This window comes from Amblyomma maculatum, chromosome 10 (assembly GCF_055883805.1).
Source record: "Amblyomma maculatum isolate TAMU_Amacu chromosome 10, ASM5588380v1, whole genome shotgun sequence".
Lineage (NCBI taxonomy): Eukaryota > Metazoa > Arthropoda > Arachnida > Ixodida > Ixodidae > Amblyomma > Amblyomma maculatum.
The window spans coordinates 146,821,223-146,965,401 of record NC_139353.1 but is presented as its reverse complement, the minus strand read 5'-3'; the positions used below and the strand labels follow the sequence as shown (position 1 = coordinate 146,965,401).

The following is a 144,179-nucleotide window of genomic DNA, read 5'->3' as shown; positions in this document are numbered from 1 at the left end:
TATGCCGACACCTTGTTCCAAGAGGAACTGGACATTTCCTTCGACGCTGCCTTCCGCGGTTTAGATGTCTGCGCTACCTCGCTGATAGCGACTCTGGATCGGGGCGGCACGGTCCATTCTCCGTAGCGGACGTATACGGAAACGTGTTGCGTCGAAGTCGTCGTAGCAGGTATGGCTTTGTCGGTCGAGAGCTTGATGAGTTTGGATTGGAGATCGATGTTCGCTCAATGTTCGTTCAGAAGATTCATGCCCAGAATCACATCGCGGGAGCAGTCCTATAGGACGACGAAGCTCGTAGGGTATGTGCATCCAATTACTGTAAGCCTTGCTGTGCATTGCCCCGACGGCGCAACAAGGTTACCACCAGCGGTGCGGATTAGCGGGCCGTCCCAAGTGGTCGTCACTTCCTTGAGCTGGGCTGCGAAAGCACCACTGATGACAGAATCGTCGGCACCGGTGTCCACTAGGGCGGTAACCATGCGTCCGTCTACAGCAACCTCAAGGTCGCTTGTTCGCGTCCTAGTATTGCACGTTGGCTTCGGTGTTCGATCTCTGCGTCGTCTTGTGCTGAGGTCGCGCCGGGGCACACCGTCGTAACATTGCTGGGCGGCGATGTCTATTTGAAGTCTGGTCGTGATCTCGTCGACGTTGTCGTGGATCGGCGATTTAATGGCTGCGTCGTCGTCACTCATCGTCGGCGATGGATGATCGTGTTTTTGCCGTGAAGCAACCTCCCCTCCAAAGGTTGCTCTGTTTAGTTTCCCCTGCGCGGGCTTGCGGACCTTCCGCGCAGAATAACATCATAGTTACGGCCTGGCGACCACAAGCGGGCCCTGTACGGCGATGGAGACCCGAACCGACGGCTTGGTGGCGCAGTCTCACCGCTACGCAAATAGTTGTCCATTTTTTGCGGTCGTTCATCTGGGCGTGGTCGTGGAGCGTCGACTACAAATCCCCGGAGACCGATTTGTCGATGCGGGCAGTGCCGCAGAATGTGGCCGACCTCACTGCAGTGGAAGCATAATGGCCGGTTGTTCGCTGTCCTCCAGACGTCGCACTTCCTGAGGCTTGGGTGTCATTGGTAGGCTTGGCGGGCGGGGGCCAATGGGCGGCTTTCAGGAACAGGACGGTTGCGGCGAGGATTTGGAATGTCATCACGTCGGGGCGCAGGCAGCAGCGTACTTCATCGCTGTTGCTTCTTGTGCTGGAACTGTCGCAGCCATCGTTTTAGGAACGCCCAGCGCCTGCTGGACTTCTTCATGGACGACGTCCGCAAGCGTCGCCACTTGGGGTTGTTGCGATGATGGCAGCAATCGGCGGAGCTCCTCTTGCACGATCTCCGGGATGAGGTCCCAAAGGTTCTCTCCGCTTGTAGATGCGCTGGGGTAGTGGTTTGAGTAGTCCGGTTGAAGTGGTCGCTCGTAATGGCGCCTCCGGTTGCCCAACGCCACAGTTCTTGGCGAATTTCGCACAAGGCCTGCAAAAAGCGACTCTTTAAAGCCTCGGATTAAAAATTTGACTCTCTCACCTTCGTTCATGCTAGGGTCGGCGCGGCGAAACAGGCGCTTCATCTCCTCAACGTCAACCAGGACAGGCTCATTTGTGAGCTGAAGTCTTGATTGGAGGAGGACCTGAGCTCATTCTTATGGGATAGAACTTGCAAAGACTATAAAAAGCTCTGCTTTCAATGTCTCCCAGTCCTTTAAATAAGTCTCGTAATTTTCGAATCAAACTCAGGCCTGTCCTTGAAGAACAAAGTAGACTTGCCTGAGTTTTGCAGCGTCGTTCCAGCCGTTGAATTCTGCCACACGGTCGAAAAGATCCATCAAGCCTTCCGCATCTTCACTGGGTAGTCCTTGGAAGATGGGAGGTTCCCGGGGCTGCACGAAAACGACTGGTGCTGTTGACTGGGCCATTTCCACAGTTGGTGCCTTCCGGAGTCGAACGGGGTCAAGCAGCAGACCATGCTCGAGTTGTTACCTTGGAGTCGGTGGCTGGCTGGATGACCTGTAGGCTTGTCCTCCAGGGCGACAGGAACAAGGCTGAGGTATTCGCTTGAAGGATCAAGGGCAGCACTTCCACCACATGTCAGGTAGTGGTGACAAGGCCAAAAGAAGACACAGGCGTGATGGTACTGAAATTAGGTTTTTATTGGGCTGACTTGGGCCCGAAAAATACCTAAGTAACTCGGCAGCGGCTATAGCAACAAACGTGCTCGTCGATTGTCAAACTAAGAATGCCCGTCTCACTCGTCAACGCTCAATTTAAAGGCTAATCAGAGCAATTTAGATAACGTCGCAAACAACTACCTACACAGGCTGGAACATTGTAGAAAGACACACGAGTGGCCGGAATCTTCGGGCAGATCTCGGTGCATCTTGCGCTACAACGAAACTGATAAAGGTGTGACTCGCGACATCGAGCATTAACAAACAAAGAATACGGAACTGATACGCGATCCAGAATCAGAGAGATAAGGTCGTATGCCGGCGGCTGTTAAAAAAACAACAAATACAGTTTTGAAGGTTTCGCGGCAATATCAGATATTGCGCTTATAAGGTGCCAGTTTTCCCTCCCCAATATCTTACCGTACTTCCCGTCTAACTGTTACCATTAAAATATAGCGGCATATTTAGCTTGATTAGGCGAACTCTGTAGGTCGGCTAGTTTTCGTCATCACTTTGCTCTCGGCATCAATTCACACACTGATTAATATGCATTCGTAACTTATCACATTATCTGAAGTCCACCCAAAAATACACATGAAGCACAGCTTTAAGCAATCCGTACGAGTGCGCCTGTGTGGCCGAGCAGTTGACCTGACTTAGAATAGAAGGGTTCTGGTGCATCTCATTCATATCTCAAAATTACTACCCAAGGTAGGAGCTCCTGATAATTCGGACCAAATGCATCATTCATTGACGTTCTATAAGCTGCAGACCAACCAGTGACTGACGATGTGAGCCGCGGAATACCACTTGCGAGAGCCATATACTCATAAGAAGAAATTGGCAGAAAAGATCAAAGATAAGCGGGAATGGGTTTGACAATACCCAGATTCGAGCCCACCCATAACGCTCACTAGCTAAATATTCCTCCTAACGGATTATACAATCTAAATGGCTTTAATCCTTCCAACAAACATTTTCACATAGCAGTGTTTGCTTTGGCTTCAAAGCGACTCAGGCTATGAGAGACGCCGTATTATAGGACTCCGGAAATTTCGACCGTCTTGGTTTCTTTAACGTTCACTGACATCACATAGCAAACGAAAGCCACTTAGTTTCGCCTTCATTAAAACGCAGCCGCCACCGCCCGAGATTGGACCCGGAAATTTCGGCACAGTAATTGGGCATGTTGCCCAGATTACCACGGTGGCAAGGATTAACATAACAGGGATCTCGAAATACTATCAATAAAGTAGATATTGCTGCCATGCATAGCAGACACGAATAATGCACGAAAGTTTTTTTGCAAAGGGGAAACATATTCTACAAAATCCTTTTTTTGTCACACTAGGCGGCATTAAAGAACCGCACACGACAACACAGCACAGGAAAACGTGCATAGCAGAAAAACACTCAAGAATAAAAAACAACGCTGCGTAAAGAGACGCGTCAAAATAGCACGCCGGATAAAATCATCATCATCATCATCAGCCTGATTATACCCACTGCAGGGTGAAGGCCTCTCCCATATTTCTCCACTTAACCCGGTCCTGTGCTAGCTGCATCCACTTGACCCCTGCGAACTTCTTAATCTCATCCGCCCGCCTAACTTTCTGCCGCCCCCTGCTACGCTTTCCTTCCCTTGGAATCCAATTTGTTACCCTTAGTGACCATCGGTTATCCTCTATTCGCACTACATATCCTGCCCATGTCCATTTCTTCTTCTTAATTTCCACTAGAATGTCGGTAACTTGAGTTATTTCTCTGACGCACTCTGCACGCTTCCTATCTCTTAATGTTAACCCTACCATTTTTCGTTCCATGGCCCTCTGGGTTGTCCTCAACGTAAGTAGAACTCTCTTGGTTAGCCTCCACGTTTCAGCCCCATTGCCGGATAAAATACTTGATTGAAAAGCAATGCTTGAAAAAAAAGAAACATTATGGAGGCATCGCAGTTAGGGATGTAAAATGTTCATAAATTATTAATGCTGGAAAAGAAAACAGGGAGAAAAGCATTTCTTTCCCAGAAATATATTGGAAAATTCGAAATATAACAGGTATTTAGATTACTCAAGATATATATCTTCTGTCAACTGTATCATGTTCTTTGAATGAACTTTTGATTTGACCTGATTTTACGTTTTTCCTAGACTTTTGCTGCTCGTACATACGTAGTGCCACATTTAGCAGCTTGGGAAAAATAGAGTTGAGTTTAATGGCACATGGGCTACTAAAGCCACCATGCGCTAAGCGCAAGATTTAGTGTGTTTTTTATGTGAGAGACATCGAAAGAGTTATTTAAAAAAAACTATAACTGATTTGATTTATTTGCTTCTTTCAGGAACCAAATACGCATGAAGTGCTGACGAGTGAATCTCATCGCAGGGGCAGGCAGGGATGGAAAGAAATGATGCAATGCAAGAATTGTGTAAAGCGTTCACCGCAGGAACTGTGGAAAGTGTTTTCTTTTCTTAATTTGTCCAGTCGCATGTGCATATTATGTGGAAAATTGTCATTTCTTCTCCACACAGTAAACATGCCGGTCTCTCCTGGTTCGCAACAACAAAGCAGTGTGTAAGGTGTGTGTGTCCGATGCGCAGGGGACATGAAATTACTTCAATGTAACGTTCTTGCCTGTAACTGTAATGTAACTGCCTATATAAAATTCAGTTTTAGAACTATCACCATAGAATTCTCTGTGTGTTATGTATTTTTCGCCAAGAACCAAAACCTCCTGCATAACTGCTCACGTGGTGTTGGGTATTTGTTAAATTTTGCAAGTGTGAAGTGGCATGTAGTCGGGAAAGTGTACATAAGCGGGAGAGGGATGGAACAATGCACTACGTCAGGTATAGCGTATCTAATATGTTTAAAATTGGCACGTCTCTTCAGAACCATGGAGAGGCCTGACTGCTCGGTCATGAAATGACATTAATGATTCTTTTTATGGTTCTTGAAGGTTTCTGTAATATGTGCTGCGACCTCCACTGCTGCGTCTGAGGGGAACTGTCACATTTTGGCAATGCGCACATCAAGAGTAGGAATAGGCTCAAGTGGAATAGGGTGCAGGAGCGGGTGTTCATTCGTATTCAGAACTTGAGTCTTTAGTTTAATGAACAATGCATGAAATGACAGCAACAGCGATTCGGAGTAGTACGAGTGAAGAAAGTTCTGTTTTTAGAGGACAGGCCTTAGTCACGTGTACATAACACATTTTGCCTGTCCTGCCTATGTTTATTTACTCGCAAGGAAACCAAATAAATTTCACTTCATTTTCATTTCCTTTCCCTTTCCGTCCGGTGATGTTTCATCTTTCGGATTATATATTTTCAGCTGTGATTTTTGGGTAGTGAAACGCTACGTGCACTTCAATCTATATCTATCTTTTATTGTCGGTCTGTAAAGAAGAAGTTCCAATTAAGCAGACAGATCACCGAGAAAGAGGAAGTGCCTTTGGCGGACTAGCTGTCTACAAGCCTTTGGACAAGAACAACAACAACTGAGCCACCACCGCTCGGGTCTTGCTCGCTACCAGTGTCCACTACCAGTTCCTGAATCCCCGCCTAACACTTGGGGGAGGTGGCGGGATTTCTCTTACATTTCCTCGCTCTGGAGCTCCGCAGCCGCCGAATTCCGACCTCAATCCGGCACCAACACCACCGGCCCCGCTACCTCGGCCTCTTCTATTCCATGCTCCGGGGTGCTTCGACAGCGGGACCCGCGGTTCTTCAGCGGTACCGACGATCAGGACGTGCAGGCCTGGCTTTCATCGTATGAGAGTTTAAGCACTCACAATAAGTGGGATGACGTCTTGAAACTTAACGTTATCTTCTACCTTACACAAGTAGCAAAGTTGTGGTTCGCCAATCACGAGGCTGACATTACAACTTGGGCCTCGTTCAAATCTCACTTCGTGGATGTTTTCGGTCGCCCTGCGGTCCGCAAGCTTCGCGCCGAATAGCGTCTGCGCGAGCGGGCGCAGCAAACAGGAGAAACCTTCACTAGCTACATCGAAGACGTTTTAGATTTGTGCCATCATATAAACGCATCGATGACTGAAGCCGAGAAGATTCGCCACATCATGATGGGCACCCACGAAGGCGTAATCGACATTCTGATGGCAAAAGAACCCCGTACTGTGAATGAGGTTGTCACCATGTGTCAAAGCTACGACGACTTTCGTCGGCAACGCATCGTCTCTCGACAACCTGAAGCCACGATAGCGGCTATGTCCGACGCCCCTGTAAGCACCACACTAATTCAAGAGATCAAAGACTTCGTACGGGAAGAAGTTGCACGGCAATTATCGCTGGTTCCAAACGTTCCGCATTCCAGTCCACACCTGGCTCCGACCATACGCCAGGTTATTCAGGAACAAGTTGCCGACGCACTTCCGCCCCCTCGACAACAAAGTCTTCATGCCGCGCCACTGACAGCTCCGCTCCTTAATGCCGACGCTATCCCGACGCCCGCACGCACTCCACTGTCGTATGCTGAGGTTGCCGCAAGACCACCACCTCCTACACCTTTTCCATTGTGCGGTTCGCCTCAGTGGGCATTTTTCACCCAGCGCCGTGCACCCCCTATTCTACGCCCTTGGCGCACATCTGATAACCGGCCCATTTCCTTTGCACGTGGTCTCCCTGGCCATGTTGCACGCCTGTGCCGCCGTCACCCGGCCCCGTACACATTCGATCAGAGCCCGGTCAACTACGCGCAGCCGACGTCCCCACCCCGTACGCCACCTCAACCCTCGTCCCACTTTGACCACTTCTCGCACGACCACCGCTCAACCTCTCCACGTCGTCGCTCGCCGTCACCGATGCGTCGTCGCTCTACCTCGCCAATGCCGAAAAACCACTAGACGCAGTTCCGCAGGCAAGAACTGCGCTTCCGTCGACCAGGGAAAGTCCTGCTTCGCCACCGAACAATTTAATCGAACTTACCATTGAAAATGTTTGTACTCTTGCGCTTTTAGATACTGGTGCTGCTGTGTCTGTTATTGATGTTAGACTGTGCCGCATGTTACTAAAAGTTGTTCTTCCGTATCCTGGGGTTGCTTTGCGCACCACCACTGCTCAGCACATCGAACTGCTTGGTATCTGCACAGCTCGAGTCACCATTCAGGACGTTCTCTACGTCATCAGTTTTATCGTTCTACGTGACAGCTCTCATGACATTATTTTAGGATGAGACTTCGTGTGTCGCAATCGCGCCCTAATTCATTGCGCTCGTGCCGAAGTAGAGTTTTCTCCGCTGTGCACCGCACCGACCACCGCTAACGTTCTTGGTCATGCCAAATGCCACGTTGCGGATGCTACTGATATCCCGCCTTCATCTGCTGCGATTGTGCTTATAAACTGTGCCTCTTTTCAAGACTGCACAGTGCTCTTCACCCCATCTTCCCTTTTCGTCTCGCGACGCTGTCTTCCCCTGCCCTGCGCCGTCCTTAGTGTACGAAGCGGACGCACCGAACTAGCCATTACTAACGATTCGTTCTATCCACTCACGTTGCAACGCGGCGAGTGCGTTCAGCATGCCAAGTCTGTTCGATCAGAAAATTTTTTTACCGTCCCACCGGTTTTCTCCACCTGTGCCGACACAGTCTCCAACGTCAGTGCCCTTAGCCCACCTCGTTCCTCGTCTCGTTCATCGCCTCTGGCTGCCTTCGACAAAGCCATCGACAGTGCTCTCGCTCCAGATCAACGCGCCAAGCTCCTCGACTTGCTGAACCGATTCCGAGCTTCCTTTGACATCCAGCAGCAATCCTTGAGTCGTACATCAACTGTTTCCCACCACATCTATACTGGTACGCACGCCTCATTACGCCAACGCACTTATCGTGTATCAGCTTCAGAGCGCCGCATTAATGATGAGCAAGTCGACAAGATTCTCTGTAGGGGTGTAACTCAGCCTTCCAGTAGCCCGTAGGCGTCCCCGGTCGTTTTAGTCAAGACGAAAGACAGGTCTATACGATTCTGTGTGGACTACCGCCGCCTTAATGTGATCACAAGAAAGGACGTCTATCCGCTGCCACGCATAGACGACGCGCTGGACACTTTGCATGGAGCGGAATTTTTATCTTCAATTGATTTACGTTCTGGCTGCTGGCAAGTTAGAATGGCTGAAGACGATCACCCCAAGACAGCTTTTGTCATCCCTGACGGGCTCTATGAGTTCAACGTCATGCCGTTTAGCCTGTGTAATGCGCCCGCCACCTTTGAACGCATGATGGACAATATTCTCCGCGTTTTGAAGTGGCACACATGCATCTGCTACCTGGATGATATCGTTGTATTTTCATCCGACTTCGCGACCCATCTGACTCGCTTTGAAACTGTCTTGCAATGCCTTAGCGACGCAGGTCTGCAGCTCAATCTAAAAAAGTGCTATTTCGCCGCTAGCCAACTCACTATTATAGGGCATTCAGTGTCCAAGGATGGCATCCTTCCTGATCCATCTAAACTTCGCGCTGTCGCAGACTTCCCGAAGCCAACATCTACCAAGCAATTACGCAGCTTTATAGGCTTATGCTCCTATTTTAGGCTTTTCGTTCGGAACTTTGCGACCATCATAGCCCCTCTGACGCGACTTCTCAGCGCGTCTCCTCTATCGACGCAATTATATGTCAGATGGCCGTTAGTGGCTGCTCGTCGTAACTCGCCACCTCCGTAGTGATGTATGCGCATCTTACCATAACGATCCGCAGTGTGGTCATTTGGGTGTATTTAAGACTTATGAACGGTTGCGACAGCGGTTCTACTGGCGCGATATGTACACCTTCGTCAGTAAGTATGTTAGTTCATGCATCGATTTCCAGCGTCGCAAGCCTTCTCCTATCCATCAGCCGGTTCCACTACAGCATCTTCCGTGCACATGCCGACCATTCGATCGCGTTGGCATTAATTTGTATAGACCTCTGCTATAGACACCTGCAGGGAATCGTTGGACCATCGTGGCCGTCGATCACCTTACTCGCTATGCGGAGCCAGCAGCACTTCAGGATGCCACCGGACCCTATATCGCGTCCTTTCTTCTTCATCATTTCATTCTACGGGACGGGGCCCCTCGCGAACTTCTAAGTGATCGAGGCAAGTCTTTTCTATTCGAGGTTGTCGAAGCGCTCCTACGCGAATGTCAGATCATCCAACGGACAGCCAGCGCGTACCACCCTCAAACCAACGGCCACACAGAGCGCTTCAACCGCACACTGGGTGACATGATGTCGAAGTATATCGCTTCCGACCACTCTGATTGGGACAAGATTCTCCCATTTATACACTATGCCTATAACACCACCGTTCAAGCAACTACCGGATTCTCACCATTTTTTCTGCTGTACGGACGGGAACCTTCGTCTCCACTAGACACCATCCTCCGCTACTGTCCTGATACCTCAGAGTATACATCACATTCAACAGCTGCCAGACACGCTGAAGAATGTCGCAAGCTGGCTCGCTCGCTCACATCGCACGAGCAAGACCAGAAGAACGCGGACAGCAGCCACCCTGTGCACCAATTCTCTCCCGGTGCTCACGTATGGCTCTGGGTCCCATCGACACCACCAGGTCTGACCAGCAAGTTTACTGCCAAGCACCACGGACCCTATCTGGTGCTCCAACAGACTTCTCCCGTCAATTACCTAGTTGGACCGCTAGCCGCTTCCACCGACTTTCGCCGCCGTGGGCGTGATATTGTTCACGTGGATCGTTTGAAATCCTATTACGATCCCGCTATCCTTTAGTCTCCTTGAGTCGCCAGGATGGCTCCTGTTTTCTGCGGGGGCCAGATTGTAAAGAAGAAGTTCGAATTAAGCGCACAGATGACCTAGAAAGAGGAAGTGCCTTTGGCGGACTAGCTGTCTACAAGCTGAGGCGCTACCGCTCCGGTCTTGCTCGCTACCAGTGCCCACAATTAGTGCCTGGATCCCCGCTTAACAGGTCATGTAAGGACAGGTTCTCCCACAATCTTGTATTTTGTTCTTTGGGGGTTTTCTCAGTTGCTAATATTCACTTCAAATGTGCTTTTTTATAATTCAGTGTTGTTTCTTGAAGTGTGCGAGATTTATTTCATTGTTCCTTACATAAAACACGTGACGAAATGCGCATGCCACGTTACTGTATGTTCCTCCGGATTTTTTTTTCAATGCTAATATTTACTTGTGCCTTTTTTATTGCGAATTGTGATGGGGGTGCAAAGTTAATCAAAATGGTGTATAAATAAATCGTGCTAAAAGGTATTGGACATATATCTGAATTTTCAGCTATATTCCATTTCCCTCATGTCAACACCACCTTTTTTGCGATATCATGGCTGTTCAAAATTTGCCATATTTTTCTTTTAGTGGCCCTTTTCACGCGTGTTCTACATCTTACGTTAGTCTAGTCAATATATATGAACTATCTAATTTATGTATTGTCCTCCAAAGCATAGGTAAAAGTTCTCGGTGCTTTTCATTGAACCATTGACATGGCAAGAAGTATTTGCGACGTTTTTGTGTTCGCTTCTTCGAAGACTTTTGTATTCGGTTCGCGTTGAGTTTAAGTTTTTTTTTGTTGCAGTTTATTTCGATGCATTTATATTTTATTGAGAAAGCAATATTAACAATAATGGCATTTGCATATATCAAACTTTAGAGCATGCTTTTGATATTTACTTAACGCATACCTATTTCAGAAGTGGTTTTCGTAGAGGAAGTTCATTATCAGTCAGCGAAATAAATGCTCGTTGAAATTCGCGTGTTTTTAATTGGTGCTGCCAACCAGAGTTTTTTTTTTAAACAACTGTTGCTTTCCATGTACAAATTTCATTGTCCTAGTCGAGATGATCAGTGCTATTGTGGATGACTTAAATGTTACTTTGAAAATGTCTTATGTGCAGCAGCATTTTCATACAAAAATGTGGAGTGATGAAACAAAATGATAAAATAAAAACTCAGCATACCTGCGCTCTCAAGTACCTCGCTCCTCGCAGCGACGTAATAGGGTGTAATTAATGGCGCCTTGATGCGACGTGAAGCTCCGAGTTTCACATCGCAGTGGGGCATGATTAGACGTGCGACAACAAATCCCGTAAGACATATGTGTGGAGCGCCTGCGGTTTGGGCGTATTACGTCTGATTAGACCTATGAGACTTTCCACATTCCTACTGACGAATGAGTAAGCCCAGTATTTTCAATGTTTAACCTTGTGAAGTGGTTCTCCTGATGGTTGGAGATGAATTGGCATTGCCGTGAGGTTTTGGCGACCACAGAGGCAGCGATTGATGTGAATGTAGTATTGCTTACGGAAAGCTGCATGAGCTGACATATGTACCATAACCAGCCGCAAATAATAAGCTGACTGTCGGGCTCCCGTTGCAGTCAATAGGTCCTGTGCGGAGTCCACTACGGCATATCAACAGTTATCCAAGTCTATGCACCAAACACTACTGCTGAAGAAGCTGATGTTGAGAAATTTTATGTTGACCTGCAATGCCTTTTAGACCGCACTCCATCATCAGACGTCCTTTTGTCTCATAGGAGACTGGAATGCTAATTTGGAGAGTGAAGAAATATCCGGAATTACAGGCACGTTCGGTCTTGGTGAGCCAAATGAAGCTGGGCAGAGGCTAGTATAGTTTTGTCAAGAAAACAACCTGACCATAGCCAATACTCATTTTCAACAGCACAGGAGGCGCCTGTACACATGGACTTCACTGGACGGTCAGTACAGGAATCAGATTGATTATATTCTTTGACAGCAGAGATGGAGAAGCGCTATACAAGCAGTAAAAAAAACAAAGCCTGGGGCCGATTGTGGCACCGATCATCAGCTTCTTGTTGCCAAATTTAAGCTTCGATTGAGGAAAACGTAGAAAACTAGAAGGCCTTTCAGGTATGATAGGGATCAAATTCCATCAGAATATGCTGTGGAAGTGAAGAATCGATTTCAAGAATTAGATATAAAAGACCGAGGGCCTGAAGAGATGCAGACTCAAGTTCGTGATATAATACAAGAAGTTGCTACTAAGGTAGTTCCAAAGCAAAATAAATGCAAGAAAGCAAACTGGTTATCTGAAGAGGCTTTGCAAATAGCTGAGGAAAGGAGGATGGCAAACGTTATAGGGGAAAGAGAAAGATACAAGGTTCTCAAATGCGGAGTTTCAGAAAATAGCAAGAAGAGATAACAATGCCTTCCTGAACATACAGTGCCAAGCAGTTGAGGAGAACGCCAATTGAGGAACACAAGAGCTCTGTATAAGACAATCAAAGATATCAAAGGAAGCTTCTGTGCTAAGCTGGGCGTGATAAAGGACAAACGAAGCAGGGGCCTCACTGAAGCCTCAGAGATAAAGCAGAGGTGGCAGGAATACGCAGAACTGTACAAGAAGGACGTGGATGTGCAAACGCAACATAAGATAGTTGCGATTACTGATCTCGAGCGGGGAATCCTGAAGAGTGAAGTTGAATGGGCCTTAGCCTGCCCTGCTGAGAACAAAGCTAGCGGAATTGATGGCATTCCAGCTGAGTTGCTTCAAAACCTCAACCATGACGCTGTTAACGTTCTGTATACATTATGTCAGCAAATTTGGACAACCCTGCAGTGGCCACAGGATTGGAGGAGGTCAGTTTACATCTCCATTCCAGAGAAAGGCGGTGTTAAAGATTGTTCTAACTACCAGACGATCGCGCTTATTTCGCATGCTAGCAAGGTGATGTTGAAAATCCTCCAAGGTAGGCGGCAGCAGTATGTGGATCGGGAGCTTCCGGACGTGCAAGCTGGGTTTCGCAAGGGCACAGGAACTAGAAACCAAATTGCTAACCTTCACAGGATCATGGAAAAAGCAAGAGAGTTCTAGAAACCCACCTAATTCTCTTTTATTGATTATGCGAAAGCGTTTGACTGCGTAAATCACAGCAGATCGTGGCAAGCTCTCCAAAAGATGGGAGTTCCAATTCACCTCATCTGTCTCCTTAGGAACCTGTATGAAGGGCAAGAGGCCACAATCAGAACTGGGCATGGTCTTACTGATTGGTTTCCGATTGAGAAAGGAGTGAGGCAAGGCTGCATACTGTCGCCCTGCCTATTTAACCTATATGCAGAGTGCATCATGAGGAAGGCCGGTCTGGACGAGTCTTCAGCTGGAGTGAAGATTGCTGGAAAACGTATCAACAACCTTAGATATGCGGATGATACCGCTTTAATGGCAGAAAGTGAAGTGGAACTCAAGAGACTTCTGATGCACGTACAAGAGAGTGAGAAGTTTGGGCTTAAACTGAACGTTAAAAAGAGAAAGATCATAGCGTCTTACCCTCTCAAGTCCAGGATCATTAGGCGACAAGAAATGGAAGCTGCGACAGATTTTCTTTTCTTGGGCTCCAAGATTGCCCGGGAAGGAGACTGCAGTCATGAAATTAGGAGACGCCTGCTTCTGGGAAAGAGAGCCATGGCTAGCCTTGACCGCCTAGTAAAGATCAGATACATTAAACTTCCAACCAAGATCCGTGTACTTCGTGCTGTGGTCTTTCCAGTTATTGTATAGATGTGAGAGTTGGACTGTGAAGAAGGCTGACCGCCGAAGAATTGACGCGTTTGAATTGTGATGCTGGCGGAGACTCTTGAGAGTTCCTTGGACTGCCAGAAGATCAAAACAGTCGATATTATCGACCATAAACTCTGACTGCTCATTGCAGGGTCAAATTCTAAAGTTAAAGCTCAGCTACTTTGGTCATCTGATGAGAAGAGAGGAGTTGCTGGAAAAGATTTGATGTTGGGAAAGGTTGAGGGTCATGAAGTTATGTGATGTTAGGAAGATAGTGAGAGACCGGAAAGCGTGGCCTGATATGGTCCATAGGGTCACAAAGAGTCGGATACGACTGAACGACTGAACTGCAATCATTTTGCTATTAGTCCCACATCATGTGGTATATCTCAGCAAACTGCCCGCAGAATTTGCACCTACCTGTGAATGTCGGGTCCATGTGTTTTAGTATGGCGGGATTTAGAAAACACCCGGTTTGGAGCCGTCTACGGATGTACTCCTCAGATCTGTGTAGACCTTTGGTGGGTCCCAGGAGCGCCCTCCTGCAGAAGCGTAAATAATTTGTAATGTTCGCATAAGGTATGAGCGGGATTGGTGTGGTTGCCTCAGTAGAACCGGCGGATTGAGAGCAACCCCGAGGGAGAAACGCTCGGGCAGCCGCGTGAGCGGTATCGTTTCCTCCACGCCCTGGTGACCGGGCAATCATATTGCTACATGACGACGAAGCGGGCAGCGGCGCGGGGCGGAGCACTCGCGCCAGGCCCGCTGGCCATTACAGCATATTTCATCGTCATGTCATCACGTCGTTCTGTTTCTTTTGTGTCGCCGTGTTCCATCGCTTCTCATGCCACCCCGTAACTTTTGGTTGGAGGTGCGGTTCATCCCCATCCTCGCCTTGCCCCGTCGAAGCCAACCGTACGCCGGGTCCATCGGCCGAGAGCCCGTGGAGATCGCCGCACAGCTTTAACCCAGCCCTTTGTGCTCAGACCAGACCAGCCGCTCACCCCAGCCCCGTCCCCAGCCTTGCCCACAACACATGATGACCAGGAGGAGCCCGAAGCCGACCCGACCGACCCAACGTCGAAGCGACCTCACGACCACTCGAACAAAGACAGCACCCCCGCCCAAGCCGTTCGGCGTGTCCATGAGCCTTGGCCTTCGGCAAACGGTGATGATTGGTGCTCCGGGGCAAGCATTCATCCCATCTTCGCATTCATTGTGGTGTCCAGCGTTTCATGTCCTAATCCTGTGTCTGTGTTCATCGTCACTTCATGCAATGGATTTCTAGCAGTCGATCGGGACGATCGCTCGGTGGCCTCGGGTAGTGCTACGAAGATGGCGAAGCGGGCTGTGGCGCGGGGCGGAGCGCTCGCGCCAGGCCCACTGGCCATTAAAGCATATTTCATCGTCATGTCGTCACGTCGTTCTGTTTCTTCTGTGTCGCCGTGTTCCATCGCTTGTCATGCCACCACGTAACAATATAACCTGTTTTTTACTAATAGCCGAGTCTGAATTTTTCGTATGTGCCAATGTTATTCGGCGATCGAGTGGCGTTATCCTACCCCGCACGTAATTTCGGCAGGCCTGTTGCGAGTCAGATATTATGTAGGATGCGTCGCAGTGGATGGTGGCCAGTGCAATCGCCTCCTTCTCCAACATTAAAGCATCGTTAATTTTTACTGAGAGCCCATTAACCTGCCTTCCTTCGTGCACAACAGTAATGGTAAAGACGCCATCCTCAGTGGGACCCGCTGCATCCACATAATATGTGCCTGTCTTACTAACATAGTTATTGTGTATAAATTTTGCCCTGGCTTCACGCCTGCCCTGATTATACTCCGAATTCACTTTTTTGGGGAGCGGCTTAACCGTTAAAGTATTTTTGCACACTTCCGGGATGTCCACTCTGTTTTCTGGGTTTGGAAGAAGCCCGAGATTGAGGTCCCGGAGGACTTGCCTGTCGGTGCTATTCACCGACAGCCTAGCAATGTGGCTTGTTCTGTGGGCCTCAATCAGCTCTCCTATTGTATTATGAACCCCAAGCTGGAGCAGGCGCTCCCGGAAAAAAGATAAACACAAACAAATTAAGACCAATCTCTCTCACGTCCTGCGCCAGTAAGCTCATGGAAACGGTAATGAGACAAAGGCTGTCTGACAATTTGGAACAGCACGAGCTGCTGCCGTCCTTTATGTTCGGCTTCCAACCACTATATCAGCGTAGGATGTACTGCTCCAAATCGGTAGGGAAATCATTGATCTCCGTTTCAGGAGTTCAGAGACGGGGCTATTTTGGCCCTGGATCTGAAAACTTTAAACGCCACCAATTGCGGCGAGAAGACAATTAGCGACATGAAAAACTTCTTAGAAAATCGGAAATCTTATGTCAGCTTGGGCAATGCAAAATTCGTACCCATCGATATGGGAACCCGAGGAACGCCTCAAGGAGCTGTTCTCTCTCCGCTACTCTTTAACGTTGCCGCGTACGCCACGCCATTTATGCGGACGATATTACCATCTGGTCGTCCCGGGGCAGCCTATAGCAGATGGAGGAGGCTCTTCAAAAGGCCGCATCGGTAGTAGAAAACTGCGCTCAGGAGTGTGGTCTAGAGTGGGCTCCGAATAAATCAGAACTTTTGCATATTGCAAAGCATAAAGGCCCACGACAATACACATTTACGTAAACAGCAATCTGATACCACATGTGAACACACTTCGGGTATTGGGATTACAAATTAATAACCGGAGCAACAATGCCACATCCCTGAAAAAATTAAAGTCCACCTGCGAACAACAATGCCACAGCCCTTAAAAATTAAAATCCACCTTCGAACAAATTAGTAGGATGATTGGCAGCATATCCGGCAAGCACGGTGGACTTCTAGAAAAGAAATCTGTTCGCCTGGTTCAGGCGTTCGTCGTTAGTCGTGTGGTGTACGTGGCGCCTTACCTCAAGCTGACGACGAGCGACCGTGGGACGCTCGACGCGATGATTCGGGTAGCGGTTAAAAAGGCTCTAGGACTCACTGCACAGAAACCGTAATATTTCAGTTGCGTTTCGCGATTTATGGAATAGGTTGTGCGCTATCAATACTTGTTTTAGTACCAGACCTTTCGTGCTTTAAATCTCGCCAAACACTGCAAACAATCCTCTTTGTTGTAGTGTCACTTGTTGGAGCGATAATCACGAACGGATACGAACGCTTGACTGTTCTGAGTAAGTCTTCATGTTAAAGCAATATTACGTATTTTGTGAGCGCTTGAACAAATTTATTTTCTAACTTTAGCCACGTTGGCTCGTGATGAAACAACAACCCTAGAATGCAATAAATGTGCGGATACTGATATCTCGTTTGCGTGAGCGCTCAATAATATCCTCGTCGTCTATAGCGCCAGTTAAAAGCAGTACACGCAGTAAGACTTGGAAAAGATCCGCCACAGAGCAGACGCTACTAGCAAATAGAACACAGGCATCGATTTTGATGCACGTAGATGGCATTTGAGGCATTCATTAGCTCCTCTATGCGGGGTCTTTCTTTCAACAAAGCGCGCGGATACGTGTTTGAAAAATACCTAACAGTGAAAGGAATCAAAGCCGTTTAAGCTTTGTCGTGTTTGAAAAATATCTAACAGTGAAACAAATCAAAGCCGTTTAAGCTGTGTCGTGATCTAAACCTTCGCCAATATTTCACTGAAATTACCATACTTTTGCTCAAGCCCAAAGACAGCGCTGAGTCTGCGACGATCAAATGCCGCTTTATTGCAAGTTATACGCCACGGTCCCAGTAAAGCATCTGTGTTCTGCTCACAGCGACGGATGGATACTGGAAGACCAGATTTCTGCGACATCACTTTTAATTTTGTGACATCCGTGGAACATCGTAGTGTATTGTCGTGAACGCTTCCTGGGTTGCCATCATATCAAACACTTGTTTTTAAAGTACGCCCAGCGCTCGAACTAATCGTTCTGTCATAGTAAAACAATGATGAGCGCATTTTCTATCGAACCGCCATAAGACAGGAACGTCTGAGAGATGATCTCCGCACTAATAGATTGTCGCAATAGAATCTTATGCTGTTCGAAGACATTCATCATCATCATCAGCCTGACTATACCAACTGCAGGGCAACCCATGCTCGACAAATTGGGTTCCGAACAAACCTTGGGACAGAAAATGGACTGGCTGTGCTCGCTGAAGAGGTCATACACGTGTCGCCTTATAGCCACCTAGTGCGCACTGTAGTGGCTACCGACATGGCGAAGGCATACGACAACGTTTTACATGCCAAGATTCTTAGCAACATGGAATGTATGGGCATTCCCTTGCAGGTCATAAAAGCAGTACATAATCTGCTTAAGGACAGGACGTTTTCTATCCGGATAAACGGAAAACAAATTGGCAATTACACCTCGAACAGAGGCGTGCCACAAGGGTCAGTGTTAGCACCTTTATTATTTAATATCGCACTGATCCCATTGGCGTGGAAATTAGCTAAAATACCAGAGGTGGGGTTCATGATATACGCAGATGATGTCACGATTTGGTCTGTTCATAAACAAATTGACAGACAGAATCGGCATCTGCAAGAGGCTTTAAATACCATAGATGAGTACGTGCAAAGTGCAGGCCTGGAATTATCACCTCAAAAGTCCAGTTACATTCATGTTGCCAACAATGATGGAAGAAAACAATTGGCAACGCAAAGAGTCTCCCTAAAGATTGGAAATCAGGCACTGGAAGAGGTGGACGAGTTGAGAGTTCTTGGCCTAGAAATTCACAAATCCGGCAAAGGAACACAATGGCTTCATAAGATGAAAAAAGTAGCTGCGACTTCCTTAAACTTGATAAAACGCATTTCGTCTAGGGGAGGAGGAGCTCGAGCGGACATGGCAAGACGTCTTGTACAATCAGTGTTACAGCCGAGGATACTATACCAGGCCCAATTTCAAAGACTCACGAGGCGGCAATGGGCAAAATTGGAAACAATAAATAGAAACGCAATGCGCACCATCACGGCCTTACCAAAACTTACCCCTATCCCTATTCTCCAAGAGTTTGCACAGATAAATACGTTGACAGAATTAATTGAACAACGAGAGGCAACAAGGGATATGAAGCGAAAGTACGTTACGCCCATAGCATCCTTGTACAACGAAGTGGCAGTTCGAACACCACCAATGGGTGACCCCCCTCCTTGGGAATTCACTACTATCACGACAAACAAGACCACTCGGCTTCGTCGCAAAGAAAAGCTGGCATCTCGACCTGTGGTTGATGCACTTCCAGGTACCTTAATTGCATATACGGACGCATCAATTATAGAAAATGGCGCTAGAACAGCAGCTACTAGTCCAACACACAGCGAACTAAAGGTACATAAAGAATATCTTTTAGAATACCCGGACCCGCTTGTGATGGAACTCTATGCAATCCGCGATGCTATGGAGGCCATAAATAAAATAGATTCGATAACAGAAGCCCACATCTATACAGACTCCTTAGCCGCCATAAAACAACTAAAGAAAGTGACGAAGACGCTATTTGTTACCCAGGAAATCCACGCACTCAATAAAAAAACAAAGATAAGCATCCAGATACATTGGACACAAGACAATGCTGAGGACGCTGAGCAGAGAAACGTTGACCACCTCACACACGAAGTTCCACATACTAATGCGCCCCCCACCAGGCTCCCTTTCGATGCCCGCTCCGCTGTTTCCATTTTAGCATCCTCTTTAAGGAAAAGTACACGTGCCCTCATTCTTCCGTGTACATTCCCACTCCCTCGTAACTTAACGAGATTGGAGGAGGTTTCCCTTAGAAGGATAAGAGCTGGGGCGGCCCTTACCCCGTCGGTAAAATGCCGATGGGAATCGCAAGCTGAAATCGGACCAACCACATGCCCAAAATGTTCCACACCAGCTGCAGAAGTGGATGTTCGCCACCTGCTATGGACTTGTGCAGGGACAAGGGAATCAAGGACAAAGATTCTGCGCGAAGTGGGTCTAACCACAACAAGGGAAGATGACTTTTCTAAATGGCTCACCGACAACGCTAAGAGCGGGAGCCTGCTCCGGTTCCTCACGGAAAACCATTTACATGAGTTTATATAATATGCTTTATGGCAAGTTTGCGTACAAAAAAAAAAAAAAAAAAAAACTGCAGGGAGAAGGCCTCTCCCATATTTCTCCACTAAACCCGGTTCTGTGCTAGCTGCATCCACTTGACCCCCGCGAACTTCTTAATCTCATCCACCCACCTAACTTTCTGCCGCCCCCTGCAACGCTTTCCTTCTCTTGGAATCTACTTTGTTACCCTAAGCGACCATCGGTTATCCTCTCTTCGCACTACATGTCCTGTCCATGCCATTTCTTCTTCTTAATTTCCACTAGAATGTCGGTAACTTGAGTTATTTCTCTGACCCACTCTGCACGCTTCCAATCTCTTAATGTTACCCCTTCCATTTTTCGTTCCATAGCCCTCTGGGTTGTCCTCAACTTAAGTAAAACTCTCTTGGTTAGCCTCCACGTTTCAGCCCCGTAGGTGAGTACAGGTAAGATGCAACTGTTGTATACTTTCCTCTTGAGCGATACCGGTAAGCTGCTAGTCATAATCTGCCAGTGCTTGTCAAATGCGCTCCATCCCAATGTTATTCTTCTTGTTATTTCCTTTTCATGGTCCGGATCTGCGGTTACTACCTCTCCTAAGTAGACATAATCGCCTACTACTTCCAGTACTTCGCTACCTAATGTAAACCACTGCTCCTTCCCGAGGCTGTTGAACATTACCTTAGTCTTCTGCATATTGATTTTCAAGCCTACCTTTCTACTTTTCCTGTCTAAGTCATCAATCATTATTTGCAGTTCATCCCCCGAGTTGCTTAGCAAGGCAATGGCATCAGCAAATCGCAGATTACTGAGGTATTCTCCATCTACCCTTATCCCTAACTGCTCCCATTCAAAGTCTCTGAATACCTCCTCTAAGCAAGCTGTGAATAGTACTGGGGAGATTGTGTCTCCTTGCCTAACACCTTTCTTTATGGGAATTTGTTACGTTCTTTATGCAGAACTATGGTTGCTGTGAAGCCACTATAAATATCTTCCAGCACTTTCACGTATGGCTCGTCTACCCCCTGATTTCGCAATGCCTGCATCACCGCCGATGTTTCAACTGAGTCAAACGCTTTTTCGTAATCAATGAATGCTACGTATAAAGGCTGATTATATTCCGAGCATTTTTCTATCACCTGATTGAAGGTATGGATATGATTGATAGTATACCGTTTCCGAAAACCTGCTTGATCCTTTGCTTGACTGCAGTCTAAGGTTGTCCTGTTTCTCTTAGCGATTACCTTAGTAAATACGTTGTACGTAACAGACAGTAAGCTGATTGGTCCGTAATTTTTAAGGTCTTTAGAGTCCCCTTTCTTATGAATGACGATAATGTTTGCATTCTTCCATGGTTCCGGTACCGTCGATGACACCAGGCACTGCGTATACAGGGTGGCCAGTTTCACTTGCACGATATGCCCACCGTCCTTTAGCAAATCTGTAGTTATCTGATCCTCTCCAGCTGATTTCCCACTTTTCATAGTTTCTAATGCTTTCTGGACTTCGTCCTTCGTCACTGGTGGAACGTCTGACCCTTATTCCCTGCCGCCAATCTCGTTACGATCCTGACTACTTTGGCTGCTGTAGAGATCTGTATAGAACTCCTCGGCTATTTTGACTATCTTGTCCATATTCGTGATGACTGCGAAGACATTGCCTTTATCAAAAGCTTACTGGCAAAACAATTATTTTTATGGATGAAGAAGAAGCTGGCAATGGCGTGGGTTGGAGCCCTCGCGCTACGCCTGCCGCGATTCATCAAAATCATTCCACAGTCATCGGACATCATCCCTCTTTTCTCTGTGTTCATTGGCTTGCCGCCTCGTAGCATTTGGTCGGAGGTGCTGTGTACGTCTAATCACTCCTTATCATGGCCCAGATCTTCGGTTCCTTTAGTCTTCTTGCGCCTTCGGCAGAAGATCTAGGAGGCATCGCATGGCTGGTTCCCAGAATGCCGGATCCTGCGTGACCTCTCCGCTGCATCTTCCCGTCACCCCCCCCCCCCCCCCCGTTCCGTATAATACACACTTCGGACAACTGACTCAAGACGCCACCCACACGACCACAAGACACAACGAGAAAACCAATAGACCATGTGACCACACTGACTCGATTGCTGGCGAAAGGCCCCACCGACTCAAGACGCCGTGACACATAAACAGATTACCCCTTCCCATGCCATGCGGTGCGTGCTTGGCCTCCGTCATCTGATCTTAGCGACCTGTGGCCACAAAGTGGCCTGGGCCAGACTTCCTCAGAAAATCATCGTGGCGGCAAGCCGTTGTCTTCTTCCGCTCCTGTCTTCATCTATGCAGTCACGCCCATCGGCATGCCACGAATGTCATCGACATCGACAGAATTTTTTGTCCTGGATCGGGAAGATCGCTCGGTGGCCCCGGATAATGTTACGGACGAGGAATAAGCTCGCAGTGGAGCGGGCAGGAGCGCTCACGCTAGGCCCGCCGAGATTCATTAAAATCATCTCAGATTCATCGTACATCATCTCTATGTTGTCTGTGTTCATTGGTTTGCCGCTCTATAACAATATCTTAATATAGAATTTGTTCTGCCTTTGTTGCAAGAGTGCTCACATTATGTTCCTTAATATGGTCGTTACAAGGAGACGAATATTAATCTAGACGCAGGAGATGCATGCAATGAAAGTCGCAAAGGAGTTTCTCAGCAGTCATCACGCAGCGGCTTTGTCATACTTACACTCCGCCGCTATGCACAGAATAACGGTAAACCTAGAATGCGTAATATTTTTTTTTCCTTGCAATATATGGCACCGGGTATAACAGGAGTGATATTTCTCATATCCTCGGCAATGGTAAAATCTACGAAGACAAAGGAAAAATTTGGTGATGACTAGACAGAAAGATCGCATTAACAAATAATACATGTAATTGTAAGGAGACCGCAGACTTTGGGTACGAAACCGTGGACACAATGCTTTCTCGCACAGCAATAGGCGTACCGCCTTTTGTTTTGGAATCACAAGAAAGAAAATAAACATTCTAGTTCTTGACAAGGGCTTGGTGATCGACTTTCTCGTGCCCTCATTACAAAACTCGAGTGGCCCGAGGAGCTTGACGGCTAGGTTCGAGAAGCGTTTCAGCAATTTGATGATGGGAAGTCGAGTTGAGCTTTGCACTGCTCGTAAGATGTGGAGGCCGTTTTTAAAACAGGCGGCTCCTTCGCATAGCCTCACTATTTAATCAAATGTATGCGACTGGTCTCATACCAGAGAAATGTGGCACGGTTCTCTGCAGCGGGCAGGCATTGAATTTAATGTACTTTTAACGCGACAGTGAGTACGTCAATGTAGGTAACAAACTGTCGGCCAGTGGCATCGGCTTCAGCGTCGTAGAACGTTTGAAGGCTCGTTGCCTCAAAACATTCATTGGAGGCACCGAGATATCTAAGTGCGGTAAGACGAAATCAATTTTTTCGACTCTTTGCACTCATTTGCCCCCTTTTCAGTCTTTTGCTTCTTTGTTGGTTCTTTTTTGGTTTTTTTATCTTTTTTTGGTTTCTATTTTCGTTTTTTCGTCTTCTGGTTCCACTCCTTTATTTTACTGTTTTTATTGTTTTTGAATTTGCCACGGCTTGAATAAGACATTTCGTTGATTACCACGTTTTTGCACAATTTCAACGTTTGTGGCTGTTTTGACGTCTCCACACTATATCGTCGTCCTTGACTATATTGGCACCCAATTGACATTTTTGCTTTCAATAAATAATTACTGAACAGCAAGAAAAATTTGCGCACTGACATATTATACAACCATATTATACATCATATTGATACGTGGCAGAAAGCTAGTTCAGGAAAACCACAGCAGCTGATGACAGACGTAAGGGTTTTGGCAAGCACCAACCCTGGCTTCGGCTTCGTCGTCTCTCACTGTTTTCTATTGTCGTTCTCTTCGGTGGCATACACGTAATACCCCGCCACGAAAAAGCACCGTCCCGGTGCGTACTACGTCGGGGAACTACAGCTGGTGTGATAGGGCTTGATGTGAGCGACATGAACGATTTCGGAACGTGGCGTATCGAGCTGTCGGCGTGGGTGCACAGGGGTGACCGCGTATGTCACAGAAGTGACTGGCCGTAAAACACGGTAGGGGCCTGTGTACCGCGGCAAGAGCTTTTGAGCTTCTCACAGAGCCCAACTCTACGAGCGGGATTGCAGAGCAAGACAAGAGCGTCCGGAGAGTAGTGGACATCGCGATGTCGAGAATCATGGCGCAGGTTTTGGGAGTTCTGGGAAGAAGCCAGTCTGTGGCGAGGAACAACACAGGCGGCGTCAGCTCGGGATATGGCGTCACGAACATAGGAGCTTGCATCAGCGGTGTGAGGCAGTACGCTGTCAAACGCAAGAGAGGGGTCACGGCCGAACATAAGATAGAAGGACAAGTAGCCCATTGTATCATGACGGGAGGAATTATACGCAAACGTAGCAAACGGTAAAGTAATATCCCAGTCACGGTGATCAGCCGATACATACATTGACAACATGTCCGTGACTGTGCGATTGAGGCGTTCGGTGAGGCCGTTCGTTTGTGGATGGTAAGCGGTGGTGAAGCAGTGCTTAATGGAGCAGTATCGAAGAGTTTCTTCGAGTACTCGAGCAAGAAAGCAACGGCCACGGTCAGTGAGCAGCTGGCGTGGAGCACAGTGGAGCAGGATAACGTCGTGGAGGCGAAACGCAGTGACGTCAGTTGCGCAGCTGATGGGTATCGCTCGTGTCACGACGTAGCGCGTAGTATAATTCGTAGCCACCGCAATCAATTTATTCCCCGAAGCAGACAAACGGAAAGGCCCGAGGAGATCAAGGCCTACTCGGTAAAATGGGTCTATTGGAATGTCGACCGGCTGTAGGGATCCAGCAGGCACAAGCGAGGGCTTCTTCCGCCGCTGACACCTGTCGCAAGAAGCCACGTAACGACGTACAGAGCAGTAGAGGCCGGGCCAAAACAAGCGCCGGCGGGCGCTGTCGTACGTAGGAAATACGCCACGATGACCCGCAGTGGGCGCGTCATGCAGCTGCTCAAGAACGGTGGCACTCAGGTGGTCGAGGACGAGCAGAATCTCAGCGCCATCTGGGCGCATATTCCGCCGATATAAACTGCCGTTGCGGATCACAAACAAAGCAAGGGTAGCGTCAAGGTGATCAGTGCTGAGGCGGTTGATAATGCCGCAAAGCTTGGGATCTAAGCGCTGCTCATGACGAATGTTTAAAAGGTCAGAGATGGACAGCACACAGGTGTCATCGTCAGACTCGCTGTCAGGCGGCGGATCTACGGGGTTGCGGGACAGGCAATCGGCATCAGTGTGTAGCCGGCCGGACCTGTGAACGACAGAAACAGTGTATGCATGAAGACGCAGCGCCCAACGTCCAAGACGACCAGTAGGGTCCTTCAGCGTAGAAAGCCAACATAAGGCGTGGTGGTCGGTGATGACGGAGAACAGGCGGCCAAACTTGTAATGGCCCACAGGAGGGCTAAACACTCACGTTCTGTGATCGAATAATTCCGCTCAGCCGTTGAAAGGAGGCGACTGGCATAAGTAATCACGCGAGTGCGTTGGGCGAGAATGGTACCAATACCGTGGCCACTGGCGTCCGTCGGTGCGTACCTCCATTCGTGCTGATGGGTTGAAGTGTGCTGCTATGAGCGCAGGGCCGCAATGAGCGCAGAAAAGGCTTGTGATTGTTCTTAGCCCCAGCAAAATGGAACGTCGTTCTTCAGAAGAAGTATGAGTGGACGAGCCGTGTCCGCAAAGTTAACGACAATCCGCCATAAAAACAAGCACAGGCCCAGAAAACTACGAACGTCACTGGTACAGTGGGGTGTAGGAAATGCACTTACAGCACGAGTTTTGTCGTTGTCGGGTTGAACGCCGCGAGCGTCGATCCGGTGTCCGAGCACCTTGAGTTCAACTCGACCGAAGCTACACTTCTTCGAATTCAGCTGAAGGCCAGCTCTTCGGAAGACTCCAAGAGTGGCATCAAGGCGGTGAAGATGGCTCTCGAAGGTCGAAGAAAAGACAATGACGTCATCGAGATAACATAGGCACGTCGTCCATTTGAAACCACGTAAAAGAGAGTCCATTATACGCTCAAATGTAGCGGGCGCTATACATAGGCCAAAAGGCATCACCTTGAATTGGTACAGGCCATCGGGTGTGATGAAGGCGGTCTTCTCTCGGTCCCGTTTGTCGACCGCGATCTACCAATAACCGGAACGAAGATCAATCAAAGAGAAATAACTGGCACCATGCAAGCAGTCGAGGGCATCATCTATCCTGGGAAGTGGGTAAACGTCCTTTGTAACTTTGTTGAGGTGTCGGTAATCAACACAGAACCTCCAGGTATTGTCCTTTTTTTAACAAGCCTGACAGGGGGCGCCCAGGGTCTGCTCGAAGGCTCTATAATGTTTCTTGCCGACATCTTGTCCACTTATCTTGTATGACGCGACGTTCAGAAAGGGCGACTCGGCAAGGTCTTCTGTGAATTGGTCTGGCGTCTCCAGTATCGATGCGATGAGTAAAGAGGGACGGTTGTCCCAAGGGTCGGTTAGCAAAATCAAAAATGTCACTGTACAAAGTCAGAAGGCGTGTAAGTGCTTGAGAACGATCAGGACACAAGTCAGGAGCTACCAATTCTGGTATGCGGGCCTCCGTAGGCGGGGACTGTGCAGGTCGTGCGATACTCCAGCAGTAGTATCAGGTAAAAGTGCAGACCCATTAAAGTCAGACAGTGGGGTCAGTTCGGCGAGAGAAATGCCCTCAGGAAGAACTTACACAGAAAAGCAGAAGTTGAGGACGGGAATATGAGCGTGGTTATTCGCTACGTGCACGATATTGTCAGGGAGAGCTATGCTACGCTGCAGAGTCACGTCGGTTAAGGGGGAAACAACGTAGTCGCCATCAGGAATGGGAGCTATTAGGTTTGGGTCGCACGAATGTGGTATCGCACTGCTAACAGCTGTTATTACATGCGGCTCGCGGCCCCTCGGTAGCGTTGGCCAGGCGGCTCCGCGGCTCGGCGGACGGCATCAATGGTCCCAGCAAAGACGAGGCGTCTTCTAACGAAACAACCTTTGCTACAACATCATGAAGAAACCTTGTTTCCTTGTCAATAAGTATATAGCGGGCAATATAGATGAATTCTATAGTATTAATGAGAGGGTTGCAGGCATCGTAATTAGGCTTAATAAGCGGTATAAACTGAAGGTAGTACAGGCCTATGCACCTACATGTAGTTGTGATGACCAGGCAGTTGAAAGCTTCTATGAAGATGTAGAATCGGCAATGCGAAAAGTAAAGACGCAGTATACCGTACTAATGGGCGACTTAAATGCCAAGATAGGGAAAAAACAGGCAGGAGACCAGGCAGTAGGTGACTATGGCATTGGTTCTAGGAATAGCAGGGGGAGTTACTAGCTGAGTTTGCAGAGCGCAATAACTTAAGAATCATGAATACCTTCTTCGGCAAACGGAAGAACCGGAAATGGACATGGAAAAGTCTTAACGGAGAGGCTAAAAACGAAATCGACTTCATAATGTGTTCAACCCCCGCCATTATTCAAGATGTAGAGGTATTCGGGAAAGTGCGATGCAGTGACCACAGGATGGTGAGGTCCCGAATTAGCCTAAATCTGAAGAAGGAGCGCAACAGATTAGTAAGAAAGAAACCCATCAACGAATTAGCGGTGAGAGGGAGGGCAGAAGAGTTCAGGATCTCGCTACAGAATAGGTTTTCAGCTCTAACTGAGGATGGCGACATTACCCTAGAGGCAAGGAACAATAATTTCAGAGATATCATTGCTGAGTGCGCGGTAGAAGTAGGCGGTAGGATAGTTAGAGAGGATAGCGGTAAGCTGTCCAAGGAGACGAAAGATTTGATTAAGAAACGCCGGAGTATGAAAGCTTCCAATCCAACAGACCAGATCGAATTGGCCGAGATATCAAAGCTAATCAATAAGCGCAAGGTGGCCGATATAAGGAAGTATAACATGGAGAAAATTGAGCATGCTGTAAAGAACGGGGAAAGCCTTAAAGCGGTAAAGAAGAAATTGGGCATAGGCAAAAACCAGAGGTATGCGATAAGGGACAAGGCGGGCAACGTCATCACTAATATGGAAAAGATAGTCAAAGTAGCCGAGGAGTTCTATACTGATCTCTACAGTAGCCAAAGTAGTCAGGACCGTAATGAGATTAGCGGTAGGGAAAAACAGTCAGACGTTCCACCAGTGATGAAGGACGAGGTCAAGAAAGCTTCTGGAAACTATGAAAAGGGGGAAATAAGCTGGAGAGGATCAGATAACTACAGATTTGCTGAAGGACGGGGGGGATATCGTGCTAGAAAAACTGGCCACCCTGTATACGCAGTGCCTAGTGTCATCGACGGTACCGGAACCATGGAAGAATGCAAACATTATCCTCATTCACAAGAAAGGGGACTCTAAGGACCCTAAAAATTACACACCAATCAGCTTACTGTCTGTTACGTATAAGGTATTTACTAAGGTAATCGCTAATAGAATCAGGACAACCTTAGACTGCAATCAAGCAAAGGATCAAGCAGGGTTTCGGAAACGGTACTCTACTATCGATCATATCCATACCATCAATCAGGTGATAGAAAAATGCTCGGAATATAACCAGCCCTTATACATAGCATTCATTGATTACGAAAAAGCATTTGACTCAGTTGAAACCTCGGCGGTGATGCAGGCATTGCGAAATCAGGGGGTAGACGAGCTGTACGTGAAAGTGCTGGAAGATATATACAGTGGCTGCACAGCAACCATAGTTCTGCATAAAGAAAGTAACAAAATTCCCATAAAGAAAGGTGTTAGGCAAGGAGACACAATCTCCCCAGTACTATTCACAGCTTGCTTAGAGGAGGTATTCAGAGACATTGAATGGGAGCAGTTAGGGATAAGGGTAGATAGAGAATACCTCAGTAATCTGCGATTTGCTGATGCCATTGCCTTGCTAAGCAACTCGGGGGATGAACTGCAAATAATGATTGATGACCTAGACAGGAAAAGTAGAAAGGTAGGCTTGAAAATCAATATGCAGAAGACTAACGTAATGTTCAACAGCCTCGGGAAAGAACAGCAGTTTACATTAGGTAGAGAAATACTAGAAGTAGTAGGCGAATATGTCTACTTAAGGACAGGTAGTAACCGCAGATCCGGACCACGAAAAGGAAATAACAAGAAGAATAAGATTGGGATGGAGCGCATTTGGCAAGCACTCGCAGATTATGAAGAACAGCTTACCGGTATCGCTCAAGAGGAAAGTATACTACAGCTGCATCTTGCCTGTACTCACCTATGGGGCTGAATCGTGGAGGCTAACCAAGAGAGTTCTACTTAAGTTGAGGACAACCAAGAGGGCTATGGAAAGAAAAATGGTAGGGGTAACATTAAGAGATAGAAAGCGTGCAGAGTGGGTCAGAGAAATAACTGAAGTTACCGACATTCTAGTAGAAATTAAGAAGAAGAAATGGACATGGGCAGGACATGTAGTGCGAAGAGAGGATAACCGATGGTCGCTGAGGGTAACAAATTGGATTCCAAGGGAAGGAAAGCGTAGCAAAGGGCGGCAGAAAGTTAGGTGGGCGGATGAGATTAAGAAGTTCGCAGGGGTCAAGTGGATGCAGCTAGCACAGAACCGGGTTAAGTGGAGAAATATGGGAGAGGCCTTCGCCCTGCAGTGGGTATAATCAGGCTGATGATGATGATGATTAAACAGGCAGAGAAGCTGACCCGGACAGAATACAAACACTCTCACATAGTCAAAGTAGTCTCTGTCTCAGCGGAGTCGGCCGCTGCTTTTTATAGGCTTGCCAGTTCACAGGGAAAGGAAGAGAGCCCTTCAAGTTCAGACAAGGCGATGACTCAATCGCAGGTGGCGCGGCCACATCTCCTCCACCTCCTGCAGACGGGCGAGGGCGACGCACTCTCCCTCGAGCTCCAGGCTTGGCCAGCGTTTGCACACACACGCACGCACACACATGTGGCGCGTGGCAAGATCACGTCGAGACTTGCCCGCGGGAGGAAGCTATGGGCGGCCGATGGGCGGGGCCGAAATAGCCGATCCGCTCGCTGTTCTGCCTTTTGCTATGCGGTGGCCGCGTCAGCTGACACACGTGTCGGTGGTGAAACGTAACAGGGGAAACGGCAACGTGAGCACATACACAGCGGCTTCAGGTGGTAGACGAGTAAATGCAGCGGAGCGAAGAATTGAAGAGTTGAAGTTTCATAGGCTTGTTCGTCAGGATAGAGCGGCAGGTCTAGATGAAGCAGTCCAGAAGAACAGTCAATAAGAGCAGAGTGGGCCGTTAAAAAGTCGAGGCCTAATATAACATCTTGAGGGACACGACTGCAAATAACACCGGGATGTTGCGGCTGGCAATGCTAATTCGTGCAGTACACATACCAATACCAGTAGCTGTGTTGCCATCCGCAACACGGGTGGTAGATGAGGTAGCGGGTGTGAGGACTTTCTTAAGGCGTCGGCGGAGCGAAGAGCTGAGGACAGAAATGTGGGCGCCAGTATCAATAAGTGCTGAAATTGGGACTCCATCGACAAGAATATCAGGGAGGTTACGTTTAGGTGCGGGGGTCAGTATGGAGTTGTCAGTCCGGGTCGGTAATGCAGCATCACTCCCGGACTCTGCATTCGCTAGTTTCCCGAGTAGGTGCCGGCGTATGACGGGGAGGAGCTGCGACGAGGTAGCGGTGAACGGGATCGGGGAGCGCGGGGAGATGGAGATCGTCTGGAGCGACGAGCAGTTGGGACGGTTTCGGTGGAAGACTCAACCCGTTGAGGAGGAAAGTGTCTAGGTCCATCATAGGCGTAGGCGGGGCTCGGCTGGTTGGGCAACAAAGCGTCGAGGTCCATAATAATACCGACGGTCAGCGTTGTAATAGTAGCGAAGGGTGGCGAAATGTGGCCGGCGCGACAGCAAATAAAACAGATTGGCCTGTCGTCTGAGGTGCGCCACTCTGCAGGATTGTGACCAACGTAGCGACGTGGCGAGGCTGAGCTGGTTGTTGCAGCAGCCACAAAAGGAACAGGGTGCGATGGTGGCGGAGGCGGCACGGGGCTGGAGGAGAGGCCGACGTTTGCAAGTTCCTGGCGGACAACGGCTTGTATTATGGCCACGGTGTCGGGCAGCGGAGGCGGGAGTGGTGCAGGAATTAGGGCTTCCAGTTCTCTACGGACGATCCGAGTGATGGTCGTGAGATGCGAAGGCTGGTGCAAAGGGGCCAGGTCATCGCAGGATGAAGTAGCCGCCGTGTTTGGCTCAAAGCGATGCACGAGCCGTCTTTGTTTGGCCTGCATCAAATTTTCTGCAGATTTGAAGCACTGAGTCGACAGTAGAGCAGTTCGTGCAGATCAGGATATGGAACGCATCATCCTCGATACCCTTGAGGATATTCCCTACCTTGTCAATTTCCGGCATGGAGCTGTTGACCTTGCGACACAACGCGAGGACGTCCTGAATATAGGCAGCGTAGGACTCCGTGGGGGATATGACACGAGAAGAAAGTTCCATTTTTGCGGCCAGAGCCTGCCCAATAGGCTTCTCGAATAGATCCTGAAGCTTTTGCTTGCAGATGTCCCAAGTAACAAGCTCTTGTTCGTGATTTTGGGACCATGTTCGAGCTACTCCGGCCAAATAGAATGTAATGTTAGCGAGCATGATTGTTGCTTCCCAGTGGTTGTTCCTGCTGCAGCGCTCATTATCACTGAGCCAATCGTCCACGTCTTGGTGGTCGTCGCCAGCAAAGATGGAAGGGTGGCGAAGTTTCGTGAGTACTACTGGCTGAGGCGATGTTCCTGCGGTTGCAGGGGCTGCATCGGAGGTCATCGTGGATGTTTTTGACGTCGTTGTGATGCCAGGTGGGTGACGGCTGCGGCGCAAATCCAGGTTTTGGGAGCGAAAATGGGCAGCGCAAAGCACAGGGATCTTGATTCATCTCCACCAAGATTATACGTGACAGAAGGCTAGTTCAGGAAAACCACAGCAGCTGATGACAGACGTAAGTGTTCTGGCAAGTACCAACCCTGGCTTCGGCTTCGTTGTCTCTCACTGTTTTCCATCGTCGTTCTCTTCGGTGGCATATAAGTAACAATATTATACATCATACAACCATTCTTTAATTATCAATAAATTCATTACTCCACCATGATTGTGTAATTTCCTCTTTGAATGCACCAATCCTATCTGCACACATGATCCTTTCGGTTTTCGCCTTAACAATCTCGAGCATGCGCTTGATAGTTGGTAGTTGGCCGGTGACTGGGCGCTTGTATCACCGCTTGAAGCATTGCAGGTTTGGTTTAGGTTTGTAGGATTTAACGTACCAGAGCAACTCTGGCCTTTAAAAATTTAAGAACATTCTTATTGTAGGCAGCAGTTGCCAGGATACATGGCCAGGGTCTCCTAGGTTAGAGCGGCAGTATGCAAGGGATAGCTGGTGTTACTTTTTTATCTCGATTATGCATGTCACCGAAACAGTGATTGGTCGAATGGTTGCGTGACGTCACGAGACAAGATGACATGGGCGGTTTGTGGGAAGCTCGCGCGGCTCCTTTAATATGAAAGGGTGAGGTGGGGAACAAAAACACCAAAAAATTCCCCTTTACCTAAAGAAGCTGAATGTGTTAAAAGATCACGAGCATGCCCCTTGGAGGCGTCACAGGAGTGTCCACTTCTCTGACCACAAGCATATGATGAGCGCCAGAGCTAAAGGCCATTCTCTGAAAGTAATTCCCATGGCTATAGGACATGTCATGTGGTCTGGAATATAAAAGGAAGTTTCCGCCGCACAATAAACCAATCAGAAGCCAGAATTTATCTCTCCGCCATGTTTATACATAAATATAACCCAATCAGATAGCATGCTATCGAAAAACAATCCTGTCGCGTATTTGCCGCATGAATCTCAATATTTGTTTTTATTAATTTTGTACCCCTTGTCTGCTGCTCATCTTGAAAACGAGTTTGTATAGACATTTCACATACTTTATTGAAGATGACTGTCGGGGGCGTATTGCATAGTTAAAAGTGTAAGTTTGAGTTTGCCAGTAATCAAAGCTGCCGCAATACAAATAGCGTACTCATGTAGGTAAGCCATGACTAAGCGCCTTCCTCATTAAAGGAACGCGCTGCGCAGAGACACGCAACGACAGCAAGGAAGGATCAGACGTGCTTTATTCAACGAGATGCCATGTGCACGTACGGTGAAAATTTTGAGAGCACTGTGAAATATACAGCAATGAAATGCGAAAGCGGGAGCGTTGCGGCAGCATACGGTGCATCACGTTTGCTCCCATTAGCATTTTCAACTAAATTCACCGTCATTACCATTGTTACTGTAATCAATTTCACTAATTGCAGCGTCATTGTTATACTACTATTGTCCTCACTCAAAGTAGACAAGCAGAAGTATGATGTGCCTTTCACGATCCCGCGAATGGCGCAGTTGGTTATAGCGCTCTGGAAATTCGAGGGATGGTGGTTCGGTTCCCGGTGGACAGGATACTTATTTTAAATATTGACAGGTGCCGAGGACGCTCGCTATCGACGCACGCACGGACGGACACGCTGGCGAGTTATAAGATATTTGAAGCCTTTCGGGAGCTGTAACACTGTCCAGTCGTACTCTGAAGCCTGCCTTCAGACATATCATGCCTGCCTTCTAGATTATCCTACCCTCTTGCATTTCAGCATCAATGAAATGCTATCAGTTTGAGCTTTGGATATACTGTACGCGCGAAACACGAATAATTTCACGTTTAACTGCCAGCTCCCCTCTTTACTGTGCCGTTAATAAGTGCAACCTAGACAGATATACGTTATTTCATTGAAAATGCCACCACTGCGGTCAAGGAGGAGCAAAGAGCAGACGCGAGTATTTGGAAGTTCCTGAACAGTTTCTTTTTATTTCCATACGAAATTGTTATATACCCACAAATGCAGGAGTTGCAACAAAGCGAAGCACACGACACGTTCTGCTCATTTTATAATACCGCCCGGGAAAGAGTGCCAGTACATTTTTTATTCAAACGATGTGGATATTGGAAGGTTCTGTCCCACTCGTTCACACACGCCCTAATTCAAAAGTGCCGTACGATGTGCACTACTCCTTGTAAATCCACCTACTTCCGCAAAAGATACACCGAGGGTAGAACACCCACGTGGCATCATAGCTAAGACCCATAGAAGCCATAGAAGTTGTTTGTTTCTCCTCCGAAGGGCCACTAATATTGCAGAGAAACCTTCCAAACTGTATTTGTTGTTTTTCAGCAGCCGCCGGCATACGGCCTTATCACTGTTATTCTGGCACGCGTATCACTTCTGTATTCTTTGTTAATGCTCGATGTCACGAGTCGCACCTTTATCAGTTTCTTTGTCGCGCAAGATGAGCCGAGATCTGTCTCGAAGATTCCGACCACTCGCGCATGTTTCTACAGTGTTCCAGGTTGTGCTAATAAGTTGGCCACGTTATCTAGATGGTTCTGAGCATCCTTTAAATTGAGCGTTGACGAGTGCGACGGGCATCCTTAGTTCGACGATCGACGAGCACGTTTGTTGCTATCGCCGCCGCCAGTTGCCCAATAAAGAGTTAATTTCAGTACCATCACGCCTGTGTCTTCTTTTGGTGTGTACGGCCTTGTCCCTACTACATGACATCTGATGGAGGTGCTGCCTTTGATCCTTCAAGCGAAGAAACCAGCCTTGTTTCTGTCGCCCTGGGGGACCAGCCTACAGGTCACCGAGCCAGCCGCCGACTTCAAGGGCTCCAATCCGAACACGGTGTCCTGCCTGACCCCGTTCGACACCGGCAGGCATCAACTTTGGAAAGGGTCCAGTCAGTAGCACCGGATGTCTTCGTGCAGCCCTGGGAGCCGCCCATCTTCCAAAGACTGCCCACGGATGATGCGGAAGACTGGATGGACCCTTTCAAATGTGCGGCAGAATTCAACCGCTGGAACGACAAAGCAAAGGTAATGAAAGTATTTTTTTTCAGAATCTGCCCGTATATGTTTAAAAAATCACGAGCCAGCTTTGAAAGGCTTAGAGATTTTCAAGAAAGAGCTTTTAACTGTCTTTACAAGCGTCATTCGAAAAGAGAGAGCAATCAAGACTTCAACGACTCCTGATTCAACGCGCCGACCCTAACACGACTGAAGGTGAGAAAGTGAGATTTTTAATGCGAGGCGTTAAAGAGTCGCTTTTTGCAGGACTTGTCCGGAATCCGCCGAAAACTGTGGACGAATTCGAAAGTGAAGCGTCGACCATCGAGAAGACGATGGACACCCGGATGCGCCACTATGATCGACCACTGCAACCGGTCAGCGCAAGCCCCTGCAGCAGCGCATCTACGAGCGGAGAAAGCCTTCGATACCTCATCCATGAGATCATCCGAGAGGAACTTCGTCGGTTACTGCCTTCACCAACAACCTTAAGGCGCGTTCACACTACACCAAATTTCCGGCGAGCGAAGCGGATTCGGCCGCTTTTGACGCCGACGAGGGCGGAAAGCGGCGCGGCGAGGGCGATCGGTCCGAGACCGATTTTTGCGCGTTCGCCGCGGAAGCGACGATGGGTTGTTGACGTCACGTCCGCACAAAATCCAGTATGGCGGCAAGCACTGCAGCGGAGCGGGCCGGCGCTGTTTCTGCGGAGGTGCTGCCTGATGCTATAAAGGAGGCCCCAATCCAAGCGACATTTAAATTTCAAGGTCCTGATTTACAACTAGGACCTGTGGGAACATATTGGCCAAGGACTGGGAGTGAGAGGTAAGCACAATTGTTTTTATATCTTGCATCACGCCGATGCTTGCGATAACTTTTCGGATGCCGGTACAAGTAGTACCTTTCGCTCTGTTCTCGCGCTACTGCTAGCTTTATCCTATGCATGCGTACCTCGCGCGATCGTGTAAAGACGCATACGTACTTCGAAACCAGCGCATTGATGACCATTTGGCTCATGCCGCTGTTCGAGAACTGTTTTTTTTTTTTCGAGTGCTAGTGCGGTATGCTTCGCGTATCCAGCCTTGGTTGTGTTCACGCTGCTGCTAACTTTCTTTTGTCCCATGCAAGCGGACCTCGCGCGATCGTGTACGACACATGTGTGCTGCGAAGCGATAACACTGATCATTTCGCTCATTCCCGCTATTTGCACCTATCGCACGCATGCGCAGCTAGAGTGAGCATGCACTACGTACCTATTTTACTTTACTTGTGCCGTTGCGGGTTCCTGTGCCGTGAATATTCAGCTCGTACGAATATGTTGGAGCGTATAGCATCACGGTAGCGGCGCTGTGTACTCCGTGACAAGCTTTAGGGCGGACGGCGAGCGTGATGAGTTTTTAGAGACCTATTTCCTTTGCCAAAAAGCTAATCCCGAGTTTTTCACCTCTTACAATAGTGGCCTTCAGATTTAGTGCATTTAAAAACTAATATTGTAGTGGTCGTGCTGTGCTGGAGTGCTGTGCAGTTCAGATTAAATAATTTACAGTGGCAACGCTGAAGAGACCGATAGAACATGTGAACAGAAAATAAGCAAACGTCAATCTTGTTTACTGTGCTTGATAACCAGTCTTTTTTTTTCTTGTAGGGGCCATCAGTCAGAAAAATATTTTAAGAACCTAAAATACACATTTCTTTATTCAAAATTGAAAACCAAATTAGGTCCAGTATGAGGGGTGAAGCTGGAGCTGTCAACATTCCTACTGTGAAGTGGAAACACTTGAAGCAAATGCAGCCCATAATAGAGCATGTGTCAAGAGAACCAATATAAGCTGCATATTTTCTCAGTATGCATTAATGTGCACTCTCAGGGTGCTTATTTCATGATCGTAGTATCAAGCAAAATATAAAAATTTAGGTGTACTATAATAAATGTGATATAGTGTTGTGTTTATATGTGGCTGAATATTTTGCAGACTGTTTAAGCGTTCATTTCACCCAGTCTCAAGAGTAAGTTTTAAAACAGTGTGCAGCTTTTCATTCTTCACAGATTGTAACTTCATTGCCCATGATTCATGCCTAGAAATCCTATTCAAAGGATTCATGTGTGGATTGTGTTAAAATGATAAAAAATCCTGTTGAATTCATGTTATTGGTTATTTATTGATTGGAAATAGATCTGAAGAGCAGCCAGATGCCACCACTCAAGTCGCCGTTCCAGAGCCTACAGTGCCAGGAATATCTGGCTTGGCCTTTTGAGTCAGATGGGCCATCCATTCCACACACAGCTACAACTGAAAGGTAACCATCTGAGAATGTAAGGTGTGCACTTGAAGTCACTGAAATTTAGTGCACGTCATCTGCCCTAATATTTGCAGCCAACTGCAAAGCAGAGTAGAGGACTGCGATTCAATGTTGAAAGATAGATGTGCAATATTACATCCCGTCGTTCATCTCTCTTGTAATGCATGCTTACTTAAACCTAACTAGTGACTGCGGTGCTTGCTTCTGAGTGAATTTAATTTTCTCTTCACAAGCATTCCATTTTATAGAAGGCCAATGCCAAAGAAGAGCTCCTACAAACTGACAACCTTGTCATGTACAGTCGTGCCCCGTTAATATGGACGACCCGAATTATGGACAGTTTTTCTGGGGACGAAACCTTTTCAATGTATTTATGCCTCGTTAATATGGAAACTCGCTGTCCGGACAATGGACAGGGGAAGAATGCAGGCTCCCCACTTGGGCCCATGTATTTTTGTCTGGGTAATATGGACAGTGGATGAAAAAAAAGCAGAGGAATCCGAACGCAAGTTAAGAAGGGCGCACCGCCCGCGAACCTACGCGACAGCCGATACGGCGGGATGCCTGAAAGAGTCCTGTGGGGTTGCAAAGAACAAAAGCAGGCGTGTCGCCGTTCTAAGGGAGGGGGAACGCAAGAGCGGAAAAGAACGTACACAGCAAACCGAGGGTCGGCGTAAGAAAGACCCCGAAAGGGGGAACCAGGAGGCTCCTGGGTGCAGCGGAAGTGCCGCCGCAGTAGGGAAAACAGCAACATGTGGTTGCAATAAATTCTGCTGAACGTGAACAGAGAGGCCGGTAAAAGCGTAAAAAAGAATGACAGGAAGAAAGACAAGTGCCTACAGTGGCGGTGGGAACTGAAGGTTTCTTTCCCAAAGCGCAATGTGTGTTCCATGAAGCCGTTAACGCTTTTCGGTGAGAGTTAAGACACGCTCACAAAGTACAGCGACAAAAGAGGCGACGTACGAACACGTAACTGGGACCGGGCGTCCCGTCCTGGATGCGCTTCCCTCTCATGCTCCTGGTTTTCGTCCCTGTTGCGCTGCCGAACTGTCAAACTATGCACACTAGGCGGTCCGTATGTCGGCTTCGCTTTGAGTCAACGATGCGGCCTTGACAAGGTCTGAGCTCTTCGTAGTCGGCTAGCCGTCCTTCTAAACTATACTTCAGCTTGCAGTGTTTGTTTTATGCGAACACATAAAAACGGTGCCAAGAAGATGGGATGTTCGATAGCCCTCTGCATAGCAGCTTGCCAGCTTGACTCCTTCGCTTTCTTACAGAAACAGTACAAGGCAAGGAAAGAAAGAATCAGAAGAACGGAAAGGCAGAAAGGTTAACTAGGCAAAAAAGTGCACAGCATCAGGAGCCTGTAGCCCTGAACTTAAGTCTGGCTTTTGGCATGGCGGGAGTTAAACGCAAAAGAACAGAGCTGAACGTAGGCGCGAAGAAATCTGTGAATACAAGCGGCAAACGCCATCTCAGTCAGTCCAAGCTGCGAGGGACTTGTATCGACAGCTCAGCTGTTTCCTCGCCTCAGGAGAGCCTCAAGCAGCTACTTAGCGGCTACTTAGCTCAGTGAAGAGCACATTTTGGAAGTGGCGGTGAGTAGAGAATCAGACGCCAATTCATCGCCCAGTGGGGAGTTCGTGCTCGAAAGCTCGACCAACACAAAGCCCAGCATCACGGGTGCCATGGTAAGCTTGTCGCTTCAGGCTGCACTACAGTTTTTTGAAGACAACAATGACAAGGATAATGCACTCAAATGTGCCGGTGTTCTGTGAAATTTTGAGTCCAGTGCACACCATTATGTACAAAAGCAGTCGTTAATTACAATTCTCTTTTTTCAATAAAATCTTTTTTGTTTTTATTCAAGACTCTTTATTATGGATGACTCGCTTTATGGACAGCTTTGGTCGGGAACCAAAGTGTCCATATTAACGAGGCACGACTGTATTTTCAAATTACTGACAGGAAATACCTAAGGCATATACTAATGACATATATCATGCCTATTTCTTTTTGTTTCTTCTGTGCATACAGGACAGCAAGCACGTTTTCAGGACAAATAACTGTGAACTACAAAGTACGCTGTAAGTACAAAGCAAAAATAAATGTTACCGTTGTCTTCATTTGGCTGCCTCGATCATTTTCTCCTGCCACGAAACTTTGCCTGGCTGCTTCTGATGAAGTATTCGCACAATTTTTCCCTGATAGCATGTGCAAGCCTGAAAGGAGAGAACATGGAATATTAGAGAGAAAGGGCTCTCTTTCCAAATCATAAAACTGACTGCTTTGACTCCTAGTTATAAGCTCATTTCGATGAGTTAAAAGTAACCAGTAATTCAGTTTCTCTAAGCTTATTTGCCAACAGAATGATTACATGGCTGGGTGACAACCTAAGGCTTGAAGAGGAGTTAGCCTTCTGTTTCCCTCTGTCTCCTACCTCCAGGTTCCCTCGATCAGTTGCCCTTGCCAACAGTATGTGGTGCGGGGGGGGGGGGGGGGGGGGGTAGTAGACTGCACGGAAAGCTGGTTTCTCCTCAGACACCATGAAGTTGTGCAGTGACATGCAGGAAGTGATAATGCGACTAATGTTCTCTTTCTTTGTCTTGAATGGCTGACGTAAGATGAGCCATTGTTGGGCGAGAATCCAATGACGTTTTCTACGGCACGCCTCACTAAACTCATCGGTAACTAAATACTCGTTTTGCATGTATTTGAGAGAATTGGCTGGGTGTTCCTGCAGCTGACTGGTCATCTAGTTCCTCAGGACTAGAAAACTAGGGAGGGAGACTTGCAGAACAACAAATTAAGTTTAATTTCAAAATAAAAATTTAATGCAGTTTATTCGTACATTAGTTTTGGCATACTCAGTGTTCAGTGTATATGGTTTTGTTCTGTGACAATTCCAGGCTGAATGTTTAGTTCCAATCAGAAGAGTGAGGCAGATACTGCCTTTCATTTGTAACCAATACCCGTATAGTGGTTGGGTTGGCTGAAGTAAAAGATCTTTAAGCCTTTAACATGATGCCTCATTTTACGTTCATAACTTTGGCTGGTGAACATTGAACAGCTTGTCATATCAAATGGCACTGAAGGTTGTATGACACCAGTTAATCTTAGTTCTAACAAATTGACTTATTGAAGAATACAACAAATTGAATTGCTTACTTTTCTTGTGTACGGTCACATGAAGATTTCCAGAAGGAAGGCCTCATCTCCCACAAAGAAAGAAGGCATTCTGCTATTATCATTCAAAGGTGCATCTTCTGAGATGTCGTCCTGGCCTAGCTACATTTTTGAAAAATGTGCTTCGGCCATAATTTCCACCATCAGACTCGCTCCAATTGTGGTCCATCTCCACCAACAAGAACCTAAATGAGCAAATTAAAAGTCACTTGTATCTCACTTGTATCACTTGTAATATTAGCCTGAAGGGCACACGTTTACATAAAAATTTCACCTGCATGCAAAAACATTTCGCCTCATTTATTCTTAGGCACGTGTAGCTTTGTCGTAATTTAGTTTACATAAGGATATCAAATGGCATTACCATTACATTAGACAACCGAGGGCTAACCATAAAAAAAAAGCTTGCGCTTGATAGGAAATCAAATTTAAAGGTGTTCAGAGGATAGAAAGGTTATAAGAACCAGTTAACAAAGCAAATATACTTAAATACCTGTAGCAAGCATCAATGACTGCCAGCATAGACTGGTTAAACGCATTCTTGTCATTTCGGTCAACACTTCCTGAGTTGGCTGGACACTCAATGTGGAGATGTTTGCCAGACTCTATGCAGTGAGGTATCTGCCAGATTTATTGAAATTCTTTGACAACCTTGGTTTGGAGCTGAATAAGACAAATACTATTTGTTGTTCTTTACATTATATTTATTGTGCTTAAAACAAGCTTGTCATATAACCACATTCAAAACATTCCATTTAAAATGAACAAACTTAGCCTATTTGTTGTTGATATGGTAATGACTGGTATGGTAACAAAAACATTTTTGACAGTTTTGTATTCTGTATATGTTGCCCTTCATATTTACTGCACTGGTGTAGGACATTCTTTCCTGAATAATTTTTTTTATTAACACTGTCACTAAGCATGCTGTGTAAAATATGTGCAAGAAGTCAAGGACTTCGCATGAGGGCTTTACATTACGCTACCGCAGGACTGCGGCAGCACAACTGTAGACAGCTCAGCTCCCAAAATAACACAGCACACAAGTGGGCGGACAGACCAAAAAAAAAAAACGACGTAAAATGTGCAAAATTGGTTTATAATATTAGCACTCCACAATTTATATACACGTTACTATAACTGCTCAGGCATGACAATCGAATGCTCGACAGTCTCAATAAAAATGGCAATCCAAACCAAAGTATCACGTACCAGAGTCGCTTTGGGACGTTAAACCCCATAAATCAAATAAAAATAAAAATGAAACCAAAAATACAGAAACTTAACCTTTCCTGATAACCTGCGCCTGGCGTTGATCTGAAAGTACCGCCTTACGAAATCGCATGTCTTTTTTCTGGATTCCAGGACGAAGGAGCTCTACATGAGCGCCGAAGCTGCTGGGTGATATATGCAGGCAGCTGCCGAGAAGAGAACAAGCCAGTGAGGTGATAGCGCTTGGCATAATAAAGTCACTACGAAGTTCACATTAACTTACTCTCTGTAATACTCCACGTCTAGTCATGGAGCAGCGGCAAGAGGTTGTAGCCTTGGCCCAACCGGGCGCGTTCCTGCGAAGATCGGTGCACCCACCACCGCCTCCGCCGCGAACCTGATTTTTCATCTGCCTTTCGCAACTCTTCCAGCATGACCATTGCATATTTGCAGAGGAGAATCGAAACCATCTCTTCGTTGTCTGTAATGGTCGTCATTACTTATCCGTTGCAAGCGCGCAACTGGAAAATAAAAAAAATAAACGAGAACTGCAATATAACAACGCAAGACAGTATGCAGCCACGCAACAGACGACAGAAAAGCGCGCGAACTGTCTCCGGGGCTCACGCGCGCTCTCGCTTCATTCGCGAACTCCCGATACTGGAAAAGAAACTGCCGTGAGATCTCGCTGCTTTCGTGGAAAAGCGTGAAGCAGCCGAAGTTCCGCGTCGGTTCCGCCGACGCGGGAGGGGTAGATGAGAACAGGCCACTTTTTTCCGGCGAAGCGAATCCGCTTCACTCGCCGAAAATTTGGTGTAGTGTGAATGCGGCTTTAGGCGGTGACGCTCGCGGACGTCGTCCGTGAAGAAGTCCAGCAGGCGCTGGTTGTTCCTCAAGCGACAGTTTTGACATCTCCAGCCCAAGAAACGAGAGTGATGAATTACGCTGCAGCATTAAGTCGACCTGCGCCTCGACGTGACTTTCCAAGCCCTCGCATCTACTGTACGGTTCATGAAAGCCGCCCCTTAGCCACCGTCCGCCAAGTCTACCAACGACCCCAAGCCCCAGGAGGTGCGACGCCTGGAGGACTGCGAACAACCGGCCATTATGCTTCCACTACGGTGAGGCCGGTCACATTCTACGTCACTGCTTGTGCCGACTAATCGGCCTCCGCGGATTTGCAGTCGACGCCCCACGACCCCGCCCCGGTGAACGACCTCAGGAAATCGAGAACTACCTGCGTAATAGTGAGTATGCGCTACCAAGCCGTCGGTTTAGTGCCCCCTCGTCATACAGGGCCCGCTTTTTGTCGCCAGGCCACACCTACAATGACATTGTGCGAGGAAGGTCCCCGAGCTCCTTTAGGAGAAACTGAAGGTAGCAACCTTTGGAGGTGAGGTTTCTATACGGAGAACTAACGAAGATTCTCCACCGCCGACAACGAGTAACGACGATGAAGCTATGACGCCGACATTACTTGTGAAGCCGCCCTCGACACGCGACCAGACGACGCGACCAGACGCCAAGTTAACACCGCCGCTCAGCGAAGTAACGACAGTGTGCCCTGGCCACGACCTGAGGAAACGAAGGAGTAGAGATCGAACACTGAAGCCAAAATGCAATACGAGGGCACGAACAAATCACTTAGCTGTTGCTGTCGACGGACGTATGCTTACCGCCCTAGTAGACACCGGAGCCGACTACTCTGTCATCAGTGGAGCTGTCGCCGCCCAGCTCAAGAAAGGGGATGGCCCGCTAATCTGCTACGCTGGTGGTAACCTTATTACACAGCACAGCAAGAGTTACGGTAAATGAACGTACAGCTAGAAGCAAAATTAAAGGGAAAAAAGGGGCACGTGACTTCCGCGCTTTACTAACCGCCGCCACCACACAAGACGAGAATGGGTGGCACGAAGGGTATGCTCGGAAAGAGCAGGCGGCCAAGTTTACTTCGGATGCGTTTTTACAACTGTTTCTTATCATCGGTCGGTGACATCAAATTTGAAAGCGTGGAGGCCACGCGCTCCCGTCTTCCCTTTCACTTTGATTCTAGCTGTACCGGCCCAACCAGCTTCGTCGTCCTACAGGAGTGTTCCCGCGACGTGATTCTGGGCACGGCTTTTCTTAACGAACACCGGGTGATCATCGACCTCCGATCCAAGCTAATCAAGCTCTCGACAGAAAAAGCTATACCTGCTACGAGAACTTCGACGCATCACGTCGCTATCATCGTCCTCGACGGAGAATAGACCGTACCGCCCCAACCAAGCGTCATCGTCCCTGTGGGTACAAAAGAAGTCGAAATCACGAAAGGGTTTGTCGAAGGTAGCTGTTACTGAATAAAGGACTTGGAGTGGCAAGAGACGTCACGCGTTTCAGTCATGGGCAAGCTCAAGTGCTCGCCACGAATTTTACCGAAGAGTACTGGCATCTGAACAAGGACATGACGATAGCTTTCCTTGACGAGCAAGGACACCCGAAAAGTCTTCGCCCTCATCTTCAGCCAGCCTGAAGACCACGCATCCAACCGAGCCAAGCCACCAAATTTCGAGATCAACCCAGCGCTCCCCCGAGGAACACAAGACCAGATTCGCACTCTTCTTGAAAGCTACAATAAATGCTTTTCTTCAGCGTCGAATATGTGGCAAACGCCGTTGGCAAAACATCGCATCATCACGGACGAACACGCTCGACCGCTACTTCAAAGCCCCTACGTGTATCGCCCTTAGAACGTCAGGCCATACGCGATCAAGTTGACGAAATACTTTGTGATCACATGATTCAGCCATCGAAGAGTCCCTGGGTGGCACCAGTCGTTTTGGTGAAGAAGTAAGATGGGACACTTCGTTTCTGCGTCGAGTACCGCCGCCTAAACACAATAACAAAGAAGTATGTGTACACTTTCCCTCGCATTGATGACACAATGAACCGGCTTTGCAATGTAAGGCACTTCTCCTCGATGTACCTGAAGAGTGGTTATTGGCAAATTGAGGTCGACGAGAGGGATCGTGAGAAGACCGCATCCATCACACCTGACGGTCTATTTCATTTCATTTCATTTATTTTACCCTCAAGGCCGGAGGGCATTTAAGAGGGGAGTGGTAGAATACAATGGATATATATACCGTGCAGTAGATATGCAGTTATCTACAGGGTGTTACAATTCTAATCATACAATATTAGCTAACGTGGAACAAAAACGCTGATGATCAATGATGTAAGCAGTTCAAGGTGATGCCATTTCGCCTCTACTCCGTACCAGCCACGTTTGAAGTAGTAATGGACACAGTTCTGGCTGGCTTGAAGTGGCAAATGTGTTTGGTATACTTGGATGACGCCGTTGTTTTCTCGACAAACTTTGAAGACCACCTAAAACGGCTGAAGGCGGTCCTGGGGCCATCACGTCATCGGGACTAACGTTAAAACCAGAAAAGTGCCACTTCGCCTACGAGGAACTACGATTCCTAGGTCACATCGTTAGCGAGGATGGTGTTCGCCCCGACCCGGAGAACACAGCTGCAATTGCTGAATTTCCATCGCCTGCCGATAAGAAAGCTGTGCGAAGATTCCTTGAATGTGTGCTTATTATCGACGATTTGTCAGAAACTTTTCGCGCATCGCCGAACCTTTGACGCAGCTTACGAAGACGGATGTGCCTTTTAAATGGAAAGCTCCGCAAGGAGAAGCCTTCGATGAACTTAAGCGCCGACTGCAGTGCCCTCCTGCACTTGGCCACTTTGATGAAAACGCCCAGACCGAAATTCTTACCGACGCGAGTAGTGTGGGCCAAGGAGCCGTTCTCATCCATAAGAGTGCCTTACAAGAGAAAGTAATCGCCTACGCTAGCAGGTCCCTCATAAAAGCAGAAGTCAATTACTCGACGACCGAGAAGTAGTGCCTCGCGATCATCTGGGCAGCTTCTAAGTTCCGCCCGTACCTATACGGCCGACCATTCAAGGTGATAAACGACCACCACGCGCTCTGCTGGCTGGCCAATTTTAAAGACCCCTCCTACCGACTTGCCCAATGGAGCCTACGACTTGAAGAATTCGGCGTGACTGTAGTCTATAAGTCTGGCCGCAAGCATTCCGACGCAGACTGCTTATCCCGCGCTCCCATCGACGCTCCTCCGAAGGACGATGATGACGACGCCTTTCTGGGACCAGTAAGCGCCAGCAGTTTTGCACAAAAGCAGCAATCAGATCCTCATATGAAAGACTTAGCCGATTACTTGGAAGGAAACACCGCTCCCGTCCTGTTGTGCTTACACGTCAGTTTTCGTCGTTCAACGTAAGGAATGACGTCCTCGTAAAGAAGAACTTCGCTCCCAACAAGACCGCGTGGCTTCTTGTCGTGCCTAAAAGCAATCAGGCAGGAAATTCTTCATGCGTTACACGACGAGCCAACAGCAGCGCATCTCGGGTTCTACTGGCCACGACTGCCGGCCGATGTTGCCCATTGCGTGAAAACGTGCCGTGAGGGCCAGCGGCGCAAGACGCCATCGATCAGACCAGCTGGGCTACTGAACCCGATACCGCGCCCAACCATGCCATTTCAACAAATTGGGATGGATCGCCACGGCCCATTTTAATCTTCATCTGCGGGTAACAAGTACATCATCGTGGCCACCGACTACATTACCATCTACGCCGAAGCAAAAGCACTGCCCAATGGTACTGCGACAGAAGTCGCCAAGTTTTTTGTCGCACAAATTCTCTTGCGACACGGCACCCGAGAAGTGCTCATCACGGACCGGGGAACGGCATTTACGGCAGAGCTGACGCAAGCCATCATGGAATACAGTCATACAAGCCATCGACGAACTACTGCGTACCATCCTCTTACGGAGCGCCATAATAAAACGATTGCGGACATAATTGCAATGTACAGTCTTTGTCAAAAGTGTAGAGCCCAGGGGGTCTGCTTCTGAGTCACGGCGTGCGGCTTGTAATGTATTTACAATGTTCCAAATCTCTTGAGAGTAAGAAGATTTTTTGCCCTACCCTGTGCTATGGGAAGGACCTCCACTAATGCTAAATCAGCTCAACTACACGGCTCAGAAGTAGACCCCCCGGGCTCTAGACTTTTGATAAAGGTTGTATGTCGAGCGCCGAACACAAGACATGGGACGCCATTCTACCCTACGTCATCTTTGCTTATAATACAGCCGTTCAGGAGACAACCAAATCGACTCCGTTCAGCCTTGTGTATGGCAAGGAGCCCACGACGACGCTCGACGCAATGCTGCCGCACGTAACTTACAAGGAGAATTTGGACATTGCTGCCTACCCTCAACGTGCAGAGGCAGCCCGAGCACACTCCCGAATGCGCATTAAAGATCAGCAAAGAACCAACGCCCGACGTTAGAACTTACGACGACTGGATGCCGACTACACGCCGAGAGATCAAGTCTGGGTTTGGACGCCGTCGCGGACGAAAAGCTTTTACGCCGATACTTCGGCCCGTACAAGGTGCTTCGTCGACTAGGACAATTGAACTACGAGATCGTTCCCGACGCACGACTGCATCACAACGGCGACGCATATGCCCAGAAATAGTGCATGTTGCTCGTCTGAAGCCTTATTACGCGCGTTAAAGAATCTGTGGTGTTTAAACTTGTAAGGTTTATGTTTAGGTTGCTTTGTTTTCGAACATCAAGGCAATTTTATTAAGGGTGAAGTAATGCCGCGAAAACTTCAACACTGTATTTGGTATCTTTAGCAGCCGCCGGCATGCTGCCTTATCACTGTGATTCTGGCACGCGTATCAATTCTGTATTCTTTGTTAATGCTCGATGTCGCGAGTCACACTTTTATCAGTTTTGTTGTAGCGCACGATGCGCCGAGAACTGTCTCGAAGATTCCGACTACTCGCGTATGTTTTTACAATGTTCCAGTTTGAGCTAGCAACAGTTTGCGGCGTTATCCAGATGGTTCTGAGCAGCCTTTAAAGTGAGCTTTGAAGAGTGCGACGGGCATTCTTAGTTCGACGATCGAAGAGCACGTTTGTTGCTATCACCGCAGCCGAGTCGCTTAGTTCTTTTGGGGGCGCAAGTCAGCCTAATAAAGGGTTAATTTAGGTTGCATCACGCCTCTGTCTTTGTTTGGTGTGTACGGCCTTGTCATTATTACGTGAAAATATATTCCGCCTTACATATGCTCAAAACCTGCTAGTCTTGTACTTTCAAAACAAACTTATGATAATGCGGATACGTTCGAACCAAGTTGCAGCCTCCAACCGTAACTTGAGGAGCGATGCATGGCTTTCTTCCGAGTGCAATGCTGCCCACTTCGCTTTGATGCTGAAGAGTTTTGGAACGACATGTTTAAGGCTATAAGAAGGGGCGTAGCCAGGGGGAGGGCTTATGGGGCCTCAGCCCCCCACGAAATATTTCCTACTGTCATACACTGCAGACCAAACAACAAATTTAGCCGGAACAGGGCCAAACAAGCTTAGCAGACGGGGCATTTTTGCCAACGCAGGTCCCTTCTATCTTTCGGTGGCGTATTCACGGCAAATCATGCGGGACTGAAAACACAATTGGGAAGAAAAAAAAACATTATCTGTGAATTTTTATTTAAACGCAAGATTGGAGTGACATGAGCAAGATAAAAGCCAGCCATTAGGTATAATGTGTATACAGTCGTGCCTCGTTAATATGGACACTTTGGTTTCCGACCAAAACTGTCCATAAAGCGAGTCATCCATAATAACGAGTCATGAATAAAAACAAAAAGGTTTTTATTGAGAAAAGAAAATTGTAATTAACGACTGTTTTTGTACATAACGGTGTGCACTGGACTCAAAATTCCACAGAACACCGGCAATTTTGAGTGCATTATCCTTGTCATTGTTGTCTTAAAAAATTTTAGTGCAGTCTGAAGCGACTCGCTTACCATGACACCCGTGATGTTGGGCTTTGTGTTGGTCGAACTTTCGAGCACGAACTCCTCACTGGCCGATGAATCAGCGTCTGATTCTCTACTCACCGCCACTTCCAGAATGGCCTCTTCACTGAGCAAAGTAGCCGCTAAGTAGCTGCTTGAGATTCTCCTGAGACGAGGAAACAGCTGAGCTGTCGATACTAGACCCTCGCAGCTTGGATTGACTGGGATGGCTTTTGCCGCTTGTATTCACATATTTCTTCGCGTCTACGTTCAGCTCTGTTCTTTTGCGTTTAACTCCCGCCTTGCCAAAAGCCAGACTCAAGTTGAGGGCTACAGGCTCCTGATGCTGTGCACTTTTTTGCCTAGTTAACCTTTCTGCCTTTCCGTTCTGATTCTTTCCTTTTTTGCCTTGTACTGTTTCTGTAAGGAAGCAAGGGAGTCAAGTTGGCAAGCTGCTATGCAGAGGGCTATCGAACATCCCATCTTCTTGGCGTCGTTTTTATGTGTTCCCATAAAACAAACACTGCAAGCTGAAGTACAGTTTAGAACGACGGCTAGCCGACTACGACGGGCTCATACCTTGTCAAGGCCGCATCGTTGACTCAAAGCGAAGCCGACATACGGACCGCCTAGTGTGCAAAGTTCGTCAGTTCAGCAGCGCAACAGGGACGAAAACCAGGAGCATGAGAGGGAAGCGCGTCCAGGACGGGATGCCCGGTCCCGGTTGCGTGTTCGTATGTCGCCTTTCATTTGTCGCTCTACTTTGTGAGTGTATCTTAACTCTCATCGAAAAGCGTTAACGGCTTCATGGAACACACATTGCGCTTTGGGAAAGAAAACTTCAGTTCCCACCGCCACTGTAGGAACTTGTCTTTCTTCCTGTCATTTCTTTCTTACGCTTTTACCGGCCTCTCTGTTCACGTTCAGCAGAATTTATTGCAACCACATGTTGCTGTTTTCCCGACTGCGGCGGCACTTCCGCTGCACTCAGAAATTTCCTGGTTCTCCCCTTTCGGGGTCTTACTTACGCTGACCCTCGGTTTTCTGTGTACGTTCCGCTCCGCTCTTGCGCTCCCCTCCCTTAGTACGGCGACACGCAGGCTTTGGTTCTTTCCAACCCCACAGGACTCTTTCAGGCATCCCGCCGTATCGGCTGTCACGTAGGTTCGCGGGCGGCGCGTCCTTCTCTAAGTTGCGTTCGGACTCCTCTGCTTTTTTTTCAAGCATTGTCCATATTAAAGAGACAAAAATACATGGGCCCAAGTGGGGCGTGCGCATTCTTCCTCTGTCCATTGTCCGGACAGCGAGTTTCCATATTAACGAGGCATAACTACATTGAAAAGGTTTCGTCCTCAGAAAAACTGTCCATAATTCGGATCGTCCATATTAACGGGGGTCATATTAACGGGGCACGAGTGTACATTTACTGTAGAATTTTCTCTGCAAAAACAAAAGCCTAAAACCAATTCGAGGTTCAAAATTAGAGAACAATTTTTTAGAGGGCTTGCAGTTCATGGTCGCATTGATAATTCGTTCTTCTGGAACTATACTTTCTAGGTAGCGTTAGCTCATTTTGCTGTTTGTTCGCTTCTCCGTTCATTCGGCATTCTTTTAGCGACGTATCTCGGCAAGTGATAAGCGGAAATGCCTCACAAAAGAGAGTCCATCCTTTCGAGTTGTTCGTATTTGAACGGTTATGGCAGCCATGTTTTCTCTAAGCGTTCCGGAATTACTGGTTACAGATGGGCTCGTTTTCCTCGTGCTAGAAGAAAATATGGGCATGATTCCAAATTGTCCGTTTCCGCTGGCATCATGTAAAAATAATGCGGAATAAGCGATGGATCGGTGTCACCGGAAGGATGTAAGCATTTTGTTTTATTCGATATAATGCGAATGATGAAACATGTGGAAATGCACCGTCCATCGACGCATATTCTACCGCTGAAAACACACGTCTGCCTGTGATCAGAAGGCACAGTATATTGAGTTGAAGATGAGCTTGCTCAGAAGACAAATATGGCTGCTCTTCGCCGTGGCGGTCAACTGCCACTTCGGGCCAAAACCAAAGACGCAACCAGCTCCTGTAGATGCATTCAAGGTGAGGAAATGTGTGCCTAATCATCATCATCATCATCATCATCAGCCTTATTATACCCACTGCAGGGCGAAGGCCTCTCCCATATTTCTCCACTTAACCCGGTTCTGTGCTAGCTGCATCCACTTGACCCCTGCGAACTTCTTAATCTCATCCGCCCACCTAACTTTCTGCCGCCTCCTGCTACGCTTTCCTTCCTTGAAATCCAGTTTGTTACCCTCAACGACCATCGGTTATCCTCTCTTCGCACTACATGTCCTGCCGATGTCCATTTCTTCTTAATTTCCACTAGAATGTCGGTGACGTGAGTTATTTCTCTGACCCACTCTGCACGCTTTCTATCTCTTAATGTTACCCCTATTATTTTTCGTTCCATAGCCCTCTGGGTTGTCCTCAACTTAAGTAGAACTCTCTTGGTTAGCCTCCACGTTTCAGCCCCATAGGTGAGTACAGGTAAGATGCAACTGTTGTATACTTTCCTCTTGAGCGATACCGGTAAGCTGCTAGTCATAATCTGCGAGTGCTTGCCAAATGCGCTCCATCCCAATCTTATTCTTCTTGTTATTTCCTTTTCATGGTCCGGATCTGCGGTTACTACCTGTCCTAAGTAGACATATTCGCCTACTATACTTCCATTATTTCGCTACCTAATGTAAACTGCTGTTCCTTCCCGAGGCTGTTGAACATTACCTTAGTCTTCTGCATATTGATTTTCAAGCCTACCTTTCTACTTTTTCTGTCTAGGTCATCAATCATTATTTGCAGTTCATCCCCCGAGTTGCTTAGCAAGGCAATGTCATCAGCAAATCGCAGATTACTGAGGTATTCTCCATCTACACTTATCCCTAACTGCTCCCATTCCAAGTCTCTGAATTCTTCCTCTAAACAAGCTGCGAATAGTACTGGGGAGATTGTGTCTCCTTGCCTAACACCTTTCTTTATGGGAATTTTGTTACTTTCTTTATGCATAAACTATGGTTGCTGTGCAGCCACTATATATATCTTCCAGCACTTTCACGTATGGCTCGTCTACCCCCTGATTTCGCAATGCCAGCATCACCGCCGAGGTTTCAACTGAGTCAAATGCTTTTTCGTAATCAATGAATGCTATGTATAAGGACTGGTTATATTCCGAGCATTTTTCTATCACCTGATTGACGGTATGGATATGATCGATAGTAGAGTACCGTTTCCGAAACCCTGCTTGATCATTTGCTTGATTGCAGTCTAAAGTTGTCCTGATTCTATTAGTGATTACCTTAGTAAATACCTTATACGTAACAGACAGTAAGATGATTGGTCTGTAATTTTTAAGGTCCTTAGAGTCCCCTTTCTTGTGAATGAGGATAATGTTTGCGTTCTTCCATGGTTCCGGTGCCGTCAATGACACCAGGCACTGCGTATACAGGGTGGCCAGTTTTTCTAGCACGATATCCCCCCCGTCCTTCAGCAAATCTGTAGTTATCTGATCCTCTCCAGCTGATTTCCCCCTTTTCATAGTTTCTAGTGCTTTCTTGACCTCGTCCTTCGTCACTGGTGGAACGTCTGACCGTTTTTCCCTACCGCTAATCTCATTACGGTCCTGACTACTTTGGCTACTGTAGAGATCTGTATAGAACTCCTCGGCTACTTTGACTATCTTGTCCATATTAGTGATGACGTTGCCCGCCTTGTCCCTTATCGCATTCATCTGGTTTTTGCCTATGCCCAATTTCTTCTTTACCGCTTTAAGGCTTCCCCCGTTTTTTACAGCATGCTCAATTTTGTCCATGTTATACTTCCTTATATCGGCCACCTTGCGCTTATTGATTAGCTTTGATATCTCGGCCAATTCGATCTGGTCTGTTGGATTGGAAGCTTTCATACTCTGGGGTTTCTTAATCAAATCTTTCGTCTCCTTAGACAGCTTGCCGGTATCCCACAGTGGTTACGGCGCTCGACTACTGTTCCCAAGGACGCGGGATCGAATCCCGGCCTCGGCGGCCGCTTTTCGATGGCGGCGAAAAGCAAGGTGCCCGTGTGCTGTGCGATGTCAGTGCACGTTAAAGAACCCCAGGTGGTCGAGTCCTCCACTACGGCGTCTCTCATAGCCTGAGTCGCTTTGAGACGTTATACCCCCCCAAAACCAAACCAAACCTCTCTAACTATCCTACCGCCTACCTCTGCCACACATTCAGTAACGATATTTCTGAAATTATTGTTCCTTGCCTCTAGGGTAATGTCGCCATCCTCAGTTAGAGCTGAATACCTATTCTGTAGAGAGATCCTGAATTCTTCTGCCCTCCCCTCACCGCTAATTCGTTGATGGGTTTCTTTCTTACTAATCTATTGCGTTCCTTCTTCAGATTTAGGCTAGTTCGGGACCTCACCATCCTGTGGTCACTGCATCGCACTTTCCCGATTACCTCTACATCCTGCACAATGGCGGGGGTTGAACACATTATGAAGTCGATTTCATTTTTAGTCTCTCCGTTAGGACTTTTCCATGTCCATTTCCGGTTCTTCCGTTTGCTGAAGAAGGTATTCATGATTCGTAAGTTATTGCGCTCTGCAAACTCAACTATTAACTCCCCCCTGCTATTCCTAGAACCAATGCCATAGTCACCTACTGCCTTGTCTCCTGCCTGTTTTTTCCCTACCTTGGCATTGAAATCGCCCATTAGTACAGTATACTGCGTTTTAGAGCGCAGCTCTTTGGCATCCGTTCCTGGGTTTCGCGTCGGCGTCGGCGTCGTCGTAGGCCTCGTAACCAGCTCTGCCCCCCTTTCATCCCCCCAGCGCTAGAAGCAACCGAGTGATACCGCTGGATGCCGCTGACGCCGCTAGAGAGTCAAGATAACGTGACTGCATAGAACACCGTCGCCGCAATGCAGAAAGAGGAGGGGAGGGTCCCCCCCCCCCCCCCCCCCTGTTCCTGTGTGGCGGATAGGGTGCTCTTCAGTTGCCGACGCGCCGGTTATTTCACGTAGGCCCCGGCACGTCGACGAATCCATGACCACCTTCCCACGGCTAGACCTGGTTCTTGGCGCTGCGGAAGCGAGGGTATCATATTGTTTGCGTCGGCATCGGCGGCGTTGTCCCTGAAACCAACTCCGCAGCTGGGGTTGGCTCACTATCGGCGTCAGCAGCATCAGTCAGTCGCTGCTATCTCTTCCCTCCTCTCTTTATCGCGTTGTCCGCTTGCTGCGCGCGCTTCTGCCCCCATCGTTTGCCGCTGGGTGTACACGCCGCCCCCCTCCCCCCTCTTCCTGCGAGTCTCCGGTTGTCAAAGCGCCGGCTCGAACTTAATTCCTTTCTTCGCTCCTCCTCCAATGCAACCCCTGTGCGGTGGCAATCAGAGAGCCAGATCGGTGGCGGCGGATTTGCCTCAATCTATCGAAAAGGTGAAACAGCTTATTTGCTGCGCTCAAATTTCGCATTAGGAAGTAAAGTAATCGTCGGTAATTTTTTTTTTACTTTTCGCATTGCCGATTCTACATCTTCATAGAAGCTTTCAACTGCCTGGTCATCATGACTACATGTAGGTGCATAGGCCTGTACAACCTTCAGTTTATACCGCTTATTAAGCCTAACTACGATGCCTGCAACCCTCTCATTAATACTATAGAATTCATCTATATTACCCGCTATATACTTATTGACAAGGAAACCTTCTCCTAGTTGTCGCCTCTCCGGTAAACCTCGATAACACAGTACATGCCCATCCTTCAGTACAGTATATGCCTCATTCGGTCTCCTAACCTCACTAAGCCCTACGACATCCCATTTCATGCCCTCTAGTTCCTCTAACATCACTGCTAAACTAGCAGTGTAGCTAGGGTTCTAGCATTAAACGTTGCCAGGGTCAGTTTCCAATGGCGGCCTGTCCAGCGGAGCCAGGCTTTCTTAGCACCCCCTGCTGCGTCACAGGTCTGACCGCCGCCGTGGTCAGTTGTTCCGCAGCCGCTGGTGACTGAGGGCCGGGGTTTTATGGAGCTTATCATAGGAGGTTGTGGCCAACTACTGCACCAGGGTGGCCAACTCCTGTTCTGATGAGGGAGTGCGTTGCCAGAGGCGTTCACCGGCATCAGTTCGCACCCCAAACCTGTGTATGCAATTCCATCGACAAGCGGATTTTTTTTTCCGGTGGAGAATTGCCCGTCACCGGGATTTGAACCCCGGTCCTCTTGCATGCGAGGGGGATGTTCTACCGCTACGCCACCGCTGTGCCTAATAACGCGTGTTTTATAATGTAAAACTACACAATGAATTCTGCTTTGTACCGCAAAATATTGTAACGAGTACAAGGCAGCGATCACTGATCGGAACAGTTCCACGCGCTACACTCAGTTTCGTCCTCTTTGTCCTCTGTTCTTCTTTGTCCTATTTTCAGAGACAAGCAGATCAATTAAGGGGAAATGAGGGTGCTCGTTATAATACATGAAGGAAAGTAGCCAACAGTCGGCGAGGCCAAGGAAAGCGTTGGGGATGATACTTTATGTCTTTTTTTATAATGTTTGCTTAGATAATCACAGAAAATAGTAATGTAATTTGTTTAGGGGAAATATAAGTAAACACAAAGTAGAAGAATAAACAATGTGCCGATGGTGGGAACCGAACCCACGACCTCCGAATATCGGTTCGGTTCCCACCATCGGCAGGTTGTTTTTTCTTCTACTTTGTGTTTAATTATCTTTCCCCTAAACAGTTTACATTACTCATTTCTGTGATTATGTAAGCAAACATTAAAAAAAAGTCATAAAGTACCAACCCTAACGCTTTCCTTGGCCTCGCCGACTGTTGGCTTCTTTCCTTCATGTATTATAACGTGCACCCTCATTTCCCTTAATTGATCTGCTTGTAGCTTACGGGGGTCTCGGTTCTGGCAGTCTTGAAGCCATAGGTAGCGTAAGAGGGTCCTAGCACAGCTTTCGCCCTCGCTCTTGATCACGTTCGACGTGACGCTGGCGGTAACAAAAGGACGTTCTACGTCCGCCGCTATGGCTGAGGGTGGCGCTGGTGAACACTCTCAAGGTTCGTATACAGACAACATAAATACCCAAGCAAGTTGCAGGGGGGACAGCGGCCGATGTAGCTCAGTTGGAAGAGCACCGGACGCGATATTCGGAGGTCGTGGGTTCGGTTCCCACCATCGGCACGTTGTTTTTTCTCCTACTTTGTGTTTAATTATCTTTCCCCTAAACAGATTACATTACTAATTTCTGTGATTATCTAAGCAAACATTAAGAAAAAGACATAAAGTACCATCCCCAACGCTTTCCTTGGCCTCGCCGACTGTTGGCTTCTTTCCTTCCTCTTTTCAGAGAGGCACGCGGCATTACCCCCCTCTCTTCGAAAGCGGCGACTCGTCGCTGGGAGTGTCCTCAGATTATGCACACAGGAGAAGCAGGGAACACAAAGCTGCACACGCGCAAAAGATCGCTGCACCTCATAATACGGTTTCATCCGCACTACATGAACAGTTTCAGCCCTTGAGCGCCGCCGTGTTGAAGGTCGTTAGCTCCGAGCAACAACTTCGTAAGTCACGTTACTAAGACGCCGAATGACCTCGTATGGCCCAACGTAACGGCGAAGTAGTTTCTCGGAGAGTCCTCGACGGCGCACTGGTGTCCACACCCATACAAGATCGCCAGGTTGGTAGTGAACGTCTCGGTGTCGGAGGTTGTACCGACTGGCATCGCGATGTTGTTGTTGAATACGGCATCGTGCGAGCTGGCGCGCTTCTTCGGCCCGCTGTAGAAATATGTCGACGTCTGCATAGGCGTTGGTGACATCGTCGCCATGACTTATGGGTAGCATAGCGTCCAACATTGTGGAGACGGGACGACCGTACACTAGCTGGAATGGCGCAAGATGCGTCGTCTCCTGTTCAGCCGTATTGTATGCAAAAGTTGCATACGGAATGACTTCCACAACGTGCGATGCTCAACGTCGACGTACATGGAAATCATGTCTGCAAGCGTTCTATTGAGGCGTTCAGTCAGTCCGTTTCTTTGTGGATGGTAAGCAGTAGTCCTACGATGACGTGTGCGGGTAAGACTGAAGAGAGCCTGCATTAGTTCAGCCGTAAAGCTGTACCGCGGTGAGTGATTAATAACCGATGGGGCACCGTGGCGCAGTACGATGGTCTTAAGAAAAAATTGGGCTACTTCTGCAGCAGTTGCACGGGAAAGTGCCTGTGTCTCGGCGTATCGCGTTAAGTAGTCCGTCGCCACTACTATCCATCTGTGCCCTGATGCGGGCGTTGGGAAAGGGCCCAGAAGATCCATACCCACTTGATGGAAAGGGGCTGTTGGCGGAGGTATCGGCTGAAGGAGCCCTGCAGGCTTCAGCGGAGGTGTCTTTCGCCGCTGGCAATTTCGGTATGTTCTCACGTAGTGCTGGACTGAAGGCAGCAACTTAGGCCAATAGTACTTTTGTCGAATGCGTGCTAATGTTCGCGTGACTCCTAAATGTCCAGCCGAAGGCTCATCTTGGCATGCGTGCAAGGTTTCTGGCCTGAGGTCGGACGGCACAACGTGAAAAAAGGTTTCCTTCTTGTGCTGAAAGTTTCTCTTATATAGGACGCGATTGCGAATGCTGTAGGAGGATAAATTCTGTGCGAAAGCACGTGGGACAGCTACATTAAGGCCTTGGAGATGCTCAATAAGCGGGCGTAAAACGGGGTCAGCCCGTTGACGTTGGACCATGTCGGTGGTCGTGACGACAGCAAGAAACGGGAAGTCATCGTCTTCTCGGTCGGGAGGGGCAGCATCAACTGGTGCATGAGACAAGCATTCGGCGTCGCTGTGCTTACGGCCGCTCTTGTATACAACCGTAATGTATTCTTGGAGACGGAGGCTCCACCTTGCAAGCCGTCCAGAGGGGTCTTTGAGGATGGCTAGCCAGCATAACGAATGGTGGTTGCTCACAGCTCTAAAAGGTCGGCCGTAAATTGAGGGTCGGAACTTAGTTATGGCCCAAACTACCGCGAGACATTCCTTTGCCGTGGTTGAGTAGTTTGTCTCTGCTTTTGAAAGAGAGCGACTTGCGTAAGCGATAACTTTCTCGGTGCCATTTCGCCACTGAATCAGAACGGCACCGAGTCCAAAATTACTGGCATCGGTATGGATATCCGTAGCGGCGTTTTCGTCAAAATGGGCAAGTATCGGGGCGGCCTGCAGTCGCCGGCGCAACTCGCTGAAAGCATCCTCTTGATCATTTTGCCACGCAAAAGGAACATTGTCTCGGGTAAGACGCGTAAGAGGCTCGGCAATCACTGCAAAATTCTCTACGAAAGGCCTGTAATAGGCACAAAGCCGCCAAAAGCCTTCTAACGGACTTTTTGTCGGTGGGGCGCGGAAAATTTTTCACAGCAGCAGTCTTGTCGGGATCTGGTCTCACGCCTTCAGAACTAATAATATGGAAAAGAAAGCGGAGCTCCTGGAATCCGAAATGGCATTTTTGTGGTTTTATCGTCAGTTGGGCTGAACGCAGTGCCTGTAGTACCATTCGCCGTCGGTCAAGGTGCTCCTCAAAACTAGCCGCGAAAATGACGACATCGTCGAGATACTAAGTACGTTTGCCACTTCAGTCCAGAGAGAACGGTGTCCATCATTCGCTGGAAGGTTGCTGGTGCAGAACAGAGACCGAAAGGAAGCACTTTAACTTCATAAAGGCCGTCGGGGGTGACGAACGCTGTTTTCTCTCTGTCCCTTTCGTCCACTTCTATCTGCCAGTAGCCATTCTTGAAGTCAAGCGACGAGAAATATTTGGCATTGCGTAACCGGTCCAATGCGTCGATACGTGGGAGCGGGTGTACGTCCCGTTTCGTTACCTGATTTAACTTACGATAATCGACGCAGAAACGCAAGGTGTCTTTTTTTCTTCACCAACACTACAGGCGAAGCCCAGGGGCTGGTAGACGGCTGTACCACGTCATCGGTAAGCATTTCCTGTACCTGTCTTCGAATAGCCTCTCGTTCCGTTGACGACACTCGGTATGGGTGTTGGGAAATCGGCTTGGGCTCCGCGTCAACCATAATGCGGTGTTTGGCTACTGGGGTACGCCCAACTTTCGAAGACGTTGCAAAGCATCCAGCAAATTCCTGAAGGAGGTCTAGGAGTCGCCGCCGCTCATCCACCGACAGATTGGCATTAATGTCCACAGCTGAGAATGTCGGGTGCATTACATTTGGCTGGCGGCGGCGGCGCCAGAGTACAGATGTTCCCTGGCTCAATAAAGTCGGCAACATACGCAATGGCCGTTCCTTTCGCAATGTGCTGAAACTCGGTCCCGAAATTCGTAATCTAGAGCTTCGCACAACCGTCCCGTAAGGGAACAAGTCCTCTTGCAGCGCAGATCCCTTTCTCAAGAAGCAAGCCCAAGTTCATCTCTGCCAGTAGGTCTCGATCGCATGGTGAGTCGCTTTCTACCAAGACCATAATGCTGCACCGTGGCGGGACCGTAACGTCAGCTGTAATACGTAAGGCGGACGTTGATAAACCGTCGACGCTAGATCTCGCAATGGCTTGGCTCGGCGAAAATGTCACTCGTGATTCTTGCAAATTAATTATCGCACTATTAGCCTGTAAAAAGTCCAAGCCGAGTATGACGTCTAGCGAATAGTGGGTAAGTGCAACGAAGTCGCAAACATAAACAAATCCGTCAATTGCAACTCTCGCAACGCATCTTCCAGCCGGGGTAATAAAGTGTCCCCCTGCATTGAGGATCTGAGGCCCAGTCCACTCGGTTAAAACTTTCTTCAAGTTCCTGGCTAACCCACTGCTCATAACTGAATAGTCCGCCCCCGTATCAACTAAAGCTGTAATGAGACAATCGTCGATAGAAACCGGTATGTCCGAAACTGCGCACTCAGGATCATCGTTACATGTCGCCGTATGATAGCCGTTATCTTGTACTAAACTTGATGGAGGATGTTATGCACTTGGCTCGTCAGCGGCCTCACCTCCGCAGGTCGCTGTTACTAGTTTTTCCGAAGCCTCGGGGAGCGGGGGCTCGTCGAGAGGCTAGTGCGGTATGTAGTGGGCCGTGCACATGGAGAACGATAACGGGAAGAGGTAATGACGCGGGACCCGTATTGTGGGACGTCGGGAGGATTCGTATGCGTCGACAGGTACTCCTCGATTTCGGGTGGTCGTTCACCACTCCGAGGACATCGTGCACGCTGATGGAAGCCACGATGTCCGGCGCGGCGGTACGGACAGAACCTTAACATGTGACCAGCCTCACCATAGTGGTAACAAAGGGGATGATTGTCAGGGGCACGCCAGACGTCAGTCCTTCGAAATCGTGCCTCGGCTAGAAGAGGAGGATGGCGTGGGCTTGGATCAAGAGTAGGGGGGTTCACTCTGGCTCTGGGAGAGCCGTACCCACTATGGTGCTGGTTTGGATGCGGCACAGTAGGGTTCCCTCTTGGAGGATCACAGAGGTTATGCTGGTGAAGCACGGCCGCGTACGTTGGCACACTCGGTGGCGGTGGCTGCACACCAGGCACAGACGGTTCCGGGACGGCTTGCCTCACTTCTTCGCGAACGACCTCCGCGAGTGATGGAAGCCTCGACGAGATGTTAGACCCTGTAGCTGAATATGTCTCAGCTCTTCTCTGACCACACATCGAATAAGCTCCCCTAAGACATCCTTGGAACCGTTGAAGCCGAAACCGTAGACGACCGGTGACATGGCGGACACGTTACGGTTATAGAGCTAAGCCCTATGTCGAAGTGTTTGTTCCATCGTGGTGACCTCCGCTAGAAACTCTGATGCCGTGCCAAGTGGATTGCGCACAAGCCCAGCAAATAGTTCTTGCTTCACCCCGCGCATTAGGTGGCGCACTTTCTTCTCCTCTGACATATTTGGATCAGAACGCCTAAAAAGGTGGATCATGTCCTCGTAGAACATTCCAATACTGTCGTTTTGGGCTTGGAGACGAGATTTCAGCGCCGACTTCGCACGCTCTCTTCGGTCGTTGGTGGTGTAGGTCGCTAACAGCTGGCGACGAAAGAGGTCCCATTTTGATAGTGTCGATTCGTGCTTCACGAACCACGTCCGCGCTGAATCTTCGAGAGCAAAGTAGACATTATAGAGCTTCCTTTGCTCATCCCAGCCGTTGTAATCGGCGACCCGTTCGAATTGGTCCAGCCAGTCTTCAGCGTCCTCATAAAGCTAGCCATGGAAGGATGGTGGCATTCGAGACTGGAGGACGACGAACTGGGGTGAAGACACTCCGTTAGCAGCAATGTTCGTGTTGGATCTATGCATGTTGGCCACAGGCATGCAGGAAAAAGGCCCGACCTCTGGCGACCGACCTCGAAGGCGGCGGCTGCAACTGCGATGGACCGGTGTCAAATCCGTGGTGGCTCTCGGTTGCCCTTGAGGGGTTGCACTCAGCAAAAAGGGAAATCGTACCCGGCTGCTTCACCAGAAAATGTAACGAGTACAAGGCAGCGATCACTGATCGGAACAGTTCCACGCGCTACACTCAGTTTCGTCCTCTTTGTCCTCTGTTCTTCTTTGTCCTCTTTTCAGAGAGGCACATGGCAATATTCTAGAGGATTACTTGGAATGCCACGCTCTTAAATGCGACAAGAAAGTGAATATTATTTGAAGCAAAAAATATCATGAAAAACCATTTTTTCCGATTGTAGAAAACTTTAGCTGCTTACGGCCCAAGAAGTTGTTTTTAAGACTACTCACAATTATGAAATGAACTCTACGTAGGCAGGATACCTTCGTAGTAAGTAGGCTTCATTAAATAACAAATGTTTTCCAGACCAGTGTGACAGCATTGCAAAAGATGGTGGTCGATCGAGTACACCTTCAGTGCTGCTGACCTTCACTTTCCGCATCTAGCTTTCGTGCAGTGATCAATGCAATGCACTAAAACTCATGTACAGTCTTTGTCAAAAGTATACAGCCCACAGGTTTTGATTCTAAGCACCGTATCTGGGCTCGTTGCACATATCCAGCGTTCGAAACCTCGTAGATGACAAATCTCGTCCGCTGCGTTTCGATGGAGGCGAAACGAAGTGGTGTCCGTGTGCGATGTCAGCGCCTGTTAAAGATCCCCAGGTGGTCGAAATTACTCCGTACCCTCCACTACGGCTCCTCTTTCTCTCTTTAAGCTTTCATTCCCACCTTCCTCCCTTCCCTTACGGCGCGGTTCAGGTATCCACGGAGCAAATGAGACAGATACTGCGCCTTTCCCTTCCTGTGAACCAATTATCATTATCATTATCGTCCGACTTCTTCTCTAGCTTGTCTATTATATTCCAGTATTGTTTACAGGAGCCTTGTTACAGGGTTTGCCCCGCCGGGGTGGTGCAGTGGTAAGACGCCCGACTACTGTGCCGGAGTACCCGGGTTCGAACTCGACCTTGGCGGCTGCGTTTCGATTGAGGCGAAACGAAGAGGCGTCTGTGTGCTGTGCGATGTCAGCGCACGTTAAAGATCCCCAGGCGGTCGAAATTACTCCGTAGCCCTCCACTACGGCTCCTCTTTCTCTCTTTCCACTTCCATTCCCACCTTCCTCCCTTCCCTTATGGTGCGGTCCACAGAAAACAAGTGGCCGTTACCACGGGTTTCCTTTCCTCTAAATCAATCAGTTTTCTTTGTTACAGGTTTTAGAAGTGAACATGTTTGGCCGTATATTATTGACAAAGACTGTATATATTCGGTCTCATTACTAGAAAATCTTGTGTGCCCCGAGATTACGGAATAAACTTATTCCACGGACTACCTAAGAAACACATATCAAAACGAAGATGAGTAATGTAGGTGTTGAAAAATGACCACTTATAAATCCATTATGCCCTCTCGACACTCGTCATTTCTTAACGAATTGCAGCCTGCGTAGAGAAAGTTCTTTGTTTCTAGGTGAGATTGCGTCACCGTTATACAGTATCAAATATCATGTTCGTTTAAACGTAAGATGGTTTGGTTTGTGGCGTTTATTTCTAGTGCAATTTGTACTAACGTTAACGAGCAGTCTAGTGCACGTAAATGTCTCCGGGAGGTCGCAAAAATATGTTTGAGCCCACCACTACAGCGCCCTTTTCGCTGTCGTGTTTCACTCCCATATTCCTCTCTTTCCTTATGGCGGGGTGCACGTTTACACCGAGGCGTGTTAAAGATACTGCGCTTTGCCTTTCTTATAAACCAATTACTATTTAGTGCTCTACATAATCTTATTTCTTATAGTAGATGAAGCTTTAAGGAAATAGTTTCTCTAATATATATATATATATATATATATATATATATATATATATATATATATATATTTCTATCGGCGTTGATAGGCCCCCGTCATGGCTAAAGATAGGCTCACAAATTCGCTCTAGTGGATTTCTGCTCTCCCGGTTTGTTGTAAAGCCTTGCCAGGTGCTGGTTTTGAAAGCCCGCCTTCCTATTATATCCGTACCACAGAACCCGTAGGAATCTACGTCTGTCCTGCATATTTGTGGTGCACATTGTAGCGAAAGCTACACTAGGCTAGTCAGCGATGCATTTCGAATAAGCTTTGCTTATCATTACTGCGCATGCGCCGCAACTATGGCACTTACTTGCTCCGAGGAACAGAAGGCGAAGAAGGAAAAAGAGAAAAGGGAAGAAAAGAAGCCGCTCAAATGAAGCAAGAAGGTTCAGAAGCTGCTTGAGGGACGGAATAAAAGCTTTGCATTCCAATCCAATTAGAAGACGGCAAGGAGAAGAAGCCGGTCAAGTGGAGCAAGAAAATTCTGAAGACACCAAAAAGACGCGCCGAATCACCGATCACACTATAACATTTGTAGCCAGCGCATCGGTGACGAGAACATTCGAGTCAGACTTTGAGAACAATCAGTTTGGTAGATTTCGCTACATATACCCATGCTTAACCGAGTTGAGCCGCCATCAATTTTGAGGCTTTGTTTTGATCCCTAAAAGCCTATAGGAGGCTGAGCTGTTGGGTAGACGTTTTCAAGTTATGCTGCTCCAGCGTAACACCACGTCTCGCTCGCAGCCAGCATCTCACCACGGCAGCGGGCCATATTTTGTGGTCCAATCTCAGCGCCGTTACGAGTTCCAGTATACAGAGATCACCCGTGTTCGAGCGAACCAGAAAGAAAACAACCTTTGGACGTTTACTACCGAGGTAATGGGACTTTCAGGTCAGCTGTAGGGCGGTGTGCATTGATGATACCAATCGGAGCAATGCTCTACCGTGGGCTTGTGGAGAATAAATACAGTCGATCCCGGATATATCAAGCGCAAAGGGCATTGCGAAATATTTAGATATATCCATATTTCGACATACAAACCATTGCAATAGATGAGCGCCTCTGTAACCCGGAAGCGTAAATCCAGTATAAACACACGCATGCGGGGCGTTTCTAGCAAAGGTAGACGTAATGACCGCTCACTGCTCACCGTAAGTAGGGCGACACGAGAAACGCACGCGAGCCCACCCCAACACCTACCGTCACCTCACACTAGGGGTCCAACGATGGCGCATTGGGCCCTCACCACGGAGACCTTGATGGTGACCTGCGTACACCATCCTGTTCCGCTTCGCACACGTGAACGCATGGTCCTAGTAATTGGTAAGGACAGATCACAGCGTCGCAGCTCGTGCTCCTCGCCCCTTGCGTCTCACGTCGCGTCGAAAGTGTGGACTTTGTGCTGGGGTTGACATCAGAGCTGCTGAGAACGATGGTTCAGGAAACGCCACTGGTGAACTAAGAGGTCCGATTTCACCCTAAAGGCAATAATAACAGAGATAAAATAGGCTACAATTTATTTCACTGTCTCCTCCTGCAGCGAAGCAGACCACGCGAAAGCCAACTCAAGCCTTCGGTCGGCAAGGCTGGGACCCCGCATAACAAGTGGTGCAGTGAAAGTCGGCGTTTTTGCATGGCAGCAGTACTGCGATCAAAACGAGCCCGCCGACCGAAGGTCACTTTCAGTCGGGCTCGACGGTTACCTTGTTATGCGATTTTACAGCGTTAGCGTTTGTAGCGTCTCCGCGAGCGAAATATGAGCATGGGCTCCATTTCGATACGCGTACATTGAAAGGGCACGGCGAGTCGTTCGATATATCGAAAGTTGAAAGGGGATATTTAGAGATTTCGATATAATTCACATCTATATATATCCGGGATCGACTGTAGTAGGAGTGCTAGGGGTGCCTTACGTAATGCTAGCGTAGGCGTTCGTTTACCTGAAGGCATTCACGGTATTTCATCTATTGACCAAAAGCGGGGGACCGATACGGCCGGCCAAATGGAGGAAATTTGTGAGGAGCCGAGGTAATCCCTACAAAACTGAAACCGTTTGCGCGGAAAGGCGAGCACCTGCCGAGAAAAGCAAGGGCCTGCGCTAAGAAAGAACAGAGCGATTTACTACAATTATGCTTAGCACAGCACAACGTTGAACTAGTTGTTTGGGATGCATACTGAAGCAAGTTGCAACTACACAGGAGGAGAAGCCGAAAAAAAGAAGAATGGCGCTCGTCCTTGTTTGTCCGGCTTGTCCGCGTGTCTCCACGCAAATTTATTTCTGCTATCTACCTCAACTTTCTGTTCTTCTAGTCTCTGCAACGTGATGCATATGTATTTATCTTCCTATGACGCCACCTGCAGCTCGACTGTTGCGCGCCGTGTGCATCGCAGGCCATATCTGCTGTCTCTCCACCTTGCCCTTTCCACCACACAATATTTGGTGCTAGCCCTTAAAATGGAAATTCGAGTAACTCAAAAAGCGGCCTCGAAACCCGGCTCTGCGATGATTAAAAATAATACTACACCCACCACGTAAAACACAAGTCCCTAAACCAAGCGGTGCATAATTGCCCTCAGTGTTTTAGATAGGCAATATCACCACAAATATAGTTTACTCAGATAATATTATTTAGCTCCTGTCCTTCTTTTCTTTCAATTCAGCTATAAATATATATGAAGTTCGCTAATTGCTACTTTGCACATTGAGCCGCCTATTTGATTGCAAGACACATCCTGACGCAAGTCTTTAACCTTCTGACATTCTTAAATTCATTATGCAGCTATGCAGCGAATTCACATTGTAGCTTATTACGAATAAACGCGGTACATTGCATTGTGGCAATAAGTTATGAGATGCATATTTTTCCTTAAAGATGATGGCCTCCTTCCCAAACCTAGTTGCGGCGTACACATCAAGCCCAGATCCAGCTTACTTGTGCCTGGATGCCACTATGACGTACTATAACGGCCTTGAAAAGGAAGACACCTACGTCTGGCATTTGAAAAGTCCTGTCGACCATCACACGTACGTATTCACCCTTCTCTCCCTCCCACTGCCTCTCTGATCTCACCCTAAATAGTTTATTTTAGCCACGCAATGCATAAGTTATCTTTGGAAAAAGTAGTATTTAAAAAAAATGAAAAACGGGCAGAAAGGCACTGCATGTACCCCTTTTCCTGTTCACGGTATGCGGGCTTCTTGTGCAAGCGAAGCTTGGAACGTAGTTAGGGTGAGTGATAATTAAAAAGGCAGCGCACTGTTTTGTATTCGCCTTATGTTCGGTGCTCCTGATGGTTATATGCTATTCACCATAAAGCGAAATGTCAAGGTCAAAGGACAAAGTATTTAAGAGTGGACGAAGCGGGGCGTCACCAGTTAATAATTATATTTTATTAATGATGTGCTACTATTGGTACGCACATTATTGACACCGTTAGAAGTGTAGTGGTGAATGTACCGGTTCCAAAGGAGATGTCGTCGACTTGTGGGCCCAGCTCACGCGGAAATCAGCTATCGGTAGTGACAGAACCCGCCGGGGTGGCGCAATGGTTACGGCGCTCGACTACTCGTCCCAAGGATGCGGGATCGAATGCCGGCCCCGGCGGCCGCTTTTCTATGGAGGCAAAAAGCAAGGCGCCTGTGTGCTGTCCGATGTCAGAGCACGTTAAATAACCCCAGGTGGTCGAAATTTCCGGAGTCCTCCACTACGGCGTCTCTCATAACCTGAGTCGCTTTGGGACTTTGAACCCCACAAACCAAACCTACCTGTAGTGACAGAAAGGGGTTGGCCATTTGGTGCCCAGCTTTCGCCGGTTCAAGACAGATAATGGGTCGGAGTAAGAGTATACAAGCGCAACAAACTTTACACACTTAAAGAGACGATACAAAGGAAATTGCATTAACATGGATACCCAAACAAGAGGTTGACAGAGGAACAACGCAAAACATGCATATAAAGAGGCTCTGATATAACACAGAGGCTTCACATCATATAAAAATTTACTAGATAATCAGAACAAACTCGAATTGTCCACCGGGCACTCTGGCAGACCGACGTCTGGAGAGTAAAGCTGTGGCTGTCCCGCGGACGAGCGCCGATCGTGACTTCAATTTATAAGGCGCGCCACGTCTGTCTGTTACGCCGCGCTAGAGCAGACGCGCATATATGCGTAACATCTATTGTAGGGTATTTCCACGGATGATTGAACAAAGGATGATCGGTCGACATTTTATACTTTCAAAATTTTGTACATTGCTGCCTGATGACTGCAAAGAAGTAACTGCAATTGGTTTTGCTGCCAAAACGTTTTTCGGGGCACATGAATTTATTAACCACCAAGAGGTGGAGGACCCCACCTATCTTCTCTGCTGTTTTGGCAAACTTTGTATATTAATTACACAAAATATATTCACGTTAGGTAGATGAAAATTGTTTGACTTCATATATGCATGTTTTTATTTTTATTTAGTTAAATTGGTGCTTTAGTTCAATTGGTATGTAGTTAAAATGGGTGCAGCGGTGGCGTAGCGGTAGAACATCCGCCTCACATGCAAGAGGACCGGGGTTCAAATCCCGGTGCGCACCGGATTAACAAAAAAATATCCGCGTGTCGATGGAATTTCATAAACAGGTTTGGGGTGCGACCTGATCCCGGTGAACACCTCCGGCAACGCACTCCCTCACCAGAACAGGAGTTGGCCACCCTGGTGCAGTAATTGGCCGCCACCTCTCATGATAAGCTCCACAAAACCCCGGCCCTCCGTCACCAGCGGCTGCAGAGCAACTGACCACGGCGGCGGTCAGACCTGTGACGCAACAGGGGGTGCTAAGAATGCCTGGCTCCGCTGGACAGTCCGCCATTGGAAACTGACCCTGGCAACGTTTAATGCTAGAACCCTAGCTAGTGAAGCTAATTTAGCAGTGCTGTTAGAGGAACTAGAGGCTATGAAATGGGATGTCATAGGGCATAGTGAGCTTAGGAGGCCGAATGAGGCATATACTGTACTGAAGGATGGGCATGTACTGTGTTATCGAGGTTTACCAGAGGGGCGACAACTAGGAGCAGGTTTCCTTGTCAATAAGTATATAGCGGGTAATATAGATGAATTCTATAGTATTAATAAGAGGGTGGCAGGCATCGTAATTAGGCTGAATAAGCGGTATAAACTGAAGGTTGTACAGGCCTATGCACCTACATGTAGTTATGATGGTCAGGCAGTTGAAAGCTTCCACGAAGATGTAGAATCGGCAATGCGAAAAGTAAAGACGCAGTATACTGTACTAATGGGCACCTTCAATGCATGCCAAGGTAGGGAAAAAACAGGCAGGAGACAAGGCAGTAGGTATGGCATTGATTCTAGGAATAGCAGGGGGGAGTTACTAGTTGAGTTTGCAGAGCGCAATAACTTACGAATCATGAATACCTTCTTCAGCAAACGGAAGAACCGGAAATGGACATGGAAAAGTCCTAACGGGGAGACTAAAAATGAAATCGACTTCATAATGTGTTCAACCCCCGCCATTATGCAAGATGTAGAGGTAATCGGGAAAGTGCGATGCAGTGACCACAGAATGGTGAGGTCCCGAATTAGCCTAAATCTGAAGAAGGAACGCTACGGATTAGTAAGAAAGAAACCAATCAACGAATTAGCGGTGAGGGGGTGGGCAAAAGAATTCAGGATCTCGCTACAGAATAGGTATTCAGCTCTAACCGAGGATGGCGACATTACCCTAGTAGCAAGGAACAATAACTTCAGAGATATCATTACTGAGTGCGCGGTAGAAGTAGGCGGTAGGATAGTTAGAGAGGATACCGGTAAGCTGTCTAAGGAGGCGAAAGAGTTGATTAAGAAACGCCAGAGTATGACAGCTTCCAATCCAACAGACCAGATCGAATTGGCAGAGATATCAAAGCTAATCAATAAGCGCAAGGTGGCCGATATAAGGAAGTATAACATGGAGAAAATTGAGCATGCTGTGAAGATCGGTGGAAGCCTTAAAGCGGTAAAGGATAAATTGGGCATAGGCAAAAACCAGATGTATGCGATAAGGGACAATGCGGGCAACGTCATCACGAATATGGACAAGATAGTCAAAGCAGCCGAGGAGTTCTATACAGATCTCTACAGTAGCCAAAGTAGTCAGGAACGTAATGAGATTGGCGGTAGAGAAAAACAGTCAGACGTTCCACCAGTGACGAAGGACGAGGTCAAGAAAGCTCTAGAAACTATGAAAAGGGGGAAATCAGCTGGAGAGGATCAGATAACTACAGATTTGCTGAAGGACGGAGGGGATATCGTGCTAGAAAAACTGGCCACCCTGTATACGTAGTGCCTGGTGTCATAGACGGCACCGGAACCATGGAAGAATACAAACAATATCCTCATTCATACGAAAGGGGACTCTAAGGACCTTAAAAATTACAGACCAATCAGCTTACTGTCTGTTACGTGTAAGGTATTTACTAAGGTAATCGCTAATAGAATCAGGACACCCTTAGACTGCAATCAAGCAAAGGATCAAGCAGGGTTTCGGAAACGGTACTCTACTATCGATCATATCCATACCATCAATCAGGTGACAGAAAAATGCTCGGAATATAACCACCCCTTATATATAGCATTCATTGACTACGAAAAAGCATTTGACTCAGTTGAAACCTCGGCGGTGATGCAGGCATTGCGAAATCAGGGGGTAGACGAGCCGTACGTGAAAGTGCTGGAAGATATATATAGTGATTGCACAGCAGCCATAGTTCTGCATAAAGAAAGTAACAAAATTTCCATAAAGAAAGGTGTTAGGCTAGGAGAGGCAATCTCCCCAGTGCTATTCACAGCTTGCTTAGAGGAAGTATTCAGAGACTTGGAATGGGAGCAGTTAGGGACAAGGGTAAATGGAGAATACCTCAGTAATCTGCGATTTGCTGATGACATTGCCTTGCTAAGCAACTCGGGGGATGAACTGCAAATAATGATTGATGACCTAGACAGTAAAAGTAGAAAGGTAGGCTTGAAAATCAACATGCAGAAGACTAAGGTAGTGTTCAACAGCCTCGGGAAGGAACAGCAGTTTACATTAGGTAGCGAAGTACTGGAAGTAGTAGGCGAATATGTCTACTTAGGACAGGTAGTGACCGCAGATCCGGACCATGAAAAGGAAATAACAAGAAGAATAAGATTGGGATGGAGCGGATTTGGCAAGCACTCGCAGATTATGACTAGCAGCTTACCGGTATCGCTCAAGAGGAAATTATACAACAGTTGCATCTTACCTGTACTCACCTATGGGGCTGAAACGTGGAGGCTAACCAAGAGAGTTCTACTTAAGTTGAGGACAACCCAGAGGGCTATGGAACGAAAAATGGTAGGGGTAACATTAAGAGATAGAAAGCGTGCAGAGTGGCTTAGAGAAATAACTAAAGTTACCGACATTCTAGCAGAAATTAAGAATAAGAAATGGACGTGGGCAGGACATGTAGTCCGAAGAGAGGATAACCGATGGTCGCTTAGGGTAACAAACTGGATTCCAATGGAAGGAGGAAAGCGTAGCAGGGGGCGGCAGAAAGTTAGGTGGGCGGATGAGTTTAAGAAGTTCGCAGGGGTGAAGTGGATGCAGCTAGCACAGAACCGGGTTAACTGCAGAAATTTGGGAGAGGCCTTTTCTCTGTAGTGGGTATAGTCAGGCTGATGATGATGATGATGATAATGCTGATGAAATTTAAGTTTTCTAGGTAGCCTTGATGTATCAACACAATTTCTCAAAATCGACCCTGGAAACGAAATTTTACCTAATTTGCAGGCCTGTTTTCAAAAAATATTTATGGCAGAGCAGCATAAATTTGAAATTATATTCTCAGCACTGTTATCTATCAAAAGCTAAAGCTTATATATATATAACATTTCAACACAGAGATACAATCGCTCTAATTTACAGAAAACAGCGAACAATGAAAACTTTTAATGGCAATTAAAAAATACATTTTGATATCTTTTAAATTTTGTCCATCTATTCTCCTCTGCCTCAGCTTTAGAAACCTTTAAAAACATGTATAATTTTGTTGCACTAGTAATTACGGGCACTTAAATAGGGCCCTTGTGCAAGGCGTAGCGCACCACGAAGATCTGAAGATTCTACGGCATTTGTATATCACCCACGATTTTTAAATTTTCGCATATTATTGTAACAGGGAAAAATATATTGCAAAGAAGATTAACGATATATACATTTAGAGACAGGCATTGAAGGCCCAGCGTTCGACGCACTTCTCTTCACCTTCCACAAACGAGCGCGCTACTTCGTCCTCATTGTTCTACCCCCTTAACAATATTGCATGTAGTCGTTTTTTGTCTCGAGGTTGCAAATTAACTGTGACAGATAAAGCAGTGAACGATTCGGAATCAATCTTGTACGCGTACAGTTTCTGATGCGCTGTATTATTGAGCATCACACAGACGTTTTTAGCAATCGTCTCCACCATAACAATGAAATTTTCTGAGGAAAATTAATAAAGTCCCCTTTTTGATATAATAAAGTTTGTCTAGGTATTCTCCTCCATTTCAGCCTTCAATATTATTAAAAAATGTGCAAAATATTGATGCACTAGAAGTTAGGGTCAGTCCAATAAGACCCTTACACAAGAATTTGCAATTGTTGTAGTTCCGACTTCTTGCACACCAAGTGTAGAAAATGCAAACAGGGTTGGACTTCAGGCTCTTAAAAAATGCCCAACAGAAAACGTATCGACGGAACTGATGACGTTAATATTGAGATGATATGTTCACTGGAGCGACCATGATTGACGTTCGTTTTACGAGGCGGCGCAGTTAGCACTCGTTTTCGCGTCTTCAGACTTCGAAAAAAATAGTAGCTCTCGGTTTAGCTGTCCAGCCCATGTGCACTGGAGCTTAACTATTCTATCAGCCCTTTGTTCGCCCCGCAACCAGAAGCCGATAACACGGAGGTGAAGGAAGCGAGATGAGAGTACTGTCGGGGAGCTTTGAGCGCCCGCTTCACCGGCGCGGGCGACAGTTGCTGCCGCATAAGGCCCTGCTGCTCCAGATGCGATCGGTGAAAAGCAAGAACGTGGCGCTGCAGTGGCAAAGCGAGGTATGGAATGCCAAAACAATAACAAAACAAAACTAGTGGCAACCGAATGCTCGCACCTATCTCATAAAACGGCATCCAGCCGGCCTGAACTGGGTCTTTTGCCGCGCGTTCAAACTGCTCTTCACACTTAATTCCGGCACGCTAGCTGGGACTGCATGGAAGAAACTGTAGTAGAGGAATGAAAATAATGCGCTGTCGAATCACTTGAATAAATGAATCAGCCCAGAAACACTGTTTTAATGAGGCAGCCCTCCATGATCTTGAAAAGTTTACCTTCTCTAAACATTATTTGGTATGCTTGCTTTCTCATTGAACATTATCGTATTTTTGTGTAACCGGAGTTAAGAGGTTGGGGATTGCGAAAATCGCCTTTGTGCGGCCCGAAGCCGTAGCGTATCAGGAACTCTAAGCGTACAAAACTGATTCTGAATAATTCCCTGCTGTGTCTATCACAGCTAATTTGCAACGTCAAGACAAAACATGTGTGGTAGTAACGATGGGGACGAAGTGGCGCGCTCGTTTGTGGAAGGTGAAGAGAAGTGCGTCTAACCCTGGCTCCTAATTGCCTGGCTACTTGGCGGTCTCTCAATGTATATATCTTTCATTCTCTTTTGTAAATACATTTCTTCCTGTTAAAATATTATGCCAAAATTGAAACATTGTGGGCGAATCACAAATGCCGTAGAATCTTCAGACCTTCGTGTTGCCTTGAACAAGGGCCTTATTGAAGTCGACGTAACTACAAGTGCAACAAAATTATGCAACATTTTTTTATTGATTTTGAAAGTTAAAGTAGAGTAAAAAAGATGGACAAAGGTTAAAAAAAATGAAAAATGGGGTTATTTATTTATTTATTTATTTATTTATTTATTTATTTATTTATTTATTTATTTATTTATTTATTTATTTATTTATTTATTTATTGTACCCTCAGGGCCAAAGGCATTACAGAGGGGAGTGGGTTAATTATGATAAAGAACAATGAATATAATGCAGTGAAAACAAGTAGTACAAAATAAAATTCCTCAGGAATAAAACAAACAACATTCACAAAGCGTAAATAACATAAAATCAATTTACACAACACAGTGGAAACAGATATAACATATGATCAAATTCCTTCAGAATAAACATTGTTAGCTATTGCGTCATGAAAGGTTTTGTTATCTGAAATGGCTGCAGTATCGGGGGGAAGGCGGTTCCATTCCACAGATGTGCGGGGAAGATATGAGTGAAAAGAAGATTTGGTGTGGCATGTTCGGATGCCAACCTTGTGGCGGTGATCGATGCGATGTGAAATGTATTCTGGGGGTGATATGAAACAGTCGTGAAGCGCAACGTGATGATATAGCTTGTGAAATAGCGTTAGGCGACCAATTTTACGGCGAGATTGTAACGGTGGGAGTGAAACGTTAGATTTCATGGTTGTGATGCTTGCCGTACGATTGTAATTTGAAGCAATGAAGCGGACGGAATTATTTTGGACTAGTTCCAAGGAATATATGAGGTTTTCATGTGTAGGGTCCCATATTGATGATGCGTATTCAGGTTTAGGACGTATAAGTGTTTTATACAGTAAAAGCTTAAGAGATAAGGGAGCGGCAGAGAAATTCCGACGTAGGTATCCTAACATGCGGTTAGCGTTATTAATAACGTAGTCAATATGAATAGACCATGTTAAATTTTGAGTGATATGAATACCTAGGTACTTGTATGTTTTTACCCAGTCAAGAGGAGTGCCATTAAGATAATATGAAGAAAGAGCATTAGATGCACGGGAAACACGCAAAGCTTTACATTTATTAATGTTTAATTCCACATTCCATGCATTGCACCAGTCCGATACCAAATTGAGGTCTGACTGGAGAGTGTCAGTATCGTTAACTTTATTTATTTCCCGAAATATAACACAATCGTCAGCAAAGAGGTGAATGTTAGAGGATATGGCAGAAGGAAGGTCATTAATATAGATTAAGAATAGAAGGGGTCCGAGGACCGATCCCTGTGGAACACCAGATAGCACGTTAGTAATCGGTGAATCAGTGTCATTAGCATGTACAAATTGCCAACGGTTAAGAAGGAAAGATTTAATCCAGTCGAAGACGTTAGGATTGAGATTAAGATGGCTCAATTTATGTAGCAGCAATTTATGACATACCTTATCAAAAGCTTTGGAAAAATCCAAAAAAATGCAATCAGCAAACGATGAGTTGTCAAGTATGAGGTATAGCTTATCAGTAAAGGCAAGTAATTGAGTTTTACATGAGTATGTTTGACGAAAACCATATTGCGCAGGTGTGAAAAATGAATTCTCATCGAGAAAGGTAACGGCATGCTTGAAAATGATATGTTCTACTAATTTGCAGCATGTGCTTGTGAGCGAAATGGGACGAAAGTTTTGAGGGGAGTGCTTACCACCGGACTTGCGAATTGGAACCACCTTCCCAATTTTCCAGTCGTTAGGAAGGCTTGCTGTGTCGAGTGACTGTTGAAAAAGTTTGGTTAGTATAACTGAACTATAAGCACAAGTATTTTTTAGGAATTTAGCGCTAATCGCATCGAAACCAGGTGAAGAATCATTTTTTAAAGAGTCAATTTTTTGGCTACGCCAGGTGGCTCGATTGTTATAGGTGGCATTGTCGGGAACCTGTGGTGCTGTATGTAAGGCAGATTAACGCTTGAAGGGGATGAAAAGCTTTCAACGAATGTGTCATTCAGCACGGAAGCACAAAGATTACTGGGGATACGTTTACCGGAGGCATCTTGTAGTCTAATTAATGGATCATTCGCCGAGTGTATAACGCGCCAGAATTTCCTAACACTCGTTTTCAAAATAGTTGGTAATGTGGTAGACAAAAAGTTATTTTTTGTTAGTTTGATCGCGTTGACGTAAGCGTCGGAAGCAGACTTGTACTTCGCCCATCGCGAGTTAGATGGTGAAAGCTTCGCGCGGCGGTATAACCGTTTCTTTTTGTTAGATAGTGGTCTGATGTAAGAGCTGTGCCAAGGTGCTTGTGGATTAGAGGTGACGATGCGCTTAAGGATATATACTTATCAGTTAGTTCGTGAACCTTCGTTTTGAATGATATCCAGTTTTCCTCGACAGAGCAGTAGCCAAAGTTTGCAATAAAGTAATCAACAAATATGCCCAGTTCATGGTTAATAGCGGCAAAGTTGGCGCGATTGTAATCTAGGATGAATGTTTTTTATTTTTTCCGCTTTTGGACGTGGTATATTAATGAAAAAATATGCGGTAAAATTGCGGTAAAATATTGTGTAATTGTCCTCAGAAGGTTTTCTTACCCGCTGTTTTCTTGAAATTAGCGCGACCGTATTTCTCTATTACAACATTAAATAAATATACACTTTGGCTGTTTGCAGATAACTATGCTGAAAATATTGTGTCGTATCATGCCTGCTCTGACATAGGGCTTTTTGAAATAAAGGTCTGCAAAGTAGGTAAAATGTCGTTTCCTGGATCAATTTTGAGACATTTTATAAAAACATCTACACTACCCATGTAAGCAAAAGAGAATACAAATAAAAACATGCATATATCTAGTAAGACACTTTTCAGCTACCTAACATAAACATATTTTGTGTAATTCAAAACCAAATTTGGTCAAACTAGCAAAGAAGATAAGCGCAGCACTCCACCTCTTCTCATTGCTTCTAAAAAAATTTCGACAGCAGAAACGATTGTTGATCTCTTACTTCTAGTATTCTCGCAACAATATATAAAATTTTGAAAGAAGTATAAAAGGTCGACCGGCCATCCTTTGTTCGATCTTACGTGGAACACCCTGTAGAAGCGTCCTGTTCTCCTGCCGCCTAGATGCGCGTCGTCATTGGTCAGCTTGGGCAGAACTTCCTGAAGACGACGAGCTCCTTCTCTGCCGCCGGGTTAGCCATGATCGCCGCCGAGTGATGAAGAGGGGGTGGCGCCGATGTGCTCAAGGCTACGCGCTGTTCTCGCCCCGAAAAGTAGACATTTCTATGTTGTGGAACGCTCTACGCAGGCACCGCGCGCGCTTCCTTTGCGCTGCGTTGACTTCACGAAAATTTGCTCCAATGTCGTCGACACAGGGAAAGTAGTCCATCCTTCACTTTACTATCAAATCAAATCAAACGAAATAAAGGTTTATTCGTCTGTATGCATACACATTCATAATTTCTGATTCTCCTAAACACATTTTGCTTGTTGGCTGATCAGGCAGCAGGTGGAGAGTAACATTATATGCATACATTTCTTGTCAAAACAGTCATGCTAACAAAAAAAAGTCTGTCAAAACAAAACAGCACGTACGAAAGAACTCAGGCTATACACAAGGCAATACAACTGCTCACCAATTTCTTATGTCAACCATTATCTTACACTTGTTATTTGCAATACATATGTCATCAGGTATTTCATTAAAGACAGCTGGTACGTAATAATTGCGCATCTTTTTCCCGTAGTTTGTAAAAACACGTGGCTCAAGAAATAGTTCCGTTTTTCTCAAACTGACATCTTTTTTTACAGGAGTCTTATATCCATTTGAATAATATTACCGAGTTAACACAACAAAATCAAACAGCTCACAAATCTGAAGGATGCTTAACTCATCATATTTCCTTTTCATATCAATCGAGTGTAGTTTGGTGCCGTATGATATAGTGTTCACTATTCTTTTTAGGATAACATTTAATGATTTTTTCTTGTATTCGGAGCAGTTACCATATACACTAATGCTATACCTTAAAATAAGTTCTACTAAAGAAAGTGAAGCGGAGATCTACGAAGGTGATACATCATGACGCAATAGCCCTTATCTTTCTAGACAGGTAGACGATGTGGTGGGTCCACGTGAGGTATACTGGTCAAAGTGGATGCCAAGGTAGTGAACTGTTCGCTCTATTTTCATAGCTTCTCACTTGCGCTGGAAACAAGAGGATGAGTGTAGATAGAGTAGTTGGTTTAAAGTAAATATTTTGTGGGGGTTTTTAAAGCATGTCAATCTTCTTTTCTTAACGTTTAAAAAGATGAAATTTTGCGAGAACCAGTCAACTACTTCACTTATATCTATCTGAAACGATTCAACGCCTGTACGATTATCAGTACTTTGAAGTGCCAATGCTGTATTGTAGCGTAATGAAAAAAATTTGACTTAAGATGTAATAAACCCAAATCTGATACATAAACATTAAAAAGCAGTGGGGCAAGTGTACTTCCTTGAGGTACACCGAATTGAAATTGTTTTGAATCTCCATGCGTAATATCAAGCATCACACACTGAATCAGAATCAGAACTTTATTTCAGCATCGTTACACAATGCTGCGGGTGTAGGCAAAAAGCCTTCTGGGGGCTTGACGAGACCTACACCCAACTGATCTGAAAAATAATTGACAAAAGACTTGTTAAAATGACCGCAGAATCCAAGTGAGCTTAATGTTTCAAATAGCAGCGTATCGTCTATCGTGTCAAATGCCTTAATCAAGTCCAGAAATAAGGCTAACACAATATGATTATTTTCTTGTGCATTGTAAATAAAGTCAGAAAATTCTTCCAGAAGTCTAGTTGTATTTCTATTCTTTGTGAAGCCAAAATGCGCAGCGTTGTTCAAAGAGTTTTTTTTTTTTTTCGCAAAATGATTGTATAACAAATGCAACATGCTTTTCCATAAATGTGCTATTGCTGACAATATTGAAATGGGCCTGTAGTTTGTAAAATTGCCTTTCTTTCCTTGTTTGTAGATTGGCCGGACGATAGATATTTTAAGTTCTTCAGGTTCATCACCAGTTTCGAATATGCCATTCAGTATGTTCAAAGCCCTTCTTTTAAAACGTCAAAGTTTCCGTGAATGTCTCTTAGACGAATGCCATAATATCCATGTGGCTTGCACTGCTTCATTCTGCATATAATTCTTCAGAGTTCGTCCACTGATGTGAGTGGCAGATATGCTGTATGCGCACATGCTCGTATCTGTCGATGTGGTACAGATCTACTGACTGCTGTGTTTCGCAAGTTTTCTGTTATGTTTACGAACACATCATTAAATTTATCACAGAGCACTTTCACGTTTTCCTTTGGAAAATTGTTCTTTACTGCTTCACTTTACTGCTTCACAATGCATCCCTTTAGTACGTTATACCATCGGCCGCAGTCGTGAGGATTATTTGCGTGAGGATGCTTTCAAGATATTTAAAGTCAGAAAGCGAGAGTGTTTAATAATGGGCACCAAGTCCACACCCATTTTCATTTTATCCTACTGCGTTATGCGACCTGGGGCGCTGTCAGGCGAAGGACCATCATGTATGCTGCCCCAGTTGACATGGGTGACCTAGGTGCAAAGCACTTATTTAAAACATTTCAAGTTGCATAAACCTGCCTGCGTGTCCTATGGCCACCGTGTCTACAACGAGGGATTCAAGGCCAAGTGGCCTAAATGGCTAGATTCCAATCACACCCTTACGTCTCAATCCTAAAGCCCGAGTAGTCTGCGGCCGCCAGACACTTCATTATCACAACGATCAAATTTGTCTCAATACCTAGCTATCGTTTCTGCTCTAAAATGTAGGCAAATGCTCAGCGAACAGGAGGCCTAAGATAGCAAATATCGTCTTCTGGCATCGCTTCTGGTCACCACTGAAATCCGTTTACGCCCTTTAGACATTATGGCAACCGCTTGATCGTTTGCAGGGCACCTGCTGATTGGACATGCTGTCTGGAGTAGATATGAAATTTCTGCACACTGCATATTTGGGCTTAGCAATCTTCGCCTATTAAAAAACGCGACGGGGCGATGACGTGCGCTCTTCGAGATACATACCCCTGGATTACCTCTATCAATTAAGGACTACACATACACATTGATGTTTGGAGCTGGAAGACTTCCTCTTTAGAGTTTGGCCTGATTCTTTCCAGCGTCGTGAAGGAAGCGGAGTTTGATATCGTGGAGGGACCCACGTCGGACCGAGTGTACTTCGTGCTTGACGAAAGTGAGTATATTGAAATGTTAACTGTAGGTATGTCAAATGTGCGAAGCTTTCAAAAAGCGAACCTAACGTTCGTCTATTTAAGCCGCTGATAAGAAGAAAATACATAAAAAATAAATAAAGGGAGTGCGAAATTTTTTGAAGCACTGAATAAAATACACTAGAGTGACGCGAATTCCTGAGTGTTGCTGGCGCTGTTGGGACACTAGGCGCGCCATCGTTTTAATTGTTTACATATTTTTGTACTAATGAGGGTTTAATCTTGTGTTTACTTTATTTATTTTATATTTTTATTTCCGAGGACAGTTGTGATTAGCTCACTCGATTGGGACACGGAAGGATGGTAGTTCGAGTCCTGGCGTGCCACGTTTTTTTTTTCTTCTTACTAATGACACGACGTTATGCTGTACAAGGAGAAACGTGAGCCCGTTTGCCGGAGGTCGTTGTAGAGGAGCGCGGAACGCGCTCGGCTGGACAATGATGGAAGGCGGAGGGAGTATTGACGTGGACACGATTTTGTTTCCTACTAATGAGTTAATGAGGAGACGGTGTGGTGACACACTCTACTCGCAGTTTACGGTGACAGGCGTTCAAATACCACTGAGGAAAGAAAAACTTTCGCTTTAAATGTCTTCTTTTTTTTCGATGGTCTTCGTAATGCCTGGAAGCACCAACATATCTCGACGTAGCATACGATGGTCCACTCCTTCGGCGGACAACATTCTGTCAAGAACGTTTCATGCGAATAGGGGCGTGCTAGAGCAGAATGCAAGGCATTTGCTTGGCGGTGCTTATAATGTCCACACATGATTTAGCAAGTTACGCGATATGGCAACTTTATAGCAATTCGGGAAACTTTAGCGCATCTGCCACTATACGTGATCTCGCTATCATTTGGAGTCCACAAATCTTGACAGTCAATTTTAATCGTTAGGCGGCGCCGAATATTGCGAGATACCGTTATGCATACATTAAAGACGTCCCCTAATGTAACCATGGGCATAAAATCGTATCTTTGAAGTTATTCGCTCGCTCGCATGCAGTAGTTAAAGCAGCCTTATGAAACAAATAGGAACGTTTTGTACTTATCATCAATATCAACGAGCCTCTCGACGAGACTTCATCGAATATATTGATTGTTATAGCTGAACTTTCCAATATGTCAAAACGTTGCGCCCATGCACAAATGCCTGTCGAAATAAGCGGCTGTAATTAATTTCTGGATACGTGCACTAACGTACATTTCGCCCCTCTCTTCGAACGGCGTGTCGTGTTAGTTTGCTCCCTCTTATTACCAGCATCCAAAATAAACTTTATTTAGAGATGGCATGATGGGGACATTCAACTTTTGTCCAAAGTACTTTTTTGGTCAAGATCACTGCTGCGTCTTTTGGACTCTTTAACCAAACAACCAGATTTTAAGCCGCCCTACAAGAGTGACACTGCTCATTCAGATCTATTACAATGTTATTGGTTTTGTCAGAATATCAATATGTGCATGGAATATTCAACAAAATATTCGATTCAAATTTAAACCGACCGTATATACTTGAGTTTCATCCTGTTGTTTTATACCTGCAGAATTCGTATTTGATGTTTTACTGTAGCCTAGCTGTACTATTTGTGCTGTATTTATTTAAAAAAAATTACAAACATCGTTCCATCCCCCACGTACAGGCAAACGTTACAAATATTTCAAGGACAGAGGCCGGGGTTGAGTTTTGGAATAAGTGATATGTTTTATCAGCATGATCAGTATTGATAGTTCCAAGTTATATGTTACCTGAAAACGCTGTATTTTGCTATCGGTGGTTAACAAGTGGTAAGCCTAATATAGCAGAATAAATAGTTTTGTTCACAGACATTCCTCTGTCACGCAGGCCTGTAAAAAAAGCAGCCAAATTTTTCTCGCGCATGTTATTTGCGACCAAACAGTCGGTGAATATATGCCAATAACCATGCTGTGTTTTTACAGCAAATTTCAACAAAACAAAAGTTAGAATACTGCAGAATATGCTCAGGAGAAATGTGAAACCTAACCCTTACAGCTGTTCTAGCTACACTTGACGCATCATTAATTTTTTACACTTTTATTTTTATTTGTTTCATATAAAATATTTATTTTTGGCATACTATTTATTCATTTACTACTTTTTGTTCAATTTACTCCCGCGCTGTTACGTTAGACTAGAAGAATTACGGAACCGCTCGTAGGAGGTCAGCGCTTATATCGCATGTTTAGGTGCAGGAGACGCATCGTGTTCTCACTGTATTTTTTTTTTTCCACGGGGTTCAAACTGGGAAAAGGTGTATTGGTACAAACCTTCTCTGGTCGGTCAGAAGCGGCATCTCGGTCGGTCTCAATTGTCACATCGGCAGATTGTCTCCCGTTCCGTATTTTTGCACGACCAGAAAGAATTGCCTTTCCGCATACTCATACATATGCGTCTAAGGAATGCTTTATAGAGCTGTTTCCTGTAGAAATTTCACTCCTTTAGCCTTTAAGCGGTATTTATCGGAAGTTATAACTTCGCTCCACATGATTAAGGTACCTTATAGTCATGGCTCAGGACAAGATACCCTTAAAGGGCAACGCCGGCAATTTTCCAACTATACTGAGTTAATAATTTATATTGCTGAAGGCTTGGTTGTTATAGTGCGTGATTGCATTTCTTACAACATGCAAGTATTCATTTTAAATACGCAAAAAGCTTGAAATAACATTGAAACTCCCGCGCGGAGCCCCGAAAGCAGTGCTTTACGTAACATGGGGAGTGCACTGCCGTGCAGCCAAGCCGCGCGCACCCGCTGCCGTTCTGTCGAATTGTGCGAATGTCATTGGTTGTCATGTAGGGCACCATATAAAACGTACTATTTGATGTCGGCTAGTCCGTCCTCGATTCCATCTGACTATGATAGACTCTTCATTCAGTTTCAAGTGAAAAACAAAATTGCAACCTAAGCAGTCCTGCCCGCATGCATGAATAATGAGGGAAGAACGAGCTAACGATATTGAATGCGGCTAAATTACGGCCGCACCGGATGCTGCGAGCTTAGCGCAACGATGCTGCCCGTGACAGCACCGGACAACGTCGGTCTGGCCTTGAGCGACGCCCTAGTCGTTCGTCACAATATAGGCATATGCTGTTTCACATCAAAGCCGCAGCGGACGGCGCTTTAGAATTTATCAGCGCTATAGTAAACGGTCTATTGGTGGAACAGCCTTGCTCTCAACCCAATTCTCTCACAGAAAAGAAAGATGAAATTTCTGCGACGCCTTAGCAGCGGAACTAGAGAAAGAGATCGGATGAACGGAGCCAGACCGGCAGCTGCGGCAGGAATGCGCTTTTATCGCTGTTGTCACCAGAATCTAGTCGCAGATCAGCGACCTTCAGCAAGGGTTACTTTTATATTAATTTTTCCAAGTGTGTATTATTTAGGAGATCAACAGATTTTATTTTGCTTTTTTATTCTTATAGTGGCTCGAAACTGCGTCCACCGTACTGGCACCAACGGGACGGCAGGCAGGTTAGTGTAATGTGTGGACTACAACCATCGCCAGGTACTCGAGAGGCCAAACTTCATCAGAAGCATCCTGTTTTGGTAGCAGTCCCGCGTACGGTCTTACATAAGAGAGGGCACCGGAACGCAGGATTCAATATGCCGCGAAGCTTCTTGTACATGGGCAATCGGCTGTAAATCACTGCGTTTTATTTCGTTGATTATTTTCTGCACCCAATAACACAATGCTACCAACCACCTATTGCTGTAAACAGTAAGTTTGAGCCGATACAACTAGACGCTGATTCCAGGGTCTGTGCTGTTTTCAAGCAAGTTGTCTGCCGTTTCTGCGGTGTGTCAGGCTGCTTCCGAATAGCGCTGTCATACCCCTGCGCCGTGCCAAGACCACCGCTTAAAATAGTGCACATCAGGATAAGCGGCGCCACACCGAACCCGCCGCGCCCAGTAGGGTCGCTGCATTGTCGCCGTCATCTGCTCGATGCTCCTTCAGAACTGTGACGTCATCAAGCAAACTGTTGGCCGTAAAAGTTTCTCTTTGGCACCGCTAGTCGCGAGTACCTGAGCGCTGTTTTTAAAATTACTTTGCGGGAAAACTAAAGTGTCCTCAAATATGTTTTTTGTAAGCGTAACCTTGACGTTGAGTAGAACGTGTGAGGCAAATTTTGTTGAGATCTTTAGCATCGAAAAATTAGCGGAGTTGCCCTTAAAGGGTGAAGAAAATGCTGGTAAAACCCTCTGCAATGGCATTTTGTTCAACCTCCACCCAAATACCCTCTAAGTAAAAACATGGCTTCATCTGAAAGGTACCTTCGTCTTATTGTTATTTATTGCATTCTTTTCTACTAGAACAATTCTAGTTGTAATAATGTTTCTAATAGAAAACGGTTATAGAATGTTGGAGCGCTATTTTACAATGGGATGCCCTTCAGAGAGCCTTAAAATCTTCAGGTCAGGGCTCATGGCATTCACTATCTACCGAAAAAAAGAAAATCATTGAGTACATATGCGATATGAGCATTCGTCTGAGCCTCCACAGCCGTTGAAGCACAAGAATGCAGGTCACTCTCGCCGATGTAAATGTTTGCTTATACGAGAACATTTAATTGTAAGTGCGACATATGTGCAGGAAGCTTTCAGAACTCAGCCCGGGCGGCCCGAATGGCTCAGCCTGTTTGATATATTGGCCGCAGTGAATAGGTTTAAGAGCAATGCGAAAATAATGTTTGGTGCTTACCCTGTGTTGTTAAAGAAAACTTTGTACTGCATTTACATTAACGCTGGTAACAAAGAAAATCGTAGAAATAATGTAGTGGTAGCGTCCTCGGCTTAGTCACGGAAGTATAGTGGTTCTGTTAGGGGCATAGACACAATTTTCTTCTTAATAATATACATTCATGAGGGAACACTGCGGTGGCGCGCTCTGGTGACATGTTCTGATGGCGATAGTCATGGGTAAATATGCTGTAACACTAAAAAGATTTCACTGCAACTCATACTCCAGCGTATGTCCATGTATAATATTGCATATGTGTATGCATGCACAAAGATGTAGTCCTTAATTATATATTGCTTAAACAAGGTTCCTCCTAAGCTCTTTAATGAATATTGTGGAATAATTGTGGAATGCGCAAGGTTGAGAATGATAATGACAGGGTTTCACCTAACACTGTTATCAGGAACACATGATGTGCACATCGAGCCTAACTAATACGCATAAAAGCAAACCGCTTGGTCTGCATAGACTCTCCAAAGGCTCCATACATATATGGTGCAAGTATATGTGCATGCATCTATAAATTGCAAATATTCGCATATCCCAAGGGAAGGAAAGCGTAGCAGGGGGCGGCAGAATGTTAGGTGAGCGGATGAGGTTAAGAAGTTCGCGGGGGTCAAGTGGATGCAGCTAGCACAGAACAGGATTAACTGGAGAAATATGGCAGAGGCCTTCGCCCTGTAGTGGGTATAATCAGGCTGATGATGATGATGATTCACATATACGCAGCACACTTTGTACTTGCTGAAGGTGCAGCGAATTTCAACCCAGGTCATATGCAGGCTGCAGCACACGCTGATTGTTTGACGGCCTTATATTCTGCCTCCTTACTAGGGCTCCCCTACCATTCCCTTACGGCCTGCGCTGCCCGTAAGGCCCTTCCTGCCTGTTTTCGTCGCTTAGCATAGTGGTTCCACTGCCTGGTTCACGATTGCTAGACAAGTACAGTGACCTCCATTTTTATGCTCTTTTATAGCTTCGTGTTCCGCTGCGTTCAACTGCTTTTCTCGGGCTTTGTAGACGCAGTCAGCAGCCTCGCTTGCTTATAGCTTTTTTTGTGATTTCGTGAATCAGTTTCTCTGTGGGCACAACCGAGGAATAATATTCTTTGTTGTACGGGCCGTCTAGCTATGTATTTCTACAGGGCAGTTCGTTGCCCTTGAACATTTTTCGTTTCATTCCGAAAATGCAGGCTACTACCTATAAATTTGTGCTAGATACATGAATGGTTACCGAGGGTAAGAATTCTTATGAGTAAAGGCATTTCCGCTTTATTCTATGCGTACAAGAAGAACTGAAGGCATCAAACGATCAAAACTAACAACACTATAAGGACCGGTGCTTTATCCTATGAGATCCGCCGTCCGGCGACTTACTCGGAAATGGTTTGCTTTGAGAGGACTATTGAAAAGGAATTTCGCCCTTGTCTAAAACAAAAGTACAAAGCTGATGGTGATCAAAGCTATAATTCACGGCACTGAAAAAAAAACAAAGAGTTAAATTTTTTCGCGGCTCTGCCATAATTGCACTACCTGTCTTTAATTATGCTGTAGCGCTAATTAGCGATTGCGGAAACGCAACATGTACCGAAGTAGCTCAATGTTGATCTGCGCGAATGCCACATTTTCCCTCGGATATGTAGCTGATTTCATCTGCACACTGAATTCTGCCTAGAAAAAAAGGTCGTTCGAATAGAATGAAGCTCAATTTTATAGTTATAGCATTCGAACAATATTCAACCCTTCTTGTAATTCCCCTTTCAGATGTTTGTCGCGTCTACAGCGCATACTACAATTATACCGACTACGAGAAATGCGTCGTGTCTGAAATCCCTTACAACAACGAAGACCGTAAGTAACCCTCTAGCAACATTAAAGAGCTTTACTGCCGTGTTTTTTTTTTCTGCAAACGAAACATGGGCAAAATGATTACGCGATCGTGCAAAATAAAAAACTAAATAGAAAATTGCCGGGACCGCTCTAAGCGCGAAAAGTTTGATTGCGATTTGATTTGATTTTTGATGCGGATTTGATATGATGCGGTACATATTAAGCATGTCAATTAATTTCTACAGAAGGAGGCCCCACGGTAAGAACCGTCAGGGGAGCCTCCTGTGAATAAGTGCAACAGTTAAAGCACAAATATAAGACAACAAAACAGGATAAGTGCACAGAAAGGACCTAAATGGTAAAACAAATTTTTTAAAAATGCAAGGAATGTATGAACAAAAGTCAGTGTAAACACAAATACAATTATACAAAGCGATCACAAAGTAACCAATACCGGAATAAGGAATAAGGAATGACAAAGAAGGGAATGAAATGTTATCAGTAAATAAAGAAACAAAATCAATATAAAATACTATGAAGACAACTTTGTCATAAAAAGGGCATAAAAATCTCGGGCACTAATCACCAGCAGTAAAAATAAAAGAAAAGAGAAGAATAAAGAACGGAAAGAAAGAAAAAAAGAGAAGGAACGATTTAGCACGCCTAAACCTAAGTAGGCAAAGCGAAAGCGCGTGATTCCTCCATAGATGTCTACGAAACACAATGACACCCCAGACGGGTCTAGACGACACGAATGTGTCGAAGGCACTTTGAAGGGGGAAGTCCCGCAGGTGATGCAGATGGCCAACGGCGGCGGTGTGGAGAGAGGGTAGGGAGAAGACTGGGAGACTGTGTGGCATTGTTTCAGGCAGGTTATATATTTGTGTAGATATGTACCGCTATGAATGAAGTTTGCCAGCTGTGTGAAGAAGAAGCAGGTGTGTGATGTAGAAGTAACAAAGCAGCAGAAGATTCGAGCACCGCCCACTCCGTGCACCGCACGTGGGAAGAAAAATCGGGCAGCGGGCAGGCCACACACCGTTATTCACGCGGCTGAAGGTCCGCTGAAGGTCAAACTGCGGCGTACGCGAAGCGCGGCGCAGCTAGCCTCGCTTGAAAAAAAAAAAAAACGCGTTAGATGTTCAGAGGTCATTTTTGAGCGCCTAATTAACTCCGGCAAGTAATTAAGAATGGAAGTTTCCTAATTTTTAATTGTGTTCACTTTTTCAGAAATTATCTGCTAAAAGGGTCCCACGCTTAGAGCAATAATATAGCGTCTCGCGATGCTTGCGTTACAACGCAAACGGTTCTTTTTGTGTTAAGTGCGAAACAAAACATCTAAAGACAATACATGTATTGGACGCCTTCGCACTTCTCTTAAGTTCGTCATTTCAGCTGCAATTAATTATATACTTATGCTGTCCATCTTTCAGAAAAAGGCAACTGCACAGGGTGAAATCATTGACCTATCTAAGCAGTCTTTGCAAGCAAATGCTTTAACACAACAATAAGTTTGGTCTTTCCAGGCGAAGCAAAACTTGGATGTTTACTTATGTTGTTTTTTTTAAAAGGAGCACAATGGACATTTTCAGTATAACATATACCTCACAGTGCCCCTTTCACAGACTCTTTCGGAGGGTGTTTCATCTACCACAGCGCATGTTATGTGCACGCTTTTGAGTCACGAGAGTGTTTACTTAGACACAGAATTAACAATCATCGTCTGTAACAACATCAATGATGAACTGTTAAAAAGCAATAATATCACTTGGGTACGCAGTAATATTGTCACGCAGCGAAGATGACGTGACTGATGGACAAAACGCTGGGAGAGAGAAGCAGGGCAAGTTCAAATGGTGCACGGTATCGCAAGGTAACAGTGCACGTTTTGCGCGAACCGGTCTTCAGTAATGTTCTGCGCTCCTCACAATATATTACTAATACTTGATGCATTCATGCTATGCCTTTATTTATTCGGAACATTTTATGCCACGCCAAGCGATATTCCATTCGAGTATCATAATTTTATAAACCCACAACCACTGCATCATGAGCAATTCTGAGGCCGCATTGGGGAAAAGGCGAAAATGAGCGACCGGAGACAACGGAAGCCACGACTAAGATGGGCCGTCACCCGGTAGTTGACCTAACCGTAATCTATGTTACCAGCGAACAAGTGAGAACCGCCGAGCTGGAGAGATCTTCAGGGAAGGTTTATAGCTATTGTCTATAAGAGCCCCGCTCTGGAACCCGCGCTTTTAGACGACTGATTTCGCCAACTACAACCCTAATACTATTCGCGCGGCAAGAGCAAAAAGCACAGCACCTTTTGAAATATTACAGGAATATATTAGATGCAGCGACCTACACACCTTTGTGCAATATAGAGAGCCTAAAAGCACGAGCCACAATGGTAAGTATTTAATATTAGCTAACAGCCATATTATGTGCACCACCTTTGAGCTACATATTCTTATGCATGGAGCCGATGTCACTTTGGCGTCAAAAAGGGCACTCATATAAATAAGAAATATTTTCATTTTATTATAATGTTGATTTTAGTTTAAATAGTCTGTATACAACATTTCTATCTGAAATATTAACCTGCTTTTCGCAAAGAATTACTTTTCTGCTAGTGAACTCTAATTTAACCATCCTTCTTCGTCCCTTTCTGATTCTGTTTGCATTGTTTTACGTCATGTGGCAAAATGTAGCGTTTGTCTTTTGTTTCTCCACTGTACCCCTATAAAAAAGGAAATTTCCTCAAGTAACACGGATATATCATCCAACACACGTGCTTTTAAGGGAGAATTTTAAACTAAGCAGCTAGGAACGCGTATAATTAAACGCCTATAACTCTCGTAATTTGCATTCTTATGCATCAAATGCAGACAGCGGTTCTGTATTTGACAATGTAAAGTTATTTGACACATTTTCCGGAATATACTGACCGCAGCACGGTCACTGTATAAACGTGTAATGGATGAAAGCCACTTCAATGCGCTTTGAGATGCGTACTATTTACGTACGATATCTTGAGCCATATTTCAGAATAAAAATTTATAAAGCAGACACGCCTTCGCTGATTACAGCTTTCAATTTTGCAATATAATTTTGTGTCATCAAATGTCAAAAAAACTTGTTTACTTAATTTTAACTCAAACTGTTCTAATCAGTTATCTCAAATATCAAGCAAAGTTAAAAGACCAACTAAAGTTTACGCGCTTGAACAACCAAGCGAATAGTGTGCGCTTAACAATTACGCAGGAACCAAAATGTGACAGATATCGCGAGAACCCAGCCCCAACGGTCCTTCAGACAGGAGGGTCATTGTCCCTGCCTTAGGGTGAAATAAATTCCGGGCATTGAATACTAAAGGATTACCTTAGAGGGCGTAGGGAGCGGTGCGCTCAACCATGCGATGATTTCCGTTCGATCTCAAACAATCGGCATCACTACCGCAAGCCATCTGACGACGGTTTGTTTGCAACGTGTCTTTGAATGTGCTTTGAATGAATACTTGATTCTCACGCGCCTTATATAACCACCTTGCATTTTCCTGGTTTTAGTTTGTATCCTGTGGGTTACGAAAGATGTTGTGGACACAATACCTGAAGATTGCCTCTCCGCCTACCACGCCATGTGTCCAGAGGCGTACCGCGCCTATGACAGCGATATCTGCGATGCGTGACCATGCTGACTGTTGCTGATGAATAAATACGTGCACGTTAGCTCATTGATGTCTTTCTCTGAGAGGAGAAATATCTATACTTCGCTTAATAAATTTTTGATTATTTGCACCCCCCCCCCCCAAAAAAAAAAAAAGAAAAAACGAGTGCGTGCGCCCTACGGTGGTCGTCGTACCAGATGATTCTCTGCACTGTATAGGTGCCATCAGAAATATGACACAGCATTTCAATCGCGTAGTGCTTGCCACTCATGCCAAAAACAGTGGCATGGCACGGCATGGTATATGTGTGGTTTACCTTGTGTAAGAGGCATCGGCTACGAGGGACGTCGCATTAAACTTTACAGCAAGTTTAACCATCTGAGCTTCATATACTGCAACTAAAATCATGCAGTTTAGTAACACCTAACGTATCGCCTCTCTCGAAACCCAGCTCCTACGGCCAGGATCGGCACCCAGTCGCACGTCTACAGGCAAGCAGGCACTGAAGAAGACAATTTAGCTCGTACAGGTATGTCGACAATCTAAAAACAGATATCTGGACGTGCAAAATCTTTGCGGCGTGTTCGTTGCAATAAAACATGGAGAATTTCAGACTTGATTCTTACTTTCATTCACTATTATCCGTTATCTTTCGCAACTTCCATAGTGACTTGCAATTCAAATAAAATAAATATAATAAAAATAGCATATATGTCTGCCCTCAAAATATAACGAATAATACGATGGCAAAAGTTTAACAAAAATTGCTAATCTTGTGCCCCTCAATATATGACGAATAACTGGGCATCTAACGGCGATCACACATACAAGTCAATCACATTTCGGAAATGCTCAGCTTGATATGTTTTAATCCTTCATGGTGCCCAAAAAGGAGTCTACATGCAGCTTTTGCCCCTGTAATGTGTCGAAAGTTTATTGCTTTTATTTGCTATAGGTCGGTGGCCACATGGTACACGCTCACGCTGGAGTATATAAGCCTACATGTGCTTCGCCCTTCATTATTTTTGTATTGTTCGGCAGTACGCACTTAGGGGTGCATGCTTTCTGCTCTTGCGTTTTCGTTTTAGACGCAATACGCATGCATAACGATGGCGAACGGCTCCGTTAGATAAAAGACTTAACTCAAAATATTTTTGAAATGGTGATTTCTTTGTTGTGTCAACTGCCTTATTGGGCCTGGTGGGCTGAACCAGCGTAACATGATACACACCAAAAAGAAACCCAATTGTATGTAATAAATTTCGCAGCGAAAGATGTGAAATAGGGAGCACACTAAACGCTGCACAACGTATTCGATCTCGCATACCACTGCGCCACCACGACGGGGCACCAGCTGTTTGCAGAACTACAAAAAGTAATGGCGACATGAGAAAGAATCAGGATCGTACATACTACATGATAGAGCTCGCGCTTTACTGTTTCTTGCTTGGCGATAGGAGCGTAGCAGCATAATCATGTAATGCATCCATCCTGAGAATAACATAAGTCCCCCTTACCTTTGAAGTGCTGCAAACATCTTGTGAAACAGACAGAGTACAGCTTTCTTAGCCCATTACCGAAAAATGTTCGCGATAGAGGTGTTCGAGAAAAGGTTCACGTAAGGATACCATTCTGTTAAATTCACAAACAACATGTTCCTTGCATAAACAATTCCTGGAAATTTGAAGAAAAGAACATATATAGCACGAACAAAAATGTCATAAGTAAAGAATAATCCGTTGTCTTTATTTCAAGAATATTTCTTTACCCAAAACAGAAAATCTCTAATGTTGTTGTTATTTAAAAGATATTTTTTACAATGTTGCTTTTGTCTCGCGGACTGCTAGGAGTATTTTTGTAAGTATAACAACATCCCAGAAAACGTCCTTCGCTCAATTTTGCCACTCAGCCCTGTCGCCGGTAGATTATATTTATTACCCAAAATTTATGAAAAAAAAAAAAAACATTCGGTGTCGACCAATTGTTTAGAGTCGGCACGGCTGAGATAATTTGTCTCATTATGTCGACGTGCTCATTAATAACCTTCCGCTCACATTTTCGCCTTACATAACCGTCACCACTAGCTTCTATTCAGACATTATTGTTCTTAAAATTCCTCAGGGTTCTTTGCTTGTCACACTTAGCGTCACTTTACACAAACATCCTGCATACAGACGGTATACGCGGCGTTGTGATGGACTACAACGAAGCTAGGATTGAAACGATAATAGGCAGTATACGTTGGCTGCTCTACTCAAACTCATATAATTTTTGTTCAAGGGAAAGCATTATGTCAAGATCAGTGGTGCATCGAAGGCAAAAGATTAGGCACAAATTATGCAAACATCAATATGTTTGGGCGCCCGTCTCGGCTGCGGGAGGTGGTCAGTTCGAAACCCGCCGCCGGACACCCACCGGTAAAATTGGGTACAAGCGTCCCCCGGCCCGGCGCCCGGCTCTTTTAGGGGTGTGCGTTTGGAAGAGGCTCTGCTAACCCTGCTGTGCCCCCTCGGGGGCTTAGTTTCGAACAACCATGGCCTGCAAAGGCCGTGCTGAAAAAAAAAAAAAAAAAAAAAAAGGCCACATAATGGGCTGTTGCCGCGCAAGGCGGACTTATTGTTGTCCGATGGCGGAACGAATCACTGCCACATCGGCGCAACTATTTGGGCCGTGACCCCTTTTCCCAAGCATTTCACCCCAGAAGAGCCGAGCACCAGGCCGGGGGAAAGCTTGTACCCATTGAAAAACCGGTGGGTAACCGGCGGCACCAGGGATCGAACCCGGTACCTCCCGAATGCGAGGCGGATGCTCTACCACAAGGCCACCGCTTCGGTAAATCTTCCACGTTACGTGGAAGATTTACAGTCCCAAAGCTGTCCGCACAACTAACGTTGATGAGGGCACCGATTTCACAACACTCAGCGTCGTCGTCTTCTCGGAGTCTGTTGCACTTCTTCATCCTCATCACGAAGCGAATACAGCTAAGTAACACTACCCCCCCGCGGGAAAAGCACAGTCCCGGTGCGATCTATGTTAGTGAAATAGAACGTTGATGATAGGGCTTTAGACGGGACACATGCACTATTTCGGAGGTTGGAGCTGTGGACGTGGACTTCGGAACCACAGATTCAACTTCGTAGGTGACGTCGGTCACAGGGCGCAAAACACGATAAGGGCCAGTGTAACGGGGCAAAAGTTTTCACACAAGCCCACTCGACTACACGGGAGCCACAGCAAAACGAGAGATCCAGGAGTGTAGTGGACATCACGGTGGCGGCTGTCGTACCGGATCTTTTGAGAGTCTTGGGATGCAGAGAGCCTGGCATGAGCTATCCGGCGGGCATCATGAGCGCGGGTGATGGCATCACTGGTGTAAGTACTGGTGGCGGCTGCCGCGGGTAGAGAGGTGTCGAAGGGTAGTAACGGGTGTCGGCCAAATAATAAATAAAATGCGGCGGTAGAATGGACAGATGAATTGTAGGCGAATGTGACAAAGGGGAGATGAACGTCCCAATCTCGATGGTCGTCAGACACATACATGGCCAGCATGTCTGTGAGGGTACGGTTTAGACGTTCCGTGAGGCCGTTGGTCTGGGGGTGATATGCGGTGGTGAATTTGTGGCGGACGGAACACGAACGGAGAATTTCGTCAACCACTCGCGACAGGAAACAGCGGCCACGGTCAGTTAGTAGGTCGCGAGGAGCACCATGATGAAGAATTACGTTTTCTAGAAGGAAGTCAGCGACGTCTGTGGCGCAGCTGGTCGGGATGGCTCGGGTAATAGCGTACCGAGTAGCGTAATCGGTGGCGACGGCGATCCATTTGTTCCCCGAGGTGGAAACTGGAAAGGGGCCAAGGAACGCCTATACGGGAAAATGGGTCAGTTGGTATGGGTATCACCGCCATATGACCTGAAGGCAAAATTGTGGGCTTCTTGCGACGCTGACACAGTTCACACGCGGCAATGTACTGCTGGACAGAGCGGTAGAGCCCCGGCCAGTAGAAACGTCGGCGCAGGCTGTCGTATGTGCGAGAGACACCCAAGTGGCGAGCCGTGGGAGCATCATGGAACTGTTCAAGGATGGTGGAACGCAGGTGTTGTGGAACGCCGAGCAAAAGGTCTGTGCCATCTGGTCGCATACTACGTCGGTATAGGGTGTTCTCGTGGAGCACAAATAAGGCGAGAGATGGGTCAGGGCGGTCGGAGGTAAGACGGAGGATAATGAAATGCAGAGAAGGATCTAGGTGCTGTTCCTTGGCAATGTTGGCAAAGGCGGAGACAGATAAGACATATGCATCATCGTCAGAGTCTGTAGGACTTGGGGAGTCGACGGGATAACGTGACAAACAGTCTGCATCTTGGTGAAGCCGGCCGGACTTGTAGACGACGGAAAAGGTGTATTCTTGTAATCGTAGCGCCCAGCGCCCCAAACGGCCAGTATGATCTGTGAGAGAGGAAAGCCAGCACAAGGCATGGTGGTCTGTTATCACAGTAAAATGGCGGCCAAACAAATAAGGGCGGAATTTCGTAATAGCCCAGACAAGCGCCAGGCACTCTCGCTCTGTAATAGAATAATTTTGTTCGGGTGTTGAGAGGAGGCGGCTGGCATACGCAATCACCCTTGTACGGCCGTGTTGTTGCTGAGCGAGAATAGCTCCTATTCCATGGCCACTTGCGTCGGTACGGAGTTCAGTATTGGCGGAAGGGTTGAAGTGGGCCAAGACTGGTGGAGTAGTTAGAGCAGTAATAAGCTCTAAAAAAGCTACAACTTGTTCAGGCCCCAATAGAATGAAACGTCTTTCTTGAGGAGTTGGGTGAGCGGACGAGCAAGGACTGCGAAGTTCGGGACGAATCGTCGGAAATAAGAACATAGGCCAATAAAACTTCGGACATCGCTGGATGCCCGAAGCTTTCTCGGAGTCTGTTGCACTTCTTCATCCTCATCACGAACAGCGAATACAGCTAAGTAACAATATTTATGGCCGAGGTGGAAAATAAATTTTCGCAATGCCGATCCTTACAACCTATTTACTATAAGCGTTACATTGATGATATATTTCTTATTGGGTCCCATGGCACAGCCGAGATCCTATAATTTATAGCCTTTTAAAGAACCTTCACAGTTCTACAACATTTTCGCACACGTCTTGTAGATATACAATAAATTTCCTTGACGTCACAATTTCGCTTCAGGAGGGCAGCCTAATTACAAAGGTGCAGCGGAAGCCGACTGACCGCCAAAAACATCTGCACTTTGATAGTAACCATGCCAAACACGCGTTAAACCCAGCATACCCAACACTCAGGCAGTTCTTTTCAAAAGAATTTGCTCAAAGTAATCTGATATCGAACATCACTCTGCCACACTTCGCAGCTCACTCCCTAAGCAAAAGTGCCCCCCCGCAGCTCATAGTTCCCGCTACAAAACCCGTTGATACACACGAGCATAGAATTCTGCTTGCCAAAGGCACACCGGAATCATCCCACTTTCGTACTAACCTTGTCCTGACTCTTTGCGCTTCCGCGCGGAAAGTTTCGACAGTTCTTAAGAAACATCCCAACATTTTTAAGCAAAGTGGTCCTCTCAGGAACATATTCGTAGAGCCACCCAGGGCTGTTTAAACAAAATCGATAAACGTACGTGCTATACTAACATCATCGAGAACACATTCTTTGAAGCCTGTAGGCTGCCACCCGTGTAACTAGAATCGCTGTAAAGGGTATTCATAAATGCCCACATGACAGAGCGTCAATAGTACATGTTCAAAGTTTCGTTTAAGCATTCATGGCGAATTCGCCTGCGATATTTTAAACGTAATTACTTTCAATGCACAGTATGAAACAAAGAATACGAAGGCCAATGTGAACCCCGTTCATATTACGTTTTAATTACCACCAATCCCATAATCACTATCTTTCAAACCTGCTCTTTCAAAGCATGTTCAGCTGCGCAGTTATTTATTTATTTATTTATTTTTCATTATTTGCTTTCAAGGCCAAAGCAGTACACATAGAAGTGGATTAATAACCATGTAGCGCCTTTTTGGTGGCGCCGGGAACCGGATATCACGCGCCGCCCGGCGAAGAAAATAAAAACGGTGCCTAGTCGTGGCTCATCAAGCCTCTGCAGGCAGTCTTATTCTGATGTCAGTCAACAGCAGTCTTGTTCCTAGGACCTAGGACGAGAAATGACCGATCCCGCAGAATCCACGGAACAGGGCTCACGCCCGCAGGACGTCTAGTCACTGCAGGTTCGTCGCCAACCTTTCTGGTCCCAGAATCCGTAAGTTTGGTTCCACCAGATTGGAATGAAATTTCGCCTTCCCCGCACCAGCTCGGAGATGACGCGATAGTACTATGTCACCTCGAGCCTTCCCCCCCCCCCCGACGTTGCTGGCGAACTCTCCAACGTTATCTCCGCCCCCATGAGTGATACACTATATCAGCACCTCAAAACCAAGGTGCTGGAGAGACGCTGTCGGAGCGCTTCCGCATCCAGCAGCTCCTTACCGAGGAAGAAGTTGGCGATCGCCGCCCTTACCAGCTTCTGCGCCGGATGTGCCAGCTTCTCGGTGAGAGCGATAACTCCAGTCACTCAGCCTTCCCTTACGGAAATGCCATATCTGAACCTATAAAAAAAATTCCAGATCAGGTATATCAGGAATTGGGCAGATATGGTATATTAGGACAGATCTAGGCCAGATAAGGCATATCTGCCCAATTCCTGATTTCGAGTACCAGATAAGGCATATCTGGTTGTATATGCCTGATCTGCCCAATTCCTGATTTAGAGTACCAGATAAGGCATATCTGGTAAGATATGCCTTATCTGGTAAGATATGCCTTATCTACCCAATTCCTTATTTAAAGATCTAGCCCGCATGGCATGTAGGTTTTGAACTATAGATCTATATATCTGCATATCAAAACACTTTATTACAACACACACAAGACAATTTCAGTATTCCAGCTAAACGCACGCTAAATCAAGTTTGCCAAGGGAAACCTGAATTTCCCATTTTATTTCAAACCTTACAGGAAAATAGCTTTGAAACCACAGGTTTTCTTTTTTCCTTGCCTATATGGAATCGCTCAAAGACGGGCCTGAATTACGTGTGCATACCGAGGGTCAAAGACATGCTCATCCGTTAGTAAATATTGAGATTCTACTGATTTAGGCGCGATACTATGACAACCTAATGGGATATCTGAACAGAATAATGTCTACACGAGAAGCTAAAGTGAAAGACATTAACCTATTAAATTAGATATTACATTTTTATTCTACTCTTTTACGCACAGAGCTTTAACCAGTAAATGCTTTTAGTTTGAGCTGGTTTACTTGCGAAGCTAAATAAAATAAACGGCTAATAATCGAATTAGACTATTGAAAGGGAATTTAAAGGTTTGTCGATATCCGGAAAAGGTACCGCTAAACCGCAGGGCGATAAAACACACACTGCTGGGACTGCTGATAGTACCTAAACCTTAGCAAAGTATATATAGGCTGTCAGTAAGTACCGGTGTTACCTTAAGCAGAGACTGCAGTGCAAAATGAGCGAACGCGCCTAACTCGTGGTTGCTTTTGAAATTAAGAGAGAAAAAAAAGAAAAAAGCATGCCCGATGGCATTTGTCATGACAGCGACAGCTCTGCCGCTAAACCAAATCAAGCATGAAGCTACTTAGGTAGTGCAAATAATAATATTAATAAACAACGAAGGACCCTATCCACCCACTGAAATTTGTTAAAATTGCTGGAGCGAAAGACAAATTAGCAACGAAATGTACGGAAAAATATCACTTACTGGCAATTACCATCCAATTTACTGATTGGAAAATTTTTCCATCAAAATAATAAAGCGAACAATATCCTGAGGCTGGCAAGTGCTAGTTCCCGACAAGAAGTCTCACGCTCACGGTTTTGGTGATCGGGCGTGAAGATGAGGCGGCACGATGAGGGTGCGATCCGACGCAATGGTGAAGATTTCGCCGGGCCACCCAGAGCAGAAGCCTCGAAAAGCTCAATCGACCATCAGGTTCGCTGCCAAGGCTGGGGAGGCAGCTTCCACCCGCCGTGGGACACAGTTTTTCCTCTGTGCCGATAGTCAGACTGAAGCTCTTGTAGGTTTGCTGCCGCATTTTTGTTACATGCACACCGCTAATAGCGAACAGGCGCTGGCACACACACACCAGCATACACAACATGCAGCACACCCGCCAGCCGCACTGAACTCCGATGCCTGCCACCGAGAAAGGAACGAGACAAGTGCTTAGGCGCACGGAGTTGAAAGGGGGAGGGGAAAGAAGCAAGCACGCACAAAAAGGGGAGCTCGCGGCCTACGAGCTGGCAGCGAGGAGGAGAGATGAAATGCGAGCCAGCGACGCAGCCGCCGCTGTTTAAGAGGGAAGAGGGGAGCGCGGGAGAGGAGGAGTCACTGTCTAGCCAGTGCGGCCCTCCACGCAGCCACCGCCAGCTGCCTCTGAGGGTGAGTCACCGTCTAGACAGCTCGGAGGGACCGTATACTGAACTGCCATCATTTTCTTGATATTTTGAATCGCTCAACTTAACCGACCATGCGTTTGTGCGCCGGACTGCCGCCGCATTTTAAATGAAAATGCGAGTTAGTAGATGGAAAGAGGAGCATGTAGCCGTAACCCAGCGCCCTCCTGCATTAAGTACCACATGGTGTAATAATTACAGTGCAGCGAAATCTCCATATTTGAAATATTAGGAGTCGTATAGCTATTTTCTAAATTGGATACAATTACCGCTAAGCATGCAGGCCATGTTGAGTGTAGAAAAATTGAAGGTCGACCACATGATGCCAATATTTAATATTTGCAGAAGGTAGACGAAACCCATATATTGCTAATATACAATCACTATGGCGCCTACAAATTAAGGCCCCGATGAAGTTATGTAAAGTCCTGTTGATGCCAGGCATATGGCCCTGATCTGTCTATATAAGGTCATGACGATGCCATATATGCCCTTTATCAGGCCACATATGGTCGCGAGGATACCATATATGCCCCTGATCAAGCAATATAAGGTCCCGTTACCCGTTCAGATATGGATTATATGTTGCATGATATGGCCAAATCTGAGCCATATAAGGGCAACATATTGCGCATATATGACCTTATCTGACCCAGATAAGGTCTTATTTGCTGCCTTATATATTTGTATCTGGCAGCATATGTTCCATATCTGAAGCAGATATGGGATTTCCGTAATGGTTGCTTCGAAAGCTTTTCCTCCAACACCTTCCCTAACCCAGCCGCCCTCGCCCTTGCGGTGGCCCATGACGTCACCCTGGACCGCCTAGATGAGCTCGCCGATAACATTCATGAGGCAATCTCCAGATCCATCACTGCTGTTTTGCCGCCTACAGACCTGCAATTTCGCTCCTGGAGTCTCGATGAGCCTACCGCCTCTGTCGCAGCACTCCGCAGCTTACCTCAGGAGACCCGGCCGTCTCGCCTCATCATCGCGCTCTTTCGCGCACACGTCAAGCTCGGAGTCCCAGGCCTTCGGTTCTCTGCGGGTTTCACCGGCGTTTTTGACACCGGGCCACGAAGTGTACACCGCCCTTTTCGTGATCGAGAAACGCCCGCCGGGATCACTAACGGTGGCGTATGGTCCCGCCAGTCGTCTGAGCCGCCTATTTATGATAACTGACGCATTCTCCGTTCTCAGCGTCGTCTTATGTTCAATGAATCTGGATGCGTATCTTTGTTGACAACCTCACACAAGAAGTTCCAAACGCTAATGCACCCCCCCCCAGGGTCCTGTTTGATGCCCGCTCCGCTGTTTGCATCTTAGCATCTTCTTTAAGAAAAAGTACACAGGCCCTCCCCCGTGTACTTTTCCCCTCCCTCATAACTTAAGGAGATTGCAGGAGGTTTCCCTTAGAAGGATAATAGCTGGGGCGGCTCTTACTCCGTCGGTAAAATGCCGATGGGAATCTCCAGAAGACATCGGACCCATCACATGCCCGAAGTGTTCCACACCAGCTGCAGAAGTGGATGTTCGCCACCTGCTGTCGACTTGTGCAGGGACAAGGGCATCAAGGACACAGATTCTCCGGGAAGTGGGACTAACCGCAACAAGGGAAGAGGACTTCTACAAATGGCTCACCGACAACGATAAGAGCAGGAGCCTTCTCCGGTTCCTTACGAAAAATATTTCACCTGGGTTTTTATAGTGCGCTTTATGAAAAGCTTACGTAATAAAAAAGACATTCCCCAGCACCTGGTTCTTTATAGACACGGGCGCGGAAATCAGCGTGATTCCACCGACTAAGGCTGAACGTTCCAAATCATCAGGGAAGTCGCTCCGTGCTGCCAACGCCTCGTCTATAGCCACATACGGACTAAGATCTCTCACCCTCGACTCCGCGGTTCACTACCTTTTCGATGGGTATTCGTCATCGCAGACGTGGTTCACCCGATCATCGGTTCAAACTTCCTCTCATGCTCCGACTTCGACGTCAGCGTGCAGCGTAGTCGCCTTACTGACGGTCTGACTTATCTCTCTATCTCGGGAATCTTGACCGACCTTATTCGCATGGGCGTCCACACGCTGATACATTCCTGCAAGTTCGAATAAGTTCTGGCGACTTTCCCGGAGCTGACCAAGTCATGCTACGTCACTCAGGCATCGAAACAAACGGTGACACATCACATCGTCACCCGGTGTCCACCCGCAGCTGCTTGACTACGCCGTTTGCTTGGATACTGTCTCGTAATCGCAAAACGTGAGCTCCACATGTTGAGCTAGGCATTTTACGCCCGTCATCCAGCGCGTGGACGTCTTCGCTGCATGTATTGCGCAAGCGCGATCGCGGTAACTGGCGTCCCGTGGCAACTATCGTGCGTTGAATGCCAAGGCTGTAAACGGCAGCTATCCGCTCTCCCACATCCAGGACTTTACGTCGCGCCTAGCCGGCCGTACCATTTTTTACTGCTTTAACATGTCGTACTGCTCCTCGCGAGCTGACCATTTTAGTCCCCATCGTCGCTAAGGACGATATACGCCTTGACCCAGCCAAAACGTCGGACTGCAACTCGCTTCCCTAACTACTAGGAGATCTGAGCAGCTCCTCGGCACTAATGCAGATTTTTTTATTAATCCTGCGTCAGTTTGACCCCAGGCATCCACTGAAGTGCACACTGACGCAAGTAGTATCGGCGTTGGCGCAGTGCTTGCTCAGCGCCCATCTGGCTTCGGTGAATAGGTAGTCGCTTAATCAAGCCATACTCACGTAAGCCGAATAGAACAATTCCGTAACAGGAAAGGAGTACTTGACCATTCTCTGAGCCCACGCAAAGTTTCGCCCTTACATTTAAGGCTATCCTTTAGATGTTGTCACGAACCACTATTCCCTCTGCTGTCGTTCATCGCTCAAGGCCCCCTCCAGCCGCTTAGAACAGTGGTCTCTTCGCCTACGAGAATATAATATGCGTGTTATATATTTAACTGGTCGCACGCATCAAGACGCCGATGCTTGGTCTGGCTTCCAACTTCCAGCTGACTCTACCAGCCTCCCCTAACCGAACTCAGTGGCGTCTTCGCTCCACGTGTGTGGCATGCCATCGAACAATGGAAGGATCCAGGAATCGTCTCTCTTCTTGATTACCTCTCGAAACCTTCAGATATTACCCCTTTAGGCGCTCTTCGCAGGCAAGCTCCCCACTATGCGATTCGCTTTAACCTCCTTTAGTGGCGCAACTACAACTCAAGGGAGCGGAAGTGACTTCTCGTTAATGCGCGGGCTATGGACTCAAATATGCACAGCTTTCAACGCCGATCCGCACTGCAGTCTTACCGGAATATCCGAGACGTACACTCGAATTCGCCTTCGCAATTATTTGCGCTGTTAATACGATTCGGCTCTCAAGTACGTTCGATTGTGCCAGGCTTGCGAACTCCGCTAACACCCTCTTACCGCTCGTCAGGTGAGTTGCAGCCTGTGCTGCGCCCGCTTAGGCCCTTCAACCACATTGGCATCGACCTCTTGGCCCTCTTCCGTACACAGCTAGTGGCAATTGTGGCATTATTGTCGCCGTCATCACCTGACGCGTTAAGCCAACCGCCACGCTCCTGGCTGCTATAGCCTGAGATGTAGCCGGTTTCCTATTGAAGAATTTCATTATCCGCAACGCTGCTGCTAGTGAATCACTCAGCGTCAGAGCTAGGCCATGCCTTCTTATCTGACGTCTTTCAAGCCCGGCTCCCTGAGTGGTATATCATTCACCTGACTTGCACCACCTATTACTTGCAAACAAACGGTCTTACTGAACAATTTATTCGCACTATCGGTGACATGCTCATGAAATATGCCGGGTTGACCCATATGAGCGGAGATATTGTTCTTCCCTATATCCACTGCGCGTACAACACTGCAAGGCAATTCACCGCAGATTTCTCCCCGTTCCTTTTGCTTTACTGACAGCACCTATTCGTTCTCCTTGATACGGTCGCCCACTACAACCCTGATTCAAATAAATTTTCACAGTTACCGAAGCTACGCAGCACGCCCTAAGAGTGTCACCAGATAGCCCGGTTGCTCACGACAGATTCCCAGTGGCGCTAAAAACATCGCCATGGCATCGATCAGCTTCCACTGCTCTCCGAGCCCGACTCAATCGTGTGGCTATGGGTTCACTACATCCCCCATTTCTCATCAAAACTTCTGTCAAAGTACCATGGGCCCTACCGCGTCCTCGACCGCTATTTACCAGTGAATTACATTGCTGAGCTGCTTACGCTATCTTATGATTTCCGGCGCCGCGGCCGTGAGTCAATGCATGAGCAGCGCCTTAAGCCGTTCTATGACACCGTTGTACTTTCTTCCCTCAGAGTCACAGGATAGCTCCTTTTTTTGCGGGTCATTGAGAATACGACGACAGACCTCCCTCGAGATGCTGACAAAGATTCTACGCATTCACTCACGATCGCTCAGGGTGGTAGGCTCAGTGTTTTGGACTGCATCGCACCGCTGCTTCAGCTCAACTCGACGTTGACAAAAGAACCCCTCTTCTAAGATATATATATATATATATATATATATATATATATATATATATATATATATATATATATATATATATATATATATATATATATATATATATATATTGTAGAAACTGGATGGGGGTACCTGATCGCCTAAACAATACAAAGTATGAAGCGAAGTTAGCACTGCAGTAAAGGAAATGTTATAGTTGTCTCGGCGTTTCGACAACAGGATCGATATATCAATCTCTCTCTCTCTCTCTCTCTCTATATATATATATATATATATATATATATATATATATATATATATATATATATATATTGTATGAAGCAATTTAGATGGTTCGCACAGCAATATATTTACCTTACGTAGCAGCTACGACGGCCAGCGTTCACAGCGACAGCTCGAGCTCAAGACGCCATCCTGGCAGATTAAGCGGAGGTCACGATGGCAGGGTCATGGTATGGTTTCAGGCTGTCAAGATGGACAATTTCACGTCTTCTTCGGCGATGATCTGTTGATGTCGTGAGGGGCTCTATAAGGTAATTAACCGGAGAGGTTTGCTTAAGCACATGAAAGGGTGCCTGGTATTGACTCAGAAACTTGGGCGACTGGCCTGAAGTAGAAGTGCACCTATAGCCATACCAACGAGTCTGGACGATAAACAGGCGGCAGACATGAGGATCCGGCGAGGTTGTTTTTCTGGTGGTACTGATTTCGAGCTGTGACGTGAAGTGCGATCTTACGGCACTCTTCGGCATAGGCAGTGGCTTGAGAAATGGGTGTCAATTCGGAGGCGTCGGTACGGTAGGGTAGGATGGTGTCCATTGTGCAAGAAGGTTCCCGGCCGTACAGAAAGAAATAAGGCAAGGAACCGGTAGTCGATTGCGTAGCAGAATTGTAGGCGTAGGTTATGAATTGTAACACACGGTCCCAATTTGAGTGGCTGGATGCGATAATCGCTCGACCACTCCATTTCCCTGGGGATGGTAGGCTGACGTCGTACGATGAACAACACTGCACGCCTGAAGAAGGACTTCTACGACATCAGAAAAAACACGCGACCACGGTCACTAAGTAATTCCTGTGGCGCACCGTAACAGAGGATAAGGTTCTCAAGGATTAAACCAGCTACGTAACGAGCAGTTGCAGCTGGTAAAGCAGCAGGTTTAGCATATTTGATCAGGTGGTCGGTGGCAACAATGATCCACCTGTTGCTGGCGGAAGAGCAGGGAAGAGGCCCGTAAAGGTCGATTCAAAAACGTGCAAATGGCCGAAGTGGACACGGTAGAGGTTGCAGGGGAGCTGGAGGGCGTGGTGGGTTCTTGCGACGCTGACAGTTGATACAACAGCGGACGTACTGGCGAACAAAACGATACATGCCCTGCCAGCAAAAACGATGACGTAAGCGGATATACGTTTTCAGGAATCCAGGATGGGCGCACTGTGGGTCATCGTGAAAATTTGCCTATATGACTGATCGCAGATGTCGGGGAATAACAAGCAGCCATTTTCGACCATCAGGGAGGTAGTTTCTGTGGTAAAAGAGGTTGTCACGGATAGTAAAATGATGGCCTTGACGTCGGAGAGGTCGAGAAGGGTGGCACTGGGATTGGTTGGCCAAAACGTCCATGAGTGAAACAATCCGGAGATCTTTGCGCTGCTCAGATGCCATATCCATGGTTTCAAGGGAGAAAGGCGTGAGGCCGGCGACAGCGTGTTGTCCATGGTCCGAGGTCATAGGGGAGCGCTAAAGGGCGCCTGCGTCGGAGTGCTTCCGAGTAGAGCGATAAAGGACACGAATGTTATAGTCTTGTAAACGGAGAGCCCAGCGGGCGAGGCGGCTGGACGGATCTTTGAGGGACGACAGCCAGCACAGAGCATGGTGATCGGTGATGACCTCGAATGGCCGACCATATACGTAAGGACGAAATTTAGTGATGGCCCAAAAAATCGCCAGACATTATTTTTCTGTTACCGTATAATTGGTCTCTGCTTTGGTCAGGGCACGCCTGGCGTAAGCTACGACGTATTCAGGGAATCCAAGTGCATGCTGAGCGAGAACAGCACCGGTACCGATGCCGCTCACGTCCGTGTGAAGCTTGGTAGGAGCGCACGGGTCGAAATGACGTAGTATCGGTGGGGCTGTCCGAAGTCGGCGGAGCGTAGTAAATGCTTCATCCCATCCAGGTGACCAGGCCGACAGTCAGGGCTTCCCGCAAGAAGATGGGTCAAGGGGGCGATAATTTCGGCAAAGTGTTTGACGAAGCGGCGGAAATGCGAGCAAAGCCCTATGAAGCGGCGCAGTTCTTTCAGTGAGGTAGGCCTGGGAAATTCCGCCCCTTCACGAAGTTTGGCTGGGTCCGGCAGGACTCCGTCCTCGAACACGACATGGCCGAGTATCACCAGCTGGCAAGCACCAAAGCGACACTTCTTCAAGTTTAGCTGCAAGCCTACATCGCTCAGACTTCGAAAAACACTCTAGAGGTGAAGAGGATGAAGTGGAAAGTCCTTCAAAAAGATGACAGCATCATCTAGGTAGCAGCGACATATCTGCCATTTCAGCCCGCGGAGCTGAAATGCGCTCAGATGTCCATCATGCGCTCAAATGTGACTGGAGCGTTGCACAAACCAAAAGGCATGACAATAATTCATATAGACCGCGTGGCGTTATGAATGCGGTTTTCTGGCGGTCGGCTTCAGCCATTGGCACCTGCCAATAGCCAGAACGGAGGTCCAGCAAAGAAAAGTACTCAGCTCCCTGCAAACAGTCATGGGCGTCGTCGATGCGTCGGAGTTGAGAACCGTCCTTCCGAGTGATCTTGTTGAGCCGACAGTAGTCGACGCAGAACCGAATCAAGCCGTCCTTTCTCTTTACTAGAACGACGGGTGAAGCCCACGATCTGCGAGAAGGCTGGATCACTTCGTGTTCGAGCATGTGTCACTTGGTCATCGATTAAGCGGCGTTCAGCGGCTGAGACTCGGTAGGGGCGCTGGCGCAGTGGTGCTTGAAGGCCGGTGTCGATATGATGGCGAACCGCGGTTGTACGTCCCAACGAAGTTTGGTGAGAGTCAAAAAAGGCGCTGAATCGTTGATGCCAGGCAACGAGCTCGTCGTGTTGGGTAAGCGGCAACGATGCGTCGACAGAACGGTCGAAAAAATCAGATGTGGTCGAGTCATGGACTGTAGGGTCTGCAATAACACTATACACGTCGGCGGGATCAATGATATGGGCATTGCTAAGCGGATCTCCTCGATGTAACGTCGTTGGAAAAGGCAACGGGTTGGCGAAGTACACAACGCTAATACCACCAGAAATGTTTAGCACGACATGCGGGAGCAACACATATTTTCGATGAGCACAACGGACGGACGGTGTGTACATTACTGTAGCGTCATTGATTGCGTCACATTTCACAGGCACAAGAACAGAAGAGTAAGCAGTGACAGCGATGTCATCGGCAGCGAAAATGGGCGCATGCTGGAATAGGGGTTGTGTCTACGGGAGTATCACAAAGCGACAGCAAATCAATTTGAGCACGTGCGCTGTCGATGACGGCATGATGCGTGGACAAAAAGTCTCATCTGAGGGTGATTTCATGCCAAAAGAGAGCGAAGACGATGCAATCAATAACGTAGGAGAGGCCTTGTATGATGAGCCATGCGGTGCACGCAGCAACTGGTCGAATCTTTTCGGCGCTCGCGGTTCGCAATGAAATATCGGGTATCGGCGTCGTCACTTTTATAAGCTTGCGGCACAGGTTGCAACTAATCATGGACACCGCCGCACCAGTGCCAACAAGCGCATCAACAGCAACGCCTTAGACGAAAACCTCAATAATGTTTACAGGCTTGACACAGTTACCGAGGGCGCAGTTCTTGCGACCGGAACTGCAGCGCCTAGTTTTCCGGCGAAAGGGGTGGTGATCGGCGGATCATAGGAAAGCGGGACCGACGGCGGGCAGATGGCGACCGGGGGGCATATGAATCGGGACGTGTGAAGGCGGACGGCCGGACTCAGTGTCGTGTTTCAGGCAAGACAACTGAGGCAGCATAGCTCAGACAGGAACGGCTTTATTCCGTCATAACGGAAACAAAGGAAATGCGCCGCGGTGGCTGGCGCAGCGCGCTTTAATAAGCCACCTTATCACAACGGCAAGGGTGAGCGGAGAGAGCGTGGCTGAGGCGAGGTAGTTCCGCAGCTTTGATAACACTTCGCGATACCACATCCCTCCACACTTATGTACAGTTCAAAACAAATTCCTGTTGACGACACATAGCGGTCAGGTGGTCTCCTCTCCCGAAGTGGGTACCGCCGTTCTGCAGGTTCTGTATCCGAATGGCGGTCTTGCACTCCAGCCTGTTGACGGGGAGACCGGCAGGACTCCGCTTGCTCATCAGATTCCGGGTATGGCGCCAGAGGAGCAGATGTGTCTTCCTCTGGAGCCACTTGGACGATGTGGTTCTTGTGGCGAACCCAAAGAAACACCTCTTGGAGTTACGACACTTAAGCGGTACGAGACTGGACCAGTTTGCGCTAAAATGGTCGCTGAAAACCATTTTTCTCCGCCCTGAAGTTCCTGACCTTTACACTATCACCAAGCTTAAAACGTCGCTCTTTGTGATAGCATGACTTACGCCTTAAGGTTTGGTCAAACTGCATAGCCGATACTTTTGATTGGATTGAATGTTTCACAAGATCCAACCTTGTGCGAAGACGTCTGCCAAGCAGGAGGAGTGCAGGAACTTCCCCAGTGGTTGTATGAGGAGTGTTGCGATGCGCCAAACGAAAATCAGCAATAGCTGAGCGTAGGGGTACGGACGGATTTTTACGCAACGCAGACTTGAGTGACTGCACGAAGCGCTCAGCCTGTCTATTGCTGCTTGGATGATACGGCGCTGTGCGACCATGGCGGGTGCCAATGCTGCTCATGTATTTTGAGAACGCGTCCGATGTGAATTGTGGACCGTTATCCGATACAAGCGTCTCTGGAAAACCGAAACGACAGAAAAGTTCATGAAGACGGTCAATGGTTTTCTCTGCGGTAGTGTCTTTCATTTCAAACACTTCTGGCCACATAGAATGAGCGTCTATGACTATCAAGAGCATCGCACATCTCAATGGACCTGCGAAGTCGACGTGAACCCGTTCCCAGGGCCGGCTAGGCCACGCTTATGGATGAAGCGGATCAGGGCGCGGCATGTTTCGCTGCGACTGGCACGACTGACATGCACTCACTTTCTTTTCAATGTCTCTGTCAATCGTTGGCCACCACACGTAACTTCTCGCAAACTCCTTCGTCCTGACGATTCCAGGGTGCCCCTGGTGCAGCTCCTCAAGCATGAACGACTGGAAGCGCTCAGGAGTGACGACAAGAGTTCCCAGCACCAGGCATTTTTGCTGCAAAGACAACTCCAAACGTCTGTATAAAAACGGCTTTAGTAAGTCATTCGGAGCGCGATTCGGCCAGCCGCTCAAAACGTACTGCATGACTGCTTTGAGTACAGGGTCACGACTGGTCTCGCGTGCTATGTCACGGCAGTTTACTGGAAGCGAGTCAAAACGCAGAACGTAGAATTTACCTTCCGGTGCTTCATCATCATTGCCTTGCAACGGCAGCCGCGAAAGGCCATCCGAGTCTGCGTTTTCTGCTGACGACTTCTACTTGAGCGTGTAGTTGTAGGCAGATAACAAAACGGCCCAACTCTGCAATCTCACTGCAGCTATCGTAGGCATGCCTGTTTTGGGCCCGAGAACGGTGTGCAATGGCTTATGATCGCTTACGAGGATGAATGAACGGCCATAGAGGTAGTAGTGAAACTTTTTCACATCGACAATTAGGGCGAGTGCCTCTTTCTCAATTTGGCTGTAGCTAGCCTCTGCCTTAGTCAATGTTCTTGATGCGTATGCTATTGGCTTGCACACACCATTTGGTAGGACGTGCGAGAGCTCGGCTCCGATGCCGTATGCTGAAGCGTCGCAAGACAGCTGTAGTGGCAATCCGGGCTCGTAGTGGGTAAGCACGGGTGGCATGGACAGCAACTTCTTAACTTCAACAAAGGCGTCCTCGCATTCCCTGCTCCACACCCAGGGCACATCCCTGCGTAAAAGCCTGTTGAGCGGTGCGATTACACTGGATAGGTTCGGAATGAACTTTCCATAGTAGTTAACTAGGCCAAGCAGGGACCGCAGCTGATGCTTCTCATTTGGCCTCGGTGCCTTTGAAATAGCTGCCACTTTGTCATCGGCTGGACGCGCGCCATCAGCGCTTACAATGTGACCGAGGTACGGAAGCTGGTCCTTAAATAACTGACATTTAGGAGTCTTCACCTTAACGCCTCTTTCAGGCAAGCGTTTCAGAACAGCTTCGAGGTTACGCAGGTGCTCTTCATCAGTCTTTCCCGTTACGAGGATGTCATCAATGTAACATGCAACCCCTTCGAGTCCTTTGAGCATGTTATCCATTATCCTTTCAAAGATTGCAGGTGCTAATGCTATGCCAAAAGGTAGGCGGTTGACGACGTAGTACAACCCTTTGTGTGTATTTAGCGTCAAGTATTCTTTCGACCGTTCGTCCATTTCTACCTGCTGGTATGCTCTGTTGAGGTCAAGTTCCGAGAATTTCTTTCCTCCCGCAAGGATTGCAAAAACCTCGTCTGCTCTTGGAAGCGGATAATGCTTAGTGTCTAGAATTGGATTCAGGGTGACCCTGTAGTCACCGCACAGTCTTATCGAGCCATCAGCTTTAATGACCGGCACAACCAGCGTAGCAAACTTGCTGCTAGCCCCTGGTGAGATAACGCCAAGCTTTTCTAGCTTCACAAGTTCCTGTTTTACTGCCGGACGTAACGCGAATGGCACAGCCCTCGCCTTCAAAAATCTAGGCTCTTGATTGTATTTGAAATAAAAAGTAGCTTTCTCACCATTTATCTTGCCCAAGTCTTCGCTGAACAGTTACGTGTACTTTCGTAGCAAGGCCTGATGTTTCTCCGACGACTCTTCGGTCGCACAAGGCAAACTCCTAACGGCGTTCAGCTCCCAGATACGGCTCCAGTCAAGCCGAATCTTTTGTAGCCACTCCCGTCCCAGAAGTGAGTGTCCGTCTTGTGGCACCACGTAGAGCGGTAGGCGCTGCTTTTGGCCGTTCGTTTCCACGTTGACTTAAAGCACTCCAATGGGCTTGATTACTTCACCCGTGTACGTGCGTAGTCGAAGACTGGTTCGTTGCGGGTGCAGATCTGGAAAAAGCCTCCTACAATGGTGGCGTGAAATTACCGAGACAGCAGCTCCGGTGTCCAGCTCCGTTTGTAACGGTACGCTGTTAACTTTGACTGTCACCATAAAAGGCACGGCACGTATGTCTAAAGTAACGTCATTCAGAGCAAGTTTTGTTTGCCTGTTGAATGAGCTTACTGTGAGCGTTTTCACACGTCGCGGACGACTTGTGCAAACTCGTTGAATGTGTCCCTTCCTTTGGCACTTATAACAAGTTGCTTTCGAATGCGCACAAGATACTGCTCCGTGCTTGGGCGAACCGCATCGATAGCATGCTACCGCCTTTGCTTCGGGAGTTGGCCTTGCGCTAAGCATTTTATGTATACCGGCATTCTTTTCGTGCACTACGTGCGCTTCTGTCGCATTTCGCACTGCTGCTTCAAAAGACAAGGCACGCTCGACAGCTTTTTGGAAAGTTAGGGCATTATCTTCGGCAAATAAATGCCGTTGAATGTCGACGCGCTGCAACCCGGAGACAAATCGGTCGCGTAGTGACTGATCCAAGAACTCGCCGAAATCGCACGTCTGAGCAAGGTGCCTTATCTCGGCCACGAACTCCGATATGGTTTCAGTTTCTTTCTTTGACCGGCGGTGAAATTTTGTTCTTTCGCCGATGACCGACGGCTTCGGAGACAAGTGATGCGAAGTAGCGTTATGAGCGTTGCATAGGGCTTAGACCAGGGCTTATCCGGAATAGTCAGTGACTTGAGAAGTGCGTAAGTTTGCGGTCCGATAAAATTCAGGAGCACCTCTACTTTTGTCTTCCAGAACCTTTTTAGCACGCATATATGCTTCTAACTGCTCTTCATACGAAAGCCAATCAGTCGTAGAATCATCAAAATGCTCAACTTGTCCGAAGGTAGTCATAGGGAAAGCGTTCCCGTTGCTGTAGATGCTACAGTTCTTGGTCTTGTGCCGAAAGTCTTCAGCGGGCGTAACACCGGCGCAGATTCACCATCCTTGTCGCCATTATGTCGTGTTTTAAGCAAGATAACTGAGGCAGCATAGCTCAGACAGGAACGGATTTATTCCGTCATGATGGAAACGAAGGAAATGCGCCGCGGTGGCTGGCGCAGCGCGCTTTAATAAGCCAACTTATCACAGTGGCAAGGGTGAGCGGAGAGAGCGTGGCTGAGGCGAGGTAGTTCCGCAGCTTTGATAACATTGCGCAATACCACACTCAGCTTCGGAAAAAGGAACTTCGTAGGCTGGAGCGCACCTGCCGTCATAAAAACGGGATCCACGTGCACGACACCACCGTGCCACATGGCCAGCTACACCGCAGACGTAGCATACCTGGCGGGTATCTTGTGTGCGCCACGGATTCCGATTGCGGGGACCGGTGCGAGGCCGAGCAGGCGGCGTAGGTGGCACTGGGTGCACGGGCTGCCGGTGATTGAAGGTGTGGTTTGGGGGCACTTACGTTGGCATTTCGGGCGGTGGGCGGCTTGCCATTTCGCCGTACGTCAGCTGAGCGGCCACCATAGGAGCTGGTTTGGTACTTGGCAGAATCTTGTAAACTTGTTTCTGGTTGACACGCTACTGTAGCGGAGGCGACAGAGATGAAGAATCGAGCTGGCAGGTAGCCAGGGACAACTGTCGAACCACCTCTTCCCGCACAAACTGTTGTATTTGCTAGAGAAGCGCCTGGTGATCCTGAGGAGCACCGGGAAGATCCAGTGTCGATGGTGTTTCATCCGAGGAAATGGCACGGTGCGTCGTAAGGCGCTGCTTGCGGAGCTCATCATAGCTCTGGAACAGAGAAATGATGTGAGCAACGGTTTGGGGGGATTTAGTGGCGAGCATGTGGAGTGCGTCGAATTCAAATCCTTTGAGGGCATGCTTGATCTTCTGTGCTTCAGTCATAGATGGAGCAAGACGTTTACACAGGTTGACAACATCCTCAATGTAGCTTTTGAAATTTTCACCTTGCTGCTGCGTGCGAAAATCCAACCATTGTTCGGCGCGAAGTTTCCGAACAGCGGGGCGGCCGGAAACCTCCTTGAGGTTAGTTTTGAGTGATACCCAGGTTGAAATGTCAGCTTCGTGGTTTCCGAACCACAAGCTGGCGACATCATTTAAATAGAAGATGACGTTGGTGAGCTTAACGTGTTCGTCCCACTAATTGTAAGCACTCACACGCTCGTATGCAGTCAGCCAGTTTTCTAAGTCGGTGTCGTCCTTGCCGGTGAAGATAGGTGGGTCGCGCTGCCGGACTGGTCTCGAGCAGAAGATAGCGCTGGGTACAAGCGGGCCAGACTGGGTCGTGGCGTCTGTCATGATGGTAGAGCCGAACAAGGTTCGACTGCGGAGCTCCAGGTTGGGAACAGGTTACACCTCCACCAAGCGTAACGAAGCGGGTTTGATGGTTTGCACCGCAATATATTTATCCTACGTAGCAGCTACGACGACCAGCGTTCACTGCGACAGCTCGAGCTTCGTCCTCTTTATCGTCTTCGGCGCGCGACATCTCAGATTTCCTCTTGTTTCTCATTTTCACGGGTCATCCATCTATCTTACAATATCTATATATATTGTTACGGGAAATATTCACAGTACGGCAGTTGTTCACACCACTGAGGACAATCACAGCACAGCACTCGCCTGCGTCTTCTTTCTCCTGGGAGACTGTCGCACTTCTTTTTCGTCAGCACGACCAGCGAATACCGCTCAATAACACTACCCCCCCTCGGGAAACGCACAGTCCCGGTGCGTTCTACGTTTGTGAAACAAAACGTGCATAATAGGGCTTCAAGCGGGACACATGCACTATTTCAGAGGATGGCGGTCTGGACGAGGATTTCGGAGGCACAGATTCAACTTTGTATGTGACGTCTGTCACGGGGTGCAAAACTCGTTAAGCGCCTGCGTAACGGGGCAAAAGTTTTTCACACAAGCCCACGCGACGGCACGGGAGCCACAGCAAGACGAGTGACCCAGGAGTGTAGTGAACATCACGGTGGCGACTGCCGTAACGTAACTTTTGAGAGTCGGGATGCAGAGAGCCTGGCATGAGCTATCCGGTGGGCATCATGAGCGCGGGCAACGGCATCACTGGCGTAAGTACTGGTGGCGTCTGCCGCGGGTAGTGAGCTGTCGAAGGGCAGTAACGGGTGTCGGCCAAATAACAGATAAAATTGGGAGTATCCAGCGGTAGAATGGACAGATGAATTGTAGGCGATTGTCACAAAGGGTAGATGAACGTCGAAATCCCGGTGGTCGTCAGACACATACATGGATAACATGTCTGTGAGGGTACGGTTTAGGCGTTCCGTGAAGCCGTTGGTCTGGGGGTGATAGGCTGTGGTAAATTTGTGGCGAACGGAGCACGAACGGAGAATTTCGTCAACCACTCGCGACCGAAAGCAGCGACCACGGTCAGTTAGTAGTTCACTAGGGGCACCATGATGTAGAATCACGTTTTCTATGAGGACGTCAGCTGGTCGGGATGGCTCCGGTAATAGCATACCGCGTAGCATAATCGGTGGCGACGGCGATCCATTTCTTCACCTGAGGCGGAAACTGGAAAGGGCCGAAGAAGGTCAACACCTACACGGGAAAACGGGTCAGTAGGTATGGGGATCGGCTGCAAATGGCCTGAACTCAAAATTGTGGCCTTCTTTCGACGCTGACACAATTCACATGCGGCAATGTACTGCTGGACGGAGCGGTAGAGCCCCGGCCAGTAGAAGCGTCGGCGCAGGCTGTCGTATGTGCGAAAGACACCTAGGTGGCCAGCCGTAGGAGCATCATGAAACTGGTCAAGCATGGTGGAACGCAGATGTTGAGGAACGACAAGCAAATGGTCTGCGCCGTCTGGTCGCATATTGCGTCGGTATAGGGTGTTCTCGTGGAGTACATGTGAGGCAAGAGATGGATCAGGTCGGTCGCAGGTCAGACGGAGGATAATGGAATGAAGCAAAGGATTTAAGTGTTGTTCGTCGGCAATGTTAGAAAAGGCCGACACAGACAAGACACATGCGTCATCGGCAGAGTCGGTAGGACTAGGGGAGTCGACGGGATGACGGGACAAGCAGTCTGCATCTTGGTGAAGCCGGCCGGATTTGTACACGACGGAAAATGTATACTCTTGTAATCGAAGCGCCCAGCGCCATAAACGACCTGTAGGATTTTTGAGGGAGGAAAGTCAACACAAGGCGTGATGGTCTGTTATAACAGTAAAATGCCGGCCAAACAAATAAGGGTGGAATTTTGTAATAGCCCAAACAAGTGCCAGGCACTCTCGCTCCGTGAGGGGTATGCGAGAGTGAAGCTGCAGGAGTCATTGCCTCGAGCTCTTGGTGGACGATGCGGGTTAAAGTGTCATTAGTTGGCGGTCGAGGAGGCGGAAGATCGACACAGGAAGTGCTGGCAGCCGTGTTGGGTAGCCGGTCGAAACGATGAGATATGCGCCTCTGTTTCGCTTGTTCGAAACGTCGGCACACTTGTAGTACAGAGTCCACGGTGGAACAATCCCTGCATACAAAGAGGTTGAAAGCATCGTCGGCAATGCCTTTTACTACGTGGCCGACTTTATCCTCCTCAGGCATGGCGTGGTCGACTTTGCGGCACAGAGATAGAACGTCCTGTATATAAGTGATGTAAGACTCTGTAGACGTTTGCGCGCGAGAAGCGAGCGCCTTTTTGGCGGCAAGGTGACGGCCAATGGGCTTTCCGAAGAGATATCCAAAGATGTGAGGTCCTCTTTATAGGTGTCAAACCACACCCGCGCTGTCTCAGTCAAGTAAAAGATGATATTAGCGAGCATAAGCGTGGGATCCCACCTGTTGTGCTTACTGACTCGTTCGTATAGATCCAGCCAGTCGTCGACATCAACGTCGTCGGTCCCACAGAAGGTTCCGGGGTCACGGGGATGGGCCATGACGACAGCAGGTGCGGCGGTAGTAGAGGTAGCGGCGTCAGTAGTCATAGTGGTGGCAACGATGCGTCGGCCGCGGCGGAGATCCAGCTTGTGACGGGGATCGAAAGATTCACCTCCACCAAGAGAAGCAACAGGAAATATTCACAGTACGGCAGTTCACGACGTCGTTTTTCTCATAGGAGATTGGAATGCTAAGGTAGGGAGTGAAGAAATATCCGGAATTACAGGCAAGTTGGGTCTTGGTGAGTCAAATGAAGCTGGGCAGAGGCTGGCAATCCAAGGAACTCTTAAGAGTCTTCGCCAGCACCACAATTCAAACGCGTCAATTCTTTGCGGTCAGCCTTTTTCACAGTCCAACTCTCGCATCCATACATCACAACTGGAAAGACCATAGCACGGGTTATACGGATCTTGGTTGGCAGACTAATGTCTCTGCTCTTTACTAGGCGGTCAAGGCTAACCATTGCTCTCTTTCCCAGAAGCAGGCGTCTCCGAATTTCATGGCTGCAGTCTCCTTCCGAGGTAATCTTGGCGCCCAAGAACAGAAAATCTGTCACAGCTTCCACTTCTTGTCCATTGGTGCTCCAGGACTTGATAGCGCAAGACGCCATGATCTTCGTCTTTTTAATGTTCAATTTAAGCCCAAACTTCTCACTCTCTTCTTGTACGCGCATCAGAAGTCTCTTGAGTTCCACTTCACTTTCTGCCATTAAAGTGGTATCATCCGCATATCTAAGGTTGTTGATACGTTTTCCAGCAATCATCACTCCAGCTGAAGACTCGTCCAGACCGGCCTTTCTCATGATGCACTCTGCATATAGGTTAAATAGGCAGGGCGACAGTATGCAGCCTTGCCTCACCCCTTTCTCAATCGGAAACCAATCAGTAAGGCCATGCCCAGTTCTGACTGTGGCCTCTTGCCCTTCATAAAGGTTCCTGAGGAGACAGATGAGGTGAATTGGAACTCACATCTCTTGGAGAACTTCCCACAATCTGCTGTGATCTACGCAGTCAAACGCTTTCGCATAATCAATAAAGCAGAAGTAAATGGGTTTCTGGAACTCTCTTGCTTTTTCCATGATCCAGCGAAGGTTGGCAATTTGGTCTCTAGTTCCTCTGCCCTTGCGAAACCCAGCTTGCACGTCCGGAAGCTCCCGATCCACATACTGCTGCAGCCTACCTTGCAGGATTTTTAACATCACCTTGCTAGCATGCGAAATAAGCGCGATCGTGCGGTAGTTGGAACAATCTTTGGCACTGCCTTTCTTTGGAATGGGGATGTAAACTGACCTCCTCCAATCCTGTGGCCACTGCAGGGTTGTCCAAATCTTTTGACATAATGTATGCAGTGTGTTAACAGCGTCGTGGTTGAGGTTTTGAAGCAACTCAGCTGGAATACCATCAATTCAGCTAGTTTTGTTCTTAGCAAGGCTGGCTAAGGCCCATTCAACTTCACTCTTCAGGATGCCCGGCTCGAGATTAGTAATCACAACCGGCTTATGTTGGGTTTGCACATCCGGGTCCTTCTTGTACAGTTCTTCTGTGTATTCCTGCCACCTCTTCTTTATTTCTGAGGCTTCAGTGAGGTCCTTGCCTCGTTTGTCCTTTATCACGCCCAGCTTAGCACAGAAGCTTCCTTTGATATCTTTGATTGTCTTATACAGAGCTCTTGTGTTCCTTAATTGGCTGTTGTCCTCAACTGCTTGACACTGTATGTTCAGGAAGGCATTCTTATCTCTCCTTGCTATTTTCTGAAAATCCGCATTGAGAACCTTGTATCTTTCTCTTTCCCCCATACCTTTTGCCATCCTCCTTACCTCAGCTATTTGCAAAGCCTCTTCAGATAACCAGTTTGCTTTTTTGCATTTCTTTTGCTTTGGAACTACCTTAGTAGCAACTTCTTGTATTATATCACGAACATCAGTCCACATCTCTTCGGGCTCTTTGTCTCCTAGATCTAATTCTTGAAATCGATTCCTCACTTCCACAGCATATTCTAATGGAATCTGATCCAGATCATACCTAAAGGCCTTCTAGTTTTCTGCGTTTTCCTCAATCGAAGCTTAATTTTGGCAACAAGAAGCTGATGATCGGTGCCACAATCGGCCCCAGGCCTTGTTTTTACTGCTTGTATAGCGCTTCTCCATCTCTGCCGGCAAATAATATAATCGATCTGATTCCTGTACAGACCGTCCGGTGAAATACATGTGTACAGGCGCCTCTTGTGCTGTTGAAAATGAGTATTCGCTATGGTCAGGTTGTTTTCTTGACAGAACTCTACTAGCCTCTACCCAGCTTCATTTGGCTCACCAAGACCGAACTTGCCTGTAATTCCGGATATTTCTTCACTCCCGACCTTAGCATTCCAGTCTCCTATGAGAAAAACGACGTCTGATGATGGGGTGCGGTCTAAAAGGCATTGTAGGTCCGCATAAAATCTCTCAACGTCAGCTTCTTCAGCAGCAGTGGTCGGTGCATAGACTTGGATAACTGTTATGTTGAAAGGGTGACCTTGGATCCGAAGTGAAATCATTCGGTCGTTTTTGGGGTTGTACCCTAGCACTGCTTTGCCCATTCTTCTGTTTACTATGAGAGCGACCCCATTCCTTCTCTTGGATTCGTGCCCACAATAAAAGACATAATGGTCGCCGGAGTTAAATTCTCCGATTCCGGTCCACTTGAGTTCGCTGATACCCAAGATATCAATGTTCAATCTGTCCATTTCTCGCTTGACGACATCCAGTTTACCTTGCGTCATAGATCTTACATTCCATGTTGCTATGTGATATATCTCCTTGCAACATCGGACTTTCCGGTCGCTTCCCGACACATCCACAACTGAGCGTCCTTTTGGCTTTAACCCAGCCGCTTCATCCGTCCTGGAGCTACTAGGAATCGCCCTTTGTTCATCCCCAGTAACATGTGGGACGCCTTCCAACCTGGGGGGCTCATCTTCCGGCGCCATATCGATAATGGTATTGTGACTGGCCATAGGGTTTTCTTGGCAGGAAATACTGGAGTGGGTTGCCATTACCTTCTCCAGTGAATCACATTTTGTCAGAACTCTCTGCCGTGATCTGTCTATCTTGGGTGGCCCTACACAGCAGAGCTCACGACTTCATCGAGTTTCGCAAGCCCCTCATTGGAGGGTCAAATTCTAAAGTTAAAGCTCAGCTACTTTGGTCATCTGATGAGAAGAGAGGAGTCACTGGAGAAAGATTTGATGTTGGGAAAAGTTGAGGGTTGCCGGAGAAGGGGTAGGCAGCGAACGCGATGGTTAGACGGCATCTTCGAGGCACTGCAGATGAAGTTATGTGATGTTAGGAAGATAGTGAGAGACCGGAAAGCGTGGCGTGACAGTGTCAATAGGGTCACGAAGAGTCGGACACGACTGATTGACTGAACTGAACTGAACGGCAGTTCACACCACTGAGGACGATGACAGCACAGCACTCGTCTGCGTCTTCTTCTGGGAGACTGTCGCACTTCTTTTTCGTCAGCACGACCAGCGAATACCGCTCAGCAACAATATATATTGTGTCGCCCAAATTGAGACGACGACGAGAAATGGACGATCGTGAAAAAAGGGAAGAGGACGTACAATCGGCTCGTTCCTGGGCTCTAGCAAGCGGACTCAAGCTTCGGGAGCTTCGCATAGGGACAATAAAACCTCGCTCGTAGCATCTTGGTGGAGGTACGGGGTGCACGTTACCCAGATACACCGAAGACGGAACCCCCGCTTGAACCGCGCCAAAGTCGTCGCCTTGCTGGCCTACCACCATCTGTTCCTACGATGTCTCTCGATGGTGACAATCTGAGGACCAGGCCTAACAACGCATTGCAAAATCACCGGGAGCATCGTTCGTTTACAGGCTCATCCGACGAAGATGTGAATGAATGGCTGACCCACCACCAGCGAGTGAGCCGGTATAATAAGTGGGACTCTTCCCCCCAGTGGGCCAACGTGGTTTTCGCGCTTACTGGTAAGGTTAACCACGAGGATAATTTCAAGACATGGGACCACTTTTCTCGAAGAGATTAAGAAGGGCTTCGTCGACTCGCCAAGAAGAAGCGGGCTGAACAAGCACTTTCTCAGAGCTCAGCTTCCCGGCGTGCTTGCACTAAGTATATCTAGGAAGTGTTAAAGCTGTGCAAGCTTTTATCTCATCGTATGACCGAAGACGACATACATAATTTCCTAATCGGCAAGTCAAGCCTCGAAGCCATTGCTGACGTAATTCAGCCCTGCCGAACGTTTTAGACGCTTAAAAGACGTCGCATCACACCCAAATTCGGGCGCCTGGCTGGAGTGACGTCGGTGGCTGCTGTTGACGCTAGTAACCCAACAGCGTCTGGGGATTTGCAATACACGATTCGCCAGATAGTTGGAGAACAAGTAGCCCTGTCTCTAGAGTTCGTTTGGGATGCTTCAGCGCTCACTCCCTCGTATCGGCCGAGTCCGTCTCCGGCATTCGCAGTTAAAGCAGCAGACTTCGACGAATACCGGGAACCACAGCGACTGAGGCAGAGCAACACGTCGAGAGCACCCTCCAGGCAAAGGACCTGCTACTACCAGCCGTCACCAATGCCGTATGACAACCTTCGACACAATGCTTCACGTGACGACTAAAGGACAACGCCACCTGTTCCACGATCTTCGTTTGTGCGCTACCGCTGCGGTCACTCTGGCCACATCTCGCGAGTCTGTCCTCAACGCCAAACACCTTATTACGGCTCCTCCAAATACCCTTTGCAGCAAGATCGCCCCCTTGGCCCTTCTCTGCATTCGCCCTACACTCCTGTTTCCGGGGACCCGTGGCTTGTGCCGTTGCGGGATCATTCACCGGCATCGGACAGGAGCGTGACCCCACCTCCAACGTTTTGCACGCGCCGTTCTCCACGTCCCTGGCGCCTCTACCTTCCGCCGGAAAACTAGTAGGTGCGATCGATGATAGTGAGGGCACTTCACGTCCGCTGCTGCAAGAGATAGCTCCGCCTGTAGTCATGCTACGGAACAAAGTTCATGTGCAAGTCGATGTTCGCCAGTTATGGCTTTTAGTTGACACTGGCGCCACCCTATCTGTTATGAGTGCTCATTTCAAGTGTCGCCTTGGGCAGACAGTGTTGTTCCGGAGGAACAAATGTGTAGTTTTGTAGTGTTAGTGGCGAGCCATTGCCTGCTATTGGAGTGTGCAGTGTTGAAGTCTATTTGGGTGGCTAAGTGTTAAGCGCGGAAATAGGGGTGCTTGCACGATCAACGCAGAAAGTAACCCTCGAGCTCGACATTTTGAAGATTTGTGGTGCCAACGTCGACTCTCGCACTGGAGAGATTAGTGTCGGCAAACGTGTTAACTCAGCTCTAATAGAAGACTTGTGTACTGATGGGACCATGTGTTCTGTCTCCTACGATACCAATGTGCCCCCTTTATTTGGCTGCGTGCGTATCGTGTTCCTGCTACGACACCACCGTCGACATGTTTTATGCAAGTGTGGAACCAATGTACGACACTTGCGTAAAGAAAAATGTATTGATTGCGCATGCTTTGGTGTCTCTCGCCAAAGGTCGCACTGCGCTCTGGACTGTGAATTGCCCGACAAAGCCTGTTCTACCCAAAAGCTTAAACTTGCAGCAACCACCTGTATCTGTCGCCTTGGTTACCGATGCAATCGACAAGAAAGTGACTGAGTTTCCCGATGAATCGCAATTAGTTGGCATGATTGACCAGTCGCTCTCAATGAAGGAGCGCCTTTCCCTGATGGCTATTCTAGGGCGATAATTATCCTTGTTTGACTTTTTCCAGTCAGATGGGCCACCTTTAATTCCTTCTCGGACCCTACATAGAATCGACAGCGGTGCCTCACATCCAATCCGACAAAAGCCCCACCGAGTGTCACCAACTAAGCGAAAAGTGAATAACGAACAAGATCAGGAGATGTTAACGAAGGGCGTTATTCAAGAGTCTTCCAGTCTTTGGGCTACACCAGTGATTCTTGTCGTGAAGGAAGATGGCAAATGGCGCTTTTTTGCTTGGTTATTGTCATCTAAATGAGGTCTCCTGGAAAGACGTATATCCTCTTCCCCGTATAGACGATGCCATCGAATGCCTTTCTTCAGCGTCTTACTTTACTTCCGTAGATTAGAGATCCGCTTATGGGCAAATTTCATTGCATCCAGCAGACAAAGAGGAAACTGCAATATATACACCCGACGGCATTTACGAATTTAAGGTGATGCCATTCGGCCTGTGTAATGCACCAGCCACTTTCGACAGACTCAAGCATACTATACTTCGTGGATTAAAATGGAAGATCTGCATGTGCTACTTGGAGATGTCAAAAAGAACTGAACAAGGGTAAATGGGGTACGCCTCAGTTCGAACATGCTCATGGCTCATCTGCGAACCCCATTTACCCTAGTTCAGTTTTTTTATACCGTGCAAACCATCTTCTTCCTTTCGTTCTACTTGGACGATGTGGTAATTTTCGGGAAGACGTTCAGCGAGCACAACTACCGTTTAGATCTTGTGCTGAACTGTATACTTAGAGCAGGCCTTGTGCTGAACTCAAAGAAATGTTGCGTTGGAGCTAGTCAAGCGCTTATTCTCTGGCACCTCAAGGATAAAGGCGGTGTAAGACCTGATCTCTCCAAGCTGAAACCGTGGCGTCCTTCCAGGCACCGCAATCCGTAAAACAGCTGCGGAGCTTTCTGGGCTTATGCTCGTACTTTCGCCGTTTTATTCATCGCATTGCGGAATCGCGCAACCCCTGACAAGCCTCCTTCACAAAGCTGTGCCTTTCGAGTGGACATCTGAGAGTGACTCCGCCACCCGCCAATTAAAACTCCTTCTCCCGTACGTGTTCCGACACGTCTTATTCAGCGCCCACAGAGGTTCATATCGACGCGAGTGGTGTTGGAATCGGCGCAGTTCGTGCTCAGCGCTCCAAAAGCAAGGAGCACGCTGTTGACTATGCCAGTCGATTATTTAGTAGACCGGAAGGGAGTTACAATGTCACATAGCAGGAATGCCTAGTCGTAGTCTTTGTACCCTGCGTTTTCGATACAATCTTTATGGACGCCGGTTCACGGTCGTCCTCGACCACCTCGCGCTCTGTTGGCTAATTAACCTCGGAGACCCGCACGGCTGTCTTGTACCATGGACGTCGGATAGCATACTAGAGTATGATTTCGCAATCGTGTACAAAAGTGGCCGTCGGTACATTGACGCGGACTGTCTTTCGCACCTGCCCCTGTCTACAACGGAGCCTGACGCTGATAATTTCGAAATTGCGTCGCGTCGGTGTCTCCGGCTCTTCTCGACATGACAACGTTCAAGGAAGACCAACGCAAAGATCTAACTATAGAGTCTTTCTTCGCGGAAACTCAAGACCCATCACGTGGATTCAACTTATGTGCCCGCGGTGGAGAGCTATATGGAAGAAAACGTATTCCTTTCGGGCCCCCGCTTCCTCCTAGTTGTTTCGAAGAGCCTGTATACCTCTGTATTACAGGCCATGCACGATTACCAAACCTCCGGTAATCTTGTAACTGTGCGAACTCTCCACCGCGCCAGGGAATGGTTCTATTGGCCGAAAATGCCACCGACGATTGAGAGGTTCGTCACCAGCCGCACTCAGTGTCAGTGCTATAAACGTCTCACAAGCGTAGCAGCGGGGCACATCACCCCTTGACTCCACCCCGTGTACCATTCGAGAAAGTAGGCGTTGATCTCCTAGCACACTACCGCTATCACATAATGGAAACCATTGGATTGTGGTTTTCGTTGACTACCTGACTCGGTATTGCGAGATGTCAGTCCTACCCGCGGCCACCGCATTCATGTGCCCTGTTTTCTGCTCCAGGCAATACTCCTCCGCACGGCCCCGCGAGCTATTATTAGTGACCGTGGTCGCAAGGTTATCGCCGATGTTGTAGAGCAGTTGTTCCGTACGTATTCCTGTCAGTTTTGCCATTCGTCGCCTTACCATCCTCAAACGAACGACTTAAGTGAACGCACAAACCGTACTATGCCGAACATGCTCTCCATATATGTTGATTTCAAGCAGAACTGGGACAGCTTCCTACTATTTATCACATACGCATTTAATACCTCCTTCCATGAGACTACTGGCTTCAGCCCATTGTTTTTCCTTTACGCTCATTCCCACGATACACTCTAGATTCCATCCTCCATTTTGTGGCGGTTCTGATGAAGATTCGTCTGTCGCGGAGACCCTCTGCCTTGCCGAGGAGACCCACCGCCATGCCCGCATTCGTATTCTTCCATCTTAGGTTATAGCTCAAAAGCAGGCTACGATGTTCAAAGCTGTCACGTCACATATAAACCTGGAGGTTTGGGTTTTGCTGTGGCTGCCTGTCAGGATGTGGGGCTTGTCCCAAAAGCTGCTGTGCCACCACGATGAACCCTTTGTTGTCCTTGCCCAACTCAGCGAGCTCAATTATCGCATCACGCCCCTCACGACCAGCGGCCGTCGCTCCGCGAAAAGTGAAGCAGTACAAGTTGCTCGTCTGAAGCCCTTCTCATCATGCGACGTCGTATAACTTGCCCTGCGGGCTTCGTCTGCGTGGGGAGAAGTATGACGCCCAGATTGAGACGACGACGAGAAAGGTACGATCGTGTAAAAGGGAACAGAACGACCGGTCGGGTCTTGTTAGGGGCTTATATATATATATATATATATATATATGGACTGAACCTTCTTGCACTCTGAGACTGTTCCCTCCTTTAAATATATATATATATATATATATATATATATATATATATATATATATATATATATATATATATATATATATATATATATATATATATATGGACTGAACCTTCCGACGTTTCTCATACGGGCAATGAAACCTCGCTGGCATAATATCGTCGGAAGGTTCAGTCCATATATATATATATTTAAAGGAGGGAACAGTCTCAGAGTGCAAGGCAAACTTTAATTTTTTATTCATCATCATCATCATCATCAGCCTGATTATACCCACTGCAGGGCGAAGGCCTCTCCCCTATTTCTCCACTTAACCCGGTTCTGTGCTAGCTGCATCCACTTGACCCCTGCGAACTTCTTAATCTCATTCGCCCACCTAACTTTCTGCCGCCCCCTGCTACGCTTTCCTTTCCTTGGAATCCAGTTTGTTGCCCTCAGCGACCATCGGTTATCCTCTCTTCGCACTACATGTCCTGCCCATGTCCATTTCTTCTTCTTAATTTCTACTAGAATGTCGGCAACTTGAGTTATTTCTCTGACCCACTCTGCACGCTTTCTATCTCTTAATGTTACCCCTACCATTTTTCGTTCCATAGCCCTCTGGGTTGTTCTCAACTTAAGTAGAACTCTCTTGGTTAGCCTCCACGTTTCAGCCCCATAGGTGAGTACAGGCAAGATGCAACTGTTGTATACTTTCCTCTTGAGCGATACCGGTAAGCAGCTAGTCATAATCTGCGAGTGCTTGCCAAATGCGCTCCATCCCAATCGTATTCTTCTTGTTATTTCCTTTTCGTGGTCCGGATCTGCGGTTACTACCTGTCCTAAGTAGACATATTCGCCTACTACTTCCAGTATTTCGCTACCTAATGTAAACTGCTGTTCCTTCCCGAGGCTGTTGAACATTACCTTAGTCTTCTGCATATTGATTTTCAAGCCTACCTTTCTACTTTTCCTGTCTAGGTCATCAATCATTATTTGCAGTTCATCCCCCGAGTTGCTTAGCAAGGCAATGTCATCAGCAAATCGCAGATTACTGAGGTGTTCTCCATCTACCCTTATCCCTAACTGCTCCCATTCCAAGTCTCTGAATACTTCCTCTAAACAAGCTGTGAATAGTACTCGGGAGATTGTGTCTCCTTGCCTAACACCTTTCTTTATGGGAATTTTGTTACTTTGTTTATGCAGAACTATGGTTGCTGTGCAGCCACTATATATATCTTCCAGCACTTTCACGTACGGCTCGTCTACCCCCTGATTTCGCAATGCCTGCATCACCGCCGAGGTTTCAACTGAGTCGAATGCTTTTTCGTAATCAATGAATGCTATGTATAAGGGCTGGTTATATTCCGAGCATTTTTCTATCACCTGATTGATGGTATGGGTATGATCGATAGTAGAGTACCGTTTCCGAAACCCTGCTCGATTCTTTGCTTGATTGCAGTCTAAGGTTGTCCTGATTCTATTAGCGATTACCTTAGTAAATATCTTATACGTAACAGACAGTAAGCTGATTTGTCTGTAATTTTTAAGGTCCTTAGAGTCCCCTTTCTTGTGAATGAGGATAATGTTTGCATTCTTCCATGGTTCCGGTACCGTCGATGACCCCAGGCACTGCGTATACAGGGTGGCCAGTTTTTCTAGCACGATATCCCCCCCCCCCCGTCCTTCAGCAAATCCTTCATACTGTTTATATTTACAGCAATGTTGTCTTGCGTTGATTATTGGAATAAAGAGCATTAAATGCAAAGCGGAAGGAATAACAACGCGCCGATGAATATATATATATATATATATATATATATATATATATATATATATATATATATATATATATATATATATATATATATATGTATATAGGTTGCGAGAACATAACGTACTGGACTGCTAAAAGAGTATATAGCGAAGTATACGCTTCATTAAAGGAAACATTTTTTATTTCACTCGACGTTTCGATCGGAGACCGATCTTTTTCTTGAACCAACATGTTTGGTTCATGGCCCCTTTTCCCAAGCATTTCACCCCAGAAGAGCCGAGCACCAGGCCGGGGGAAATCTTGTACCCATTGGAAACCGGTGGGTACCCGGCGGTACTGGGGATCGAACCCCGTACCTCCCGAATGCGAGGCGAATGCTTTTTAAGCATTTGGACATAGACCACACCTGGGTAGGAAAACAAAACGTGGGAGACAGACGAAAAAGACAGATACAGTAGGGAAGGATGATGTCCAGGTGTGCCATCGCAGGTGCATCGCAGGTGCTCGACAGGCCTGTCGAACTGCGCTGACACAGGTGCCTGGATGCATAGTCTCTGCTGCGAAAGAATGCGGGCTATTTTCACTCTTCCTGGCCACGACGGCCGAAGAGTGAGGGTAGGGAAAAAAGGGGGGCGGGGATGGAGGTGGATAAGGAAAAGTGTTAGCTTAGAAAAAAATGTCGGAAGCAAGCGAAAGAAAACAGAAAGGGTGGAGGGCGGTAGGAGGTAAGTGGCCCTGGCAAGACCAGAACACACCAACACTTTGGTATTCAAAAAAGGTGATGACCTCAGACGACTTGGCCAGGTGTGCACATTTCCTGTGTTCGTGCCATCGGAAGAGAGGACAGGACCCCGTGGTTTTCGTTTAAGCCCTGTTGTAGAGTATTAAATTTAAAAATGAAATATGAACGTTGTTCGCGCTTACGAGTGTTTTTGAAGCCACTGTGTAATATTGTGACTTTAAGATTATCGAACTCATGTCCTTCCTTGCGAAGGTGCTTCGAAAGGGGGAGGTTGGGAAGGGTTTGAGCGTGCGAGCGGTGGTTATTAAATCTCAATCGGAAGAAATTATCTGTTTGGCCAATGTACTGCATACCACAGTCACCACACTCGAGCATGTAAACAACGTTGCTAGAATCGCAATTTAAATCTTCTCGTATAAAATGTTTGAAATTTGAGTGGGTGCTTTTAGCCAGTGCTGTGGATTGCATGTGTTTACAGATTTGACATCGGCTTTTTCCGCATGACGTGCACCCAAAGGTCTCGGTTTATTGACAGTTGAGTGGACAACGTGGTTTTGTAAATTCTTTGGTCTTCTGTATGTTACCTGAGGAGCCGTCGAGAATATTTTGGAAAGTCGTTGACTTTCTTCTATGATATTGAAATGTTTTTTAAGGATTTTGTTAATATTTGGGATATTGTCTGAGAAGGTTAGAATGAGATTACAGTGTTGTGGTGTTGGCTGTGATTCCGCAAGCGCGTGATGACGATTACTTATTTCAGCCTTTTTTATGGCATCTTCGATGATGGAGGGCGGGTAGTGTTGTTTCTCTAGTGTTACTCGCATGCGATTAGCATTTTCTTGAAAATCTATGGATTTTGAGCAAATACGTTTGAATCTGATAGCTTGCGAGTATGGGATTGAAGTCTTGCAGTGGCGTGGATGGCAGCTTTTGAAGTGAAGGTATTGTTGTCTGTCTGTGGGTTTTTTGTAAGCGCTAGTGATTAATGCGCCCCCTTCAACTCGAACGAGAACATCTAAGAAGTTGATTTTACTAGTTGAGTAGGTGTGTGTGAAAGAGATGCTAGGGTGTATGTTGTTGAATAAGGCGATAAACTTGACGAGTTTGTCCTCTGTTTCCGTCCAAATCATGAATATGTCATCCAGAAAGCGTTTGTTAAAAATTGGTTTCATTGCACATGAGGACAGAAAGTCGGACTCAATTTTGCTCAAAAATATGTTTGCGTAATTTGGAGCCATTTTGGTGCCCATAGCTGTACCACTAGTTTGAAGATAGTGTGAGTTGTTGAATTCAAAAGTGTTAAGTTTAAGGACCAGATTGGCTAGTGTCTCGATGGTACTTGGACTAGGAGAGTCTAAAATTTTATATTTCTCGTATGCTCCGATCATGGCCTGGATTCCGTCGTCATGTGGGATGTTAGTGTAAGGTGACACCACGTCAAGGGTGACTAGAAAAGCGCCATGAGGGAAGGTAATATTGGATAATTCTCTCAGGAAATGATTGGTGTTGCGTATGTAAGATGGATGTTTCGGAGGTATGTGTTTGATTAGGGAATCGATATAATCTGAAATTGGCTCTGTGAGTTTGCCGATACCGGAAACAATAGGTCGCCCTGGATAATTGTCTTTGTGTATTTTCGGGAGCATGTAGAAGCGCCCCGCTGAGGCATTTTTTGGCGTCTGTGCCTTACACGTAGGGGTAATTCACCTTCATCGGTTAGTTTAGTCAGAGTTTTTCCTATGATGCTCCGGTGTTCAGCGGTGGGGTTCGATGAGAGTTTCTTATAGAATTTTGGGTTATTGAGTTGACGGTTGCCCTCCTGAATGTAATCGTCTTTGTCTAAAATGAGTATACCTCCACCTTTGTCGGCGGGTTTAATAACAATGTCAGTTTGTTTGCCGAGTGAGCCTAATGCATTACGTTCTTTCCTTGTGAGGTTAGGTGGGCCAGATCTATGTGTCCCAAAGGCCTGAAGAATATCCCCTGGCACTGCTTTTATATACACGTCAAGATATTTTTCCCGGCCAGGTTTGGGCGTCCACGGTTCCTGAGGTCGGGGGAAGTGCGGATTACTCGAGTTTGGTCTATCGAAAAAATATTCACGTAGTCTAAGATTTCGAGAAAAGTTATCCAGATCTTTGAATAATTGAAATTCAGTATACTTTCTATTACTTGGACAGAATTTTAGGCCGCGTGACAAAAGGGACTTTTCATCGGAGGTGAGCTGAGAGTTTTCGAGGTTAATTATAATCTCTGGAAGGTGTGGTTCCTCGGGTGTTTGGTCTAATGTGGTTAGGTGTTCGGTTACGGTTTTGAGGTTCTCGTTGGATGGGTGTATGTGGCTCCCTGGTTGTATTTCTTTTGTAGGGTCTATGTTTGCATCAACAATTAAGTTATCCCGGGAGAACTTTTTAAGTTTCTTTGTCCAAATTTGCTCAATTTTGCAAGACTGGAAGACCTCAAGCTCGGTTGCCTGTGATGTTGAAAGCAACATGTTGCGACGCGCCCGCCTCTCCTCGAAGTTTAAGGATGCCAACGTTTGTTCGAATTGCTCAATTGTTATTTTCAAAAGTTTAAAAGATGCCCCGAGTAGTTCTTTGGTCCATGCTAGTCGATGGGATTCCGAAAGGTTATTCATCGATGAGGTTAGGGATAGAGTAAGTCCTCTCGGTACAATTTCCAATTTCAGATATATTCGAAGGGATTTTACGTGGAGCTCGTGCCTGATTCTTTTGTCTATTATTTTTCTTAACTATAAAAATTTCGAGAGTGTATGTCATCGCCAGAAGGAGAATTGGTGGGCGCGTGAGCCTGGTCGGCCTGTCAATATTGCTTCAGCCGTTGGGCTGAGCCACAGCGTCGTCTGAGGTCATACCTTTGTTTTCGCGTGGTGGCTTCATCCCCGAAGCACTGTACGGTGATTGATGCTTGCTGGGATCCAAGTGCCGGCTCCATTGGTGCCGACATTGGAGCCATCCGTGGTCCCGGGGTTTTCCGCGTGGCAGCCGGCGACGTGTCGCCCTTCCCCATGGGCGTCGGCAGTAGGGACGGGCAGTTTGATGTAGAGCTTGGGTTCCGGAGTGTGGTGTCTCGTGCTGCAACACTGGATGATTTTGCGGCGTCTTGAGACACAGTACGATGCGATGGTCCGCTTTCTGGAGTTGGCAGCAGGGCTTGGCGAGGGGTCGTAGTTGCCGTGTTGAGCCTGGCGTCACCTGAAACTCTTGGGGGTGAATTCTGGGAGGCTCTGCTCGGGAGACACATCCGACGGCGGTCTTGCAATCCAGGAGATCGGCTTTGGTGGATCAGGTCCTCTGCTTCCGCAATGGTCGGGAAATCAGGGGAGGCGGGTGCCCTGACGTCTTCATTGTTTTTCTTGGTCTCCTCAAAATAGCTGTCGGCTATTCGGGTGCTCTGCTGCATCGTGCGTCGGTGGATCCTCTCTGGTGTTAGGAGATGATCTTGCCATGGGGAAAGGGAGTGTCGTCGAGCACTGAGGATAAGGTTGAAGATGTTCCAGGCGAGCACCGAAACGCCTCCAAAGCTTGGGTGCACTCCATCAGCAGCCAGAACCCTGGTCGCGGGGAAGGCTTCCAGGTAGTGATAGAGGTAGAACACGTTTTCACTTTGAGCGCACAATTCAACCAGTTTGTTGTTGAATATGATGGCACGTTGGTTAAATTTCTCCACCATCCCCCGATTTCCGGAACCTCGTTGGCGATTAGGGGCCCGCGGAAGTACTAATGTGGCATAAACCACCTCCATATCAGGCCGTACGGTGCGTATGAGCTTAAGCGCTTCCTCATAACGAGCGAGGGCAAGATCCGTGCTTGTTCGGTAGAGGTCGTTAGTTCCCAAGTGAAGAATCAGTCCTCTAACACTGGGCGGCACAAAGTCCAGGAGGTTTCTCACCTCGGTGATCTCGGCTCCGGGTTGTGAGATGAAGGCAGGTGCGCACAGGCTTGATGCTTCGAAGTGATTGTAGAAGTGTTTGGTCTGGGAATCTCCAATCAAAGCCCATGTCGGCGCGTTGAGTGGAAATTTCCAGAAAACGTTCCTTGAAGCGTTAGTTGCGGCCATTGAAGAAAACAGGTTGCGAGAACATAACGTACTGGACTGCTAAAAGAGTATATAGCGAAGTATACGCTTCATTAAAGGAAACATTTTTTATTTCACTCGACGTTTCGATCGGAGACCGATCTTTCTCAAGAGTGAATCTTCTTGGATAGTGTTGCGGATTTTTAAGCATTTGGACATAGACCACACCTGGGTAGGAAAACAAAACGTGGGAGACAGACGAAAGAGACATATACAGTAGGGAAGGATGATGTCCAGGTGTGCCGTCGCAGGTGCATCGCAGGTGCTCGACAGGCCTGTCGAACTGCGCTGACACAGGTGCCTGGATGCATAGTCTCTGCTGCGAAAGAATGCGGGCTATTTTCACTCTTCCTGGCCACGACGGCCGAAGAGTGAGGGTAGGGAAAAAAAGAAAAAAAGGGGGGGGGGGGATGGAGGTGGATAAGGAAAGGTGTTAGCTTAGAAAAAAATGTTGGAAGCAAGCGAAAGAAAACAGAAAGGGTGGAGGGCGGTAGGAGGTAAGTGGCCGTGGCAAGACCAGAACACACCAATACTTTGGTATTCAAAAAAGGTGATGACCTCAGACGACTTGGCCAGGTGTGCACATTTCCTGTGTTCGTGACATCGGAAGGGAGGGCAGGACCCCGTGGTTTTCGTTTAAGCCCTGTTGTAGAATATTAAATTTAAAAATGAAATATGATTCTCGTTGTTCGCGCTCACTAGTGTTTTTGAAGCCACTCTGTAATATTGTAACTTTAAGATTATCGAACTCATGTCCTTCCTTGCGAAGGTGCTTCGAAAGGGGGAGGTTGGGAAGGGAAGGGGAGGGAGAGGTTCTGGCTGCTGATGGAGCTTTGGAGGCGTTTCGGTGCTCGCCTGGAACATCTTCAACCTTATCCTCAGTACTCGACGACACTCCCTTTCCCCATGGCAAGATCATCTCCTAACACCAGAGAGGATCCACCGGCGCACGATGCAACACAGCACCCGAATAGCCGACAGCTATTTTGAGGAGACCAAGAAAAACAATGAAGACGTCAGGGCACCCGCATCCCCTGATTTCCCGACCATTGCGGAAGCAGAGGACCTGATCCACCAAAGCCGATCTCCTGGATTGCAAGACCGCCGTCGGATGTGTCGCCCGAGCAGAGCCTCCCAGAATTCACCCCCAAGAGTTTCAGGTGACGCCAGGCTCAACACGGCAACTACGACCCCTCGCCAAGCCCTGCTGCCAACTCCAGGAAGCGGACCATCGCATCGCACTGTGTCTCAAGACGCCGCAAAATCATCCAGTGTTGCAGCACGAGACACCACACTCCGGAACCCAAGCTCTACATCAAACTGCCCGTCCCTACTGCCGACGCCCATGGGGAAGGGCGACACGTCGCCGGCTGCCGCGCCGAAAACCCCGGGACCACGGATGGCTGCAATGTCGGCACCAATGGAGCCGGCACTTGGATCCCAGCAAGCATCAATCACCGTGCAGTGCTTCGGGGATGAAGCCACCACGCCAAAACAAAGGTATGACCTCAGACGACGCTGTGGCTCAGCCCAACGGCTGAAGCAATACTGACAGGCCGACCAGGCTCACGCGCCCACTAATTCTCCTTCTGGCGATGACATACAGTCTCGAAATTTTTTAAAGTTAAGAAAAATAATAGACAAAAGAATCAGGCACGAGCTCCACGTAAAATCCCTTCGAATATACCTGAAATCGGAAATTGTACCGAGAGGACTTACTCTATCCCTAACCTCATCGATGAATAACCTTGCGGAATCCCATCGACTAGCATGGACCAAAGAACTACTCGGGGCATCTTTTAAACTTTTGAAAATAACAATTGAGCACTTCGAACAAACGTTGGCATCATTAAACTTCGAGGAGAGGCGGGCGCGTCACAACATGTTGCTTTCAACATCACAGGCAACCGAGCTTGAGGTCTTCCAGTCTTGCAAAATTGAGCAAATTTGGACAAAGAACCTAAAAAGTTCTCCCGGGATAACTTAATTGTTGAAGCAAACATAGACCCTACAAAAGAAATACAACCAGGGAGCCACATACACCCATCCAACGAGAACTTCAAAACCGTAACCGAACACCTAACACCGAACCTAACCACATTAGACCAAACACCCGAGGAACCACACCTTCCAGAAATTATAATTAACCTCTAAAACTCTCAACTCACCTCCGATGAAAAGTCCCTTTTGTCACACGGCCTAAAATTCTATCCAAGTAATAGAAAGTATAATGAATTTCAATTATTCAAAGATCTGGATAACATTTCTCGAAATCTTAGGCTACGTGAATATTTTTTCGATAGACCAAACTCGAGTAATCCGCACTTCCCCCGACCTCAGGAACCGTGGACGCCCAAACCTGGCAAAAAAAATATCTTCACATGTATATAAAAGCAGTACAAGGGGATATTCTTCAGGCCTTTGGGACACGCAGATCTGGCCCACCTAACCTCACTAGGCCTATTGTGAAAAACTGCGCCTAAATAAACACACCACAAGACAGAGGACGGGGCAAAGGCGCTACTCACAACTGAATTTATTGAAACCCACGAGTGATCTTATATAGGCGAAGTTTCCAAAGGGAAAGAAGGATGGGGAGAAAGATAGGGGAAATCATCAAACGACCATCGAGAACGCAAGGAAAAAAAACTCGGTTAATGGTAGCAGAATCTAAAAACCTAATTTCGGAGGCCAGAAGAGATAATGAGGGGATGCTGATACACCTGCTGTCAAACGTCTTAATGTAGAAAGCCTCCAAACTAACACGTGCCGTTTTATCCTTACTCTTTCCAAGAATCTTCGTCTCATTCAACCTGGCCCCGCATCCGTTGCAGTTGATTACGTGCGCAACCAAATGTGCGTACTTGTCTTTTAAATCGGACAAATTTCGTGCATGTTCCCCCAAACGCTCGTTGATGCATCGGCCAGTTTGGCCTACGTACAACTTTCCACACGTCAAGGGAATAGCATAGACCACTCCAACAGAACATTTTGTGAACGGAGAGTCGTGCTTTATCTGGCAACCCCCTTTTCTTGGGTTGCAAATTCGGGGGCACAGCTTCCCCAACTTGTTAGGAGCCGAAAAAGCGACACTCACGCCATGCCTGTTGGCCACTTTCCTCAGGTTGTGCGAGGTTTTGTGCATGTAAGGCACAACAAGCGGTTTCTGCGTCCTCCGTCTATCCTCTCCAGTACATCTTCGCGTTCCGCTCTTGAACTTTTGAAGAAGGGTCTCGCAAACTGCAACCAACACAGAGCAGGGGACCCAGCCACCGAAAGCCGGCTCATCTGATTATGGAAGCTGGGTTCCCCTGCTCTGTGTTGGTTGCAGTTTGCGAGACCCTTCTTCAAAAGTTCAAGAGCGGAACGCGAAGATGTACTGGAGAGGATAGACGGAGGACGCAGAAACCGCTTGTTGTGCCTTACATGCACAAAACCTCGCACAACCTGAGGAAAGTGGCCAACAGGCATGGCGTGAGTGTCGCTTTTTCGGCTCCTAACAAGTTGGGGAAGCTGTGCCCCCGAATTTGCAACCCAAGAAAAGGGGGTTGCCAGATAAAGCACGACTCTCCGTTCACAAAATGTTCTGTTGGAGTGGTCTATGCTATTCCCTTGACGTGTGGAAAGTTGTACGTAGGCCAAACTGGCCGATGCATCAACGAGCGTTTGGGGGAACATGCACGAAATTTGTCCGATTTAAAAGACAAGTACGCACATTTGGTTGCGCACGTAATCAACTGCAACGGATGCGGGGCCAGGTTGAATGAGACGAAGATTCTTGGAAAGAGTAAGGATAAAACGGCACGTGTTAGTTTGGAGGCTTTCTACATTAAGAAGTTTGACAGCAGGTGTATCAGCATCCCCTCATTATCTCTTCTGGCCTCCGAAATTAGGTTTTTAGATTCTGCTATCCATTAACCGAGTTTTTTTTCCTTGCGTTCTCGATGGTCGTTTGATGATTTCCCCTATCTTTCTCCCCATCCTTCTTTCCCTTTGGAAACTTCGACTATATAAGATCACTCGTGGGTTTCAATAAATTCAGTTGTGAGTAGCGCCTTTGTCCCGTCCTCTGTCTTGTGGTGTGTTTATTTCGGCGCAGTTTTTCACAATAGAAATATGAACCAACTAGCCCAAGAAACGGTATTAATGCAGTATTAATAACCTCACAAGGAAAGAACGTAATGCATTAGGCTCACTCGGCAAACGAACTGACATTGTTATTAAACCCGCCGACAAAGGTGGAGGTATACTCATTTTAGACAAAGACGATTACATTCAGGAGGGCAATCGTCAACTCAATAACCCAAAATTCTATAAGAAACTCTCATCGAACCCCACCGTTGAACACCGGATCATCATAGGAAAAACTCTGACTAAGCTAACCGATGAAGGTGAATTACCCCTACGTGTAAGTAAGGCACTGATGCCAAAAAATGCCTCAGCGGGGCGCTTCTACATGCTCCCGAAAATACACAAAGAGAATTATCCAGGGCGACCTATTGTTTCCGGTATCGGCACACTCACAGAGCCAATTTCAGATTATATCGGTTCCCTAATCAAACACATACTTCCGAAACATCCATCTTACATACGCGACACCAATCATTTCCTGAGAGAATTATCCAATATTACCTTCCCTCATGGTGCTTTTCTAGTCACCCTTGACGTGGTGTCACTTTACATTAACATCCCACATGACGACGGAATCCAGGCCATGATCGGAGCATACGAGAAATATAAAATTTTAGACTCTCCTAGTCCAAGTACCATCGAGACACTAGCCAATCTGGTCCTTAAACTTAACACTTTTGAATTCAACAACTCATACTATCTTCAAACTAGTGGTACAGCTATGGGCACCAAAATGGCTCCAAATTACGCAAACATATTTATGAGCAAAATTGAGTCCGACTTTCTGTCCTCATGTGCAATCAAACCAATTTTTTACAAACGCTTTCTGGATGACATATTCATGATTTGGACCGAAACAGAGGACGAGCTCGTCAAGTTTATCGCCTCATTCAACAACATACACCCTAGCATCTCTTTCACACACACCTACTCAACTAGTAAAATCAACTTCTTAGATGTTCTGGTTCGAGTTGAAGGGGGCGCATTAATCACTAGCGTTTACAAAAAACCCACAGACAGACAACAATACCTTCACTTCAAAAGCTGCCATCCACGCCACTGCAAGACTTCAATCCCATACTCGCAAGCTATCAGATTCAAGCGTATTTGCTCAAAATCCATAGATTTTCAAGAAAATGCTAATCGCCTGCGAGTAACACTAGAGAAATAACACTAACCCGCCCCTCTATCATCGAAGATGCCATAAAAAAAGGCTGAAATAAGTAATCGTCATCACACCCTTGCGGAATCACAGCCAAGACCACAACACTGTAATCTCATTCTAACCTTCGCAGACAATATCCCGAATATTAACAAAATCCTTAAAAAGACATTTCAATATCGTAGAACAAAACGACTTTCCAAAATATTCTCGACGGCTCCTCAGGTAACATACAGAAGACCAAAGAATTTACAAAACCACGTTGTCCACTCAACTGTCAATAAACCGAGACCTTTGGGTTGCACGTCATGCGGAAAAAAGCCGATGTCAAATCTATAAACACATGCAATCCACAGCACTGGCTAAAAGCACCCACTCAAATGTCAAACATTTTATACGAGAAGATTTAAATTGCGAATCTAGCAACGTTGTTTACATGCTCGAGTGTGGTGACTGTGGTATGCAGTACATTGGCCAAACAGATAATTCCTTCCGATTGAGATTTAATAACCACCGTTCGCACGCTCGCACGCTCAAACCCTTCCCAACCTCCCCCTTTCGATGCACCTTCGCAAGGAAGGACATGAGTTCGATAATCTTAAAGTCACAATATTACACAGTGGCTTCAAAAACACTCGTGAGCGCGAACAACGAGAATCATATTTCATTTTTAAATTTAATACTCTACAACAGGGCTTAAACGAAAACCACGGGGTCCTGTCCTCTCTTCTGATGTCACGAACACAGGAAATGTGCACACCTGGCCAAGTCGTCTGAGGTCATTACCTTTTTTGAATACCAAAGTGTTGGTGTGTTCTGGTCTTGCCAGGGCCACTTACCTCCTACCGCCCTCCCCCCTTTCTGTTTTCTTTCGCTTGCTTCCGACATTTTTTTCTAAGCTAACACCTTTCCTTATCCACCTCCATCCCCCCCCCCCCCTCTTTTTTTTCCCTACCCTCACTCTTCGGCCGTCGTGGCCAGGAAGAGTGAAAATAGCCCGCATTCTTTCGCAGCAGAGACTATGCATCCAGGCACCTGTGTCAGCGCAGTTCGACAGGCCTGTCGAGCACCTGCGATGCACCTGCGATGGCACACCTGGACATCATCCTTCGCTACTGTATCTGTCTCTTTCGTCTGTCTCCCACGTTTTGTTTTCCTACCCAGGTGTGGTCTATGTCCAAATGTTTAAAAAGCCGCAACACTATCCAAGAAGATTCACTCTTGAGAAAGATCGGTCTCCGATCGAAACGTCGATTGAAATAAAAAATGTTTCCTTTAATGAAGCGTATACTTCGCTATATATATATATATATATATATATATATATATATATATATATATATATATATATATAGATATATATATGTTTATATATATATATATATACGTGGAGGCTAACCAAGAGAGTTCTACTTAAGTTGAGGACAACCCAGAGGGCTATGGAACGAAAAATGGTAGGGGTAACATTAAGAGATAGAAAGCGTGCAGAGTGGGTCAGAGAAATAACTCAAGTTAACGACATTCTAGTGGAAATTAAGAAGAAGAAATGGACATGGGCAGGACATGTAGTGCGAAGAGAGGATAACCGATGGTCGCTGAGGGTAACAAACTGGATTCCAAGGGAAGGAAAGCGTAGCAGGGGGCGACAGAAAGTTAGGTGGGCGGATGAGATTAAGAAGTTCGCAGGGGTCAAGTGGATGCAGCTAGCACAGAACCGGGTTAAGTGGAGAGATATGGGAGAGGCCTTCGCCCTGCAGTGGGTATAATCAGGCTGATGATGATGATGATGATGATATATATATATATATATATATATATATATATATATATATATATATATATATATATATATATATATATATATATATATATATATATTGTCACGTAGCCGTTCAGGCCAGTAACAAGACGGTTGGAAGTTATGGGGGTTGATCCAACAGGCACAGGAGTGCAGGTCCCGAGCACCAAGAGACAGTCAGCACCAAACTATAACCAAACTTCAGCCTCTTCGCATCGAACGTGACGGGACTACTTCAATTCAGCGCACGATACTCGCGATGAGGAGCCGCCCAGCGGCCGCTGTTGCACACGCCACTTTACACCCCTCTCTAAACAGAACGTCGACCTGATGAATTGTAAAGCAGAAAAAAAATAAAGTAAGCAAGAAACATGCCGTAAGGCCGTGTGCTAATCTTCTAGGGCAGTTGTCGCGAAAAGTATGGCTTCATGAGCACGACATGAACCACCTCGCGTTTAAGCTGGCGACAAGTAGTAAAAGAGCCGTCCGGAAGCACTTCGTACGTGACGTATTCAGCTTACGGAGTACTTTGTATGGGTCAAAGTACTGTGAGAATTTTCCCGGATAACCCACGACGTCGAATTGGAGTCCAGAGATACACCCTGTCATCCGGTGCGAAAATCACTGCACGTTGGCGATGATTATAACGCTGGGTGTCTCCGAATGCGAGCCCTAGCCAGCTGTTGCGCTTCTTCTGTGCGCTGAGTAAACTTCTTCGCGCCAACTTTGAGGTCATGGCTTTCATGGGGCAGCATGGCTTCCAGAATTGACGAAACTTCGCGGCCATACAATATGGAGAATGTCGTCATTTGTGTTGTTTCCTGTTGCACCGTGTTGTACGCAAATCTGACGTACGGCAAGACGTCATCACAAGACCGATGTTCAACATGCACGTACATGGACACCATGTCGGCGAGAGTTTTGTTCAGACTTTCTGTCAAGCCATTAGTCTGTGGATAGTAGGCGGTTGACCTGAAAATACATAGGGTTGCACAGCTCCATGACGGATTCCAGTACCTTGGCAGTGAAAGCAGTGCTTCGATCCGTTAATATAAGTGTCGGGGCGCCATGCCTGAGGACGACGTGGTCGATGAAAAATTTCGCTGCCTTGATTGCCGTGCCGCCCAAGAGGCCGGTTGTTTCTGTGCAACGTATGAGGTAATCTGCAGCAGCAATTATCCACTCTTTGCCCAAATTAGAATTTAGAAAAGTATCCAACAGAACCATGCTAACTTGTTCAAAATGATATCTTGGCAGTTGCACGAGATGCGGTAAACCGGCTGGTCTCACAGACGGTGTTTTCCGTCGCTGGCAATCATGGCATGTTCGCACGTAATGTCGTACTTTGGCCGCAATGTTTGTCCAGAAATAACTCTTATTAATTCGGGCCAGCTTCTAGCATATCCCAGGTGTCCCGTTTTGGGCTCGTCATGACGTGCCTGCAAGATTTCTTCGCGAAGAAATTTTGTCAACACGAGCAGATAATCTCTTCCCACCAGAGCGAAGTTGATCTTGTATAACACATTGTTTCGCATGCTAAACAATGACGTGCTCTGGCGAAAAGACGGGGAAATCATGTATTACGCGCTTCCAGAAAATCTATGAGTGGTGCTAGACCCGGGTCGTCACGTTTCTGCGGCGAAACAATCAGCGCGTCCACGGCTGTGATATGGAGGAAGTCTGCTTCTTCCTCGACAGGTGAACGGAACAAGCAGTCGGCGTCGTTGTGCTGACGTCCAGACTTGTACATGTAGGCCATTTCAAAATCCTGTAGCCCCCACCCAACTCCATCGTGCAAGGCGTCCGGAAGCATCTCGCAAGTTCTTTAACTAGAACAGAGAGTGGTGTCTCGCTCACGACCCAAGATAGGGTCAAACTTTCATCACCGACCATACAACAGCCAGACATTCTTTTTCGAAGGTGGAATATTTCAATTCATCACGGGACAAAGTCCAGCTGGGGTATGGGAGAGCTCGCTCGGCAGCGCCTTGCCACCGGACGAGTAGAGCACCGAGACCCACGTTGCTGACATCTGTGTGGACCAGTCTCGGCTCGCGCATCGAAATGGGCAAGCACAGGTGTTGTCTGCCAGCGGTGCCGTAACCCGTCGAATACCTTTTGTTGTTTGTCTGTCCAGGTGAAGGTGACATCATATTGAGCGATATACGTCAACGGAGTAGCAATGCGCAAAATTTTTCAATAAGTAATAGTCGCAGAGGCCCAAGAAACGTCGAACTGTCTTCTTGTCGGACGGAGTAGAGAATTTGGTGACAGCTTCAGGTTTAGCGGGATCGGGCCGAACACCTCGATAGCTGAAGATGTGGCCCAAGAGCAGGAGCTCTTCATAACCAGTGAGAGTTTTTTGGAGGCCTGAAGATCTGATAGCCCGTAGCACAGAAGAGAGACGTTGGAGGTGTTCCTGGAACATTGACGAAAACACAACATCTTCCAGATAGACTATACACATGGGCCATTTAGTAATAGAACGGCTCCATCATTCGCTGAAATTTCGCCGTAGCGGAGCTCAATCCGAAAGGCAGGACCTTGAATTCGTAAAGTCCATCGGGCGTGACAAACGCTATCTTCTCGCGATTAGATTGATCGACTTCGATCTGCCAGTAACCACTCTTAAATAAAGCGATGAAAAGTAGCGCGCGTGACGTAGCTGGTGTAATGAGTGAATGCGTGGCAAGCGGGTAGATTTCTTTTTTCCGACCTGATTGAGCTAACAGTAAGCAACAAAGAACCTTAAACTTCCGCCCTATATTTTTCATATTTTTCTTCAACACGTGTATCAAACGAAACTATTTTCGAAGTACAGCTCCGCTATCACTGAAACGACCTTTTATGATTTAATTATTAGTGGATCTTATCACGTTACTGTGGTTTATAACAGCACTTATCTTCTATCCTGGCATGCTGCATATCGAACAAAATGATTTCTGATGCGCACTTTAGATGTGACATTGCGAGAACACTGTGCCTTAGGTTCGACTTAGGCATAATGCATATCAAACGAAGTCGACGTCAGAGTCCTGGGCTTCCGTGTATAATTGTGTACAGGACGTAAGCTGGTGAAATTCAATTCAGGCTCGCACATTCCGATATACCACTCAGTACCCAGGCATGATGCTTATGAGACTATACCATTTAGCAAACTCTATCAGTTTTCGCTTTCAATATGTCACACGATATGATCACTAGATAAATTCGACTTGTATTACTATGCTCTAAGAAAGTGCACTGTTGTGTTAGAGGTTCAGGATGCACTCCAGAAACAGTTATTTATTATTCGCGGGTTTCCTAACAAATGCACAGTCACAGGGTCTGCTTTTGAGACTGATTACCTTGTCGTGCATTGGTGCGATACGACTCCAGCACAAGGGACAGATGTCAATAAGTCACCGCATCTGGTTTGAAGTGCATACCGACACGATACCGGCTTCATTTCGGAGTGCCCATTTTTTAATTGCAAAATCCTTTGCTATATCATACCGAGTAGTCGTGTAAGCAAGACCGTCTCTGTGTGTAGTGACCATGAGTACCCACACATCAATTCAAGAGTTTGCAAGAGCTAACTCAAGAAAGGTAAGAGAAACGTAAGTAGTGACCTACAAATGCGAGAGAACAAGATTGAAGGAATACTGACGAGTGCTAGGACACGAGAAATAGAAACAAGAAAAAGAAAGGAGTGGGGAAATAAGAGATCAGGAAAGCGGGTAGAGATTACAGGAAGAGAAAGAAAAATATATAAAATGATGTAGTATTCCTTCATTTGTTGACATACTGTAAAAGTTACTGGCTTATTTAACATAATCATAACATACGTAGCCGTGGATGGCTCTGGAATAAGTTCGATGACATAAGGTTCTTAATATGAGATAGGTGTGGGCTTTATAATTTCGGGGAATGAAACAACGAATTGAGCTGGTTTGAAAAGACGTGCGTTAAACAGAGTCGCATTACGCCATTTCGAGGAGAAAAAACTAATAGCAGATATATTTGTACCCCCAGCGCTGGTAAAGCACCCATGAGAATAGTGTTCCTACCAGGGAACAAGTATACTGCCGGAACAACAAACTGCTGGTGGGGCATGATCGCATCACTTTATTGTTAGCATTTCTCTTGTTAGCATGAGCAGTGGAAGACTCAGCTGTAATCAGCGTAGTGTGGTCAACCGGACTCGGGAGGTGGCTCGGGTCCACGGCTTCCTGGACTGAGGAGGCTACCCACCTAGGGCTCAATATTTCACGCCTGCCCATAATAAATGTTTCTCTCTCTCTTGTTAGCATTTCCCTGGCAGCCCTTGACACAACCTATGCAGCAAAAGATACAGGAGCACTAATCTATAACCGGAGGACTGGCTTACCACTCGTGCCGCCTGGCCCTCTTAGTTCAAATTTAGCTTAGTCAACATAATATTGTCCAGCCTCTCCCGCAGAGACGCTACTCTGTTGGGCTACCTGTTGCATCCAGTGGCGCTTACAACTACATCTTTCAATCACAACAGCAGACTCAACGGCATATTAGCATTGTGCGATGATAAGATTGGCCACCTAACTTAACTCTCACTGCCTACGTTTTGAGCGTGACCGTCTTTGTGGCTGCCAGGCTTCGTCGCTTCAATACTAGTTCCCTTTCAAAAACAAAGATTGTGAGTCCTGGACTAAGTTTCATCTCAGAAAAAGACGGGAAGGCGCTTTTGTAATTTTTAAATGACGCAGAGCTGAGATTAAGACAATAAACTCAACCTGATTCTGCAAACCCGACTCAGAACCGTGTTTGACATCAGAGCAATGGATGCGGACGTATTCAATATTGACTTTATTCTGATAATCTTTGTTTTCTTTATAACTGAACGGCAGTTATTTAATTTCTGGCCTTTGCGCTCTTCTGCTCCTCTCTTTTTGCTTGGAGGTATGTTTTTGTTTAATAACAGTATGCTATTTCCCACCCTGATACCAAGTTACAGAAAGCAACAGCTCATCTGCAGTGTGCGTATATTTAGGTAATGTCAAAAAACTATATTTTAGAAATTTTCAAGAACTGACTTCAATATTACATCGACTGCTCTCTCACCTGCGTCTTCGGTGAGGCATGTGGAGGTTTGCGCGAGAAAGCTGGAGATTAGCTGTAACCTATGACACAGTGGAAGGCCCGGGATATTATCTACCATGTTAAGTTCTTAGAGGCTCGAATATATCAATCCTTACACTTTGGTCTCTGTGTACTCTTTCAATGAAAATCCGGGATATCTCGCCTAGAATTTATTTCCGCCAACATTAATGTATCAGACCTGCTGCGATGCCACAGTAGATATAAGGCACTCGACTGCTGTACCTAAGGATGCAGGATCGAACCCTGGCCGCGGCGGTCGCCATTCCATAGAGGCGAAAAGCTTGGCTCATGTGCTGTGGGAAGCCGGTGCGCCTTAATGAATGAAAAAATGGAACTTTTCGAAGTCAATCACTGCCGGGTCTCCTCAGCCTGTCTCCATTTGGGGCGTTAAACACCAAAAACTGACCAGCCAATAAGTCATCGCGACGAATTTACACACTTGCAGATGATTCACCCTTACATTATGAAATGACTTGAAATGACTTATACATTCATCAGTTCTGATTTCTCTCGTTTTCGCATTCTTGCTTAGGTGTGATGTATTCACAGGACACTGACGATTTCACGTTCCTAATTTCCTTTAATGGATTTCTAAATTTGAGTATAGCAATAGGAATTTTTAGCACCTTCAAGATATGTCCACAGAAGGATAAATGTCTGTCATATTGATGTCGAACAGGTCTTGATGTTTTCAATGCGTGGCCACTCTCTATATCTTTAAAACTCCGATCCTGATGTAAACTTGATGCAATAGGCAACAGAGAGCAACAAAACACCTAAACAATTTGGGATAAACGTCACCACCATGCTGCTTCCGTGTGATTCGATGGTGTGGCTTTATACGTCGAGGTGGCACTAAGTAGCGGCTCATTGCCCCTTGCAGTGCAATGACGTGTTGTATTCTGGAAAGTAAGGGACCTGTACAAATTCTGCACGAAGGTCGCATCCCTCATCAGGTTAACCTAGTCCACTCACTATCCATAGCTTGCCAGAGCTCTTCTGCAGACACGCTGTGCAGGTTGCATAACAAGTTCAATTTCATTCTACTCCACACGGGTTCAAATAAATTCATGTCGGCTCCTTTCGGTGGCCTCCTAAGACTTTGGATGCAGCGATCAGTGAGAAGTTCAACTCTCTTGGCTTTGTAAACAGGGGAGAGGTCCTGTTGGAAAACAGTCACTGTCTGGGAATGGTCCGTCAAGAGCGTAGGGAATCATGCCGAAATCAAAAATGTCGCAATCTTTATCCGTTGTCAGGCTCCCTTCAATCGTATGCAGGAAGCCGTGTCCATCACAGGAAATAGCACCCCACACATTCACTGCACATCAATCACTCGAAGCAACTTCCAGAACATAGTGGGGGTCGCATCTTGAGAGATAAGGACGCCACACACGTCTTTAAGCATCCCGAAATGTGAATGTTGACTCATCGGTAAACAGTACTTTTTTCCATTCATATCTGGGCCCCATGAAGAATGTTCGCAGGCAATCGAGAGGCGCGCGGCCTTTCTTTGGCTGGAAAGCAGTGGTTTTACGCCGCAACACAGCTGTGCAATCCTCCTTCAGAAAGGCGTCGTTTGAGGCGGATATTCCGGCTAAATTACCGATTTCTTTGGCCGTGCCAAAGGACATATATTATGTTGAGGCATGCAAAAGGAAAGAAAAATAAAGAGCCTCTGCCCGTGCCACAAAGTATAAAGGGCTTATACAAAGTATAAAGGCCTCTGCACTGTGCCAAAGGGCTGTGCAGAGGCCGCAGCAATAATGACCTCGTCATCGGAGACCTCGGTTTCCCGAGGGCGACGATCATGAGGAGCACCGGCGATTCGGCCATCATACCTGTGCGCTTGTAAAATTCTATAAACTTTGTACGTAAACCTTCCTACCATTTCAGCTAGTTGTCTTTGAGTATACTCTTTAATACAAAGGTTGATGATACGCACCCTCTCATCATGTGGTAATCTCTACATAGCAGGCGAACTGATACAAAAAAGCAGCTTCACTGGCGCGCTTCTATACCCAACATCTGTGACAAGTAGCAGCTTAGAGCAGACGATTTCCGCAGGCTATTCAGGGCGTATTGACAACATGGTTCCAGCATGATGATGTTTTAAAACTTTCTTAGACAATTGCTTTTTTATGTTAAGAGAATAAAAAATTACAAGGGTTCAACGCTTCTGAACCAAATATTGAGCAAAAGCATTCCGTGCGGGTAACCGAGCGTTCTTCTTCTTCTTTGTCAGCCCACATATAAAGCCCCGCTTTAAGCCGTATGAACGTGCCTTAGTGGCCTATAGGGGTAGCGTAAATGCTAGGGTGCTAGCATCTG

General features: G+C 47.0%; 1 protein-coding gene and 1 long non-coding RNA gene across 2 annotated transcripts; both read left to right on the top strand.

Moving 5' to 3' along the window:
- The first annotated feature begins 35,390 nt into the window (after positions 1-35,390).
- LOC146177678 (uncharacterized) lies at positions 35,391-39,226 on the top strand. The gene is made up of 3 exons (XR_014701338.1): positions 35,391-35,635; positions 36,985-37,108; positions 39,149-39,226. It is a non-coding gene; the product is annotated as an uncharacterized LOC146177678 (long non-coding RNA).
- Positions 39,227-63,975: 24,749 nt separating this feature from the next.
- Positions 63,976-89,147, top strand: LOC146177677 (uncharacterized). Its single transcript, XM_084581615.1, has 5 exons — positions 63,976-64,072; positions 65,603-65,774; positions 78,762-78,835; positions 85,391-85,477; positions 89,026-89,147. The coding sequence occupies exons 1-5, from the start codon at positions 63,976-63,978 to the stop codon at positions 89,145-89,147; spliced, it is 552 nt and encodes a 183-aa protein (XP_084437741.1).
- Positions 89,148-144,179: the final 55,032 nt, after the last annotated feature.

Bases quoted from the DNA above. Each gene is read 5' to 3' on its own strand.
- LOC146177677 (XM_084581615.1), top strand. From the start codon at position 63,976: ATGGCGCATTGGGCCCTCACCACGGAGACCTTGATGGTGACCTGCGTA. The intron at 65,775-78,761 runs GTACGTATTCAC...GATTCTTTCCAG, and splicing joins AGTCCTGTCGACCATCACAC to CGTCGTGAAGGAAGCGGAGT. The intron at 78,836-85,390 runs GTGAGTATATTG...TTCCCCTTTCAG, and splicing joins GTACTTCGTGCTTGACGAAA to ATGTTTGTCGCGTCTACAGC.